Below are 111,945 nucleotides of genomic sequence, written 5' to 3' on the forward strand. Positions count from 1 at the left end.
TCTTGAGCACTCAGGCCCCTCCAAAAGAGTCTACATTATTTATGTTGCCCCAGTGCAGGTCAGCTAGCCCAAACTGAAAGGTTTTAATCTCTCAAACAATTTGCAGGTGAATGGGCAGCAATTTAGGCCCAAAGGTTTCATTTTTTTCTGTGCCATATCCCTCTGCTCACTCCAGTTTATTTCTACACAAAACAACCCTGCACAGCTTCCCAGGACCCAGGTATAACAGCAAGCTGCTCACACAAACTGCTAGCTCCATCCAGGCACACCCCCCGTAAGCCAACCCTCACAGTTCATAGTTGTTACTGCATTCAGGTCTTTCAACTCTGACCAGAATAGTCCATCTAGCTGTACTTACAGCACTGCAAGGTATTTCTTAGGCCAAGGTTTCAAATCCTTCCACATTTCTCTTGAAAATCAGCTCCAAAAAGCCAAAGCTATAGAGCCAGGTGTCTAACAGCAAATGTACCCACTACTGGTACCACTTTACTGTTGCAGTCAGGTTTTCATTTCTGGTAGAAATCAGCTGACCAAGAGCAGCTCGTGGGACAAAAGAGATTTATTTTGGCTTACGGACTTGAGGAGGAAGCTCCATGATGGCAGGGAAAATGACAACATGAGAAGAGGGTGGACATCACCCCCTGGTCAACATAAGGTAGACCATAGCAACAGGAGAGTGTGCCAAACACTGGCATGAGGAAACTGGTTAAAACGCCCATAAGCCCGCCCCTAACAATACACTCCCTCCAGGAGGTATTGATTCCCAAATCTCCATCATCTGGGAGTTTAGCATTCAGAATACCTTAGTTTATGGGGGACACAAAACCATCACAATATATAAAGGTTTTATCTCAGGATTCTACAACCTCACAAATACTTCGAGTATTTTTAAAGCATCCAAAAAGAAGAGAACTAGTTCATATGTTCATCATAATTTCTCCTGCTTTAATCCTGTGGTATACCTGGGCATAGTAAAACATAGACTGCTTCTAGAATTTTTTTGGTAAGTTTCAACTGTGAGTAACATAAGAGTGAGTTAGACTTGGTAGGATAAGGATCACTACCTTTAGACTGGAGATAAAAAGGCAGGCATGAAAACCTGGATTAATTATTTCTAAAGTCTACTTAAGGTCTGCAAGTTTTAAAAATCAATGAATCCTACAAAGTCCTTGTGATGCAGGATTGATAGCTCTATAGGATTAAGACTCCTACAGCAGCAGCTATCAAGCCTAGGGTTTTGTCCATGTCAATGAACGGTTGAGAATGCAGATTCAGAAGAGTATATTATGAAATATATTTTAGAGGGAGTTAGGATTAAGAGGGAAGACAAAGCAGGAAAGCTCAAGCCAAAAGAAATTCTCCTCTGTCCTCACATAGAGACAGGTCTCTATCCTGGAAAGAAGACTCTGGGAAGGGGCTCACACAGGAAGCAAAGTAGTCAAGCACTCTGGTAAAAGGAACTTCTCCCCCTCCCCTTTCTAAAGGGACATCAAGAAGATCCCCTTCACATAGGGAAGAAGAGAAGTGGGAAGGGTAAGGGACCTATGCAGACATTTCAGGCCCATTTGTATGAATCAGACCTCCAATTAAAATGAACCTCATCATCACACTCAGATGCCTAAGGCAGAGACCTACCTGATTGGTTAGTGGGCTCAAGCGGCTGACTCAGGAAGGGCCAGCCCACAGTTTCCCTGGGAGAGTTGAGGTACAAGTAGGAAGTTGACACTGAAGTTGATGTTTATAGCCATTTTGGATGAGACTAAACCAAATGTATTCACTGTCTTGTCTTGAAATCTTAGTGCCATTCTTTTTTTTTTAATTTTTTTTTTTGGTTTATTTTTATTTATTTATTTGAGAGAGACAGACAAAGAACGAGGCAGAGAGAGAAAGAGAGAGAGAGAGAGAGAATGGGCGTGCCAGGGCTTCCAGCCACTGCAGACGAATTCCAGATGCGTGCGCCCCTTTGTGCATCTGGCTAATGTGGGTCCTGGAGAACTGAGCCTCGAACCGGGGTCCTTAGGCTTCACAGGCAAGCGCTTAACTGCTAAGCCATCTCTCCAGCCCCTTAGTGCCATTCTTATCTGAGGGTTTGATATATAATTATTTGTCAGTCAATAACATTTCTTCCCATATGTACATCTTGTCAGAATTCCAAAAATTCATTAACAGATGTCAAACAAAGCCCTCATATGTAGGTACATTTTACTGCATGATAACATGCCCTTTTTAAAACACAAATTTTTGTTTATTTTCATTTATCTATTTGAGAGTGACAGACAGAGAGAAAAAGGGAGAGGGAGAGAGAGATTGAGGGAGAGAGAGAATGGGCGTGTCAGGGCCTCCAGCCACTACAAATGAACTCCAGACGCGTTCGCCCCCTTGTGCATCTGGCTAACACAGGTCCTGGGGAATTGAGCCTCAAACCGGGGTCCTTAGGCTTCACAGGCAAGCGCTTAACTGCTAAGCCATTTCTCCACCCATAATATGCCCTTTTAAGGCATTGTTTTCTATTTCTCTTTGAACTATATCATGATGTTTATATTTTTAAATTACTGGCTTAGTAACGATAAAATAAACAATTGTCTGTAACACAAGAGAATAATACAAAATTACATCTAATGTTATATAAGGGAAATTTTCCAGAATAAATGTTTCTAATGATTAAATGGAATGATGCTAAATCTTACAACAGTTTATACATTCTATATTTATGTGAGGAAAATCTTTCCTTCTATAAAAATATACCTAAGACATTTTGGACATTAGATTAATATTAGTATATAATACTTTTTAAAAATTTAAACATTTGTATTTATTTGAGGGAGGGAGGGAGGGAGGGAGAGAGAGAGAGAGAGAGAGAGAGAGAGAGAGAGATGCAGATATATAAAGAGAATGGGTATGCCAGGGCCACTAGCTACTGGAGATGAACTCCAGATGCATGGGCCTCCTTGTGCATTTGGCTTACATGGGTCCTGGGGAATTGAACCTTGGTCCTTTGGCTTTGCACACAGGTTCCCTAACCACTAATCAATCTCTCTAGCCCAGTCTGGAATACTTTCATTTCTTCTGGTTATACCATTATTTTCTCTTGAGTATTACTTCGGGCTCACTGCTTGCAATCTTTTTAACATCCACCCCCAGGTACCAGGTTGCCTTGGAAAGGCCATCCGGTGCCTGGTAGGAACAGGCCCCACATGCATTTCACTCACTAATGCAAGAGAGACCAGCCATTTCCCAAGACTACCCCAGGACTGGAGAGATGGCTTAGTGGTTAAGGTACTTGCCTGTGAAGCCTAAGGACCCAGGGACCCAGGTTCAATTTTTCAGCACCCATATGAGCCAGAAGGACAAGGTTTGTTTATAGTGGCCAGAGGTCCTGGCACACCCATTCTCTCTGTTTGTCTGTCTCTCTGTCTCTCTCTCTCTCTCTCCCTCTCTCTCTCTCTCTGCAACAAAACAAGTAAATAAATAAATAAATATTTTTTAAAAAATCTGTTGTCTCCAAAAATATATGTATTTAGCAAAGAGGACTACAAGGTAAGTGACAAACAATAAAAATCAACTTAAACATAAATAGAAACTGTAAACAACTGCGCAAAACTATTCTTATATCTGACAAAGTATCAGCTGAGAGCTGGTCAAAAAGAAGCCACTACTACCAATACAGGGGAGAATTTATTAAAAAGAACTAACAATTGAAAATGTTTATGGATCAAATACTTCATAATTTAATAAAACAAATGCTAAAAGGCATAAAAAGTCATATAGGTCCTGACACAGTAATAGTGGGAGACTGTATTTTTAAATTTTTAATAATTTTATTTTTATAAAATATTAAACTCTATGCTCTTTTTCCCTTGCTCCCCTTTCCCAGAGGGCCTTCCTCAATGGGGTTGTTTAATACTCACTTTGTGGCTATGAAGGCCTCAGTCATTCTCTATAGGGAGACTGTGCCTGAGGGTATTCCTACCCACTCTGTGGCTCTTACAATCTTTCTGCCCCCTTTTCTGCAGTGTTTCCTGAGCCAAGGCAGTCCTGTTAGCTATCTGATTTAGTGTTGAGTTCTCTGTGTTCTCTGTGTTTCTGTTTTGATGAACCGCCACTGGAATCACTGCATCCCTGGAGTTAGTTGTCCGGCTAGCAGTGGGAAAAATACCTCTGTCCTTGCTTCTTCTTGGGTTTCTCAGTGGCTCTGGCAGATGTGATAAAGGTGGGAAGTCTCATTATAGACTTGGTTATATCTTCTTTTCTAATCAATGGATCTTGACTCTCTTTCATTTTCTCTGCCAACTGTAAAATAAAGCAGAGTCTCCAAAACAAGAGTGAGATCAGCTTGGCTTAAATGGGGTATGCAAAGTTAGTTGAGGGTTTTTTTGGTATGCAAGCTCACTCTTCTTCTCAAGAGAGCAGTGGAGTGTGTGAGTTTCCTGACTGGGATTCTGATTTGGTTTCCAGTACCAGAGATAAGTTCTCTTCCACTGAGCAGGCCTTATGTATAGTTGAAGAACAGCTGGTTACTAGCGAAGGCTGTGTGTCACTATTGTACAAGTGTCTGGCTGGTTCATTCTGTAGCTTACAAGGTCTCCTACTTACTAACACTGTTGGTGACCATTGTCTCCTACCCAGAAGCTGCTGTAGTACTTTCCAGTGCCATGAGGTCAAGCCATGAAGGAACTGGGTGCCTTCTCAATTCCAGTATGGTGACTCAGTGTCCTGTGATCACAGCCTGTGGTGCCTTCAGCAACAGAATCTTCTTAACCAAGTATTTGGTAATGGCCTGCATTGCTTTGCAACCTCATGGGCCTCCCTGACCAACCATTCACCTTGTGGGGTGACCTAATTCTGGGGCTGAGATTTACCAGCTACAGTTTTAAGATTAAATTTCTTCACCTTCTAGAGGGTGTTTCTATACAGACTGTATCCCCTCTCCCTTTGTTGGTGATTATATCTTATAAAATGCTATTCAAGAGGAAGGTTTCTGTGATTCATAATTTCATATCTTTTATATACCTTATGAGCTAGGCTGTGAGATACTCTTTCATTTCTTGCTTAAAAGTCTTTTCCATTTCAAGCAGTTGAAAGGCAGAGTGTCTCTTGATTACCATATTTTTCTCTATCAGACCATTTTTAAGGTTATATCTGCATACTGCACCATGGATGTTCCTTCCTCTGTATAAAAGGTTGGAATGAGGGAACACTTCTATCATTTCTAATTTCCTCTATTCTGCTGCTCTGTCCAATTCTTACCATGAGTTCAAAGTCTTTGGAACCTAAGAAGGGCTATTTGGCTTAGATCTAATCTATACACACTTTCCCTTATGCCCCAGCCCCTTAGCCATAAGGAATACCAAGCAAAACATGTTCATCTCATGCTTCATTCCTCTCCCCCATACTTTTCCTGTCAATTCAGAAGTTAGGGTGGAAGATAGCATCCACATGTCTTCTTTCTCTTTTTTATTTTTATTTATTTATTTTGAAAAATGGAGGAAAAGGCAGAGAGAAAAAGAGAGAGAGACAGAGACAGAAACAGAGACAGAGACACACAGAGAGAAAATTGGCATGCCAGTGCTTCCAACTGCTGCAAAAAAATACAATATACATATGTCACCTTATGCATCTGGCTTATGTGGATCCTGAGGAATTGAACCTGGGTCCTTTGCCTTGCAAGCAAGTACCTTAACCACTAAGCAATTTCTCCAGCTGCACATGTCTTTTTCTTATTGCAATTCTTCCCTTATGCAGGAGTTTATTTCTGTGAAGACAATTCAGCCAGAGCAAGGACCATGCAAATGACACCATGTTCTACACATGATCTTATCCCGTGTGCACTGCATTTAGGATTGAAATATGTTCTCTAGTCTATCAGCCATTTGACAATGGGCATCACTGGGCTCATATGATGTATGTACTTCGCTCACCAGGGGTCTCATTCCTTATCATATAAGGTAATCTGGCCACAGTGGAATTCTTTCCATAGACAGCATACCTTCAAATGGAGCAGCCATGTGTCTTTTCACCCATAGTAAGCACAATGCAACTACAACTACAGTAAGAAGGCACACCATTTTACACCACATGTGAAGGGCCATCTATGCCAGGATTGTCCCCATGGACTTTCTGTTCTTAGATAGCTTAGCATCAGTTGCACATCTCATCTCCGAACACAGAAACAATTCAAGCCGCTTGCATGCTCGAGAGCACGGCTGGCTGAACGTCTTTCCCATCGCAGGCAGGATGTCAGACTTGGTTTAAAAACCAGCGCACCAGGCTGAAGAGACAACAGAACAAAACCCTGTCCGAACAAGCCAAACCGGAGGAGGGGGAGATCACCGAGTCCAGTGCCTGCCCGCGGAACACCAGCCCAGATGACAGTAACCGTGAAGCACGTGAGGCTGGTGCCACCGAGGTCGATCTCCCACAGGATCACCAACAAATTAAGCTCATTTTCTTTGGCCTGCCATTCTCTTTGACACGGACACACTTGTGAAGCTGTATGCCTTACCTGGGGAGGATGATCCCGACAGCTTCCAAAGGTATCTTCAGCCAGACAAGGGGGCGCAGGCTTTAAACATTAGCACTTGGGAGGCAGATGTAGAAGGATCACCATGAGTTTGAAGCCAGCCTGAAAGTACAGTTACATAAGTGAATTCCAGGTCAGCCTAGGGTAGAGCAAGACCATACCTTGAAAAAACACCCCAAAAAACAAAACAACCCCCCAATCCCAAAAACAAAAAAAATCAAAACAAAACAAAAAACAAATGAAAAAAAAAAAACCAAAAATCCCCCCAAAATAATAAGTATCTCCAGGATGGCTTGATTGAGGTGGAATAGCTAGACATTCCAACAGCTCTAATAGTCTTGAACTCACAATGTTCCTCATACCTCTGCCTCCTGAATGCTGGGATTAAAGGCATGCGCCACTGTGCCTGGCTTTATGCCTATCTGCCTGAAAAATAAATGTTTATATGTGCTTATTGTTTCTGTGTTTTCAAAGTAGGGCCTCTCTCTCTCTCCCTCTCTCCCTATCTTCCTCTCTCCCCCTGTCTCCCTCTCCTTCTCTCCCTCTCTCCCTCTCTCCCTCTCTCCCTCTCTCCCTCTCTCCCTCTCTCCCTCTCTCCCCCTCTCCCTCTCCCCCCCCCTCTCTCTCTCTCTCTTGCCCAGACTAACCTGGAATTCACTATGGAGTCTCAGGGTGGCCTGGAACTCATGGTGCTCCTCCTCTCCTTTCTGAGTGCTGGGATTAAAGGCGTGTGCCACCATGCCTGGCTTGTGAAATATATTAAAAAGTATAGACGAGGGGCTTGAGAAACCGTCGCGTTTCTTGCGAGGCGATGTCTCAGCTAACCAGCATTCAGGAAGCCCCCTGGCCGACCATTATCACCAGCCAGCATCACCATGGGGGCCATGCTGGGCGCCTTCTCCGTGGCCGGCTGGGTAGGGTCTCGCACTAGCTCAGGCTGACCTGGAATTCACTATGGAGTCTCAGAGTGGCCTCGAGCTCATAGCGATCCTCCTACCTCTGCCTCCTGCTTGCTGGGATTAAAGGTTTCATGCCTCTGCAGTGGTGCACCATGCTAGCTGTGCAGTTGCTGTCCCAACACTAAGAATTCCACTGTGGCCCAGTTATTCTATGCTTGCATTCTCCTGGGCACTGTTGCATGTTGTCTCATGAGGACAGAGAGGATAGAAACTGAGCTGAAGGTTTTGGTTCTTCAAAATTGCTACTATTGTTGGTATCATGGTTGGGTCTCTCTACATTCCTGGGGGCTATTTCACTTCAGTCTGGTTTATAGTTGGCGTGTCCGGAGCCACTTTGTTCATCCTTATCCAGCTGGTGCTGTTGGTAGACATGGCTCAATCTTTGAATGAATCATGGGTAAATCGTTGGAAGAAGGAAATCCAAGGGTCTGGTCTGGGGTTTTGCTCTCTGTTATAAGCTGCTTGTATATCATGTCAACTAGCATTGTTGTGGCACTCTGTATGTTCTACACTAAACCAGATGGCTGCACAGAAAACAAGTGCTTCATTATTAACCTGATTTTGTGCATTGTGGTTTCTCTTATATCCACCCACCCAAAAATTCAGGAATACCAGCCTCGTTCAGACCTCCTTCAGTCCTCTATAATTACTGTCTATGCCCTGTACCTCACATTGTCAGCTATGACCAATAAACCTGATTGTTCCTGCAACCCTTCCTTTTTGAGCATCATTACACACTTAACTGCACCAACTTTGGCTCCTGGAAACACGACTGCTGTTGTTCCTACCTCTCCTCCATCATCAAACATGGACACTTTCTGAGTTTTAATGATTTTGTTGTTGTTGTGCTTGTCTGTGGTATATGCCTTGGGTACTCTAGCTTCCATACTTCAAGTCAGGTAAACAAGCTGACCCTCTCGGGGAGCAACAGTGTGATCCTCAGTGACACCAGTGGAGCCCGTGATGAAGAAGATGGACAGCTGAGGCGGGCCATGGACAACGAGAAGGAGGGGGTGCAGTACAGCTGCTCCCTATTCCACCTGATGCTCTGCTGTGCCTCCTTGTACATCATGATGATCATGACCAACTGGTACAGTCCTGATGCCAAGTTTCAGAATGATAGCAGCAAGTGGGTAGCTGTGTGGGTCAAAATCAGCTCCAGCTGGGTCTGCTGCTCCTTTACGTCTGGACTCTTGTGGCTCCACTTGTCCTCACCGGCCGGAACTTCAGCTGAGCTTCTGAGTGCCAAAGACACTGCTGAAGCTTATAAAGGTCTCCCTTGCCTTTTAAATTTATGTCAACTAAACTATTACATGAACGCTTTGCAAATTTGACTATATTCACGTTTATATCAAAGGCAAGATTGAATGATGCTTGATGTATAATTGAACTGTTCATTTCTAAATATATGTTTATTTGTAAGGCTATAGCACAAAGGGAACTTTTTTTGTTTTCAAGTGAACTACAGCTGTGCTGTGAAGTGAGTTCTTTATAAAGACCTATAGGTTCTTATAACTTTGATTTAAAATACAAGGTAAAAGAATGTTGGATATTTGAGACTATCTTTAATATATTTCTATTGCAGTCCCCTTAAAAAGCAAAAGCAGAATGTATTAATATGAACCTTTTCCTCTGCAAAGTCCTTCACCATGTGATGCAAGCACATTGTTTAGTGCATAGACTCTTTAGAGGTGGCGTGACCTAGTTCTTGGGCAAGGATTGTGTGTGTGTAGGTCCTTCCTCAAAACATCACTAGTTCTGTTGGGCCCATCTTCAGTGCCAAGTTTTATATGAACTTTTTCTAATGATATGTGAATATATAAGTACCCCAGATAAGAAGGCAATGATAGTTCAAAGGAATGATTGCAAACAAGTCTTCACTAGTGAACCAAGGAGTTTAATTAGGATTGCTTACAGGAACATTGGTGAAAGGTTTCTTATAGGAGCATAAACAATTTATGAGTGGCTAAGCTACCAAAGAAAAGCCTCTCCACCAACAATCATTAACAGCTTATATATCCTTAGATAGAAGTAGGATCTTATGAGCCCTTCCCTTGGAAAAGCTGATAACTGTCTATATATACTCAGGGATAAATGGACCTTCAGAAGTCTTTCTTCCATGGCAGAACATTAACAAACCAGTTATGCAAGTCTTATAGCAGTAATCACAGCATCAATGAGGACAATGGTTTGTCAGGTAATACCCAGAGGACACTTTTCTATAACATTTCTCAGTTGTACACTGATGGAGATAATTTAATTACATTATACGGTTTACATAAAGAGAAAAAAAGAATATCCTCTAAGGAGTTTAATAAAAATGGACTCCAAATTAGTTCACAAAACCTAAAAGTAAGGTGAGAAACAAAGGAAACAGACAACAAGCTAATCACTAGAAGATGGGAAGACTTCTCATACCCATTGATTGGCAAAATCAATATTGTGGAAATTATTATTACTGAAAGTAGTATACAGATTCAGTACAATTTCCATCAAAATTTCTAATGGAAATTTTCACAGAGATATGAAATAAAAAATCCAAAATTCATATGGAAGCACAAAAGGTCCTAGATAGAAAAACACTCTTAAGAAGAAAGGGCATTGCTGATAGCATCTCAATACCTCATATGAAATTATAACAAAGATATAATAGTAAAAACAATATCATACTGGCACAAAAATAATCATGTGTGTCAATGCAATAGAACAGAGTATCCAGAAGAAAAACACATGCAGCTACAACCACTTTGTTAGCCAAGGTGTTCAAAAATGTACATTGTAGAAAAGATAGCCTGTTCAACAAATAATGCTAGGAGAGATGGATAGTGATATGTAAGGGAATAAAACTAGATCCCTGTGTTTCATTCTCAATAACAATGCAGTCAAAATGAATAAAGACCTTAACATAAGACCAAAAACTCCGAAACTGTTAGAAGAACACAGGAAAATAGTTCAAAATATAGCCCTAGGCAAAGACTTTCTAAGAAGAATCCAATAATTCAGGCAATAATTATAAGAACTGATAAGTGAGATTTCATGAAATTAAAGTTTCTGCATAGCAAAGGAAACAATTGTCAGAGTGTTGAAACAGTCAACAGAATGGGAGAAAATCTTTGCCAACTAACACGTCTGATGGGAGATTAATATTCAGTTTTTATAAAGAACTCAAAAGATTAAATATGAGAAAAGAAAATCCAATTAACAAGTGGAAAAATTAATTGAAGATAGTTCTGATAAAAGAAAACATAAATGGTTAACAAATAATTGAAAAATTGTTTAGCATATTTAGCCACCATGGAAATTTATATTTAAACTACACCAAGATTCCCATTCTCTCCAGTTAGAATGGCTATCCTCAAGAAAGTAAGCCATCACATAGGAACTGTTTGTGATGAGACATTTCTTACTGTTATGGCAGGTATACTGAGAGACTCAAGAATGAATAACTACCAGGAGAGCCAGTCATGATCTGTTCTTGCCCTATATCACTTCTTTTTACTTCCTTACATTTTCCTTTTTCATTTTTAATATTCCTTTCACAAATACCAGCCTAATTTTCAGTCTGTGGCTCAGCCTTCTGAGAGATGGGACTGTTGTATTTATCTTATTGTATAACCTGTGCCTTTATAGTCTGATAGTAGCTCAAACTCCCTCATATCTTCCCCCAGCCCCTCCTACTTAATTCCTACAGTTCCTTCTTTTGTTCTCCTCTTCTAGTTCCTTTTTGTGCACCCAACAATAATCATGAGTCTTATTCTGCTTTTATACTTCTTCTTTGGCTTTTCTTCCCATTCATGCCAACAGTTACTAGTATATAGAACTGCCGCTAGCACCCTTCCTTCTCTAAAATTATCCATGCTTAAAGTGTGATTGGTTTTAGTGAACTACTACTAGATTTGCTCAGTGGGTTCATCCTTGGATCGTGACTGTTGTAGAGAGTTTTATAATCTCAGGATATAGCTTCCTATTGAATCTGGTGTCCTAAATACTAATAAAACTAAGGAAAACAAAACATCAATTCTAAAAAAAAATCTAGTTGTTCTTGAAAGTTGCAATTACTCTGACTGAAAGAAGAAAAGCTATATATCTAACAGAGGATTAATATACCAATACCCCCCAAAAATCAGGAAATAAAAAACCACCATCAAAAAATGAGCTTTGGAAGAGAGCAGATAATCCTAAAAAATGAAACACAAATGACTAGTAAGCATATTAAAACTACATTAATATCCCATCTTGCTCTTGTCAGAATGGCGGTTTTCAACAAAACAAAAAACAACATAGGCTGGTGAGGATGTGGACACTATTGCTGGAGTAGGAAGTAAGTCTACGGATATGGAAGTCATTGTGGAGATTTCCCAAAAAATGCAAAGTATATCTTTCATATGAAGCAGCTGTACCACTTCTGGGTATTTGCAAAACTCCAAGTCAACATTTCATAGAAAAAATACTTGCACATCAATGTTTATTACAACACTATTTACAATATCTAACTTATACATGTTTCCATAACCAAAGGAATGGATAAGGAAAATTATATATATATATGTATGTATGTATGTATATATATATATATATATATATATATATATATATATATATATACATACATACATTACATACATAGGAATTTTCAGCAATAACGAGTTAAGTTATGGCAATTTTAGGAATTCCATAAGCAAAGAAATGGATAAGGAAAAAAATCTATATCTATATTTATACCTATATCTATATACATATATGGCATTTTTAGGAATTTAGATGCAACTGAAGATTACAATGTTCAGTAGAAAGAAAAATATCATATGCTTTCTAATTTGTTGTTACTAGATTTTATTTTATGTGGATCATATATAAATATATATGATTTATATAGATACATATAATCATATGTGTATATGTGACTTGAAAGTAGAAGAGAAGCTAAGGGTGCAAAGTTGTTAAGCAGGAGAAGGGAAAAAGTGAGAAAAGGAAAAGTAGGAGGTTATAAGGGGAAAGATGTTCAATATACAATATACACATGTATAATACTATTGTTACTGTTGTTGGCAATACAAAACTAGATGGTGAACTGGAGAGATGGCTTAGTAGTTAAATGTGCTTGCTTGAAAAGCTTGTTAGCCTAGGTTCAATTATCCAGGACTCATGCAAATCTAGATTAACTAAGTGGCACATGCATTTGGAATTCAACTGAAGTGGCAGGATGCCCTGGAGTGACCATACTCTCTTTCTCTTCTCTTTGCTTTCTCCATTGCTCTCTCTTTGTCAGGTGAATCAAAATATTTAAAAAAAAATAGATGGTAATATCCTATTACTGAAGACAGTATATACTTGGGTTACAGGGTATAAATAAATCAAGCTGGAACTGATCTGGAAGCTTCCATTCTACTGGTAGCTGTGATAATGCCAGAAGGTGCCATGTAGAAGAAAACAGTCATCAACAGTCTTACCAAGCTGTGTTCCACAACTGACCTGCCAGGCCACATGTGTCCACTGGTACAAAAGTGGTGTGACTGTTAGGGGGTAGCCTCTAGCTTCTGACTGGATTTGGGGCATGATCTTTAGGAAGGAATTCACATCTGGTACTGTAATCCTGATTAGTATCCTGGAGCTGGAGAGGTCAAAGATGCTGTGGTACATGATATGCCCACCAAACTATGTTTTGACTATTTATGTTTGTGGCTGTACATTAATTCTTCTCTCAGCATTGGTGAGGGAAACTTTGCAGTAGACAGTGATTACTGCAGAGACTCATAACAGGTCAAAGTTCTGAGAATAAGCAACAGTTCAATGTTCAGCCCTAAAATGGGACTTCTATATTCACCTCACCCACGGTTCAGGGGACATCACAGAAGAAAGCCAAAAACATTGTAAGAGCTGGAAGAAGGCGTGGAGTGCTGTGGAACACTATTTTTGGTACATGATATAACCACTGTACTCATGACTTTACAGAGACTGTGATTGTCTGCATAAGACCTCTACAAGATTGGCCATCTCAATATCTTGCCATAAATTGGAGGCTGGCTTATAAAGCCCTACCCTTCCTTGAGGATTTTAGACACTAGAGTTTCCAGAGTGTGTGTGTGGGGGCGGGGGTACACATTTTCATCAGTGCCATAGCCATTCTTACTTAAGTTGCTCATACTCCTGTGAATAAGGCCTCAGACATACTCCAGTATATTACTGTACTTTAACTCATTTGTTCTCGGAAAATATAGAAAAGACTTGAAAGTGAAAGGGAGTGCTCTTTGGGAAGAGGAAGAGTATCAGCATGAATGAAAGATAAGTGAGAGAATTAATGGGATGGTGAATATGACATAACCACATGTTATATATGTATGAAAATATCATAATGAAACCCATACTTGTATATAATTTATACATTTAGCTATATATATAATATTTATGTTATATATATATATATGTATATATATATATAATCTTATGAAAATGAAAAAGAGAGAAAACATGTGGCAACCAATGCTGGAGACAATGCTGGGTAAAAGGACACTTATACTGATGGTGTGAAGGTAAACTAGTATAGCCACTGTGGAAAAGAGTATGGACGTTCCTCAGAAAACTCAAAATAGATCTACCATGTGAGCCAGCTATACCACTCCTGGGTATATATTCAAAGGAGTCTAAATCAGCATCTCATAGAGACACTTGTACAACCATGTTTATTGCTGCACTATTCACAATATCCAAGATAGAGAACCAGCCTAGAAGCCCTTCAACAGATAGTTGGATATAGAAAATGTGTGAATATGCACAATGCATTTCTTTCAGTTATAAAAGAATAAATATATATCATTTGAAGGAAAATAGATTGAACTAGAGATCATCAAATTCAGTGAACTAAGCCAGACTTAGTTAAAAAGGAGACATAAAGGAAAGAGAAAGGAAGGGAGGAGGATACTTAATAGGTTGATATTGTATATATGTAAGTACAATGATTGTAATGGGGAGGTAATATGATGGAGAATGGAATTTCAAAGGGGAAAGTGTGGGGGTGGGGAGGGAGGGAATTACCATGGGATATTTTTTTATAATCATGGAAAATGTTAATAAAAATTTAAAAATTAAAAAAAAACAAAGACAAAGGTGATATGTTTCTCTCATATACAGAATCTAAAGTATAAGATGTGAAACATACAGGAGACTATGTGGGGAAAATGAAAATCTAAGTTAAGAAAAAAAAAGAAAATCAAACTTTTGAAATTGAATCAATTGAAAGTGTTACTATTTGTTATAAATACTTTTAGTACAAATATTTATTGAAATGAAGCTAAAAGGATGTTAGGGAAAATAATTTTATCCCTAATTTTGTTTGTTTGTTTGTTTTGGTTTCTCGAGGTAGGGTCTCACTCTAGCCCAGGCTGACCTGGAATTCACTATGGAGTCTCAGGGTGGCCTCAAACTCATGGCAATCCTCCTATCTCTGCCTCCTGAATACTGAGATTAAAGGCGTGAGCCACTACACTTGCCTTTTACCCCTAATTTTGATGATATTCTTTACTGTTTCATTCAATGATAGTGTGAAGGAGTTGACATTATAAGACAGGAATTTACTTTTCCCACAAAATTTACCATGGCCCATGAAAACATTACAGAGTAGAGAAGAAAAGCTTTAAGAAACTTCTTGGAATTTGAAGGGAAATCCAGTAAGACTATGAAAAAAGAAGCTAGAAAGGAATGAGGGTTTGGTGAAGTATCCCAAGGGTCTCTCTTCATCTAATCCAACAATATTCTCTGACTGTATAGAGTTGGGAATATGGCTGCTTCCTCAATTGCAGTCACATACTCTTTTATTTTTCCTTTCCCAGTTAACTTGCCACAATCATTTCATAAACCAAAATTCTGAATTAAAGTAAGTGAGGCTAGTATTAAAAGTGCTTAACAGTCTGTCTTTCAGAATGTAACAAAAGTAAAGGATTTAAAGCTTCTAATATCAAATGGAATTATGTGGGATAGAAAAAATAATACATTTTAGTAAGTAGCATGAGGTATTTTTGAAAAAAAAAGAGAAAACAATGTAATCATTTCTTACATGTATGATGCTCATAGATGGTTCTAAAACTATTAGAAATACTGAATAACAGATTCAAAGTAATACCACTCACAACTGTTCAAAGATATTATTCAAAGAACAAATTTATAAAATATGTGATCAATTTTTTAAAAACATATGTTCTTTACAATTGTGTAATACATGCTTTTTCCTATATTATGTATTTGCTATAATTTCATTTAATGTCTGAAACCATGTGAATTGGGTGTTAACTTCATTTTATGAGGGAGAAAATTGAGAACCAGGGAAATGAAATTAATAAACAACTGAGCTAAAATTCACATTCATTGTGCATGCTCTTCCCACATTGGGGCTTGATTATGTGACTTGTTTTGCCTAATGACATAAGTACAGGCTTTATAAGTGGTTGTCCCCTGGGAGCTTGTCTTCCTAATAATTCCTTTGGGACCTCTGAGACTATCATGTGGTTTGTAGAGCCCTAAGTGAGTTATAAATAAAACTCCAAACATGTGGCCTCAGTTGAGCCAGTCCTATGAGATCTCAGCTATTTAAGCAGCTTAAGGTAAGGATCCAGACACTGTAGAGCTTAAATAAATCATTTTCAATGTACATTGCCTAAGTGTCTGGCCCACAGAACAGTAAGTATATAAGATAGCTATTTAAATTTGTAGTGAGTTTTCAGGCAATAAAAATGTTATCTATTTAAACCATTTTATTTATTTATTTTCATGTGTGTGCATGAATGCAAGTTGGTATAATAGAGTTTCTTGTTGCTCCAAACAAATGTCGGTCTGGCTTTATTTGGGTGGCTGGGGAATTAAAACCAGGCAAGCAGACATTGTAAGCAATTGCCTTTAACTACTAAGCCATCTTCTCAGCTCTATTATCTATTTTTCAAATATTTTATTTATTCATTGTAGGGGTGGCAGATAGATAATGGTCATGCCAGGGCCTCTAGTTAGTACAAATGAACTCCACATGCATGTGCTACTGTATGCATCTGACTTTATGTAGGTACTAGGGAATTGAACTCTTTTCTTAGTCTTTGCAAGCAAGTACCTTAACTGCTGAGTCCAGATTTCCAGCCCTCCATTATTTGTTTCTCAATACAATCTTTGTTGTCTTTTTTGTCCTTGTATATAACGTATATTATCATATTAACTTTGTATTACCCTCTTATTTTCCTCTTAGTAAATCTCTTATTCTTCCTAAGTAGTTCCCTTCCTACTTTGTCTTTTTCTTTGGTGATAAATAGGTTTATTTAGTGCTTCTTGTATGAGCATGGTTGGGGAGTTATTTGTTAGTACATGAGCAACTTTCCAGTGACTAAGCCAATAAAAAGCATGACTCCTCCAGCAACCATTAATTGCCAATAGTCATTCTGGGAGGGAAGGGTTCCCATGGACTCCTCTGCCATCAAAAACGGAATGTTGATTTTCTTAACCTTGTACAGTTGCAGAAAACCAGAGTCACTATGAGTTATGAATATAGTGCTCATGCCATGTGTAGATGATAGTGTGTATAGCACTTGTCTCCATCTTCTGGATCTTAGATTCTGTCTTCCACCTCTTCCATGATGTCCCCCTTGGAGTGGGGGATATAAATGCCCTATTTACGCCTGAGCAAACAATAGTTAGCTATTCTCAGCACTTTGTCCACACTAGCATTAATCTCTGCATTAATCTCTTCCTACTGCAAAAAGAAAAATATCTTCTCTGATAGAGACTGAGACCAGCACAAATCGATAACATAAATATTTATGAATAAAGCAGTTTGAGAACCTGCTCATTTAGCATAGCAAGAGTGCTATCTTTCCCTCTGGGACTCATGACCTCTACAGCCACAGGCTTTTAACCAGGTTTTCAGCACCAGATATAAGTTGTCTCCTATGTGGCAGGCCTCAGATATAACCAGAAAATAGCTGGTTAGCTCCTTAATAGTCAGGTGTCTAGCAGCAATCCCACCTCCTGGTTCCACTTTACTGTTGCAGTCAGGTTCACATTGCTGGTAGATATCACCCAACCAAGAGCAGCTTGTGGGGCAAAAGAGGTTTGTTTTGGCTTACAAGCTCAAGGGGGAAGCTCCCTGATGGCAGGGAACACAATGGCATGAGCAGAAGGGGGACATCACCCCCTGGTCAACATAAGGTGGACAATACAAACAAGAGAGTATGCCAAACACTGGCAAGGGGACACTGGCTATAATACCCATCAGCCTGCCCCTAACAGTAAGACTGCCTCCAAGAAGCATTAATTCCTGAATCTCCAATAGCTAGGAACCTAATATTCAGAACACTGAAGTTTATGGGAGACACCTGAGTCAAACCACCTGGAATAGACACTTATTCTGGGTATGCATTTGCCTTTCTGGCACATAGTGCTTCTACCAAAACTACCATGCATGGACTTACAGAATGCCTTATCCACCATCATGGCATTCCACACAACATTGATTCTCACCAAGGAACTCACTTCACAGCCAAGGAAGTACAGCAATGGGCTCATGGTCATGGAATTCACTGGTCTTACTAAGTGCCACACCACCTTGAAGCAGCTGGCTTGATAAAATTGTGGAATGGCCTTTTAAAGAAACAGCTACAGTGCCAACTAGGTGGCAATAGCTTGGAGGGCTGGGGGAGTGTCCTTCAGCAGGCTGTATATGCTCTGAATCAGTGTCCTATATATGGTAGTTTCTCCTATAGTCTGGATTCATGGGTCCAGGAGTCAAGGGGTGAAAATATTAATGGTCCCACTTACCATCACCCCAAATGACCCATTGGCCAAATTTTTGCTTCCTGTTCCTGCAACTTTATGCTGTGATGGCCTAGAGGTTTTGGTGTGAGAGGGAGGAGTGCTTTTGCCAGGAGACATGAAGAACATTCCATTGAACTGGAAGCTAAGACTTTCCCTTGGCTACTTTGGGCTTCTGATGCCCTTGAGTGAACAGGCTGATAAAGGAGTTACAGTGGTAGCAGGAGTGATTGATCCAGACTACCAGGGGGAAATTGGTCTGTTCCTCCACAATGGAGGTAAGGAAGAGTATGTCTGGAGTACAAAAGATTCTTTAGGGCATATCTTAGTGTTACCATGCCCCTCTTAGTGTTATTATGCCCTGTTATCAAAGTCAATGGACAACTTCAACAACCCAATAGAGGTAGTATGATAAATTGCCCAGATCCTCCAGGAATGAAGGTATGGGTCACCCCTCCAGGTAAAGAACCAAGACCTGCTGAGGTGCTTGCTGAAGGTGGAGGAAATACAGAATGGGAAGTAGATGAAGGCAGTTACAAATACCAGCTAAGGCCATGTGACCAGTTATAAAAATGAGGATTGTAATTGCAATATTTCTGTCCTACCTTGATACAGAGTGTTCATACATATCTACATCAATATTAAGATTATATCACGAGCTAACTGTTGGATTTATATTAGACCTATTATGTTAGAGACTAAGCATTCCTCAAGGAACCTTGCTTGTTGTTGGGGGTAAGATTTTGTGGTTCTGGTTGTACATGGGATAGTTATACCATATTAGGTGCAATTATGAGCTTTTTACTGTTTTCATTTGAAAATTAAGTATGATATAAGGAGATATGATTTGGTGTCATTTTGACAAGGGATGTATAGTTGTAATAGTTAAGGTGTTGTCAACTTGATCTGTTCAGTAATCCACAGAAATCCCTTTTGGGTGGGTCTCTGAGGTTGCTTCCAGGGAGGATTAACTGAAGGAGGAAGTCCTTCCTCCAGAGTGGGCCCCTCCCCCAGAGCAGTGGTCCTTCTCAGAGGAAACTTCATATAAGGAAGCTCTGCATGGAAAGAGCCCCTTCCTTCCTTCCTCTTGACTGCTGGAGCTGCTTGTTGCCTTCCAGCATGGTTTGAAGACCAGAGCAGACTGAAGACCAGTATCAACTGAAGACTCAAGTGGATTGACAACCTGTGGCTCCTCAGGAAGCCTCCAGGCCTTCACTGCTGGATGAGGACTGCTGAGGCATCTGGCCACATGGACTGACCAGCTACTAGGTTCCTTGATTCTCAGGCCTGCAACTGCTATTGGGCTACAATAAGCTAATCCAAAAAATTCCCTTTTAAAAAAATAATTCATTCCAGCAGTTCTGTTCCTTTAGAGAACTCAGACTAATACAGAAACATAGAGAAATCAAGTTGGAACTAAGATTCTCCCCACTGGTTTGCTTTCATAGTGCTGGAAGGTGCTTAGGAAGCTGCTGGGTGTGGACGGTTACAATCTTACTCAGCTATAGACATCGTGTGTCATAATACTAAACTGCCAGGCAAGATGTGCTCAATGATGCAATAGTGGCATGACTGTTATTGAGTGTATTAATTACTTTCTCATTGTTGTGTTGAAATAACAGACAAAAAAAAAAAACTTAGGAAGGAAAAACTTATTTTGGCTTATACTTCCAAGGGGCACAGTCTATAGTGGCAGGGAAGGCATTACATCCACAATCAGGAAGAAGAGAATGAAGAATGCTGGTGGTCAGTTAGCTCTCTACTTTTTCTACAGTCTGGAACCATAGTGCATAGACTGGCACAATGTATAATTTGGGTGGCTCTACCTACATTAATCAACCTAATCTAGAAATTTTTCCAGAGACATTCCCAGAGTTTTGCTTTGATATGGATTATAAATCCTGTCAAGTTGACAACCAGACATTAACTATCACAAGTCCACCCCCTGCCAACTTGGCACTCAAACATAACACATTTAAGCTACAACTTTCTGCCCAATGTTCCTCTAGGCTCATGACCATTGGTAATGAAAATTAGTTTAGTCTAACTACAAAAGTCACAACAGTCTTTAATAGTCCTAGCACTGTCCAAAAGTATATGCTGAGTGGCTTCTAAGACTCGGACAATCTCTTAACTGTGGGCTCCCATAATGCATAAAACAAGTTACATACTTACAACATAGAATGACACAGAGTAAACACCCCAAATCCAAAACTGAGGAATGGGGGCACAGCAAGCAAATATCAGACCTAAGTAAGTCTGAAACGCAGCAAGGTAAACTTCAAATCTTGCAGCTTCATGTCTGACATCTGAGGGTCTTGATGGAATGCAGGCTCCAGTGGTCTTAGGTAGTCCTGCTCCTCTAGCTTTGCTGTCTTTACCACTCATAACCTGCCCCTCTTATGGCCTGGCTCCACTCTGAGCTTGCAGCTTTCCTTGGAAGATGTCTTATGGTTTGAGCATCTCCAACAGCCTGTTGTCTGTATTAGAACTTAGAGTACTTTCACAGCTTCATTCAGTGGCCTCTGAGAACCTCCTTTCAGGGACTCTGACACTGCCATACATTGCTTGGCCTCAGCAGTTCTCTGGAACCCTGGTAAAAAACTCCATGATATCCTCAATTTCCCATCTTTCATGCCTTCAAAATAACCATTACTATGTGTGCAACACTGTCAAGATTGGTTTCTAGCTGGGCGTGAAGCTTGCCCCCTTAGACTTCAGCGTTAAAGTTCCCATCTACCTTCCAACCTGAACTTGGAAAAGCTTTTCTCTATGTGATTGTGTTCCAAAACAGAATCTTTTGTTTTAGTCTTTTTTCCCTTTCAAGTGAATTTAGATTTTCAAAAGATCGAACCTCTGAAGCATGGAGGTTTGCACCCAGGACACCTCCTCTACTGTTACAGTACAGTATAAGAGAGTTCTCTTCAATAATTATTATTAAACAATTACAGATGCTTTCTCAGAACTAGCCTGGATGCTGTCTTGCCTTGTCTTGTCATCCACCAAGCAGATGAGCCATTGCTTTTGAGCTTTTGCTTTTTTAAACATCATTCAGGTTCTCAAGACAGAGGCCTGTATTATTGACAGCATATAACAACAACTGCCTCTAGCCCAGTTCCTGGTAGAGTCCTTGATTCTTCTGAAACCTCATTAGCTAGGTCTTCACTATTTACATTTCTCTCAGCATTCTTGTCACTCTTGCAAATTCCTCCTGCAAAACAGGTCTAAAGGGCTATGAACCATGTAGTCAGGTTTATCACAACAATGGCACCACTTCTCAGTACCAAAGTTTTCTATGTAAGTTTTGCTCTTGTGTATGTGACCAAATTCTGATTAGCAATGGTTTATTTTGGCTTATACTTCCACAGATATAGTCCACATGATGATGGAACAGAAGGGTGCTGGCCACATTGCACCCATATTCAGGAAGCAAAGAGTGATGAATACTAGTGTCCACCTAGTTTTCTTCTTTTTATACAATCAAGAACTAAGTCTATGGAATGGTGCTGTCCACAGTAAGGGTTGTTCTTTCCATATCAATTAACTTTATCCAGAAAGGCCTAACACACATACCAAGAGATTTGTTTTCATGATGACTGTAAATCCTGTCACGTAGCCAACCAAAGACAACCCATCAAATGAGGGTAACAAAGCACTTTCTGATTGCATATGTGGCCTGCTCCACAGGGCGAAATTTATGACTGGTATTGCAAACATGGTCATAAGCCATGGCTGGAGAGATCATTAGGGCTTAGTGGGAAGCTACTACTATTGTTTGGCTAAATGGAACATATACCATGCTTCCCAAGGCTCAGGAAATGTCACAAAAGAGTAGAGTGTAAGAGCCAGAAAGAGTGGAGTATTGTGGGATGTTGTCTTCAAGATATGATATGCCTGTTGCTTTTATTAATCCATAGAGTCTGTCATTATCTGCAGAAGATTTCTATAAATCTGAGCCCATCAACATTCTTTCATGGATGGGATACAGGTTGACAAGGTCCTATCTCTCTCTGAGGATCTACTGAAAGTAAACAGTAGGGGAGGTGGAAACATTTTCTTAAGTAGTAGAGCCACTTGTAAGTTGTCTATGCACCCGTCAATAACTCCTTATTTATGCTCATGTAAGCATCCCAAATTAAAATCACTAAGTCACCAAAAAGAGAAAGAAGACATGAAAGTTGAAGAGAGGCTAGTTTGAGAAGAGGAAGGGATCAGTGGAGTGTGAGGGGACAACAGAAGATAATTGGGGGTGAATAGCATCAAAATATATAAATGTATGAAATTATAAAAATACACACATAAGTAATTGAATAAATAAAAGTTATCTATTCAGCGCTGCCCCAAATTCACTTAAGACATATAATAATGTACAAACAGCTTGATGAAAATGTGAACAAATGTGAATATTATTTCTTTTTTTTCATTATTTATTCCTCAATTTTTGTTAACATTTTCCATGATTATAAAAAATATCTCAGGACAATACCCTCCCTCACTCCCATTTTCCCCTTTGAAATTCTATTCTCCATCATATCCCCACCCCACCTCAATCATTCTATTTACATATATCACATATATATATATATGCACAATACCAACCTATTAAATACCCTCCTCCCTTCCTTTCTCTTCACTTTATGTCTCCTTTTTAACTTACTGGCCTCTGCTACTGAGTTTTTTCCTTCTCACGCAGAAGCCCAATCATCTGTATCTAGGATCCACATATGGGGGAGAACATGTGTCACTTGGCTTTCTGGGCCTGGGTTACCTCACTTAGTATAATCCTTTCCAGATCCATCCACTTTTCTGCAAATTTCATAACTTCATTTTTCTTTACCACTGAGTAGAACTCCATTGTATAAATGTGCCATATCTTCATTATCCACTCATCAGTTGAGGGACATCTAGGCTGGTTCCATATCCCAGCTATTATGAACTGAGCAGCAATAAACATGGTTGAACATGTACTTCTAAGGAAATGAGATGAGTCCTTAGGATATACGCCTAGAAGTGCTATAGCTGGGTCATATGGTAGATCAATTTTTAGCTTTCTTAGGAACCTCCAAACTGATTTCTGAAATAGCTTGACCAGGAGTTCTGGTTAAGATGCCGGCTTAGGTACCACACCAAAGCACCCTACGGGGCTGGGGGGGGGGGGAGACCGAAAAAGCAAAATACACACTTTTACTAAAACGTGAGTTGTATAGGAAATCGAAATGGCAGTGGAGAAGTATAAGAGATCCAGAGCCCGCACAGGCTGGCAAAAGTGGCCCCAGCAGGTCCGCTGACACGGTGGTGGCAGAGCACCAGAAAATCTGCCAGGCTCAGCTTCAGCCACAGGAAAAGCCAGGTGAGGGGAGCTTCCACTTGCACCAGAGCTCTCTGCAACTCAAGAAACGTGAAGGGAGAGCGGCAGTGAACAATGGAGGAGCAGACCACAGGGTAGAAGAACATGTGGAACAGCAAGAGAACCAGAGCACCTACGGCTCCCTCCCCTCCCCCACCACCTGTGCCCAGCTCCAGTGAACAGAGCAGCGGTCCTGGGACCAGCCATGCCAACTTGAGCGAACAGCAGGACCCAAGCAGGCACAGGGTACTGCAGCAACATCAGGGGTCCGGCCCCAACAGCAGTGGCCCCAGCAGTGGCACATCTAGTAGCAGCAGCAGCAGCTACAGAGGCAGCAGTCACAGACCCAGCAGCAGCAGCAGCAGCAGCAGCAGCAGATCCAGCAGCAGCAGCAGAGGATCCAGCAGTGGCACCTAAGGCAGCAGCAGATTCAGTGGCAGCAGCAGCGGTGGACCCAGCAGAGGTGACAGACCCAGCAGCAGCAGCTTTAGCAGCAGTGGTGGTTCCAGCAACAGGGGTGCCGATCTGCAGGGCCACAGTTGCCAGGTTGAGTTTGCCCCGCAGGAAAAACCAGTGCCCAGCTCCAGAAATTAGAACAGCAGCCCAACGACCCAGCCAGCAACTTGACTGAGACCAAAATCATCCAAAAAAGTAACTGGGATTGATTGCACCAGGGAAGGGTCTCACTTGGTCACAAGCTGACTTGGATCTGTCAACAGACCAGAAATCTTAACCTCTTTGTTGCTAGAGGATCTGGTTGCTATAATAACTACTCTTGCATAAATTTTTGGTGCTGGTTCTGATTGAATGTGTACAGTGTTTAGTTCAATTTTAAAATCTACCTGTATTTTATTCCACTCAGCCTACTTGAATACTCCCTTAGCAGGGAAACTTAACCCTTAGGAACACCTTTGTAGATACTCTGAGAGCCTTAAGAGCCACACCTAACACCTTAAGCTCCTATCCTGAAGATATATAACATCAAATCAATTGATACAGCTAAGAATACCTACCTAGCTAGAAATTCCAAGCATTAACTTAATCCAAGATGCAAAAATATATGCATTATAACACAAGAAACACTAAAAAGCAAGACAATATAAATCCATCTAACAGTATTAATGCATCAGAAATGACCTCCAGTGAGAATGAGTTAGAGGAAATGCCTGAGAAAGATTTCAAAAGAATGTTTGTAAATATGTTCAAAGAAGTCAGAGAACAAATCAAAGGAGTCAAAGAGGAACTTAAAGAGAAAATCAAAGGAATCAAAGAAGATGCGGGACACCAATTTCATGAAATTAAAAAAAAAAAATAGCTGGACCAGATTGCATTCCCACCAACAGTGTATAAGGGTTCCTTTTTTTCCACATCCCAGCCAGCATTTATGATCATTTGTTTTCATGAAGGCAACCAATCTGACAGGAGTGAGATGGAATCTCAATGTAGTTTTAATCTGCATTTCCCTGATGACTAGTGACTTAGAACATTTTTTTAGATGCTTATATGCCATTCGTATTTCTTCCTTTGAGAACTCTCTACTTAGCTCCTGTGGTGGTTTGAATAGAATAGGTGGCCCCCAATATATTCAGTTGTTTGTTTGTAGTTTGCATCTGTAGCCACCTGCTGGAGGCATTGTCACTGGGTGATCTTAAGGTGTAGTGGTGGGTTGGGTTTCTGATTTCAATCTAAAGATATGCAAAGTGTGCCTAGCTGGAGTTCCTGAAGTGTGCTATGGCTTTTGACCTTTTGGCTTGTGTTTCTCTCTCTGTGTTTGGGCCTGTGAAGGAAGGCTAGCTTTTTCTGCCATTATGCAACTTTCCCTGGATCTGTAAGCTTCAATAAATCTCTTCCTCCATAACTGTGCCTGGTCTGGAAGTTCATCTCAGTGAACCTGAATCTGTCTGCTACAGCTCCATAGCCCATTTTTTGATTGTCTTGTTTGATTCTTTATTATTTAACTTTTTGAAATCTTTGTATATCCTAGAAATTAATCCTCTATCAGATATATAGCTGACAAAACCTTTTTCCCATTCTGTAGGTTGCCTCTTTGATTTATTCAGTGTCCTTTGCAGTGCATAATCTTTGTAATTTCATTAGGTCCCAGAGATTAATCTGTGGTTTTATTGCCTGGGCAATTGTTCAGAAAGTCTGCATAGATCAATATGTTTAAGGGTTTCTCCTACTTTTTTCTCTAGCAGTTTTAGAGATTCCAGTCTGATGTTAAGGTCTTTAATCCATTTGGACTTAATTCTTGTGCATGGAGAGAGAGAAGGATCTATTTTCATCCTTCTACAGATACATGTCCAGTTTTCCCAACACCATTTGCTGAACAGACTGTCTTTTCTCCAATGAGTATTTTTGGCATTTTTATAGAATAGCAGGTGGGTATAGCTACCTAGACTTACATCTGGGTCCTCTATTCTGTTCCATTGATCTACATGTCTGCTTTTGTACCAGTACCACGCTGTTTTTGTTACTATGGCTCTGTAGTATAGGTTAAAATCAGGTGTGGTAATACCACCAGCCTTACTTTTGTTGCTCAGTATTATTTTAGATATTCGAGGTTTTTTGTGATTCGAAATGAATTTTTGGATGTTTTTTTCTATTTCCATGAAGAATGCCTTTGGAATTTGATGGGGATTGTGGTAAATGTGTAGATTGCTTTTGGTAAGATTGCCATTTTCACAATATTGATTCTTCCAATCCAGGAACAAGGGATGTTTTTCCACTTCCAGGTATCTTCTGCAATTTCTCGCTTGAGTGTTTTAAAGTTTTCATTGTAGAGATCCTTTACTTCCTTGGTTAGGTTTATTCCAAGGTACTTTTTTTTTTTTTTTTGATGCAACTGTGAATGGGAGTGATTCTCTGATTTCATTCTCTGTGTGTTTGTTGTTATATATATGGTTTCTTCGTATTTATTTTGTATCCTGCTACATGGCTGTAGGCGCTTATCAGCTCTAACAGTTTGCTAGTAGAGTCTTTAGTGTCCTTTATATATAGAATCATGTAATCTGTTAATAATGATAACTTGATCTTTTCCTTTCCAATTTGTATCCCTTTTATGTATGTCTTTGCCTTATTGCTATGGCTAAGACTTCCAGAACTATATTAAATAAAAGTGGGGACAGTGGACACCCTTGTCTTGTTCCTGATTTTAGTAGAAAAGCTTCCAGTTTTTTCCTATTTAGTAATATGCTGGCTGTAGGCTTGTCATAAGTAGCCTTTATTATATTGAGCTATGTTCCTTCTATTCCCAGTCTCTGTAGGACATTTATCATGAAAGGATGTTGGATTTTGTCAAATGCTTTCTCTGCATCTAATGAGATGATCATGTGATTTTTGTCCTTCAATCCATTTATATAACGTATTACATTTATACATTTGTGTATATTGAACCATCCCTACATCTCTGGGATAAAGCCTACTTGGTCAGGGTCAATAATCTTTCTGATATATTTTTGTATTCTGTTTGCCAATATTTTGTTGAGAATTTTTGCATCTATGTTCATGAGGGAGATTGGTTTGTAATTTTCTTTTTTTTGTTCCATCTTTGTGTGGTTTTGGTATCAGGGTGATGCTGGCTTCATAGAGTTTGGTGGAATTCCTTCTTTTTCTATTTCCTGGAAAAGCTTAAGAAGCAATGGTGTTAGCTCTTCCTTGAAAGTCTGGTAAAATTCCACAGTGAAACCATCTGGACCTGGGCTTTTTCTAGTTGGGAGATTTTTGATAACTCTTTGGATCTCCCTGCTTCTTATAGGTCTATTTAAGTGATTAATCTCATCTTGATTTAATTTAGGTAGGTCATATAAATCAAGGAAATCATCCATTTCTTTCAGATTTTCATACTTTGTGGAGTATATGCTTTTATAGTATACCCCTATGATATTTGAATTTCTCTGCCATCTGTTGTGATGTTACCTTTTTCATCTCTAATTTTATTATTTTGTGTCTCTTCTCTCTTTCTTTTGGTCAGATTTGCTAAGGGTTTATCAATCTTGTTTATCCTTTCAAAGAACCAGCTCTTTGTTTCATTAATTTTTTGGATTGTTCTTTTTTCATTTCTATTTCATTAATTTCTGCCCTAATCTTTGTTATTTCTTCCAGTCTACTGATTTTTGGTTTGCCTTGTTCTTCCTTTTCCAATGCTTTAAGGTAAAGCATTAGGTCATTTACTCGCGACCTTTCCAATTTCTTAAAATAAGCATTTAAGCCTATAAATTTACCTCTTAGAATTGTCTTCATTGTGTCCCAGAGATTTTACTATGTTGTGTTCTCATTATCATTTGACTCTATAAATTTTTTGATTTCCTTCTTGATTTCTTCATTGACCCATTCATCATTTAGTAGTGTATTGTTTTGTTTCCATGATTTTGTGTAGGAGATTAAGATGTTATGTGAGGCTCTTAACACTCTCAGATTATCTAGAAAAGTGTTCCCAGGGGTTGACTTTGCCTGCTATGGGAGTATTCAAGTAGGCTGAGTGGAACAAAATACAGGTAGATTCTAAAATTTAACTAAATACTATACACATTCAATGAAAAACAGCACTGAATATTTATGCAAGAGTAGGTATTATAACAACCAGATCTTCTATCAACAAAGAGGTTAATATTTCTGGTCTGTTGAGCTTGTGACCAAGTGAGACCCTTCCTTTCCCTCGTGCAATCCCAGTAACCTCTCTGGATGATTTTGGTCTCAGTCAAGTAGGCTGGCTGGGTCGCTGGACCACTGTTCTGATTTCTGGAGCTGGGCACAGGCTTTTCCTGCAGGGCAAACTCAACCTGGCAACTGTGGCCCTGCAGACTGGCCCTGACACTGTTGGAACCACTGCTGCTGCTGCTGCTGCTGCTGCTGCTGCTGCTGAAGCTGCGGCTGCTGGGTCCTCCGCTGTTGCTAAAGCTACCGCTTCTGGCTCCATTGCTGCTGTAGCTGCTGCTGCTGCTGCTGCTGCTGCTGCTGCTGCTGGAGCTGCTGTTGTTGCTGCTGGATCCACCGCTGCTGGAGTCGCTGTTGCTGGTGTCGGAGCCGCTGCTGTTGCTCAACTTTAAATAATAATTTATCTTTTCTACAAAAACTATATTCTCTAAAATAGTTTTTCAAGGATTTCAGAAGAAATTTTGGATAAAGCCAACTTTAAAAAACTGAATTTATTGTCTCTTTTAGTAGTGTCTCCTCACTGTAACTGATGGTGACATTGGTAGGTACTTTCTCTCATCTTACTATCTACCTTCTATGCTCTTTTATATTTGTTTGTAATATAATATGAATTAACACAATTTATTGTTCCTCACAACTTTGAACAACTAAGTGCTATTGCAAAATAGTCTGGGGTAAATTTGATTTATTCTCCCTCAATAATATTTTTTATGTTATCTTTTTGTTTGAATATTCTTCCTTTACTCCTTATAACTAACTAGCATACAGGGAAAAACATAAGAATATTAATTGGCACTGAACCCTGACTAACAGACTTGAAGGGGTCCTCTCCTGTCTGAGCTAGAGTATAGCAGTTCCACTCTCATGCTAGAAACACTTAAGGAAGCAAGAGAGAATTGGGAAGGAGATAAACAGGCTTTCCCTAGATCTCATGCCCAAGTGGAACCTCTAAGGCAAGCTGGTGCCTCATGCAGAGGTCAGCTTCCTTTGGATCAGAGAAGGTCTGATGCAGGCATAGGAATGGTGCTAGCAGCAATGGTAAGTGAATGTGCAGTTGACCGGTGGGAAAAACAAACAAGCTCTTCCTGAAGGATCACTCTTTAATAAGACTACAATACTTACTCATTAAAAATTTTTAAAAATAAGAAAAATGACAAAAATATTCACTCCATTCTGCTGGTGTGTGTCTGTGTGTGTGTATCTGCCAAGTATCCACCAGTACCCTCATGATTCCTTGACCATTTCTCATTAGAAGGGAAGGCAGCATATTCAAAACAAAAAACAGATATTATCCTAAGGAGTCTCCTCAAACAATGAGTCTGCTTAATTTCCTGAGAATATTGCTTCTATTTCATTTGAAGGAAAAGTAGGGCCCACAAATTTTACAAACAGGACAGTGATAATTGCCTCCCTTCCCCCACCCCTCAGGTGTCCTTCTCATATTATTGCTCTATCAACTTGTTTTGAAGCTCATTTAAAAACTGAATTCATACTTAAAATGTTATATAAAGTGGTTATGATTGTATTTTCATTTTGGCTGGGCTATAAGGTTGCATCTTGATCACATTTAGGCAATTCTTCACTAATGCAGTCAGAGCTTTCTACTCCATGAGGAAGACTTGTTTTCCTCAAAGTCTCAGTTTGTGGCTATAGACTATGAGAATGGCAGGGACAAAGGGCAAGTTCAACTGAATATACACATATATTTATATGTGTGTGTGTGTGTGTGTGTGTGTGTGTGTGTGTGTGTACATGAAATAAGTAAATAAAGCTCTAAGTCAGATTTTTTTTTTTTTTTTTAGAAAATGCCACTTTGGGGCTGGGGAGAGGGCTCTTGCTCAGTGGGTAAAGTGTCACACAGCACTGAAGACCCAAGTCTTAATCTCTAGTATTCAGGTAAAATCCTGAGACCTGTGGTATTTACTGTAATACCAACCTGAGGGTGAGGCAGAGGCAGGAAATCCCTGGGGGCCATTGACTAGCTAAGTCTAGTTAAATCTGGAAGTTCTAGGTTCAGTGGGAGGCCTTATCTAAAGTATAAGGTAGGAAACTGCTCAGAAAGCACTTCTCTTAATGCTCATACTCATATTAATGCTACTCTCACTTTGGGGTTAGAGAAGCTTCTTTTCAGATGGTGGTGACCTCTGGGATGACTCAAAAGGTGCCACAGTGATGAGAAGAAGTGATAGAGGCCTGTTCAGCACTGAAACATATCTATTACATCCTCCAAGTCTCATGGTCCATTGCAGAACAGAGGGGCAGAAAGAAGGTAAAAGCCAAAGGAAGGGTAGGACTCCTTACAATGGAGTTTTCCAGACACCAAATGGCCTGGATATCCATGACCTCACAATGCCTGCTACTATCTACACAGGAACCCCATAATAGGAGGAAAAGATGATATCAAAATAAAAGAGAGACTAATTGAGAAGGGGAGGAGATATGATGGAGAGTAGGTTTTTGAAAGGGAAAGTGGGGCAGGGAATTATAATGGCTTATTGTCTATAATTATGGAACTTCACAGGAATATTTTTAAAAATGAATAAGGTAGAGAACAAGTAAGAAGGACCATGACATCAACTTCTGGTCTCTATGTGAATACATGTGCACATGCATCCATACACACATGGGTGCTCACATACATGTGAACATGTACTCATACACACATGCATTACCACACTCACACACACTCATAAAAAATGAAAATAACACATTCAAGTTCTAATATGATTCTTTTTTTCAGTACTTTTTGTCATTCGATACTGACCTTATCTAAGAACCAATCAAGTATATAAATTCTTCCAATGGCCTTGACTTGTTGCAGAATAGAATCAAACTCCCTTATCATTGAAATCAACTTTCATTTTGGAGGTAGAATCTTGGAAACTTATAGTCTTATGAATCTACCAATATATCTGATCTGTTCCAAGTTCATTTCTTTCATGCCACATCATTGGAGGTTAACAGGAATTTCTAAATAGTACACTTCTCATCCAAGTTCTGACCAACAAAAAAGAAATATAAAAGATAAGGCAGATTGAGGTGATCATGTGTCTTTTATTGCCAGTAGATATGATGTTGGAGATCATCTATTGAACTATTGGACAAGTGAACATCCTGCCACCAGTTCTAGAATTAGATGGTTGTACTAATCAAGTCAGGAGTAATGCTGAATGAATGACCACAAACTCCATGTGCTGTCATGACACTACATGTTTCTCTGAAGGACATGTCTCCCAAGAAGAAGAGGACTAGAAGAAGCTGGTTTACTTAAATCCAGTCTTTCCTTTCAAAATTTTCAAAATATTAAGCCAGTCTTCCTTAGAGAAGGACTGAATGAGCTGTAAGTAGGGAGGAGTGATGAAGGCTAGGATCATGGTGCTTGGCAAAGCCTCTATTGGAGAGGAGACATAGAGAAGCATTCATCCTGGAAGATGAGCAAACTTCCAGATTTACGCCTTTGATTGCCCAAGCAAAATAATTCTTGAGGAGGAATATACAAGTGGTACCCTTGGTCACCTGTATGTATGAAGCAGCTTTAATTTCATCTCACATTTGCAACATTATCTACTTAATCTTCTGGGTTTCAGGAAAGTCTCAGGACTTGTACGCATTTTTTCACAGGGGTCACTGTGGTGGGAAAGGGAGAGGAAAGAGCTAAACTTCTGTCTTTGTTTCTTTCATCCAGTGAGTTTCTGCATAATATTGTTTTGAACATAGGTTCATATTAATAGGTTAGATCTAACAAATTTTATCATAGTTTAATCCTTCTTATAGTAATAATAGCAAACAATTAAATAACATTCATCATGTGCCAGAAAAAAACATTAAATGATGTGTGTCTCAACATACATATTAATTTAGATCTCAAGACAACCTATGAAAAAGACATAATGATATCCCTCCCTTGTTTATGAAGAAAATAAGAAAGAATGCTTAAATAGTGTTTCTCAAATTATGTACTTAGTAAGAGGTACAACTAAAATCTGCATCCAGTTTTATGAGTTTGGAGTGAATGTTTTAAATAATTACACTATTGTGAGTTCAAGAAAGTTAGAGTGTATGTTACATCTACATAGTGGGAAGGTAGAACAAAAAAATCCATATTTCTTTGATTTCAAGCTAGACTTTTCCTCCTTTACCACATCACTTGACAGGTGATCACTTAATGCTCATGTGATATTGGACTGACTGCTCTCCTTTGCTATTTTTTATTTGGTGGAAACAGCTCCAATCTTGTATATTTAACACCCTGCTTGATTTCACCTGCTGAGTGACTTACAACAATCTCATCCTTAGGAAGTCCCAAACAGAACCCGTCAAGAAAACCTACTCAGCCTACATCATCTTCTTTCAGTAAATGACATCATCAGTTTGTCAATTACCCAAGCCAGAAACTTATTCATCATCTTTAATTTCTCTGTTTCTTTGCCTCCCACACCCAACCACCAGACAGTCTCTTTGATATCCATCCAGAAAGGCAGCTGGAACCTACATATTATTCTTCACCAGACTGCCCCACCTGAAGTAACAGTAGCTTTTCCTTTCCATGTCCTTTCCTTATTTCTCAACCTTAGAATGTACCATCTGTTCTTTTTTTTTTTTTTTTTTTTTTTTTTTGCTAAGGTTTACAATAAGTATGCTCAAAGGCAAAACTTTATTTACTTGTGTTTTCTATTTTTTAACTCTACTTTGTGGGAACAAAATAAAAAGCAAAAAATTTCTTCAAATTTACTCTGAAAAATCACATTTCTACAAGTTTCCTTTGGAAGCATAATAAATCACAAGACCAGATATAATACAATTGCGTTATCCACAATTTATCTTATGCATGTCTAATTTTGCAAAGTCAGAATAAATTATTCAGCCATGTTTTATAGAAATTTGCCATACTTTTGCTATCTATTGTGGTATTTAATTTTAAAGCATGTGACATCAAAATACATACTTGGGAAAATTTAATTGCAAACAAAGTACTTAAGCTGTACTGAAATTATTTAGTTTAGACATATTTTAATCTCTTGTTACAATGTTGGTATGCTATAATTAATGGCCTATTTGAAATTCCATTCAATCTTTTATTATCAGAGGTTTAAAACTAAAGCTTAATTTTTTTTCTCCAGGCTGAAACTTGTTATATAAAAGTTCCAGTTTAGATCCAATTAAAAAATTAGTTTTGAATGTTATTTGTCTTTGAATAAGTTTTGGAATAAGCTGTTCAGCCAGGCCTATACTGCTCCATACTAATATTTTTCAAAGTCTGTCTCCTAGACTAGGGGATAGTAGGACTCCATATGTTCTGTCATATCCTCTGGTCCTATATTGTCCTAACTCAGCATTCCATTATGTACATCTCCATTCTTCAAGGTTGTGAAGGATCTGGGCCTTTCCATATAGGGTAGAGAGGGGAATCATAATGAGATTTTTAAGGAGTAATCTAGTCTTCAGCCCTACATTCATCTTCCATTTTTAGAAATATCAGGTAGCTTCTGAACCTTCTTGGGGTTCTATAATATAAATCATTCTTGGGCTGGAGAGATGACTTAGCTGTTAAGATGCTTGCCTGAAAAACAAAGGGCCCCAGGTTTGATTCTCCAGGTTCCAGATAGGCCAGATACAAATGGTGCCACATGCATCTGGAGTTTGGTCGTAGTGGCTAGAACCATGATGCACCCATTCTCACTCTTTCTGTCTATTTTTCTCTCTTCTCCTCTCTCTGTCTCTAATGAATAAATAAATAAAATAAATCTTTAAAAATCATGCTGCTTCTTGGTTATGTAGCTGGAGTTACCTAGAACTGAACTGTGTTTGATGTGACCAACAAGTGAAGTAATATTAGGTCTGTGAATTGACTATTGGATTTTACCAAGATATTTACAAAGGGTTTGTGTGTGTGTGTACACACACACATTTATATTTGAGTGCAGGTGTATACATGCCACAGCACACATGTGAAGGCCACAGGACAACTTTGGATGTTGTCCTCTACTTTCTGAGATGGTTTGAATCAGATGTTCCCATAAACTCGGGTGTTCTCAATACTGAATCCCCAGCTGGTGTTAGTTTGACAGGTGAAACCTTGCTGGAGGAGACTTGCTGTTGTGTGTAAACTTGGGTATTACAGCCAGCTCCCCTATGCTAGAGTTCAGCTCATTCTCCTATTGCTGTTGTCCACCTGGTGGCAACAAGATGCTGTCCAGCTTCTGCTCTGCCATCCTTTCCCTGCCATCATAAAGTGTCCTCTCATCTCCCATTAGCTGCTTTTGGTCAGATTCCTTGTTCCAACAATACAAAGGTAAGTACAAAACCTTCAATTCTTGTTTGAGGCATGGTCCTTCATTTCACATTTCACCACTGCATTTGTCAGGCTGTCTAACACTCATGCTGCTAGAAGATTCTCCATCTTCGTCTTCCTTCTCAGCCCAAGTGTGTTATAATTACAAACATAGCACTATAGAGTTGGGCTTTTATATGGGTGCTAGTTGTCTGAACTCAGGAGCTCACAATTGTGTGGCAAACACTTTATCTTCTGAGCCATCTCCCAAGCCACCAAACTAGTAGGTTTGGAGATAGGGTCTTTCTCTGTTGCTCATGCTAGCCTTGAACATGATCCTTAATCTTCCTGCCTCAGACTCCCAAGTGTTAGGATTACAGACATGTACCACCATATCTAGCAACAAAGGGAGTATTCACAAAGGATTTGGGGGAAAAGGGGAAATCTGAAAAGAGTTAGAGAATTAAAGATGGCAAGGATAATAATTCTACCTCAGATCATTTTTTTCAGGGGGCTGGAGAGATGGCTTAGCAGTTAAGACACTTTCTTGCAAAACCTAAGGGTGCAGGTTCAAATTACGAATACCCATGTAAGCCAGATGTCCAAGTTCATTTGCTGTAGCTAGAGGCCCTGGAATGCCCATTTTATCTCTTTCTTTCTCTCTCTCTCTCAAGTAAACAAATAAAATGCTAAACTTTTTCTAAAAGGGGAAACTAGAAATGAGTGATTACTTACAAAGATCAGGAGTCACAAAGTAACAGCTTCTTTTTATGAGAGAGAGAGTGAAGAGAAAGAGAGAAAGAGACAGACAACTGGTGCACCAGGGCCTCCAGCCACTGCAATTGAACTCCAGATGCATGCATCACCTTGTACGCATGTGCAACCTTGCACATGCATCATCTTGTGCACCTAGCTTACATGGGATCTGGAGTCAAACATGAATCTGTAGGCTTCACAGGCAAGCACCTTGACCACTAAGCAATCTCTCCAGCCCAACAGCTTATTTTTTGACAACAAAGGTCAATCCCATAATCAGAACTGCATGATGCTACATCCCACTTTTGTTGCAGAATTTTACATAACCTTACTAGTTAATTAATGATCACAACTATGTTACTGTGTTTGTGAAAAGAGCAGTCATTAAGTGCATGTGTAAATTTAGGTAGTCAAAATTCCTGGCATCAAATGCTAACTTTGATACTTATTGTCTCTTTGAAAAAGATAATTTTGACTACTTCGAAGAATTTGATGAAAATATCTTCAATTATCCAATATTCATTGGATGTGTACGGTGTGCCAGTCACCTGCCATAGGAGGTATGGGTACTTCATGGGACAAACACGATAGTGAATAGATGATTTCTGATAATGTGGGACATATAGTAATCACTGGATAAATTCAGGCAGTTCTAGTCTCCATCTATACTGACAACAGAGTATCAAGATGGGACTAAAGTCATGAAAATATGAAATATAAGGACAGTCTTGAAAATATTTAAAAGGAAGCATAATCAACCCACTTTTCATAGATTAGAATTAGGAGCAAAAACGTAGGAGAGCTAGTATTGTTTGGTATGCAAATGGAATGAATGTTTCAAAGGTTGAACAGGCTGCCTAGCTAAGATGGGGATCACTTCTCACAGGGTGATTCAAGCAGCAGCATCAGTACAGTTGTACTACTTGGGTTTCTTTGGAAGTGGTAGTGTAGAATTGAAGGCTGCAAAGTGGATCCAAACTGTAATGTGCCATATAATATCTATAAGATAAAGAAATAATCAAAAGTTTGACTTATTGATTGCTTTAAAATGTGTTTTTATTTATTTATTTGCAAGCAGAGAGAGATACAAGAAAGACAGTCTAGAAAATGGGCATATCAGCACCTCCAGCTGATGCAAACAAATTTCAGATTCATGTGCCATTTTGTGTATCTGCATTCATGTGGATACTGGGGAATTGAACTCAAGAGGCTGGGCTTTGCAGGCAAGTTCCTTAACTTCTAAGCCATCTCTCAATCCCCTTATTAGTGTTTACACGAGTCATTTCTCTGAATCTCAATTCTGAGTTTCATCTGTAAAAAGATGAGGTTACTGTCAATTATCTACTGGCAACTCAGCTCTATAATCCTAGCCAATGAAAGTGGAATGAAGCTTTTGTTTCAGTTGGTTTTTAGCTAGGAATGTGGATAATTCTGGGTTACATGCAATATATAACTCTTATTTTCTGTTAACAAATGATGAAAAATTTCATAAGCTCTTTGTAAAGGAAAGTGTTGCTTTACAGATGAATATATGAATATAAGTAAATAAAATCTACATTAGCAAGTGAGAATTGTAATGTATATTTAAAATAAAATATTTACTGGATCCAGAAACCTAAATTGCTTAAAATTAATAGGTTGAAAACACCTCCTTCTGTAAGATAATCAGTGAAATATCTGGTTTGTGATAAGGGAAACTCTCATGCTGCCTGAAAGATTTCAATGAAAGACAGTTTCCCCAACATGGAGTTATTTTCTTTAATTTCTTTTACATCTTTTCTTCCATGCTCTCTCGTATTCTTTTATTTTTCTTTGCAATTCTTTCTTTTTTTCCAAGGTAGGGTCCAGGCTGACCTGGAATTCACATTATAGTCTCAGGCTGGCCTAGAGCTCACAATAATCCTCCTATCTCTACTTCCTGAGAGCTGGGATTAAAGGTGGGCACCAACATGCCTGTCTTCCTGTGCCTTTGTTCTTCTTCTCCCCCCCTGCTCCTCCTCCTCCTGCTGCTGCTTCTTTTTTGAGAGATAGTGAGAATGATTGGGCATACCAGGGCCTTTTGCTACTGCAAATGAACCCCAAACATATGAGCCATGTTGTGCATTTGCCTTTACATGGGTACTGGGGAATCAAACCATGGTTGGCAGGTTTTACAAGCAAGTGCCTTTAGCCACTGAACCATCTCCCCGGTCTTCCCATGCCATTCTATTTTTAATTTTAGAGAAAATGAGAGAGGGCAGGAGGATTGGTTTGCCTGGAAAGTCCTGAAGGGAAACATAGGAAACACATTTCAAGATATAAGCATAGAAAAACGTTTACGGGGCTGGAGAGATGGCTTAGCGGTTAAGCGCTTGCCTGTGAAGCCTAAGGACCCTGGTTGGAGGCTTGGCTCCCCAGGTCCCAAGTTAGCCAGATGCACAAGGGGGCGCACGTGTCTGGAGTTCGTTTGCAGAGGCTGGAAGCCCTGGCACGCCCATTCTCTCTCTCTCTCCCTCTATCTGTCTTTCTCTCTGTGTCTGTCGCTCTCAAATAAATAAATAAATAAATAAAAATTAAAAAAAAACAACAACTACTGCCTTATCTAAATTCTTCATGGTGGTAGTTGTATAAGTTATAAAACGTTTACAAACAGGACTCCGATGGCACAGGAAATAGTCCTAAGAATTAGCAAAAATGGGATTACATGAAAGTATAAACCTTCTGCACAGGAAAGGAAACTATCAGCATCACAAACAAATAGCCTATGCAATGGGAGAAAATCTTTGCCAACAAGACTTCTGACAAAGGGCCAACATCTAGAAGATATAAAAGTCTGCAAAGATTAAACACAAACAAAAAATCTGCCAGTCAATACCTGAGATAATGACATAAATCTCTAAAAGAAGAAATATAAATAACCAATAAGTATCTTTAAATGTGGTCCATATATTTAGCCATTAGGTAAATGACTTTTAGATTTCATTTCACCCAATCAGAATGTCTCACATCAAGAAAACAAATGAGGGCTGGGGAGATGGCTTAGCATATAAAAGTGCTTACTGCAAAGTCTACTGGCCCAGCTTCAATTCCTCAGTACCCACATAAAACCAGATGCACAAAGGGGCATATGTGTCTGGAGTTTGTTTGTAATAGAAAGAGGCCCTGGCCAGTCTATGTTCTTTCTCTCTCTCTCTCTTTCTCCCTGTCAAGTAAATAAATATTTTTAAAAATAAAACAAATAACAAATGCTGATGAGAATGTGGGGATATTGTTGGTGGGAGTGTAAATTGGTGCAGGTTTATGGAATATTATGAAAAATTAAAAGGAGGACTACCATATGTCCTAGCTATACCACTCCTGAGCATGTCCCAAATGACTCTATATCTTACTACAGATATAATTGCATATCCATGTTTATTGATACATTATTCATAGTAGCCAGGAAATACAGCCAGTCTAGATGGTGATCAGCATGTTAATGGGTTAGGAAAATATGGTACATATACATGTTACCTGGCTATAAATTATTAGGTTTTTTTACTCTTTAACTTAATGATACATTCATTTTCATGCAGTTCTCATAATTCCATTTTTTCAAGTGAGGTGACTGAGGCTCAGAAAAACAAATCCCATGTTTATTCTCATATGTCGATCTTAGGTTGTAATATGTATGTGTATGATATAGGTCATTAAACTAGAAGGGAAGCCATAAGAGGTGAAAAAGTGGTGCTACGGAAGTGAGCAGTGAAATCATAAAGGATGCTACTGGGTGAGAAAAGGACAAGAAGAGTCAGGGGGTGAGGAGAGATGGGAAGGAGGGCAACAAAAACTAATCATATTTGAAAATGCCATAATGAAACCCAACAATTTGTATGATAATTAAAATATAAAAATAAAGAAGCAAAACCTATTGTAATGTGAGAATGAATAGGCTATTTTTATAGCAGTCATGCAAGAAGTAAAAAAAAATAAAAAATCACAGGTGGTTGCATAGATGGACTGGGAGAATATGCACAAGTATAGACAAGTAATTTTCCAGATTCTTTCCTTAATGAAATATTTGTCAAATGTTCTATGTTAAACACAGTTAACATACTTGGCAAGATGCTGGTAACATGCAAATTTTAGACAGGATGGATGTCTTCAGAAAAATAGAAAAAATTTTTGTGAAGTATTTTCTGTAGTGATCTATAACCATATTTCATATTCCTCCAGACTTCCAGTGACAAAAGTTAATTTCAACTTCTCGGACTAAAATTATCTCTTTAAATCTTGAGAAAGTCAACTAAGAGTTACACTTCATATTTGATTTCCATCTAAAATCAAGACATAAAGCACATTGTTTTTCAAATTTATCTGAGCATAGTCAATCACCTGGATACATCTTAAAGTAAAGATTTTAGAAGAGTCTGCAAGTGTATATTTTTAACACTAGTCCCAGGATACTTTTATCATCTGAAAGCTTGGGAATCACTAATTTGGCCCAAAGTTGTTTGAAACACAGACTAGCATATCTTGATAATCAATACTGGTTTTGCACATTCTAAGCTGATTTGATACACCTTTAGAAATGGCAGTCAGATAACTATTATGAACTTGGCTTTTAGTTTTCATGGGAAATGAGCATTCCAAACCTAATTTAAGTGAACAAAATTTAAAATAGTTAAATTTTAATTTATTAATGAAAAAAAAAGATTGAACCCAAATTAGTGTCACTTCTAAATATCTAACTAATACTAAGCTTTTGGCAGAAGACAACGGAATAGAGTAGGTAAAGAGATAGTGACAGGTTCATTCGCTTAAGTTTTATGCCTGGGTATTCACATAGATATTTATGTCAAGCCTTACGTGGAGGATGGATGGAGTCTGTTTTCTATAATGCTATTGTCTTGTTTCAGTTTTAGCAAAGCTTAAGAATGTAATAACAGAAAGGTAAATGAGAATCTTACTAAAAAATATTTTGGATGCTAGGAAAGGTTTTTAAATAAACAAAAGTATGTATTCCACACAATATGCTTGATATATATATATATATATATATATATATATATATATATATATATATGTAATTGTTATAAGGTTTCTCAATCTCAGTACTGATTTCTTTTATTAATGAAATAACTGAAGATGGTTTGTGATACAGAGAAGCAAAGGTACTTTATTGAGTCCTTAGTAGTGAAAACTAATGAATGTGATTTATACTTGATAAGAATGAAAGGATTTGGATTTGTTTGGGCCTCTTATTTATTGTGCAGTTCTTAGTAATTTATTTGAGTCTTCTTTTTCCTATAAATGTCTATAAAGAAAAATACAAACATCTATCATACAACTTATTGTGAGGCTCGAATAGGATACTGGGTATAGATATGAGTTACTAATTTGATAATGAAATTCTCTCATAATTTCCTGTATATTTTTGCTCTTCTTAATTAATGATATGGAAAAAACCTATCATTTCTAACTGAAAGGAATATTGGGTCAGGGAATTTAACAAAGACAAAAGAAACTTCATATTTTACCAATACTAAAATTTTCTCAGGAATAGTCTGTTCATCACCAAAAATTGTTTTAACATTAACAAATCTAAAAAATTGTTTTAACATTAACAAATGTAACAAATGTATCAGAGCTACTCTTATAAACCTTATCAGGCCTCAGTCTACATGTTAAGTAGCTAATTAAAGGTCATCCTATGAACTGCTGTTCATTTTCATCCCTTCAATGGACTTGAAAGTCTTTGTGGCTTATGAACTTCTAAATGTAAATGTTATTAATCACTTGGAATACCAAATAGGTAGATTCTGGCAATGCAGAGGTTAATAGAAGCACTCACACAACTTTAATTACAGCAGCACAAATGTACCCTCTTAATTGTAGCTAGCACTTAGTTTAACATATTCCTTCAGCCTACTGAGATTTGTTACAAGCTGTGGAGTTGCACAATACAGCAGGGTCTGATAAGAGTTACAGGCTTTGGCAGATAGGCCGCCTCACTGTTGGATACATTGTCATAATCTGTGTTTAGGCCAAACACCTGGACTTCTGCAGGGACTCCCAAACCCCCTGCCCACCTCAACATTGCTCTGGTGTCTACTCATCTCCTAACTGGGAAGGTTAGATGAAACTAGAACATCTGGATAAAGATGCCAGTGAGAATTCTTTGTAGGTTACCTCACTGAACATTCCGCATGAGGTCATTATTCACTCACATTTGAATATATATTTATTTTCATACTTAGGGAAGCATTGGAAAAGTGCCCAAGCCATCTCCAGTAACTGAATGAGCTTTGAAAGCTCAAACATGCTGATGCTTGTGGACAGTAATTGGCCATTCTCCATAGTGATGGCTTTGAAAGGGTGGAGATGCTAGCTTTGCAACTTTGAGATCTCATTTCAGATAATTTAATGAGGACCCAGACTCCTTAATATCAAAAGAGACTCTGATGGACTTAGTGCCACCATTGTTTGTCTACTTAATACTTACATTGTATTTACCTCATCTGGTTAATTCTGTGACACCTATTAAACCAATGCTATTCGGTTGGCATAGTAGCTAGTAAGATTGTCACTAGTGCCATAAGTATAATTGTCATAGTACTATATACTTAGCCAGGTTAAGATTTCAGAGAAGTGCATAAAAATGTATTTTATCATTTATGTACGTATGTATAAGTCACTTTGTGTATATTTTTATTCACTTGGTTTGCCTCAGCTAGTTATAGATTACTCTTATAACATTACTGAATGTGTGATTGAAGATTTTTTTTTTTTTACTTTAATCCAGGATAGGTCATGGAGCTAAAATTTCTCAGATGAAATTGTGTATATCAGACATTTCTGTAACTTGGTATTTTCTTTCAAATGGAAAAGACCTGTGTCAGCTTTAATTTTTTAGGACAGTTGATTTTTAATAAGTCAGTTGCTTACCCCCAATGACTGGCTGCTGCTCTTACAACTCATAACCCACAACTCTATAATGAACACCAGCAATCCCACTATGGAGGGCCCTCAATGGAATGGGAGCAGGGAGAAGGAAAGTGATGGTACCAACATATGATGTATCCATACAAAGTTTCTACTTAATAAAAAAAAAAATGAAAAGGGCTCTGGAAATTTCAAATTCCACTCACCAAAATGCTATATTTACACATTAAATATAATTACTATCAGGCTGGAGAGAGAGCTTAGTAGTTAAGGTTCTTGCCTGCAAATCCAAAGGACCCAGGTTCAATTCCCCAAAACCCACACAAGCCAGATGCACAGGGTGGAACATGCATCTGAAGTTCAGTTTTAGTAGCTGGCGTCCTTGGTGCACCCATTCTATATATCTGCCCCTCTCTGTCTCTCCAATAAATAAAAAAAATTTTTAAGTTAAAATAATATAATTACTATCTATACATATACAAAAAATACAGTTCTATTTCATATGACAAAACCCACATGGAGCTATGCTGGCCTGCTGGTCTGGATCTCTGCTTTGCTCCTCTGTGCCCTCCCACTGGAGGTCTATTAGAACCTGCTCACCCATAGAAGACCCAATGAACCATAAAAGTCTTGCCTTTCCTTCCACTGGGAGGTGCAGCACAGTTATGTGGACACCATCTTGACCAGAAGGCAGGGCTTTACAGGCTATAGAAATCATCTTGAAATTAAGTAGAACTTCTTAACACCAACCTGTAAGGTTTAGTCCTTCTGAATTTTCCTTTAAATTTTTTAAAACAAAATGCTAAACCTAAAACTACTGTCCTTTCTGTCACTTCCAAAATTAATTCTTTTTAGTACAAAACAAAAGCTAATAGCTTCATCATGTACTACTTAAGTAATTTTGTTCAGGCATGTCTAAAATTGTCCATTCCAAGTACGGAAAGACCACTCAAACATTCCACACTACAGTATTAAACAGACGGAATATCTTTAGGAAAGACTGTGGTCACATGACACAATATTAATATTTTACTTCTCTAATACGTTTTGAAATGAATATCAAGTTTTTGTTTGGTGTTTATTCTGTAAGGCCAAAAATTACAATCTACATTAAGATGATTTTGATTATGATAAGACTTAAGAGTGTAGAAGACAACACCAAAAGTAGAAGCTGATGACAAATTATAAAAGAATCCCATACTTCACTCAGACACATTTGGGAATTAAAGCTCCTCATGATACATGATAGAAATGGTTGGTCATCATGGAGCTGCCAGCTACAACCCACAGCTTCACTGGTCAGAAACAAGTCCTGGTTCTCCAGAATCTCTTCTTCAGAGAGCTTTTTAAAAATCATCACTGGGCTGGAGAGATGGCTTAGCGGTTAAGAGCTTGCCTGTGAAGCCTAAGGACCCCAGTTCGAGGCTCATTTCCCCAGAACTCACATTAGCCAGACGCACAAGGCTGCACATGCGTGTGGAGTTCGTTTGCAGTACTTGGAGGCCCTCGCCTGCCCATTCTCTCTTTCTCTCTCTGCCTCTTTCTCTGCCTGTCACTTTCAAATAAATAAATAAACATAAAAAAAATTAAAAAATTTAAAAATCATCACTAAGATCCATTTCATCAATTAGATAAAGCAATACCCTGATTCTTGGGCACTGCATACAGTAATGGCTCTTGGACATCAAGCTGCTCTCATTGTCTTTGTTATAATCATTTACAAATCCATCTTTCTTAACAAGTATCCATTCTGGATCTTCATTTGCAGTTGGATTCTGCCTGTAGTCATCAACAAATTCTTCTTAAGTAACAAATCCATTATCATTTTTTATCATGGTCTTCTAAAGCTTCTTGAATGACAAATTCCTGCCTAAAGGATGCTTGCACCATTTAGAGCACTGTTCTCATCAAAATCAAGCATTTGCTCATACATCAGGATGTTGTATTTATCCCACGTCACAATGCCATCACTATTTTTTTTTATCATACTACCAGACCAAAACAAACAAACAAAAAAACCTTCTGTTTTGCTTCTTACATAGTATAATGCTTGAAAGGCAACTGAGTTCTCTTTCAGTGAAAAAGCCATCTGATTCTGAGCAAGCCTTTTTTTTTTTTAAGCTGGACTGCAGTGGTCTTTGCTGATTTTATGATCAAGTTTAACATACTCATTGATGTCATCCTGGATGCCTGGGTAGTACAACTTATTGGCCTTGCTGGCAAAGGCTATGCACAGAGCAGCAGCCCCAGCACCTCAGGCCTGGGGCCCAGTGCATTGCGCCCAGGATGCTTACAATGGAGAACCTGTATCCACTTTTATTTTTATTGTTTTTTCGAGGTAGGGTTTCACTCTAGTCCAGACTGACCTGGAATCAACTACGTAGCCTCAGGGTAGCCTCAAACTCATGGTGATCCTCTTACCTCTGCCTCCTGGGTGCTGGGATTAAAGGCATGCACCACCATGCCTATCTTCACTTTATATATAATTATATATATATATATATATATATATATATATATATATATATATATATATATATTATATATAATTGTATGTATGTATGTATATTCTAATGATTGGTGGCAATGACATGCTCAGAGAAGCATCCTTTATCTTGATCATCTCTCCAGTAATCAAGTCAGGCAAAAGAAGCACAGGCTCCAGATCATGTGTGTGACAATCTGAGTCATGAGAAGAAATATGTACAGGAAGACATGGGTCTGTGTCCTGAGGAAGATGAAGTGCATGTGGGAGAAATACCTGCTGAATATCAAGGGGGTTCCACAAACCATGGGGAGATATGGCAGAAAGAGAAGCAGCACTGAAACAAACATTTGCACAAATAATTGATGTTAAGCTGTTTTAGTGTTCTCAGATGGTTAATGCTAGTAACAGTGCTAATAATAGTAGACTAGCGTTTATTGAACATTTACTATATTTAGGAGCTATACTAAGTGCTCTGCCATGGTATGGTGTAAAATGCTTGCAACCACTCTATGATGTTGTGGTAGTTTGAATAGATAGCCCCGAATATATTCAGTGTTTTATTAGTTTGTAGTTTGCATCTGCAGGTACCTGGATGGAGGCAATGTCATTGGACAGATCTCAAGTTATGGTGGTGGGTTCGAGATTTCAATCTAAAGATAGGCAGGGTGTGCCCAGCTGGAGTTCCTGAAGTGTGCTGTATTGTGTGCCTTTCTGTCTGTGTGTTTGGTCCTGTGAAAGAAGGCCAACATCTGTCACTATGGAACTTCCCCTGGATCTTTAAGCTTCAATAACTATTCCTTCCTCTATAACTGTGCCTAATCTGGAAGCTCATCTCAGCAAACATGAAACTATCTGCTTCAGATGTAAATATAGTTCTCATGTCCATTTTGGAGAGGAAAGTGAGACACAGTAACCTAAATAAATAATTTCACATAGTATGTTGTCAATGTTGGGACAAATAATTTTAAAGGGAGCAACTGAATGAAATAAATGGTATGGTTCTATTTAGAAAAAAAATTTCTAAGTACTATATTCTCAGAACAAAATCCATTATATTTATTTCATGTTATCCAGAAAAAAAATATGTTTACTTCTTTGGTTTGTGTATGCAAATTGGTTCTTAAAAAATTAATTACCCTTTCAAGTTAGCATATGAAGTAATGGTTTTTATTATGAAATTTTACACACATGTGTTATTATATTTCATTTTCATTTATTCCCCTTCCCCATTGTCCTTATGCCCTCTGCTCACCTCTGGCTGGTTTCCAGCCTTGCTTCAATATATGCTCTCCATCCACTTTCTTGTGAAATGAATTTCATTCCCCAGCTTTCTTAAGGTGTTCCCTTTCATGATCTCTTTTCTAGTTTCATGACCTGCGTGTGTGATCATACACACACACACAAACACACACACACACACACACACTCACACACATCATTTTAAATCAATCTTCAGCATATGAAAGAAAATATGTTAAATGTATCTTTGAACACTTTCAGCCTGTCTTATTTCACCTAGCATAATGATTTCTACTTTCATTCATTTTCCTGCAAGTATTATGCCTGTGTGTGATGTAATTGGGGTATGTATCACATTTTCTTGATCTCTTTATTGTAGACTGGTGGTTTGAATGGATGTTCCCCAGTTGATTCAGGAGTTTATTAAAGCTTGTAATTCAGATCTCTAGTCACATGGCTGGAGGAGGTATCACTGTAGGCAGATCCTAGGGCCCAGCCTCAAGATGTGTTTGGGAGTTGATCTATTTCCAGAAAAATAGATATGCAAAAGGGGTTCCTGGAGTGTGCTTGCTTGTGATGCTGGTGGTGGTATTTCTCCCTGTCTGGACATGTGAAAGTGGGTCGGCTGTCATTACGGAAGTTCCACTCCATCTATAAACTTCAATAAATCCCTTCCTCACATAACTGGGCCTGGTTTGGAAGTTCATCCCAGCAACCAGAAGATGTCTGCTACATGGACATCCTTGCTATTTTGAACAGTGCAATAATAAAGATGAATGTGTAAAAATCTCTGTGGTATATTGACTTAGAGAACCTGACCATTCAGTTCACTATCACTTTTATTGACTGGATAATTATGTTGTGTTTTATAAAGATTTTTAATATATCCTACATATTAGTCCCCTGTTAGATATGTAGTTGGCAAAGATTTTTTGTTCTCATTGTGTCTTATTTCTTTCACTGTGAAGAAGATTTTAATTTTAGGTAATACAATTTGTTAATTCTTGGTATTATTTTCTGAGTTCTTTTCTAGAAGCTCTTGTCTAGACCTACATCTTGAAATGTTTTCCTCTGGAATTTAAAAATATTTAGGCCACCTAGTAAGATCTTTGGTCCATTTGTGCAAGGTCAGTAATAATGATTTACTTTTATTTTTCTTCATGATGAGACTCAATTTCCCCAGCACCATTTGTTAAAGAGGCTATTTTTTTCTCCAATATATATATTGATACTTTTGTCCAAAATTACATGGCTCTAGCTGTGTGAGTGGATTTCTGAGTTCTCTATTCTAGTCTATTGGTCTACATGTCTGTTTTTGTGCCAGTACAATGCTGTTCTCTTTTTTCTATGGCTCTGTAGTGTAAGTTGAGAAAGATGCTGTGATGCCTACAGTATTGCTCTTTCTACTAAGGATGGATTTGGCTATTCAATGTCAGGATTTTTATGTCTCCATTCTTATCCTTAGAATTCTTTTTTATAGATATGTACAAGATCCCATTGGAATGAAATTGGATCTGTAGATTAGTTTCAATAATATGGTCATTTTCATAATATTAATTCTGCTTGTCCATGAATATTGTAAATCTTTTTATATTCTATCTCTTTCAATTTTTTTCTTCAGTGCCTTACTGCTCTGCTTTAGGAATACAACCCTGAATAAGGGGAAGGTAATCTCTCAAACTTTTCTATTCAAAAATGAGAAAACTACTTCTAGAAGCAAAGCTTGTGAGATGAGAGAGTTAATGCCTGGTATGTCCATCCCAGGAGCGGGCTAGCTGCCTACAGCAACAGCCTGATGAAAAAGGAGACTGAAGAGAAGTTTAGCTTAAGCCATTAATAAACCTGCTGCATCTGCTGGCATTACTACTCTGATCTCACTGTGGCTATAGCTTCCTCTGCATACAGGTACTCATTGGCACTTTTATTGAACAACAACAAACTAGTAATTTGTGAATAAGTACTCATTGTATGAGCAAGGGAAAGAAATGTTCAACCTTAGATAATTCTTCAATATTTGTTAGAGTATTATTGGCTAGACTCTGCTGATCCAGAACACACATATACTCTGATCACAATAGCAATCACAATAAGCCTACCTGTTGCCTTCAACAGATCTGTGGGTCCATAATCAATGACCTCATTGTCTTCACTGCTATAATAAGCATTTCTTACACATACTTGTTTGTTCTGAGTCTAATCAGGCCTCTGAGGAAAAGTGTATAAAGCATACCTTAAGACCAATCAGCATTTCTAAGCATTGTTTGTCAATCCTGGTAAACTGTTCTGTTTAGACCAAAGGCACATGAAGGTAGAGTAAACCTAGTCACATTGCTTTAAGTGGGCGTATTTCGCAGCTGTAAGATTAACTTTTGGAAAAGTTAGGTAAGTAATTTAAAATTTCACAGCAACAATCCCAGAAAAGTTATTTGTATAGTCCATAATATTCCCATAGTGCTTTCCCATGGTTCATTCTCATAGTTCATTCCCACATTTTGTTGTCATATTTCTAACCCACACTTAACAGTTTTTATTGTAGAGGTCTTCCCCTTCAGTTAAGGTTATTTATTGATTTATTGTCATACATTTTTCTTGATTTCTTTCTTACTAAGTTTTCCATTATATAGTATTTGTGTGCTCATTTTTATCCTGCTTCTTTGGTGAAAAGACTTATCGGGTCTGATTGGTTTAGGGTCTATTAAATACAAGATCAAGTTGTCTATAAATAGCAATAATTTGATTTCTTCCTTTTACATTTGTACCTCATCTTTCTCTTATCTGTTCAAGCATTGTATTTAATAAAAGTGGAAATAGTGGACAATTTTGTCTTGTTCCAGATTTAAAATCTTTAGAGGAAATACTCTCAGGTTTCCACATTTAGAATAATGTTGGTTAGAGGTTTGTCAAGTATATCCTGTTTAATGCAAAGTGTGTGCCCCCTATTCCTCATTTTTTCAGAGATTTTATCATGAATCTATGCTGAACTTTGCCAAAGATATTTCTGCATCTGAGAGATGATTACATGATTTCTATTAATGTAGTATGTTACATATCTTGATTTTCATATGTTGGCCCCATGGAATTAAGCCAGCTTGGTTATGGTATATAATACTCTCAATATGCTCTTGTATTTGGTTTGCCAGAATTTTATTGAAAACTATGGTCCCTATATTTGCTGAGGAAATCTTTCTGTAGTTTTCTTTCTTTGTTATGTCCTTGTTTGATTTTTGGCTTTGTAGAATGAATCTGGTCTGTTCTGTGGTGTACCTTCAAAAGCACTTTGAAAGTTTGGCAGAAGTCACACATGACTCTGTCTAGTCCTGGGATTTTATCTTTATTTTTTAATTGGCAAACTATATCACTCCTTCAATCTTGTTGTTTGTTTTGGATTTAAGTTGTATATGTCTGCTAGATATGATTTTGGTAGGTAATTTGAGTCTAGAAATTTCTCCATTTTTTAAAGAAATTTTCTACATGTTTTCAGTTGCTTGCTAATTCTTTTCTGAATATTCTTGTAATCTTCAATAATCCCCCCTTTCAGACAGAAACCATTATTGTTGAAAAGGCTATTGTACCAGTTACTTTGCCATTGATAGGACAAAATACCTGACTAGAAGCAGTGAACTATGGTAACAAGAGACACTACCTCAAATGAGGAGGAAGGCAAGGGCCAACTTCTAAAAATTGTTCTCTGACCTCCACATACACATTCACACACAAACACACACACACACACACACACACACACACATGAGATTGAGAGAGAGAGAGGACATAAATGAATAAATAATGAAAAAATCTTAGGAATAAACATAAATTGAGTATGTGTATAATTTAAAGGAATAATTCATTCAAAAACTATCTGTAGAAAGTCTCACCAGAAGAATGGATGAAGGAGTGAACTGAATATCAAAGCTAGAAGATTAAGTTTGCAAATCTAATACTGTCCGACAAAGAGAAAGACAAGCTAATAGGAAGGCATAAGTGGGAATTTCAAGATATTTGGGACACTATGAAAAGATCAAACATAATAAGTCAAGGAATAGTAGAAGGAGAAGAGTTTTACTCCAAAGACATGGTAAGTATTTTAAGCAAAATCATAGAAGAAAATTTCCCCCAAATTGAGAAAGAGATGCCAATGCAAATACAGGAAGCCATTGGAACAACAAACAAACTAAATCTAGAAAGAATCTTCCCTCATCATATTATAATTAAACTATGAAATACACTGTAGCAGACACCTCAGATTCACTGAGATGAACTTCCAGACCAGGCACAGTTATGGAGGAGGGGATATTTGTTGAATCTTACAAATCCAGGGGAAGCTCCATAATGGCAGAAGAGATTGGCCCACTCTTTCAGGACTAGGCAGAGATAGAGAAGCCAAGCCAAAAGCCAAAAGCCACACAGCACAGCACACTTCAGGAACTTCAGCTAGCACACTTTGCATATATTTAGATTGAAATCTCAAACCCACCACCACACCTGAAGATCCACCCAGTGAAACTGCCTCCATCCAGGTGTCTGCAGATGCAAACTACAAACTAATAAAACACTGAATATAATGGAGGCCATCTATTTAAGCTACCACATACACAAACCAAAGACAATATATGTAAAGCAGTTAGAAAGAAAAAGCAAGTCACTCATAAAGGCAAGCCAATCAGGATAACAACAGATTATTCAACACAAACTTTTGTAATTAGTTATGGAAATATTTAGCATGTAAACAACACATGCTGCCATCCTTTCCCTCCTCCTTGCCCCTTTACAGAAGAGGCCTTCCATGTTGAGGATGCAGGTCAACCCCATGGAAATTGTGGGTCATGCATTATGGGGTTAGTCAGTTATGGGGGAGAGAAAATGTCTCTGTGCAAATGTCCCAACTTGTGGCTCTAACAATCTTTCCACCCCCTCTTTCACAAAATTCTCTGAGCCATGCTGGAAGCATTTTAAGTCTACTTCAGTGATGGGCACTTAGGGTTGGAACATCTGGATCTCTGGTTTGACAGGCATTGAGTGTCCTCAATGTCTATCTTCTTCACCCTTGTGCTGATATCAGACTCATTAAGAAAGCAGCACATTTGCTCATTCCCAAAATCCCCTGTGGTTTCAGCTGGGGCCAGGGTGTAGTGTACTGGGTTATTTAACTCCTCAGGTCCAGCTCCAATCTGAAAAAGAAAGAGAGTCTTCAAGAGAGTAAAGACAGCACCAGTAAAATGGGATGATCATTATTCATTTAGAGAGAATTTAAAAGGTGAAGGCCCTCTTAGAGCCCAAGATTCACAATAGAAAGCAGAATCATTGTCTGGGTATACTTCCCACTTGTTTCCCAGTTCCAGATATGGTTGTCTTTCCAATGAGTGGATCTGTTAGACAACCCTAGAACAAGTGGTTACCCACCATGGCTGTGTGCCACTGTGTGCACTTGTGTAAGCATCATGTCATATTGTTTGCTTCTAAGTAGCTTAGATTTTGAGGTGCTTGAACATATGTTGGCCACTTTTCCCCAGTCACTCATGTAGTGCCTTCCAGACCTAGATGGGTTAATTATCTGGGGAATAGCTCTCTTCTGGATACTAACTAGGTCTCTCCATGGTCTGTGCCGACAGTGTATGGTATCTTCAGCAGTAGGGTCTTACCGTCAATATCTGGAGGGTAATTAAGTACTCTGACAGAAGTCTGTCTTGTTTGTTTTGGGAGATCTATTAGATCTCTCAGATTAACAGCTCATTGTGGATGTAAAACACACATGGAACAAGAAATTATAGGCAAGTGCCAAGGGGAAAATAAAAAGAAAAAGACAAAGAAGAAAGAGAAACAGGAAAAAATTAAGGTTAGGTTTCATCTCACCCTCACCAAGACCCTTTGATTCAGGTGCTACCTCTGAGGATCTCATGAGGGTTCCACATCTTAGTCTAACTTCCAGGATATAGGATTCTATGGTACCAGTTCAATTAGGGTTCAGTTTTGTGTTCCACCCACCCAAATCATTCCTCTAAGCCCTACCCACCCTATTATCCAAGCTTCAAAATGCTATTCAGATATGTCATCAACTCAAGCTAATCCAGGTTAGGAAATGCAGATGAGGGAGACCATGGAACAGTTGTCTTTCTGTGATTATGTGAGTTCTCTTAGAATGATCTTTTCCAAGTTTGACCATTTTTCTACAAATTTCATTGTGTCACTTTTTTGTACTGCTGTGTAGAATTCCATTATGTAGATATACCATATATTTGTTATCCATTCATTTAATGATGGGCACCTGGGTTGATTCCAGTTTTTAGCTGTTATGAATTGGGCAGCTATAAACATGATTGAGCAGATATCTCTGAACTGAGATGTGGTGCTTTTAGGGTAAAAGCCCAGTAAGAGAATAACTGGGTCTGCTGGTAACTCTATAGTCATGCATTTTAGGAGTTTCCATGTTGATTTCCAGAGAGGTTGTACCAGCTTACATTCCCAACAATAGTGTATTAGTGTTCCCATTTCTCCACATCCTCACCAACATTTGTTTTCATTTGATTTTTTAATGTTTGCTGTCCTTACAGCAGTAAGGTAGAATCTCATAGTTGTTTTAATTTGCATTTCCCTAATGGTTAGGGTTGTTGAATATTTTCTTAAGTGTGTGTTAGTTGTTTGTAATTCCTCCTCTGAGAACTCCCTATTTATTTCCCACTTTGAATTGGATTGCTTGATATTTTGTTGTTTAGTTTTTTTTTGAATTCTTTGTAGATTGTAGATATTAGGCTTCTGTCACTGGTACAGCTGGCAAAGATTTTTCTCTCATTCAGTGAGTAAACTATTGGTTCTGCTTATGGTATGTTTGTCTGTGCAAAAGCTTTTTAGCTTCATTAGATCCTATTGGTTGAGTGCTTGTTTAATTTCCTAGGCCACTGGAGTCTTGTTCAGAAAGGCTTTTCCCAGTCTTATATCATGGAAAGTACCTCCTACTTTCTTATTCCAGTAGTTGAAATATTTCAAGTCTTATATTGATGTCTTTAATCCAGTTGGACTTGATTTCTGTGCAAGACAAAATGAGTGGTTGTAATTTAATTTTTGTACATACAGTCATCCAATTTGTCCAACACCATTTGTTGAAGATACTGTTGTTTCTCCAGTCTACATTATTGGCACCTTTGTCACAGATCAAGCAGCTGTAATTACTTGACCTAAAGTCTGGATCTTCAGTTCTGTTCTATTCATCTATGAATCTGTTTTTATCCTAGTACCATGCTGTTTTTGTCACCATGGCTTTATAATATAGTTTTAGTTTGGGTATGCTGATACCACCAGGGGTGATTTTATTGTTTGTTTTGTTACTTTTGTTATATTTTCTTTTGCTGAGGATATGTTGGGAAATCTGAGGCCTTTTGTCATTCTGTAAGAATTTTGAGATCATTTTTTCAGTCTCTGCAAAGAATGGTGCTCGTATATATATTGGTATTGCTTTAAAGCTATATATTGCTTTTGGTAGAATTACCATTTTCACAAAATTAATTCTACCTATCTAGGACCATAGAAAGTCTTTAAATCTTTTCAAGTCCTCCTCAATTTATTTTTCGAGTGTTTTATATTTTCTTTTTTTAATTTAATTTTTATTAACATTTTCCATTATTATAAAAAAAATCCCATGGCAATACCCTCCCTACCCCCCCCCCGACACTTTCCCCTTTGACATTTCTTTCTCCATCATATTACCTCCCCATCTCAATCATTCTACTTACATATAAACAATACCAACCTATTAAGTACCCTCCTCCCTTCCTTTCTCTTCCCTTTATGTCTACTTTTTAACTTACTGGCCTCTGCTACGAAGTATTTTCCTTCTCACGCAGAAGCCCAATCATCTGTAGCTAGGATCCACATATGAGGTAGAACATGTGGCGCTTGGCTTTCTGGGTCTGGATTACCTCACTTAGTATAATCTTTTCCAGATCCATCCATTTTTATGCAAATTTCATAACTTCATTTTTCTTTATGGAACTCCATTGTATAAATGTGCCACATCTTCATTATCCACTCATCAGTTGAGGGACATCTAGGCTGGTTCCATTTCCCAACTATTATAAATTGAGCAGCAATAAACATGGTTGAGCATGTACTTCTAAGGATATGAGATGAGTCCTTCGGATATATGCCTAGGAGTGCTATAGCTGGGACATATGGTAGATTAATCTTTAGCTGTTTTAAGAACCTACACACTGATTTCCACAATGGCTGGACCAGATTGCATTCCCACCAGCAATGTAGAAGGGTTCCTCTTTTTCCACATCCCCACCAACATTTATGATCATTATATTTTCATTATACAGCTCTTTCACATCATAGGTTAGTGTTATTCCAAGGTATTTAATTATTTTTTGTTTTTATTAAAAATGGGATAGCATCACTTATTTCTTTCTCTGTATGTTTTATCTTTGCATATTGAAAAAATTATGGATTCTTGTGCATTGATTTTATATCATGCCACTTTGATTAAGGAATTTAGTACCTCTGGAAGTTTTGAGATAGAGATTTTCAGGTCACTTCTATATAGGATCATCTCATCTACAAATAGGGCTAACTTGACTTCTTCCTTTCAAATTTGAATTCCTTTTATTTCCTTCTACTGTCTTATTGCTTGAGCTAGTACTTCTAGTTCTATGTTGAAGAGCAGTGATGAGAGTGGACACCCCGTCTTGTTCCTATTCTCAGTGGGAACGCCTTGAGGTTTTTCCCCATTAAGTATTATTTGTGCTTTAGGAGCTTTATTTATAATCTTTATTGTGTTGAGATATAAACTCACCATGCCTAGTCTTTCCAGTGTTATCTTTTCAAATTTTTATTGACAACTTCCATGATTATAAAAAATATCCCATGGTAATACCCTCACTCCCCCACTTTCCCCTTTGAAACTCCAGTCTCCAACATATCCCCTCCCCATCTCAATCAGTCTCTCTTTTAATTTTAATGTCATGATCTTTTCCTCCTCTGTGGTGGTGTGATTCAGGTGTCCCCCATCAACTTAGGTGTTCTGAATGCTAGGTTTCCAGCTGATGGGGATTTGGGAATTAATGCCTCTTGGAGGGAGTGTATTGTTGGGAGTGTGCTTATGGGTGTTATAGTCAGTTTCCCCATGCCAGTGTTTGGCACATTCCCATGTTGTTATGGTCCACCTTATGTTGGCCAGGGGGCAATGTTCCCCCTCTGCTCATGCCATCGTTTCCCCCTGCCATCTTGGAGCTTCCCCTCAAGCCTAAGAGCCAAAATAAATCTCTTTTTCCCAGAAGCTGTTCTTGGTTGGGTGATTTCTACCAGCAATGTGAACTGGACTGCAACAGTAAAGTGGTACCAAGGAATGGGGATGCTACTAGACACCTGACTGTCTGGCTTTGGCCTTTTGGAACTGATTTTTAAGAGAAATGTGGACCAATTTGAAACCTTAGCCTAAGAGATGCCCTGAAGTGCTGTAAGTACAGCTTGATGGACTATTCTGGTTTCAGCTGCAAGACCTGAATACAGTAAGAACTATGGACTATGAGGTTTGGCTTATGAGGGTGAGAAAGAGCTTTGCTTGGACTGGGCTAGCAGTTTGTGTGAGAAGCTTGGTCTTATGCCCATGTCCAGGGAAGCTATGCAGGATTGCTTTGCATAGAAATGAACTGGTATGAGCAGAGGGATATGGCACAGAAACAAAAGTCTTTGGGTGAACTGTTGCCTGTTCACCTGCAACTGAGAGATTATAACCTTTGAGATTGAGCCAGCCTGCCTGCCCCGGGGCAACAGGAAGAGTGTAGACTCTTTTGAAGGGGCCTGAGTGCTCAAGGAGTGTCCTGTTCTTCAAAGTCTGCTTTATTCTCCCCTGGATTAACAAATTGGCACCCTACCTGGTATTGTGGAGTATAAGAAATACAGGAAAGAGAGGGTCATTGAGTTTGCAACACAGTCTAGTGTTTTGTAAATGGCCATGGGCAGTGTGAAGCAGGTTTACTGGATGCCTGCATGGAGACCCCATGGGGCTATGAGGATGAACTGGGCTTGCAGTGGAGACCCAGTGGCATTTCTGGGACCATGAGATGGCTGCCAAGGAGAGCTGCCGACCCCAATCAAGTTTTCCAGAACTCTGAGTAGCCTAGTTGGAGGGGTGGAATTGGAATGTCAGAGACATGTTGCTGGTTAGAATTATCAGACTTGGAGTTTTGTCACTGGCTAGAGTTGTTGGTCTTGAAGCTACAGGGTTTGATGTTTGCCCTGGTTGTTTTAAATCTTTTATTGGCTAAATGTTTCTTTGCTATGCCCAATGCCATCTTCTGCAGTGTGAATGTTTATTCTGTGCCATAATGGGTTTTTTGAGGTTATTTTTTGGTGATATGGCTCAGTTAAAAGATCTTGGACTATGGGAATGTATGACCATCATTGGAATTGATAAAAACTATAGGACTTTTAAAGTTAGATGAATGCATTGCATTTTATATCATGTATGGTTATCTGTTTATGGAGGCCAGGGGTGGAATAGGTGTTCTGAATGCTAGGTTCCCAGCTGATGGAGATTTGGGAATTAATGCCTCATGGAGGGAGTGTATTGTTGGGGGTGGGCTTATGGGAGTTATAGTCAGTTTCCCCATGCCAGTGTTTGGCACACTCTCCTGTTGCTATGGCCCACCTTATATTGGCCAGGGAGTGATGTCCCCCCTCATTTTCTCCTGCCATCATAGAGCTTCCCCTCGAGCCTGTAAGCCAAAATAAATCTCTTTCCCAGAAGCTTCTCTTGCTTGGGTGATTTCTACCAGCAATATGAACGAGACTGTAACATCCTCTTATGATGGTCTTGTGTAGGTAATGTCAGGCACTGTAAGGTCATGGATATCCAGGCGACTTTATATCTGGAAGGAGCATGTTTTAAGGAGTCCTACCCTTCCTTTGGCTCTTACATTCTTTCCACCACCTCTTCCGCATTAGACCCTGAGCCTTGGATATAGCACTCCTAGGCATATATCCTAAGGACTCATCTTATTACCTTAGAAGTACTTGCTCAGCAATGTTTATTGCCACTCAATTCACAATAGCTGGAAAATGGAACTAGCCTAAATGTCCTTCAAATGATGAGTAGATAAGGAAGATATGGCACATTTATACAGTGGAGTTCTACTCAGCAGTAAAGAAAATATGAAGTTATGAAACTTGCAGGAAAATGGATGGATCTGGGAAGGATTATGCTAAGTGAGGTAACCCAGGCCCAGAAAGCCAAGTGTCACATGTTCTCTCTCATATGTGGATCCTAGCAACAGATGATTGGGCTTCTGTTTGAGAAGGAAAAAACTCAGTAGCAGAGGCCAGTAAGCTAGAAAAGAGATATAAAGGGAAGAGAAAGGAAGGGAGTAGGGTACTTAATAGGATGGCATTGTATATTTGTAAATAGAAGAATAGATTGATGTGGGGTGAAAAGGCCCAAAGTAAGGTCAGGGGAAGAGATTGAGTATAGGAAAGGTGGAGAGAGGGCTAATCAAAATCTAACAGGATATAAACAAATCATATGGAATCCTACTTTTTTGGACAATGGAACACTCAGGAGCCATAGATTTTTGCTAGAAAACTTTCAGTGCTAGGGATGGGATACCTTCTAGTGAGATGTTGGCCAGGGAGGTCCCTAATGCCCCCAAAACATTATAGGTCATTGCCAAGACCCTTGGTTTCCCACCAGGAATAGATGGTAAGACCATATTGCTGAAGACTCCACAGACTTGGGCTGCAAGGCCACTGAGAAATCCTGCTAGAACTGAGCTGATAACCTCCTCCATGTAGACCAGCTGACAGAAAGCTGGGAAAAGCCATTGTTCATGCAGTTCAATGGGACAAAGAGATACTACCAGTGAAGATACTCAACAGTGGGCACTGCAAGCCTTATATTTGGCCAGCCAGGCCAAATGAGTCAACAGGTGCAATAGTGGCACATCTGTCATGGTGCAAATCAACTGCCCTCTCATTGGACTGGAGGCCCACTCCATGGGAGGGAATACATCCCTGATACTGAAAACTTAAAACAGGGGTAGTCATGAGCCCTAGGGGTGTAACATCTGCTGATGTCTGGATTAGTGTATATACTATGCTTATGAAACTGCCCAGTAAGCACCCCTCTTAATGTTCATACTCTTATATTAGTGCTGCTCTCACTTTTGGTAGAGAATCTTCTCTTTTCAGATGGCAGTGACCTTGGGATGACTTGGAAGGCATCATGGTGCTGGAAAGAAGTGGCAGGAGTGCTCAGCACTGCAATATCTCTATCACACCTTTCAAGGCTCAGGGTCTATTGTGGAAGATGTGGCAGAAAGAATGTAAGAGCAAAAGGAAGGGTAGGACTCCTTACAACGTGCTCCCCCCAGATACAAAATGGCCTGGATATCCATGACCTCACAGTGACTGACATTACCTACCCAAGCCCATCATAATAGGAGGAAAAGATCATGACACTAAAAGAAAAGAGAGACTGATTGATAGGGGGAGGGCATATGATGGAGAATGGAGTTTCAAATGGGAAAATTTGGAGAGGGAGGGCATTACATAGGATATTGCTTATAATCTTGGAAGTTGTTAATAGAAAAAAAAACTTGAAGAGAAAAGAAAATTACAAAGCATACACAAAATCATGGAGATTAAACAGTACACTACTGAATATAAATGGGTCTTTGAAGAAATCAAGCAAAAAAGCAAAAAATTCATACAGTCAAATCATAATGAGAACACAATATACCAAAACTTTTGGGACACAATAAAGGAAGTCCAAAGAGGAAACTGATAGCTTTAAGTGCCCATATTAAGAAATTAGAAAGGGGGCTGGAGAGATGGCTTAGCAGTTAAGGTGCATACCTGCAAGGCCAAAATACCCAGATTTGATTCCCCAGAACCCACTTAAGCCAGATGCACAAGGGGATGCATGCATCTGGATTTTGTTTGCAGTGGCTGAATCCCTGGCATGCCTATTCTCTCCCTCTCTCTCTCTCTCCCTTCCTCTCTCTCTCTCTCTCTCTCTCTCTCTCTCTATCTCTCCCTGCCTATTTCTGTATCTCTTTCTCTCTCAAATTAATAAATAAAATTAAAAATAAAAAAAGAAATTAGAAAGGTTGCAAGGAAACAACTTAATGCTTCACCTTAAGGCCTTGGAAAAAGAAGAACTAGGCAAAACAAAAATCAGTACACTGGAAGAAATAATAAAGTTTAGGGTAGAAATTAGTGAAATAGAAACCAAACAGAAAAACAAACAAACAAACAAACAAAAAAGAATCAATGAAACAAAGAGTTGGTTCATTGAGAGGGTAAACAAGATTGATAAACCTTAGCAAATCTGATCAAAAGAAAGAAAGAAGAGAAACAATTAATAAAATTAGAGATGAAAAAGTCACCATTACAACAGATAATAAAGAAATTCAGAAAATGATAAGGACACACTATAAGAACATACACTCTACTAAGTCAGAAAATCTGAATGAAAAGGATGGTTTCCTAGATTTATGTGACCTACCAAAATTAAATCAAGATGAAGAAAGCCATTTAATTAGACCCATAAAAAGTATAGAAATCCAGGCAGTTGCAAAAAAATTTCCCAACCAAAAAAGTTGAGGTATAGATGGATTCACTAATGAATTTCATCAGATATTCATGGATCTAACATCAATGCTTCTCAAACTTTTCCATAAAATAGAAAAGGAATGAATGCTACTATGTTCCTTCTATGAAGCCAGCATCACCCTGACACTAAAACCAGACAAAGAAAGGAGAAAAAAGAAAGAAAGAAACAAAGAAAGAAAGAAACAAAGAAAGAAGGAAACAAAGAAAGAAGGAAGGAAAGAAAACAGACAAATCTCCCTCATGAACGTAGGTGCAAAAATTTTGAACAAAATATTGGCAAACAGAATATGTAAATACATAAGAATGATTATTTAGGGATAGGTCATGGATGAGCCTAATAATGGTACCAAACTGCCTGTATTTGCTGAATAGAAAACTAATTAAAAAAAAATCCCCCTAAAAGAAAAAAAGAAGAGAAAAAAATCAAAAAAAAAAAAAGAATGATTATTTGTCCCAACCAAGTAGACTTTATTCCAGTGAGCAGGGATGGTTCAACAAATGCAAATCAATAAATGTAACACACTATATAAATAGATTGAAGGACAAAAATCACATGATCATTGCAATAGATGAAGAAAAGGCATTTGACAAAATCAAAAACCCTTTCATGGTAAAATCCTACAGAAACTGGGAATAGAAGTTACATCAGGACATAATAAAGGCTATTTATGAAAAACCTACAGCCAACATAATACTAAAAACTTTAAGCTTCTGCATTAAATTCAGGAATAAGACAAGTGTATCCACTGCTCCCACTTTTACGTAATATAGTACAGGAAGTCTTAGCTATAGCAATAAGGCAAGAAACATTCAGAACAGGGATACAAATTGGAAAGGAAGAGATCAAATTATTATTATTTGCAGATGATATGATTCTATACATAAAGGACCTCGAATACTCTACCAACAAACTTCTAGTGCTGATAAACACTTTTAGCAACATATCAGGATACAATATAAACACAAGTAAATCAGAAGCTTTTCTATATAGTAACAGCAAATATTCAGAGGATGAAATAAGGTAATTCTTCTGTTGCAGTCCGGTTCACATTGCTGGTAGAAATCACACAACCAAGAGCAGCTTCTGGGAAAAAGAGAAATATTTTGGTTTACAGGCTGGATGGGAAGCTCTACAATGGTAGGGGAAAACAATGGCATGAGAAGAAGGTGGACATCACCACCTGGCCAACATAAGGTGGACAATAGCAATAGGAGACTGTGCCAAACACTGGCATGGGGAAACTGGCTATAACACCCATAAGCCTGCCTTCAGCAATACACTCCTCCAGGAGGCATTAATTCCCAAATCTCCATCAGCTGGGAACCTAGCTGGGAACACCTTTTTATGGGGGACACCTGAATCAAAACACCACACCTTCCCATTCACAATTACCTCAAATAAATAAGTAAATAAAATACCTTGGAGTAAACTTAACCAAGGAAGTGAAGGATCTCTACAATGAAAACTTTAGAACACTGAAGTGAGAAATTGCAGAAGACAGTAGGAAATTGAAAGACATCCCATGTTCTTGGACTGGAGGAATTAATATTGTGAAAATGTCAAACTTACCAAAAGCAATCTACACATTTAATGCAATATCCATTAAAATTCCAATGGCATTGTTCACAGAAATGGAAAAACAATCCCAAAATTCACTTGGAAGCACAAAAAACCTTGAATCGCCAAAATAATTTTGAGCAACTAAAACAAGCCTGGTGGTATCACGATACCTGATTTTAAGCTGTATTATAAAACCATAGTACCAAAAAAGCATGGGACTGGCACAAAGACAAACATAGCTGAATAGGACATAATAGAGGACCCAGATGTTAATCCTGGCAGCTATAGCCATCTTATTTTTGACAAAAATGCAAAAAATATTCATTGGAGTAAAGACAGCCTTTTACAAGTGGTGCTGGGGAAACTGAATATCTGTATGTAGAAGGATGAAAATAGATCCTTGTCTTTCTCCATGCACAAGAATTGAGTCCAAAATGGATCAGGGGCCTTAATATCAGACTTCAAATTCTGAAACTGCTAGAGGAAAAAGCATGGGGAACTTTCAAGACATTGGTATAGGCAATGACTTTCTGAATATAACCCCAGTTGCTCAGGATATAAAACCAAAAGCCACTAATAAACCATAGGGATCTCATGAAATTTCAAAGCTTTTGTACAGCAAAGAACACTGTGGATAGAGCAAAGAGACAACCTACAGAATAGGAGAAAATCTTTGCCAGATACACATCTGACAAAGGATTAATATCTAGAATGTATAAAGAACCAAAAAGCAAAACAAAAAGAAATCAAACAACCCAATTATAAAATGGGCTATGGCACTAAATAGAGAGTTCTCAAAAGCAGAAATACTGATGGTATATAGACATCTAAAAAAGTGTTCTGTGTCCTTAACCATCAGGGAAATGCAAATTAAAACTACTTTGAGATTCCATTTCACTCCTGTCAGAATGACTATTATAAAGAAAACAAATGTCAATACATTTTGGTGAGGATACATTAAAAGGGGAACCTTGCTACACTGTTGGTGGGAATGTAATCTGGTACAGCCATTGTGGAAATTAGTGTGGAGGTTCCTGAGACAGCTAAAAATAGATTTACTATATGAGCCAGCTATAGCACTCCTAGGTATATATCCTAATGACTCTTTTCACTACCTTAGAGATACTTGCACAACCATGTTTATTGCTGCTCTATTCATAATAGCTGGAAAGTGGAACCAGCCTAGATGACCCCAACAGATGAATGGATAATAAAGATGTGGTACATTTACACAATGTTCTATTCATCAGTAAAGAAAAATGAAATTTGCAGGGAAATGGATGGATCTGGAAAGGATTATACTGTGAGATAACCCAAGCCCAGAAAGGAAAACATCACATGCATTCTCTCATATGTGGATCCTAGCTAGAAATTTTTAGACTTATGTTTCAGCTGTAACCAAAAATTAGTGGCAGAGGCCAGCAAGGTAGAAAACGGCTATAAGGAGAGAGGAGGAGGACTTAAGGTATGGTCTTGTATATGCAAGTAGATTACAGGGAGTGGAATGGCCCACGTGAGGCCCGGGAAAGAGATTAATTAAAAGAAGGATGGGGGGAGGATCAAACAAAATTCAATATATTCTGAGTAACACATATCCAAGCCTACTTTTTCAGATAATAGCACATTCAGAAGCTATAGATTGTTACTAGAAAATTTTCACTGCCAGGGATAGGATACCTACAAGTGAGTTGTTGGGAAAGAGGATTCCTGTTGCCTCCAAAACATTACAGGCTATTGCCAAGGCTCTTAGTTTCCCACAAGAAACAGATGATAAGACTCTACTGCTGAATATTCCACTTGCCTGGGAAGTCACCGAGAAATCAAGATGGGGCTGAGCTGAACATATCCTCCCTGTGGACCAGACAACTGAATGTTGGAAAAAGCTGCACTGCATGCAGCCCTATGAGTAACAGAAATCATCAGCAGTGAACACAGTGGGCACTGGAAGCCTCAAGTTTGGCTGGTCAGGTCAAATAAGAAAACAGGTGTAATGGTGGCATGTCTGTTATGGGGGAAAACAACTGTTCTCTAATTAGACTGCAGGCCTCCTTTATGGGAGGGAATACGTGCCTGGTATTGAAAACCTAATCAAAAGCCTAAGGCAGGGGAGCTCATGAACCTTAGGGGTATAAATCCTGCTCTTGTCTGGCTAAATGCACATATTATGCTCACCAAACTGCCCTGTAAGCACTATGCTTAATGTTCATATTCATATATTAATGCTACTCTCACTTGTGGTTATCTCTTTTCAGATGGCAGTGACCATTGGCCTGACCCAAAAGGCAACATCATACTAAGAAGTGACAGAGGAGTATACAGCACTGAAACATCTCTATCACACACTCCAAGGCTCAGGGGTCCATTACTGAAGAGGTGGCAAAAAGAATGTAAGAGCCAGAGGAAGGGTACAACTCTGTGACTCTACAATGCAACTGTCCAGACAGAAATTGGCCTCGATATCCATGACCTCACAGTGCCTAGGAATACCTTCAAAAAACCCTTGTACTAGGAGGAAAAGATGATGATATCAAAATAAAAGAGGGAATAACTGAGAGAGGGAGAGGATATGATGAAGAGCAGAGTTATGAAGAGAAAAGTGGGGAAAGTGATAGAATTTTCATGGCTTATTGCCTGTAATTATTGAAGTTGTCACTCAAAATATCATACATTTTTAAAAAAGAATTATCTAAACTATCATGTTCGTGTTTTAATGAAAAATACTTGCTGAATATTTTTATTGTGAAAATTAGGTATGGGACATATAATATTTACAAATTCCCTACTAAAGGGAGCCCCCCCTTCAAAAATATACAATTTTCTGAAGATGTAGACTTAGAAAGGGAACATTTCTGAGGATTTTTTTTTTATCCTTTATGCTTGTATTTTAGAATTGCATAAACTCCTATCTAGTTCACAGTTGCTTGTGGATTTACTCAAGAGAAAGTCCTTTAACATTTAGTCAGACAGTAGCCAGCTTTCATTGGAAAACCCAGTAAACTGAACAGCATTTCTTTTCTGTGCTGTAATATTTGTTTGGTACTTATTTATCTTTGTGCAAAAGGTGACATACTAGTTTGTGATAAGCCTTTAATAATTACACACTTTCTGTTAAATTTATCTGTTTTTCCCCAAGTAGACAATTTTACAATAGCTGGGATACATCATGAAAATATGCTAATACCAAATTCAAAATAGTATAATCTAGCAGAAAGAACTGTTCTTCTGAGTTCAATAAATTGCAACATTGAATGTAACTCTTCTCAATCCTGGTAAATATACTATAACTTTTTTTGCTGTGTGCTGGTTTTATTCCTGCCTTCTGGACAAGAATGTGATATATGATTTGCTTTAGGCCATGGTAAGTTAAAAACAGGATTTAATCCAAAGCTTGAATTTGCTTGGCTGTTCTTACTTCTGGAATATCATGACAAGATCAAAGCCCCCTATTTCTTGGTATGGGTTCTGGAAAGAGATGTGTGTGGAATACCATCCCAGCCCATTGACAGGCATGCAAAACTGAAAGTCACTGAGTGTTTTTGTTTGTTTATTTTTGTTAAAACTAACTGATCATGAAACTGGAGACCTATTGTGTATTCCTATTTCTGTTTATTTACCAAATGTGACAGTTAATCTGCCTTGTCAATTCGGCAGAATTTATAATCACCATGGAAACAAATCTCTGGGCATGTCCACAGGGATTTTCTAGATGAGGTTATTTGAAGTGGGAAGACCCACTATAACTGTGTGTCATAGACAGCTCCATGTTGCTGGGATGAACATTCAAATCAGACACAGTTTATGGGAGGAAGGGACTTAGTTCAAGCTTACTGATCCAGGAAAAGTGCCATAATGGTGGAAGAAGCCGGCTCCCATTCATAACTTCAAGCAGAGAGAGAAACCACCACCAGCTAGTGCACTCCAAAATTAGCCAATACCAAATTGCAGCAAGCAGGACCCCCAGCGCTGAAATCTTTCTATGTACCATTGGGCTGGAATTCAGATATGCGCCCAAACACATCTTTGGACTAGATGCCTTATCATCCCTTGTGACATCTCCAGCTAGGTGGTTAGAGACCCAAGTTTAGAAGCTTTAATAAAACACCTGAATCTATGGAAAAGAGACATTCAAACTACTACACTGTGGGTAGAACTATTCATGGACTGGAATCCTAGAATATATGAAAAGAAGAAAGCTAGCTCAACTAGCATTCATCACTTACTGTTTCCCAACTGTGGACTGAATGTGACCAGATGCCTCAAGCCTCTGATGCTATGCCTTCCCCTCCATAATGGACTATAATCTCAAATAAGTAAGGTAGAATAAACCCTACTTCCCTCTGTTGTTGCTTGTCAGGTAACAGCAACCAGAAAGTAACTAATACATCATATATATGGCCCTATAAGCCAAATCCTTGATCTTTCTGCTCAGTTTCTCAGTCTTCTGAATAAGGATAGAAATATATACATTATAGTAGTCTCTTGAAACTAAATTAAGAAAGTATTACAGTAGTAAGGTAGGATTAAAACACATTTTGGTTTAGGGCTTGAGAGATGGCTAAGTGGTTAAAGGCACTTGCCACATGCACACTTAAAGCCAAAAGTACAAAGTGGCACTTGCATCTGGAGTTCATTTATAGTGGCAAGAGGCCATGGTGTGCGCATTTTCTCTTTTTGCTACTGTCTGTCATAAATAAATAAATATTTGTTTAAAAAAAGATATTTGGTTTAGAGTGAGGAAAGAGGATAAATAAACCCAACTGGATGATAATGAAAAAGCTGTACATTTGTTCTTTGGCCTAACACTCTGGACATAGTTGAATAAAAGTTTGTGATATATAATTGACAAACATTTCCTCATTAGATAGTATTCCTCAACCTTATTTGATGAAAAGAATCTTCTTGAGAATTTGTTGAAAGGAGAAGGAGAAAGAAGAAAGACATTTCCAGGGAGGGTAGTGGACCTAATTCACAGAATAATTAAAATTAAGAAGCAGCAAACAAATTAGAATTAATGAAAAAAAAAAAAAAACTACAGGGCTGGAGAGATTGCTTAGCGGTTAAGTGCTTGCCTGTGAAGCCTAAGGACCCCAGTTTGAGGCTCGATTCCCCAGGCCCCACATAAGCCAGATGCACAAGGGGGCGCACGTGTCTGGAATCAGTTTGCAATGGCTGGAGGCCCCAGCGTGCTCATTCTCTCCCTGTCTCTCTCTTCCCCCACCCTCTCTATCTCCCTCTTTGTCTGTCACTCTCAAATAAATAAACAAAAATATTAAAAAATAACTACAGTTATAATTGATATATTTTTTAATTTTACAAATAAAATTATCTTCAAATATAACATTTAATTTTTATTCACTGGTCAAATAGGCAACTTGAAAATGGCCTTGAACTCTGTTACTAAAATTTGCAGAGGCCCCAAACCTTCAACAAATAAAGATACAGCTGTCTGTAGTTTTAAGATTGGAAAGCAAAAGCTATGGAACAGCAGTTGCTTGGTGACTGAACAACGCTAATCATGACACAGCATTTAAGGTTATGGTGGCTCAGTGCCAAGGGCAACTTTATCTTCTTTAACCTGTGTGTGTGTGTGTGTGTGTGTGTGTGTGTGTGTGTGTGTTAGAAATATGTAGAACTCTCCAATGTATGGGTTCCGTAGGTTTTACTGGCGATAGTGTAGAGTGAGTGACAGGGTGGTTGACATGAGTACCTACTTGGAAGAAGCTGGGCATCATATCTTTTAGCTGTGACTTGCAGCATATCATAGGAAAGGGCTATCTCTTATTAAACATCAAGAAAGGGACAGTTCAATATAAAAATAAATATTGCAGGGATGATTTTAGCTGTCCTGAGGAAGTATTAGATTAGAACATGGAGAATGAGAGCAAGAGTGGTGGGAGATAAGGTCAGAGAGGTAACTATTAACTGTGATCACTAATCATGATAATCTGTACATATCACTGATACGCTGAACAATTTCACCTGAGTTTTTGATACTCATTTTGAACATTGATGTATCCTCTCATTTATCTATATCTATTATCATGAAAACTTCTATGCAGGGCTAGGGAGATGGCTCAGCGGTTAAAGGTACATGTTTGCAAGTATGCTAACTCAAGATCAGTCCTCCCTGATACTGACATGAAGCCAGACACAAGGTGGTACATATGTCTGTGATATCATCGTGCCTACAACAATAGGAGGAGGCAAAGCCAGGAGAATCCAGAAGCATGAAGGCTAGCTAATCTGGCATATGCAGAGGCAAAGCAAGAAAGACCCCCTCTTAAAGGTGGAAGAAGAGGATGGACACCTTGAGGTTGTCCTGGCTCCATTTGTGTACCATGACATGCATATGCACATACACACATATATTCAAGTCAATAAGAATTAATAACAGCTTAAATGCAATTGTTACCCTGTGCTTTGTCTTAGCTCCTCTTCCTCCTCTCTCACTCTTTCATTGCAGGTGATTGCCAAATATTCCTGTGGTCCCCTTCTGGGGCTGAAGTGATGTCTCATGTAGACATTGGGTTGTGGTGGGGATCCCTGGGCTCCACAGACAAGGCTGGATCAGTGAGCTGGCTGGTATGGGGGAGAGAGGGGCATGGGCAGAGGGCTGCACACAACAGTGCCTACAGGCAGTGCATGGTGTTGGGAATTGAAGTAGCAAAACAATGTGGGGCCAAGGGGCATATTCAGGAAACACAAGATCTGAGTGGCCTGTGCACTGGGGCAGAGACAAGGGGGCAATCAGGGGGTCCTGAAGGCAGGGCAGGCTGTGAGTGGCTGGAGCACCAGGGCCCAGATAGGGGAGTATGTGCAGCCAAGGGATGCACTCAGGGGCACCTTCAGACAGTTCAGGATGTAGGCAGCCCATGCACTGGAGCAGCAAGACAGGGGAGTACAGGCAGGCCAGGCCAAGGGAGCACTCAAGGGCTCCTTCAGCCAGGGTAGGGCATGGGTGGCCAGTGCACATGGGTGGCTAGTGGTGAGGGGAACCACAAAGTCTAGCACACTACCTGAGAGCATGGGGATCAGCAGATTCCTGACTATGCTCCCCCTCAGTCCATCCAGTGGATTTCCACTAATACCCACTGTACTGGAGCTCTCCAGTTCTTGTCCTATGTTACCCCAGGAGCTCAAGTATGGTTAGAAAGCTGCCAGCCTTGCTGGAACTCTCCCATTTCTGTTTTTTTTTTAATTACCAGTTAATAGCATGCTAGTTACACATGAGAACAGACATGTGCAATGTGTAAACATGAGAGCACTAGGATTGCTGTTCCATCTACATATGTCAGGCAGACGCCACTCTCTACTGGGCGGGACTCTGACTTGTAGTTTCTGAGGAAGTCTTTGAAAAGATGACCATGATGGCTCTCAGTGAACTCCTTGAAAGTTACTGCAGTATTGTCTATGCAAGAGCTCATGAGTAATTCATGTGGTAATGTCTGCAAGTTACTACAGCATTGTCTATGAAAGCATTCATGGGTGATTTGGGTGGTAATGGCTGAATGTTATGCAGTACTGTCTAGCAAGTACTCATGGGTGATTCAGGTAGTAATGTCTCCAGTGGGGACTATGAACTCTTCTTGGGATGTTTAAGGAACCATTGCTCAATGTTACAAAAATGCAAAACCTACCTCCTATTGGGAGGGGAGAGTGTGAAAAAGAGGCAAAAGGATGATTTTCTGAGTGCATCTCTTCCTTCCCACCATGTATCTAAGAATAACTTTACAAGAGACAAAGTTGAATATGAAAGACTTCAATATTCCAACTATCCTTTACTGAAATGAGTTAATATAGTTTCTAGTCACTGTACTTTTCATTATTTCTTTATCCCTTGAATTCTGAAATTTTGTTATATGCTTATTATTGCTTGAAATAATATGGAAATTTTTATTTATTATCTCAATAGATAAGCATCATGTGGCCCAGGACACTGCCTTGTAAGGGTTATACTGTTTTAGCCCATGCTTCATGCTGTACAGGGTGGTGTATCGTATGTATGAGGTGCTTAGGAAATGTTTGCTGAATGAACAGTGACCCAGTGCTCAGTCTTCTGCTGCAACTCACCTCCTTAGTTGGTTCTGGGGGGGGCAATTATTATAATATCCATCCACGGTGTTCTTGGCTATCTCAAGCCAAGTCTATTTCAAAAGATGGAAATTTAGCAGTCAGCACGCTGGCATACAGTAATAGCAGAGTCCGGGGCATTTAGAGTTCTGGCATGCTTCTTAAGCAATTTGTTGTGTGATCACTGAATGGCAAAAGGTGTGTGACTTCATTCCACAGACTTCCTATGCAAATGTATGCAGGGAGGTTCAGCAGAAACAACAACAACAAACAAATCTTTGAAATAAGAGCCCCGATGTCTGGGATCTAGATTTGGCTCTGTCATGAGATCTGCTAGCAAGTTTATCTCTGAGGAAGCATGTTAGATCAGCTTCTTCATAAGATCTTTTCCATACCTAGTGTGGTGGGGGGGAAGGTATTTCAGGAATCTTTGCTTTCTAATGCCATTCAGAATATACATTTTGAAAGATTCAACCAACCCTGAGTAGAAGATGTTGAAGAAAACCTGCATCTGACCTGATCGTGAACATTTTTTCCTTATTATTATTCCTGAAATTATACTTTGTATACATAGAATATAATTTAATTAAGTATTGTAATTCACATTGTATTAATATTTAAAATTAATATACACATAGTTGAAAACATACAGAAAACTGTGAATAGACTATGCAAGTACTATATCATTTTATGAAGAGACCTGGATATTCATCTGAAGATTTTCATATGCAAGAGAGTTGCTAGAATTAGTTCCTGGGGAAACTTAAGGTCAACTGTAAGAAGTACTACTAGATGTCTAGAATTCACACAAGAATCTGAAAACCTCCATGAATGGCCAGTAGCAAGGCATTTCACTTTCTCTGTTTGTGAATATTTATAAGTCACATACAAATCATACATGATTTTATAGTCAATAATCAAAATATCTAGCCCCTTTGATAGTCTTATTTCCTCATGATTCTGTTGCTACATTCATCCCTCTCTGGGGCATAATACAAGTTATCCTTTTATCTTTATAGCATCCTATTTATTCCCTTTTCAAGAGTTGAACTTGAAGGTCTTTCTTTTTCTTTTGTCCTGTATAGGCCTCTATGCCACCTTGAGTTTGTCTGTGGTCTCACATGACCCACAGCATTATCTCCACCATACTGTCTCTATCCCCCACAAAGAAGATGTGCCTTTCAAGACATGTACAGTGAGTACACAGTCCACAGTAGGTGCTCCCAATTTTGGTTAGGCAAATTAATACATGAACACAACATTTGTTGTAATCACAGTTCAAATGTCAAGAAGTTAATTTTCTCCTCATTTCATTGATACTGGAATAAAACGGACTTAAGCCTAACACTTCCTTTTTAAGAGTGCTGTGCCCTATAAGAATCAAAACCTGACACTGATGGCACCTAAGTCATAGTATATAATTGTACACTTTCTTGAAAGCCACAAAATTCACGTCAAATAATCATCTGACCAAATGTTAGAGCCAAGAGAATGACAGCCTCTTAATTAATTGGTCCAAAATTTCAAGCAGAGAAACCACTAATCTGGGACCATAATCCTACCATTCTCATTTCTACCTCATCCATTAACCTAGTACCCTGCTCTCCACAGGCTCAGCTTGCTGTGTCTTGATTCTAATTTGAATTAGAAATTTCTGTTGCTTTCTCTGTCTCCTCATTCTTCGCAGCCAGGCCTCCTTTTGGTACGTCCGCCTCTCCGACAGTGTTCTCTCCCTCAGGCGCTCTACAGAATTTCAGTATAGTTCACATGCATCCCAAGGCTCTCTCCCTCCTGTTTCTCTCTTTACAGTTTTCTGAATGAACCTGTAATTCAGGAAGTTGACACGAGTGTGAAAGGGGAGGAAAGGCAGCAGATGGAGTGGGAGGACAGATGGAGTGGACAGGCAGAGGTAAGTAGGGAATCTGGAAACAGGCTGCAAATTGCCACAACCTGGAAGGCTAAGCCCCACATAGCTTAACTCTGCAGAAGTCTATACATAAATTTCCACTCTCATGACTATGGTCACATAATGGAAATAGAACATTGTCAAACTTGCAATCAACTCATGTGAGAAGTTGAAATAGTATAAGAAATAACTTGATTCAGTATTGGGATTATAGTTGTAATAATTTATTCTAAATATTTTATTGTGAAACTGTTTGTAAATTTTTGGCATGTTATTTAATCTTTCTGAAACTCAGAGTCATGATCTGTAACATGGAGTATAATCTATATCCCTCTTAGGTTTCTTTGAGGAGAGAATAAGTACATTCAAAGTACTTTGTTAATTATAATTTGCTATTAAATAACCTGGCATGTTTCAGTGGGAATTTTGAAGTTCTTATTCTGAGAAACTACTTGTTGGATGGTTCTAATAGCTGTGTAAATGTTCACTTTCATGGATTTGTTATAAGGTGGTAAGATCTAAATACCCAGATTAGCATACTTTCATGTGTTATAAGTACATTTTTCCTCTCAGTATTTTATGCCTTTCTTCTCCTTCTAGTCAAGCCTCTCTCCCAGTCTGGGTTGTGTAAGGTAGACTGAGCGGGGTAAGAAGTTTATAGACGTGGACGGTTCCTAGAGTGAGACATCTCCCTGTAGTTTTGGTGAAAGATAGGAAGAATGAAACACACACTAAATCCAGGCAGAAGAGGCCTTGATGACCTGAGATCCAGTGCAGAATTGAGACAGAAACAGAGGAACTATGAGACCTGTAAGGGGAAGTGATAAATTTCCCAGCATGTTATGAACTTTGTGGTCTGACAACCAAAGAAACAAATAGAATGGAAGCAATTAATTCATGCTCTTCATTTTGACAGTGGACATGTATGACTGAACCAGTTAAAATTCCCTCAGCATGAAAGATTCAATTCAGCTGGTACCACTATCCAGTAGGATTGTTGAAAAATAGGTAGATTTCAAGCTAAAGGCACAAGAACCCAGAGCTAGCCCCAGCAAAATAACTCATATGCTTAAACCTGGTGAGTGGTGAAGAGGACATTATTCAGAAATAACAAGAGAAAGAATAATTCAGAGAAAGTCAATTCCATCTGGCAGCAAGAGGTTAGAGCTCCCTGTTGATGTGGTTCATGCTGTTTAGACTATAAGCCTGAACACCAGGTGAAGGTGAACTTACAAAGTGTCTTGGGTACGTCAATGGGAGATAACTTTAGAAGCTTTCCTTCAATTTCTTGGCATAGTACAAACTTCTTGAACTTTGGCAGAAAGATGGGGAATGAGAGGAGAGTGGGTATAAACTGGTTGGCACTGAGTTTCTACCACTATGGCAGAAAAGGGACCCAAAATAGAAATCTAAGGTACTGAGAAAGATATCTGTCATAGTTCTTGAAAAACATCAATTTTGTATTGAGAATTGTATCCACATTAAATACCTAGGATACATTTTATGTGAACCATGACAAACATCTTTGGTCCAGTCTTATATTCGGTACATGCATGTGTATACATACATACGGACACACACACACACACACACACAGAGAGAGAGAGAGAGAGAGAGAGAGAGAGAGAGAGAGAAATATGTCACCACCAAAATGACAATGCAAATGACATTTCCATCAAGTTATAGCAGGGGAAGGAGTGTTGGCAAAGAGAAAGAAGGAATAAGTTGAGTAAGAAATCAGTAGGAGTGCATTAAATTAGAAATGTCAAACAAGGAATGAGGAAATATGATTTGAAATGGCAGGAGCCCTGGAATTGTGAGCTGAGGATTTCTTGAATGGCATCATGTCTTTGCAGTCAGCCTTTCTCATCCCTGTCCAGAACTGGGCCAGAAAAAGAGCAGTAACTGCACTGAATAGGAATAAAAACACAAGAATGTGGGGTTTCTGAAGACATGGGAAAGAAGCCCACTTTTCACTCCTTGCTCTCACTTTCCCTACATTACAGCCTAACTCTCCAATTCTTCCTCACTGTCATCTCTTTTAACATAAGTGGAGTAATGTTTGATGTCAGGTTTGTCTATTATAATTTTTATTTATTATGAAGAGTTTACTTAAATTTGTAAACCTAAACTCGCACTCTTCGTAATGCAGAAAATGAAATCCACTTGGGGCATTGGCACACTCCAATAATCCTCACTCCCCTTCCCCTTCCTGGATATGTGAAGTTGTCAGCCACTTGCCATGCTTTTCTCTACCCTCATGAAAACTTTCCTTCAAAACTGTAAGCTTGAAATACACTATTTCCTTTCATAAGCTGCTTCCTAATTGGGTGATTTGTCCCAGAAACAAAAGGCTAACTAGTACACCATCCTTCTGTTTGTAATGTTTCTTTACCCCAAACACTGTCCTTAGAGAGGCAGGCTTGAAACTTGAATCTCCGTCTCTACACTTGGCAGCCTTGTGAATAAACTCTCTTTGCCAAATTCATTGTTATAATGACTGGCACACTAGTGGCAGCAAAACAGTCCTTTTGACTCACAATTATATGTGATATGTAATAGCATATACATTATATAATATTACATATTTATAACATATAATAACATTATAATGATAATTCATATGGTACCTAGGATATATTATATGTTTCAAATTGCTTCACTCAACACAAAATATATTTCACCATATAATACTGGAAGTTTACAAATTAAAAAAATAATTATATAATTATAAATAAAGTCTGGTAATTCAGTCCATATAATATGGTAGAGTAAGAGATGGTGTGAGAAATACATATTCTTAATATGGTAAGTAAAAATAAACCTGCATATTGTATGATTTTCTAGGCAGATATTCAAAGATGAAAAATACAGGAAAGGGAATGGATAGAAGATAATGTAATTAAATTTACTTTTGAGACTAAAATGACCGTGTGTGTGTGTGTGTGTGTGTGTGTATGTGTGTGTGTGTGTATGTGTTATACATTTATGTGTGTGGTGTACATTCATCTGTGTATGTATGTTTGTTTGTGTATATTTACACAGGTGAATGTAGAGTCATATAAATGCTAGCTATCTTCTTCAGTCACTCTCCACCTGAATTTTTAGTTTTTGAAAAAGAGTCTCTCACCAATTCAGCTACAATAGCTAGCCAGCAAGCCTTAGGGAGTCTACTGTTTCTACATTCCTAGTGCTGGTATTACAGGTGTGTGCTTTATTTAGGTGGTGAGAATCTGAACTCAGGTTTTAATGCTTGAGTGGCAAGCATTTTACTTCCTGAGCCATCATTTATCCCTTTCCTTTTATTTATTTTTAAAAAATTTTTTTGTTTTATTTATTTATGTATATGAGAGAGATCGAGAGTGAAAGAGGCAGAGAGAGAGTGAGAGAGAGCAAGAATGGGCGTGCCAGGGCTTCCAGCCACTGCAAATGAACTCTAGATGTGTGCACCCACTTGTGCATCTGGCTAACGTGGGTCCTGGAGAATCGAGCCTTGAATCAGGGTCCTTAGGCTTCACAGGCCAGTGCTTAACCACTAAGCCATCTCTCTAGCCCTCCTTTCTTCTTAAATCATTACTTATTAGGGCTTTCTAAATATTTGCAGTAAGCACTGGTTACTTTATGTTCACAAAAACTAAAATTGATTAAAATCATTTACCTCCTCAGAGTCAGTGGAGAATCTTTATTCAATTCAGTTCTCAAACCATGCTCTCTTCACCAAAAATTAAAAAATTAAAACCTCAACAAGGAGAGGCCAATGGGGAGGGGGTAGGTCACAGATGAGCCTAATATGGTACCAAACTGACTGTATTTGCTGAATACAAGATTAATTAATAAAAAATTAAAAATAAATAAATAAATTTTAAAAATAAAAAAATCCAATACTAAGAGGCAATTGTTCTGAACTTAGATAATATTCAAACATGTAACTACACAAAGCTCATTAATACCACATAGAGTATCTGTACAAATATTGTAGAATGAACTTTGTTGATTTTGCTTTTAAAAATATAAAAAAATGAGAACTAAGTTATATACCTAATAGAGTTAATCCCAACATAATCAAAAAAGAGTTTATCTTACCAATGACAGGTCCCATGAATATACATGGTGTCTAGGAAATTAAGTATCTCACAAATTCATGTTTTCTTTCTTGGGTAACAAAACAAAGAAAATATATTTTAGGTTCTCTCATTAATCCCATTCAAACAGACTGATTTTGAAAAAAATTTTGGTATGAAAAAGTATCATCTTTCGAACCCTATCTAGCTTTAGAAAATAAGGTTTTCCACAATACATGTAGGGAAAAAGCAGTGGATTTATATTTATTCCTATTTTCTCAGTACAATTCACTTACTTCCATAATTAAATTGTAATGATTTGATTAGGATCAGTTTTGTGGGATCATTAGCCACTATGGGTCTCTTCTCACTTCATTAACTAGCAAACTCAGCAAGGACTGTCGATAATAACTAGTTTCTCATGGTCTGTTGCTCAATATTACCAAATGTTTTTAGTATTATGAAGCTATTTTCATTAGAGAGTGAGCCATTTTCCTACATTTTTCTTTTGTAATACATGCCAAGTTCACATTAAAATACATGTCTATATCACATAGGTTCTGATCACTTTTTCCAAAGTAAAAGCAGTGTTGTGTTCAAAACTGTATTTTGAGTAGCATTGGTCTGAATAAAAAAATAGCACTGCTTAATTTACCTGGTATCTTTCTAACAAATATATCAAAATAAAAAACTTGGAATTTAAAAAATAATGACATTATTTTTGCTCTTATTTTTCAGTGATTAAAGTTAATTTTGTCTTGGATTCATAAATTGGGTAAGATGTGATCAGGAAAGCTGACAAATTCACTGCATTTGAAGTGTACTTGTTTATAGATGCCTAATAAATGTTTCTGATTTACATGGCATTCACTAGCATTGCCTTCTGCCCCCTTCCCACCCTGTGTTTTACTTAAAAAAAGAAAACATGGGTCAGGACTATAGCTAGTGGAAGGGTACTTGTGAATTTCCAAACCATTTCTATTATTCTTAATTTTATGATAGATTATCTTTTACCTTTTGTTTGTAGAAACTTTTCATATAATGTAGCTGTTTTTGAAATTCTTGGTTGAAATATTTTCCACTTCTCTGTTACTTATGTAATTTTTATTTACTCAGTTGAAAAATAAAAATTATATAGATTCTTGGTCTGGAGAGATGGCCTAGCAGTTAAGATGCTTTCCTGTGAAGCCTAAGAACCCAAGTCCCACTTTCAGATCCCACATAAGCCAGACACACAAGGTGAAACCAGTGTTCAAGGTTGCACATGCACACAAGATGGCACACGTGTCTGGAGTTTGATTACAGTAGCTGGGGGCCCTGCCACACCAATTCTCTTTCACACTCTCATAAAAAAGTCCAGTCTGTTAGGCTTGCCTCAAAAAGAAGTTATATAGATTCTCATTTACAACAGGTTTTGAAAATGCATAAGTAATGGGATGGATAGAATAAGTTAGCATATGCATACTTCCTACATTTATTTTTGAGTGATTTATTTTGTGGTGATAACTCAAGGGTCAGGGAATTTTGTGGAAGAGGGAGTGGAAAGATTGTAAGAACCTCAGGGTGGGAGGGAATATCCAGAGGCATTGCTCCCCCATCCCCTACAAATTCTAACTGCTGCTCTCATAACTCATAACCCACAACCCCATCGATACCAGAAATCCCACTGAGGAGGGCCCTCAGTGGAATGGGGGCAGGTAAGAAAGAGGTAAATGATGGTACCAACACATGATTTGTCCATACAAAGTTTCTACTTAATTAAAAATATCCACTCCTAACAATTCTCATGGATATAATAAGTAGCAATTAACTGTAGTCACCAGTATGTTTTCTGCCATGCATGGAGTTGAAGCCGGTGCTCGATCACTGAGCTACAATACAGACTATTGATTACTCTTATATCTTTTTTCTTTACTTTTTTTATTATATGTGAGTATGTATGTGTGTATGTGTATGGTGTGAATGTTTGTGCATGCATGTGCCACAGTACCCATTTGGAGGACTGAGAACAACCTCAGGGCATTTGTCTTTTTCTTCCACCTGGTCACCTTGTTGCTTCTCATGCTGTCTAAGGACTGGTTTAGCTGACACATAAGCTTCTGTGTTCTCTGGCCCTGCCTCCCATTGCCCTTTGCACATCGGGATTACATATGCATGTACCACTTTGTGTCTGGCTTTATATGTGTGCTGCAGAATTGAACTCATGCTGCACGCTTATAAGTGTACTTTTGAATGTTAAGCCATCTTTCCATCTGTAATTTTTCCATGTGCATATGTGTAGTATATGTGGTGTGATGTGTGTGTGGTATATACACATGTGTGTATAAATGTGCATGCCCTATGTGTACACATGTGTAAACCAGATGAGAGCATCGGGTGTTTCTTCCATCAATTATTCACAGGTTGGGTTTTTTTTTTTTTTGACACAGTCTCATTGATTTAGAGACTTGCCATTTTCATGAACATCAGCTGTTCTTTGGTCTCTGCTTCCCACCATACTAGGTTACATACATGCATGCCCAATCCCAGCTGTTTACATGGGTTCTGGGGAATGAAATTCAGGTGTCTAGGGCCCCCTTTTGTTCTCATGCTTATGCAGCCCTGCAGTGCTCTTAACTGCTAATCTCTAATTTCTCTAGCTCCCAGCTCTTGATTTTGTGAGAGGTTTCCCTGGCTGTATAGCTCAGGCTGGCTTAAAGCTCTTGGTTCTCTTGCCTTAGGCTGTCAGTCTAATAAACCTTATTCCTATCTGAAAATTTGTTTCCTTTGAATAACATCCTGCCTTCACTATCTGGTAATAATTTTGATACTGTCTACTTCAATGAATTAAAAAATATTTCAATTTCATAGCTACTTGAGACAATCCAGTGTTTGTGTGCTGTTAGTTAGTATAATATCCTCCAGCTTCAACTTGTCACTAGCAACAGAATTTCCTCTTTAAACTGACTATTATGTCATCATGCATATACATCACATTTTCTGTATCCATTCAGACATTGACAGATACTTATGTGCTCAAACCAGTCAAGATTTAAGGGTGCTTAATCTTGCCTTGGTTTATTTACTATTTGTAACTGGTCACACATTTGAGAGAAAATTAGAGTGATGAGGGGGAGTTTTTGTATACTTTCTTCTCTCCATTTTTTTTTTTCAATTACCAGATCTCACCATAGGTACTTCCCAGCTTTATCAAAACGTTTTATCCTAGGGGAGAAGTCAAACCAAATGAACTGATTTTCTTTTGTACCACTGCTTGGCCACAGTATAAGTTGAATATGGCAGTCAATGATCTGAAAATGTTACCTTCTCTCTCAAAATGCTTATAGACTTATATATCTTTATACAGTGCAGCACCAAAATGCTTAGAGACCTCATATAACCAAGCCTTTTCCTACCTCTAAAACTGCCCCTTTCACTGCCAATTTTTCTCTGCATTTCAAATCCCCTTACTACACTCAGGTTCTGTTCTTTTCTGGATGATATGGATTAGGGGGGAAGGTATCGTTTTCTGTAAGGTAGTCAGCAAGAGACTGGTCCACAGAAACACAGATGTCACTGCCCTGGGAGGACTAGAACTCCAATCTTATTCAATGTCATCTAAGATGGCTGCAAGTAGCAGCAATGGAAGCTTCCTGTGTCTTCCTAAACTTTTTTGTTTTTTGTTTTTTGTTTTTCGAGGTAGGGTCTCACTCTGGCCCAGGCTGGCCTGGAATTAACTAGGTAGTCTCAGGGTGACCTCGAACTCACGGCAATCCTCCTACCACTGCCTCCCAAGTGCTGGGATTAAAAGCGTGTGCCACTATGCCTGTCTTTTCCTACACTTTTCAAGAGCTTAGCCCTGGTGGATGGGTCCTTTCTGAATCAGTGTTCCTCATGAATCAGTGTCTTTGTGACACACCTAAACTTGGCAATGAGGCTAATCCTTATTAGATGTCTAATTTATAAAAAGACTTCATCCATGCCTCCACCTGAGATTTTCCCAGTTTCCTTTGGTAACTTTTCTGTGCTTGGGTGCTTTCTTGCTTTTTTCTCTTCTTGCTTCAACTCTCCCTGAAATAAAACTCATAATTTACTGTTTACTGAATCTGTACTTTTCAATTCTTTGACAACTTGGACAGGGACCTGAGGTTTGGGGTTCACAAATCTAAGTGTCTCCTGTATCACTGTAGAAATCTAATCCTTCCAAGAATTCTAATAGCACTACAAGGCTATTTTTCTTCCTTCTAAAAATAGTTCTCTCAACTCCTTTTTCTCCATCACTACCTCCTCCTCCTGTCACCTATGGCTGGAACATGGCTTTTCACAGTAGGAGGGTGAGCAGAACTTATGGCTGAGAACAATTGTGTACAATTAGCCTCATGACCAACATTTTAGCAAGTCATCTTTTTCCAAATTGCAAGTACTCACTGTCAGGCACATGTTCTACATAGCAGTGTTATGGACCAATCACAGTCTATGAAAATCCCTTAGAGGTAGTCCAGCCTGATCTACCGGCTGGATCAGCTCTAAAATGAAGTTGGGTTTCACCTCCCTAAGACCCATTAGGAGATTAAGACCCACAATGGATCTCTCATTCCTTAGAACCCACCTTTTGACTCACCCCTTGGATATGATTTGAAAAACGAATCTACTTTCAATCTGCAGACTACCTTCAGCCACACCCATCCTTTCTCCCCTCTTCCCTCTACCTCTGTACTATAAACCAGATTTAACAGTCCACAAAGACTTCTGTGTTCAAAGATCAAACCCTAGAAAATGCAGGCAAACAAAGCTTACACCAACATTTACTTCTCCACCTCCCTCAAAACGCTGCTTTTCACTACAGACCTGTGTGTCACTTCTCATTTTCCCCCATGCCACTTCTACTCATGGCTACTCCACCTTCCTTTCCATCAAACACTACCCTTTCCTCCCAGTTTCATCCTTCTTCAAACCTGCTGCATTCTGGTCCCCAACCTGAATAGTCTCTTTCTTTGTCTCCTGGTCCCTTTGGCCTGTGTTAATAATTGATTTTTAGTGTGTACATTACATGGATGTATAGAGATGATTTTATACTGATAAATACAGATTTTTTTATTTACAATGTATTTGGAACAATAACTCATTTCTTTGATATTAGTTTTTTAAAAAGATAAAATAATTTAAAGACAATTATGTGTTAAATGATTAATATGCCTGCCATAAAGGTAAATACATGGCTCAAAATGTAAAAACAAGACAAAAAGTAAATTTTAATTTTGCGTTTTGATTGCCTTACAGACACAAATGAAAAAATGCTACTTAAACAAAGACAGTTCTATATGCTTATCATAATAAAACAAATATTTATTAAATAGTTAATTTTGATTTATATATATATATATTCATATATATATATGTTAGTTACTTTGTGAAGACACAAGACAGTTTATATATTTTGCCTATATTTATAACTGTACAATATTTAAGATAATATGTATTTCAGATAGTTATCCTGAGTTTTCATTTGCAATATGATTAGTTTTATAAGCATTTTCTAACTTTTGTACTGATGATAACAATAAGACAGGAAGCACTGAGTGAGACAAGGATGGCATGGGTGAAAGTAAGTTGATTTTAACTAAAGGTCATTAAATTTTCTAAGGTCAAAATTCAGTACCATAAAATAAAACTAATTTCTGGTTTGCTTGATAAAAATTCTGACCTGGTTCAAATGGAGAGGCACTGAAGTGTACTTTAGGTGGAATTCTTTGGTTAATATAAGCCATTTTGTAGTGGGAGAATCTCACATAGTCACCGGCAGAAGTTCACAGGACAGAGGGAACTTCTTGCTCTTGTAACCTTTCAGTTAGAATGATCTCTAGCTAGAGATAAGGCCTTGCTTTGGGTGAATGTGATTCTGGTGGCTAGTGTTAGGGGCTGGGAGAGAGCACCGGATAGCTTACAAAGTCATAAATCAGAAATTTTATCTGGTCCTGCTGTCCTGTCCAGGTTGTCTGCTTTTTCTCCTGTTGTACCTGGGGTCTGAAGGAGTTGCAAGGGGTTATTACTACCTTGACTCCATAGGACTAATATTTTTCATCTTAAAGAAACAGTGTCTGTAATCTAAAATTCCAGCCTTTTTTCTTATATAAAGGAAAGAAAGAAGAAGAAAAAAACTTTATAGGACATGAGTTAGAGGAATATGCAGCCTGTAGTGGTTTGAATGAAATGTCCACTCCTCCCATAGCCTCATGTGTTTTGAATAGTTAGTCCCAAGCTGGTAGAAATTTTGGACTCTTGTATGTCATTTGGGAGGTAGAATCTTGTTGGAGAAGTTGTGTCACTGGGCGTGGTCTTGGGGGTAATGAAGCCCAGCTCCAAGTCCAGTTCTTACACTACTACCCTCTTGCTGTCATGTGATGATATAAGCCAGCTTCCTGCTTGTGTCAGCCTGCATCTCTGCTGTGATAAAGCTTGGTCTTGAAACTGCAAGCAGAAATAAACCTTTTCCTTTCATAAGCTGCTTTTGGCTTTTGGTTGGATGTTTTGCCCCAAAAACAAGAAGGTAACTGCAATAGGGGTCAAACACCTTTTGGGCAATGTCTTCATTCTGGCTGCTTTGTGCTGCAGTGAGGTATCATATGGGGTATGTCTAGTCATCCTCACTCTGTCTCCCTGGTGTCAGTCAGTTGATGATTAATAATGGATATTACATTCCAAAGACTCAAATATATTTGAGCTCTAAGAAAATCTATTAATTTTATCTCTTCAGTTTACTTTAACACATAGCTTCTTTTTTGTAGTTTTTTTAAAATTAGTTTTCTATTGTGCAAGTACAGGCAGTTTGGTACCATTATTAGGCTCATCCATGACCTACCCTCTCCCCATTGGCCCCTCCTTGTTGAGGTATATGGGTTGTGCATTGTGTAGTTAGCCCACAGTTATTGGTATGATAAATGTCTCTGCATATCATGACCCAACATGTGGCTCTGACATTCTTTCCGCCCCTTCTTCCGCAAAATTTCCCTGAGCCATGTTGGGTTCATTTTTGGTCTGCTTCAGTGATGAGGTGTTAGGGGCCTCTGGGGATCTGGCTCTCTGATTTGGTAGTTGATTTTTCTCTGTGTTGGTCTCCTCCCCCTTGTGCTGGTATCTGATTCATCAGGAAAACAGCACCCTTGCTTGTTTTGCCAATTTTCCTTAGTTGCAGTCAGGGCCCTTTTGAGGTATGATGGGGTGGCTCTCTCCTTAGGATCTGCATCTATCTGCAAAAGAGAAGCAGATTCTCCAACGGAGAGTAAGTTAGCGTCAGGTCAAATGAGATAACACTTACTTTTTTATATAGAGAGTTTAATAGGTGTAGGTTCTCTTGTGCCCCATGATTGATGGTAACTTGATATTGGAGAGTGGGCTTATGTTTGGATATGGTTCTGACTTGTCTCCCAGTTCCAGCTATGGCGTAGTTTGTTTTTTATTCTTAGTTATATTTTTCTTTTTGCTTCTTCAGTTAAGCTTTTAATATATTCATTTTCAGTTTTTATTGTTTTTCCGTATATGTCTTCTATTTTATACATTTACTTCTAAAAAGTTTTTGAGTTTCATCCCATAGACCCTTAAGTGATATACTGCATTGCTGCACAGTTGTACATATTTCAATTTTGCAAGATATTTTCATGTGCAATACACAAATTGCTTAATCCATAAGAAAAACAATGAGATTTTATATGAAGTATCTTATTATTCTGTATATGCCTAGAGTGCCACATCTCTTTATCACAACATGGTATGGAACATGCATTCTCCATAAAAGCTGGGTTTAGTAACCATTTCTTTCAAGAACACTCAGATTGAAACAAGTAAGCCTCTTAAATGATTTTTTAAATATACTTATTTATTTGTTTATTTGAGAGAGAAAGAGGCAGATATATATAGAGAGAATGGGTATGCCATGGCCCTTAGCTGCTGCAAATGAACTCCAGGTACATGTGGTACCTTATGTGTCTGGTTTTACATGGATACTGGGGAGTCAAACCCAGGTCCATATAAGGGCTTTGCAGGTAGGTACCTTAACTGCTGAGCCATCTTTTCAGACCTGTGTCTCTTAAGATTTTTAGTAAGGTTTATTGAAGTATATTAAATATAAAAAATTTACCCATTTTATCATTTTGATAAGTACATATTAGCATATGACTTCCACTAAAGTTAAGATATAATACATTACATCTCATGCCAAAAGGTGTGTGTATGTGTGTGTGTGTGTGTGTGTGTGTGTATCTTTACAGTCAGTCTCCCATTCCATGACCAGGCAACACTGACATAGCTAGTTCTCTCTCTTTCTTTTCTCTCTCTCTCGTCACTATTGTATTACTTTCTATCAAGTTATAAGAGAATATGTAGTTATGCATCTGTGTTGTTTTGAATGCGAATGTCCTTATAACCACAGGTATTTTATTGAAGCTTCCTATTTAGTCCCCATCAGGCAAAGCCTAGCTGGAGAAGGTGTGTCACTGGGGTTAAATTTTGACTCCAGCCGCATAGTGTGTTTAGAACCAGCCTGAGGTCTAGCTATTCTCTCTGCTGTGGATATATGATGAAGTGAACCAGTTTCTTCCACCATGATGATGTGTACCCTTGAAACAGTCAGCTGGAAATAAACCCTTTCCTCCTATAAACTGCTTCTGGTCTAGCATTTTGTCTGAGCAATGTGAATGTGACTACAACAGTATTTATTGTGCATGCCTTCTTTTATGTAGCATACTGCATTTGAGATTTCCCTTTGCTGTTGCATGTAACAGGAATAGTTATAACTTTTCATTCATTTACCAGTTAATAAACATTTAAATTGCTTTAATTTTTGGTTTGCTTTTTAGCAATTAAGAATAAGCCTGCTAGGGGGTGCTGGAGAGATTGCTGAATGGTTAAGTCGCTTGCCTTCAAAGCAAAGGACCCAGGCTTGATTCCCCTGGACCCATGTAAGCCAGATGCACAAGGTGGCACATGCATTTGGAGTTCGTTTGCAGTGGTTGGAAGCCCTGGCACAAACATTCTCTCCCCTCACCCTCTCTCTCCCACCCTCCCTGCCTCCCCCTTCCCTCTCTCAAATAAATAAGTAAAAATAAAATATTTCTTTGAAAAAGAAAAAGCCTGCTATAAATTTTGCATACTGGTTTTGTAAATTTATATGTTTTTATTTTTCATGAGTCAGTACCTAGGAATAAGCTTGTTGGCTGTTATGATAATTGTATGTTAGGGATAAGGATAGAAACTAGTGAAAAGGAGAATGGTGTCATTTTTTTTTTTTTTTAAGACTTGGTACAGAAGAGTTTTCCAGTGAGAATGGCACACTTCTGATGCTATTAATATCAGGTCTAGGGGTGAACCTAGACTCCAAGGGTAGAAGAGAAGGTTCTTCTTTGATATTCTTCCATTGGTAATGAATACTACCTATGCCTGGGTTAAATGATTTCTCAGTCTCTCTCTCTCTCTCTCTCTTTCTCTCTCTCTCTCTCTCTCTCTCTCTCTCTCTTTCTCTCTCTCTCTCTCTCTCTCTCATTGGCCCATAGGTTTTTCTCTTTATGAAAGGATGGACTATGTGTTCATGGGGGTAAGACTGGGGTTAGTGATTGTGCTATGGTGGCAGCTGTTCCCCTCCTCCTAGCCTGCAACTAGAATGACTGTCAAATATTTGATGTCTCCCATTTTTCTCAAGAACACCTCCTGGCAATTTGTGGAAAAGAGTTTGGAGTAAACACTCTGTGTTTGGAACTGCCAGGGTTTCTATGCTGTCACACTGGCTTCCATTCAAATTCTTAAAAGAATTGATTGTCAATTCTTTAAATAAACTGTATTGTGGCAGCACTTTTTCCTTCCTTTGCTCTGCCACCTGTGAGCCAGCCCACTGGTGCTTGATTTAATTCTGCTTCATTCAAATACAAAATGAAATTAAAAGCACTTCAACAGGGTTTCACTTCCTGCAGGACTGAAAACTGCTATGAATTCTATTTTGAGACAGCAATGGAAAACAAGATACTTGAAGAAGACCGAAGTCTGAAATCTGCTTCCCAAATGAACTTTCCACAAAACACTGGGATATTCCTACAAAACTTAACCAAGTCAGTATTTTACAAAACTATCAGAAAATATTTGTTTATATGTAGATTTTTGGAACTCTATATTTTTACCTCATGACTTGCTACAAATGTAAACCCTAGGACGTTTTTCATAATATAAACATTAGGATATACAATGAGCACGACAATGGAAAATTAGATAGTGTGTCAACCTCTTTTGTAACATTAAATAGTTGAATTTATTTTATACAGTTTTAAGTTGATAAAATGTCTTTTTTTCAGAACATTTTTGTTTAATTTGGGAGTATAGAGACCTGTATCATCTTAGAGATGTTAAACATTTTCTGTGTTGCCTATAGAAATTCATAATGATAAACACTACATGGCAAATAGGATGATATAGTCAGCACATAAAATCAACAAAAGGTTATTGATTTCAATCTCATATTGCTTCTGTTGCTTTATAGATTTTTGAACTGTCATCACTCATATTATTTCAAATCACTTGAAAAACAAAGATTACACTAAACACCATTTGGACATCCAAATGAAAGATCTAAAGGAAAGACATGTTTGAACACAAATAAAAAGCTATATCAATTCAAGAGAAAAGCCTTCAAAAGATGTTAATCCATAACAATTTTTATCCTATAAAAGTATGTAGAAGAACTTTCAGGGCTTAATTAGAAACCACTGAAACATATCCTGAAGAATTTTCAACTTTTACAAAATTTAGTGAGCAAATGCTAATTATCCAAGGCATAGGATGTCTATTTTGACCAGAGTTGAAAGCATTCTAGAACATGAGATTCATCTCTAAACCTGGAGTCTAATTATCTATTACCTCTATACTTAAGAGTTTATAGGAGAAATATAATTTTCTATCTTGTATACATTTTCTAGAAATATTTTCTATTAAAATTTGTTTCTAGTCTACAAAAATGAGCAAATATATCAATATTTCATGGCATGCCACACAAAAGTGCTATGATTTCCAAGAAAGTTAATCTCCTGAGTTTGAGTGGCATCAATCAGTTATCATGTGATTTATCCTCTATGTTGAGACATAAACCCCAATGATGATTTCAATTGAAATATGATTGTGCATTAATTCCCTCCTCTGTAAAATGGGAATAAGAAAAGTAGGTTTATTATGATGATTAAGTGAGATGCTGCTTATCAAATTTTTGTGATGGCATCTAGTCAAAGTAAACATTCATTTATCCAACTGTCATTAATATCTATAACATAGAGGTCATTTTTTTTATTATTTTGCAGGAGTTATGGAAGACTTAGGTGGCCTGACAGAGATTCTTCTCTTTAAAATGGTTGCAATAACAGTGATAACAGTTTTTTTAGCATATGAACTTCAAGGATTTACTTTGAGAGTCAGCTGTGGGTTGATCTATGTAGAACATTTAAAACACACTGCATACATGGTATTTTGAGGTTGCAGTTAACAACTAGTCACATTAAGAAAACAATTGTCTTTTATTGAATACACTCAGAAACTTAAATGCTTTTAGGTTTTATTTATTCATTTTTACTATATTATTTTCATATTTTAAAGTAGCAGATTTTCTAACCATAAATATTAGACATCTTCCCTTAACTATTAACACTGGGCAACCATGAATATTCTGGCTTGTTTTAGCTCAGGTCAGGTCACACAATAAGTCAATCATACGTAATATAGTATGTCTAGATTCTAAAATTGTCCTTTAGGCCGACCTTCTTTGGCCATGTCAGAACAATCCCTGAAAGTGTTTTCAGATTATCTTCCTACTTTGCAGGACCAGTAGAGGGAGTGCTGGCTTCTCCCTATCTAAATCATAATGACTTTTAAACACATGGTGGACCTCAAGATAAAAATAGAAACAGAACTTAAGATATAAAATTCAATGTACGAATGCCCATTAATTACTTTAATAATACTGTAAAGTTTAAGCCAACTCAAACAGAAACTGATTTACAAGGCTATCTGTCATCATACAGTAATACTGGGACCCACTGAGGAACTTTGATATAACATTATTTAGAAAATATAAGTTGCCAAAGGTAAGGGGAGTAGGAAGTGAAAAGTGGCTAGGATAATTTAATAATATTTGCTGAGTATTTACTGCTTGCCAGGTCAGGAGTTAAAATATGAAGCTACAGAAATGAACCAAATTTAATCTGGGGATGCAAGCAGGAAAAAGAAAAATAAAACATTTGAAGAAAACAATGTCTTGTTCCTAAGAGTTTTAAATAAAATATTTGCTAATAGTATGGGCATTAATACTACAAGTTTACATATTTATATTGTACTTCGGAGTTTAGATACTTTTGTATTCATTGCTCACTAAAATACCCTTGGGAAAAAGAAAATCTTGGACATAGTAAAATATAAGGCAGTTCCCTTGCTCCATGTCATCGCTCTTTGTATTCACCATGAAATGTTCACAATTTATCCTTTAAAATAGGTACAATTTGCTTGCAAAATAAATTCCTGGAAAATTAACATAGTCATTTAGTAATGAGCAATATTTTTAAAGATAAATTTGCTAGTTAGTAAAAAATAATTTTAGACTCCTAAGCACACACACACACACACACACACGCACACACACATATCATATATATATATCATATATATATATATATATATATATATATATATATATATATATATATATATATCAGAAGCCTAACAATGGTTTCCTTGAGATCTTTAGACATTCTTAGTTGAAGTAACATCAAGGATTTTAGACTCATGAAATTAAGACACTAGGAATAAAAGATTTAAGAATCTTCAGCAAATTGAGTGATAGAACAGCTGGGATAATATACCACATATACATGTATGTGCTTCTCATTTCTTCAAAATAAATTAGACAATTTACCTAATGCACTAAAGTTTGGATTAATAGTATAAAAGATTTAGATTAAATATTACTCACAGTTAATGTTGAATTCACTATACTTTATGTAGATAAAGTAAAGTTTTGGATCTTAACAAGTAAAGAATGTTGATGTTATGTTATCGTTTGGAGAGTATTCATAGTTATTAAACCTATCTACAACCAGATTTACTCTAACCAAAGGTAGACAAGAATCAAAAACAAGCCAAGTGTAAATGGAGCTTATGCTCAGCTCTTGAATGCCTTCTTTAATATCTCCTAATCTTTTGTTGAAAGCAAGACATCTTTCAGAATTGCAGATACTTAGAGAAACTATATTTATGTTTAGGGATGAATACACCCTTCCTTCTGAAAGAGGAGTTGAGCAGCATTAAAGGTTTGTTATTTCAGGTATCTTCAGTGTTCTCAGACATCAAATTTTTCCAGTGGCTTTAGAGATAGACTGCTATCCCAATGTTATTTTCTCAATGTGCACCCCCTCCAATAGTTTTAGGTCTTCCTTTTGCACAATGCCCATACTCTTTTCTGCTCTCCTAGCCACAAACATCTGAGTATTATTTTTATTTCACACTGCTGCTCAGGATGGCAGGTAATTAAACAGAAGAATGTTGTCTGATGCTTCAAATAAGCTTCAGGTTTGGTATGGTACTGTGTCCTCTTATCTCTAGATTATGACTACTCCTGACATGTACTTTCCTTTGTTCCAGAATTGTTGCTTGCTTCCCTTTTTGGTTCTTTCCCCAGCTGTAGTTCACACTTCTTGTTGTTCTTTCTCCTATAGATTAAGGTTTCTGCTTTGTAAGGAAGGGAAAGGTTGTGAGTTTGGCTGGAATTTGTGATTCTTAGTAATTTGTCACTCTCGCACTGGGTCTCTAACAGCTTGTTAATTTTAGCTGCATTTTCTTACAGGCTAATGAAGCATCTGGTGCTATCAGCCTCAGGTAAGCAAATATTTCTCCCCTTGAAGTCACTTCTCTCCAGTTTTTAGGTTGGAGTATGTTCAACTTTTATTTCCATTTACATTATCATCCTAAATTCCACTGTAAAGCAAACAATGATTAAAACTGCAATATCCTTCATTTCTCTGAAGGTATTTCTAGCACCAGTTTCTAGAATCCTGAAAGTTATTAAGTTTTATTGATGGATTAAAAATATCCAGAATTACCAGGTGTGGTGGTGCATGCCTTTAATCCCAGCACAGGCAGAGGTAGAAAGGATCGCTATGAGTTCAAGGTCACCCTGAGACTAAATAGTGAATTCCAGGTCAGCCTGGGCTACAGCAAGACCCTGCTTCAAAAAACAATCAAACAAAAATATCCAGAATATAGAGGCCAAGGAAAAAAGGAACTTAGATATGAAGTAGAAGATAAACTGTTTTGACCTTAGTTGTGAGTAGAATAGCTTGGCAGAGGGTTTTTTTATGTTTTTTTTTTTTTTTTTTTTTTTGAGGTAGGGTCTCACTCTAGCCCAGGCTTACCTGGAATTCACTATGGAGTCTCAGGGTGGCCTCGAACTCATGGCAATTCTCTACCTCCCAAGTGCTGGGATTAAAGGAGTTTGCCACCATGCCTGGCTTGGCAGAGGGTTTTTAAATACAGATGGGTAGGTGACAAGGGGAACTTAGAAGAGAAGAGGATGGCAGCAGTCTGGGTAAATAAATTGTTGAGCATTTCATATGGAAGTTCTGGAGATGTGGAGGGGACTGTGACATGTGTTAGTATGCAAGAAGAATATGTGTTGTGAAGGGAGAGGTCATGAAAGAAAGCAGATACATAACTAAGGGTTAATAATAGGAAAGAGAAAGGGAGGAAAGGAGAAAAATCTAAAGTTTGAAAAGTGAATAAATAGGTCCAGCACATCTCACAGAAAGCTTTAGTCCCTGAAAAGCAAAATGAATTGAGTTTTCCAATTTTGAATTTAGCAACTGGGTAAGAAGGATAAATGTTACTCTGTTTATTAGGAGAGGACAAATTTATCAAAAAGAAAGAGGAACATATTTTCATTTATTTAATTGTTTTTTATTAGTAGAATAACTTTCATGAATGTGTAGTTTATGAAATATTTTAAAGTTCTGTCTGTCATCCACCTTTGGGTCTACTATGGCAACAGAGTAAAAAAAAATGGATTTAGAGTCATCTTGTTTGGATATTATCATAGTCAAATATTGTTTGCAAAGGAAAAACAATGTCTAATTGTTATGCAAAATAAATAATTTCATCTTTTAAAAAGTTCCTCTGAAGTTGTTTCTCAAATATTGTCTCACTGCTAGCCTGACATCCAGATCCAGAGAGATTGTGACAGACATGGTGGTCACTCAAAAATAATGAAAGCAGAAATCCAGAGGCAACAAGTAACTCTACACTACATCATATTGCCAAAGCTCAGGGAACATTATGGAAGTAATTATGGCAGTAAGATTGTAAGAGCCTTATCCTTAACAAAATGCTGGAATGTTAGGTAAAACAAGAGTTCCAAGATGGAGTCGAAATGAAGGAAGAGAACAACAAATATCCTGTGGCACACCTAACTCCCTAGAGACTAAGGATGACATCACAGTGAATACCAATAATCCCACTGAAGACAGTTCTCAGTGGAATGGAAGTGGGGAAGAGGAGATATAAGAGTATAATCTTTTTCAAAATAAAGTAAAACAGTATAAAAATATTTAGACACCAGAGACTACTTTCAAAGAAATTGGTAGGACAGGGAGCATGTGAAATCACAGCTGTCTGTCTATATGTCACTACCCATGAGTGCTCTGTGTCTTCTTGACATACTGTTTCTGCTGGATAAGGAAGACTTCGGAACCCTAGAAACCACTTGCACAGCACAGCTTGGGGAAATAGGCATCATACATCAAAACTGTATTTTGGTTAGAATGGAAGTTCATTCAATTCAGAGTATAAGACAATTTGTAGAATTACAGAATTTGTTCTTGAGTTTATAGGGAACTTTATTCTTTTTTGCAGGGTAAAAGCTATTTATTGGGGCTAGAGTTGCCAGGCTGTCTCACGGGAGGTGAGAGAGTGAACAGCCAGCATGACTCTGGATAGTTTATGCTTTTGTAGAGCTTTTCCTTTTGGGAGGAGAATACAGAAGTCAACACATGGGTAATGCAGGAAATAGCAGGGGCCAAACAGAGAAGGTAGATAGTCAGAGGGACAAAGATTAAGCAACAGATGAGGAGAGATGTCACCAGGAGAAGAGCAAGGCTATCTCTGAGATAGGATCAGTGGGGAACTATGGTGGAGGGCATTTTTAAGTCAGAGGAGTGGGAGTTAAACAATATAACCATGTAAAGTTGCATCAGTCACGCTGCTGTTGTTCTCTTCCTTCATTTCAACTCCATCTTGGGACTCCTTTTCTTCCTAACGTTCCAACATTTTGTTAAGGATAAGGAGGCCTGGTCATCTCTCCTTGCTGCTTCCTGCTGTAAGGGGCCGTGGTCAGGCATTTCAGGGGACACTGGTGTCAGGGGCTGGTAACTCCCCTTTGAACAGGCAACAGGGAGTCAAGTCTGAGGAGGTTAAAAGTTGGTATTGAGAGGCAGAGACATAGGTTAAGAAAACTTGGTTGAACAAGTGATGTGTAAGAGTTTGAACCTCTTTTTAGATGTATTTCTAAAGACAGGGGACTACCAAGAATAAAAGAAATATCTCCATTAATGGCCCAAGTAAGGGTAGTAGTCAAGGCCAAATAATTCTAAATATATCCCATGGTGCTGAAGGCAGTGAGGTGCCAGGATAGAGTCTGTCAGCCAGAGTTTGGGTTTTTATATTTCTAATTTTACATTACCTGATTGGTTTATATGAAAACAACATTTCTTGTTTACAAAGAGACGGTTTCTTCCCTTCTCAGCCGTGATGAGGTCAAGGCTTTGACAGTTCTGAAGGACTACTGATGCCAGTGAGGTGAGTTGCTGCTGTAGCAGTTGGACTGTAGCAGAGTCTTTAATGGCTGTACTCAGTTCTGTGGAAACTGTTGATAAGTGATTAGGCTGTGTCCCAGCCCACCTGCAGCTAGTCCTGTAACTGTTATAGAGGAGGCAAGACTTATTTTTATTAGTATAGGTAAACGGATTATGACAAGCTCAGCCTTTTAGGATGTACTTCTCTTAGATAAAAGGCCAGTCTCTATTATCTGGACATCTAAAACAATAGCATGTCTTGTTAAATATATGGATATAAATGAAGACCCAGAATTAGAAGGACAAAAACTGCATGTTATATCTTACATACAGATTGAAACTTTTGTGTTTTATTTGTTGTTACTGTTTGTTTTCTAATAAATTATGAATTATTTTTATTTTGAGAAAAGTTATGAATTATAAGATCCATTATAGTAGGAATTAAGATCCAGGAAGGAGGCGAGCTGAAAGACTAATGGAAGAGGAGAATTTTCCTTGCCTGACTGGAAAGGGAGAGGGGAGACAGAGAATCTCCATCAGAGAGATCTCCAGGGATAAAATGATTCTGGAAGAGACACCTACACTCACATGTGGAAGGCAAAGCAAAAGAACCCAAAAATCCACTTCATATAAAAGACCACAGAGGATTAAGAAATCGGGACCCAGAAATCAAAGAAAATTCATACATATAAAAAAAGTGAGAAAGCATCCCAAACAAGACACATGTAGAAGGCAAGCAGGAATATAACCAGGCAGAATAAAGTGCTCCCTCCTTTCCAGCCAGAAGGGAAGGGAAAGATGTATACACTTATGTTCAGGCAAAATCACAGGAAGAAGGCTGAAGGGATGGCTTAGCAGTTAAGGCATTTGCCTGCAAAGCCAAAAGACCCAGGTTCGCTCCCCCAAGACCCATGTTAGCCAGATGCACAAAAGGCCAAAAACATCTTGAGTTTGTTTGCCATGGCTGGAGGCCCTGGCCCATCCATGCTCTTTCTCTTTCACTCTCTCCCTCTTTCTCTGTCAAATAAATAAATAAAATTAAAATTAAAATTAATTAGATTCATATATTTTAAAAACCACAGAAAGAAAAGAGCAAAACTTTTGGTTCATGTATGTATGTGTAGGTGTGTGTTTCTGTGTGTGTGTGTGTGTGTGTGTGTGTAGGCTATGAGATGGTGAAAAGAGGGTTAAGGAAGCAGGGAGGAGATAATGGAATACACGTGGCATATAATTTCAAGTTTAATTTCCAATTGTTTCATCTCTACCATGCAAATCAGAATCATGTAAATAAGGGAAGTTCTGGTCAAAGGTCTTGATTGGGGTGTTTCCTGCCAGCAACATGAAACTGACTGCAACTGTAAATTTGTACTAAGTAGAGTCACTGCTGCTAGAAAACTGACTGTGTGGCTTTTGGCCTTTTGTGGATGATTTGAGGGAGGAAGGTGGAAAGATTTGAAACCTTGGCCTAAGAGACACTTTGCAGTGCTTTAAATTCAGCTTGATGGACTATTCTGGTCAGAGTTGAAAGATCAGAGTGCACTAAAGGACTGTGGACCATGATATTTGGCTTGTGAGGGTAAGAAAGAACTTTGTTGGGACTGGGCTCAAAGTGGGTTGTGTGAGAAACTTGCTGTGTTCTGTCTGTCTGTATCCCAAGAACTCTTCAGGGTTGCATTATATAGAAATGGACTGGTGTGAGTAGATAGATATGGCACAGAAGGAAATGAAATCTTTGGAGTGAAACTGGTGCTCCTTCAGCTGCAATTGTTGGAGAGATTACAACCTTTGAGATTGGGCCGGCTGATATGCATTGTGACAAGAGGAGGAATACAGACTCTTTTGAGGTAAAGGGCCTAAGCACTAAAGAAATTGCCTGTTCTTCACAGTTGGCTTTAATCCCCCCCTGGATTAACAAATAGGTAGCCCACCTAGTACCATGGGGCATAAAAAATACAGGAAAGAGAGGGTCATTGAGTTTGCAGCACAGTTTTGTTTTTTTGAAATGGCCATGGGCAGTGTGAAGCAGGATTGGATTTCCTGCATGGAGGTCTATTAGAGCCATGAGGATGAATTGTGGGTTGCAGTGGAGACTCAATGGAGATGCCAGCATTATGAGATGGCTGCCAAGGAGAGCTGCCAGCACTGAATTATGCTTTTGGGGACTGTGAGTAGCCTAGCTGGAGGGGTGGAATTCCAGAGACTTATCGCTGGTTAGAATTGTCAGACTAGGAGACTTTACACTGGTCAGAGTTGTTGGACTTGGAGCTAAAGAGTTTGATGTTTGCCCTGTTTGTTTTGAATCTTGTATTGGTTGACTATTTCTTTGCTATGCCCAATGCCATCTTTTTCAGTATGAATATTTATTATGTACCATTATGTTTTGTGTGTGCACGCACGCGCGTGCGAGTGTGCGTGTATTATGGTTCAGTAAATAGACCCTGGACTATGGGGACATTTGAACATCATTGGGAATGATAAAAATTATAAAGACTTAAATTTGGACTGACTACATTACATTTTGCATCATGGATGGTTATCACTTTATGGGATCCAGGGGCAGAATGTGATGGTTTGATTCCGGTGTGCCCCATAAACATGTGCTCTGGATGTTAGGTCCCCAGATGGTGGCAATCTGGAAATTAGAGCTTCCTGGAAGTGGTGTATTGTTGGCAATATGCTTATGGGTGTTAGAGTCAGTTTCCCCTTGCCAGTGTTTGGCAATTCTCCTACTGCTATTGTTGACCTGATGTTGGCCAGGAGTTGATGTCCACATTCTGCTTATGCCACAGTTTCTCCTACCATCATGGAGCATCCCTCTCAGTCTGTAAGCCAAAATAAACTCTTTCTTCCCACAAGCTGCTCTTGGTTGGATATTTTCTGCCTGTAATGTGAAGCTGACTAAAACAGTCATCCTGTCTCCCCAGCCTCTCTCTTAACTTCTTTCTTTCTTGTGTATGTATATGGAATGTGGCTTATATTTATATGTGGTGTGTGTGTTCACGTGTGTGTACATGCACAAAAGTGTGTGTGTGTGTGTGTGTGTGCACGCATGCAGTATGTGCATGCATGCATATGTACTCATGCAACACCCAATGAACTTGCCTGGGATGGTATGTGCTTTGCCTGTGTGGCTGGGGTAGAATGTCAGGTCACTTGCTCCATCACTCTTCTTTCTTATTTGAACTGAAATCTCTACTGATTCCAGAGCTCCAGCAATTCTCTGATTTCTTCCACTATGGAACTTGGGATACACACATTCATGACAATGCCCTGCTGTTTATGTGAGTCTTGGAGATTGAACTCAAGCAGTTTGTCAGGCCTTCTCAGGCTTTTATGACTGGGTAGGAAGTGTTCTTACCATTCAGCCATCTCTTCAGCCGCATAAAGAGCATTCTTTACTTGGCTATTGGGGTACAAATTTAAGCAGGCAAAGAAGTCCTCAGATACCATTTTTTCCTCTTTCCCTTTTCTTAAAAATACTTGTTGAGGTCTGCATAGATTTCTCAGTGGTTAAGGACACTTGTTTGAAAAGTCTGATGCCCTGGGTTCTATTCCCTAGAACCCAGTACCCACATAAAACCAGATGCACAAAGGGGTATATGCATCAGAAGCTTGTTTGCAGTGGTAAGAGGCCCTGGTACATCCATATTCTCTCTCTCCCTCTGCAAATAAATACATAGGAACACAAAAAATTTGAAAAGCTTTTTGAAAGTATTAATAATATGCATAGTATATTACTGGCATGCACACAAATTCCAATGGTATAGAGGTACTGTACCATGACTGGTAACTTGTAACTAGAATTATCTCATGAGACAGTTATTATGATAGTCAATATCCAAGGTGTTTTTACATACTGCAATAATTTTCAAGACTAGAAGACAAATGGAGAGTACAGTAATTAAAATTATAATAACAAACAAGACAAAACTGTTTGGCCAAATTAATAACCCCAGGATGGCTTTTGGGCAAGTATTTCCACAATACCTCTGATTTGATGATATTTTCACTTTTAAAACCTCGAATAGCAGGGTTTTTTTATTCTAGAAATAAGAAGTAAAAGTGTAGTGAATATAAATTTTGCTTGCTTTTAATACTTACTTTATTAAATGTATGTGGGAAAAGTGGGATAGATGAAATATTTTAATCCATTTTTCTTATCTATCATTACTAATAAAATTCAAATATATTCAAGCATGTATTTTAGACATCAAAAATAATTTGTTGAAAAAATAAGAATACTTAATAGAGACTCTTGAACACCACCTAAGGGACACATTGGGAAACTATCTCAGTATGCTAATTTTATAACCAGGAAATTGATTCTGAAAAAAAATTCACAGCCCAATTAGCATCACTCATGACTTTATGAAATCTTCCTTTTATGTTTTCAGGAATGCAACAGCTTGAGTTAGATGAAAATTAAAATTCAGGGGTTGAATATGTGCTTGAGCATTGTGTAAATTCACTGAGCTCAGACACATTTGTTTACTTGAGAACTTTTCAACTTTCCTTATACTTGTGGTTCCCAAATAAGCTGTGAAAATCACAAATTCTAAAACTATGGAATTTTTGTGCAGTGATGCACTGAAATTAGCACTGTATGTCTTGAGTAAAATCTATGAAATGCAGATATGTCTCCAGTTTTCTTTGGATCAGGAAACACAGCTAAAGTTCTGTCAGTGTCTGTCATGTTTCTTGGTACCAGTTTCTTACTTAGGGCAGTACAGTGAAAAAGCACAAAAGTCATCCTGAGTTAAGCCTGCTGTGAAGTCTTCCACTTCACTCATCCCTTTGATTTGCAAAACACTTTCCAGATTTCCTACCATTGCCCATTAAACATTTCCCCTGATCTCTAGAAGATCATAGCATCATATTGCATTTCAAATGGAGTGCATCCCACTTGAAATGTTTCCAATCCTCATTCATCTATTAGAACAGATATGAAGATGAAAAAGCTTTGTAATTTGATGATAAAAATAGTAATGGCTAGCATATTTTATGTATTTACTACATGTCAAGCCCAGATGCAACACTTTGCTGACATTACTTCATTAGACCCTCACACAACTTTGAGGTATATGCTATATTTTATCACCTCTAAGAAGCCATCATGTATTGATTTCTTTCAAAAAGACAGAGAGAGAGAGAGAGAGAGAGAGAGAGAGAGAGAGGCTGGGAAACAGACTATGATGTAATATGTTCTTCTCACTTTGAATTCTTATTTCATAGTTCTTGAAAATGTTCTCTTATCAGTTTCTCTCATTGCTTTGCATTCTTTGTCAGTTTCAAAGGAATTTGGAAATTCTCTTGCTTTCTATTGCATGGCATGGTGCAGAATAACTAAACTTTTTATTGTATCTCAGTAACAAATGTAATGCAATACCAGCTATGTGTGGCTATCTTCTTTCCTTGGACATTATTTATTATTATTTGCTCTTTTATTGACAACTATGCATATAGGCAAGTAAGCCAACTCCCTCTCTTTTCCCCATCCTGAATTCCCCATTAATTGAATCCTTTTTTTCTTTACAACTAGTCTCTCTTCTATTTTGATGTCATCATTTTTTTCCTTCTTTTATTCAGGTTTTGGGTGGGTAGCATCAGCCATGTAAGGCCATGAATACCATGGCCACTTCATGTGTGGAAGACAGCATTATAAGCACTCCTCCCCTTACTTTGGCCCTTATGTTATATCTGCCACCCCAATGGTCCCTGAGTTTTGGAGAGTGTGATAGAGATGTCAGGTGCTGGCTCTTGCATTGTTGCTTGTTCTCAACACTTTGGTGTTTTGTGTCACCCCAGTAGTCACCACCATCTGAAAAGAGAAACTTCTCTATAAGAGTTGCATTAATTGATATATGGGAATTAACATAAGTATTTAGAGGACACTTTGTTGAGCAGAATATATCCATTTAGCCAGACAACAGTAATAATTTTCCCCCTAGGACTTATGGCCTCCCCAGCCATAGGCTTTTGATTAGATGTTATTTTTTTCTAAGAAAATTTGGAACCATGATCATTGTTATTGTGTTTTCCATGTGCTGTAACAGAAGTGATGTTGAATCTCTCCTTATGCCAGCTTTATCCTGCCATCTGAAGCTTTCCCTCATGACTGTAAGCCAAAATAAATCCTCCAATCAGCTGCTTTTAGTCAGGTGTTTGGTCTCAACAATGCACGGATAACTACAACATATAGCCTCTCTTTTGTGTCTTCTCCATTTTATGTCTTCAGCTTTCCTTAAAATATATTCCATAACTCGGGCATCTCCAACATCATGAAGTCTCCATTGCAACTTTTAGGTCAGTTTTGTAACTTCAAGGAATGGCCTTTCACCACTTCCTTTCGAGAATTCCAACATAGCCTGACCTCAGGACACTCTGGAATCATGGAGAAAGACTTTAATGCCCCATCAGTCTTGCTTCTTTCATGCCTCCAGAATATAGAACTATATGGATTGTACTACTAGATCTGCTGCCTACTTGGGATATAGTCTGGCCTCCTAAAGCCATAGCTATAGCAATACCTGTGTGTTTTGGTTGCCATTCCACAGCCGGAATTGATTCTGCCTTGAAATTTCCTCTGTCAAACAAATAAGTCACTGTATTTAAATGCAACCTCACTCAAATTCTCAGGACATAGGCAGAATGCAGCCAGACTTTTTGTACAATTTAACATGAATGACCCATGGTCCTATTCCTCATAGATTTCTTGTTCCCCTCTGAGACCTCACAAGACCACTTCCATTATCCAGATTTCTATGAGAATTTTTGTTTTCTAAGTGGTCCATTAAGCTCTATTTATAATATTCAAGGTCTTTTCTAGGCCAAAGTTTCAAACTCTTCCACATCCTTCCTACAAATAAGTTCCGAAGGTAAATATGCCACATGGTCATTTATCATAGGAATGGTACCCACCTCTCAGTACCAGTTTTATATATTAGTTACCTAGTACACTGGTGGAGAAAAACACTTTACAAGAATAATTTTAGGAGAAAAGTTTTGTTGGAGCTTACATTTACATGGATATAGTACACTATGGCAGGAAAAGCATGGTGTCAGAAGCATGAAGAAGCTGGTCATGTTCCGTCCACAGTCATGAAGCAAAGAATAATTATTACTGATTCTCAGCTACCTTTCTTCTGTCTACACAGTCCAGGATTCCAGCCGATTTAATGTTACCACCCACAGGTAGGATGAGTCTTCCCACTTGAGTTAACCTAGCATAGAGAATTCCTAACAAACCTGTCAAGAGTGTTGTTTCTATAGTGATTCTAAATTCTGTCTAGGTGACGAGCAGAGATCAACCATGACACATTGCAAAAATGATTGGGCTGTTCCAGTTCTCTTAAGGGAGGGCTATCTAAGAGAACTGCTAATGAACTACACTGGCTAGTTTCCCCCATTAAAAGCAAGTACCAAGGATCATAATGTAAATGAAGGCAACAAAGGGGATCTTTAAGGTCTACCACTGTATACCATTTAGTTGACTCAGGGACCTGAGATAGAAGAACATAAGATTAGCCACTAGAGGAGGCAGTGGGGCTGCTGCTTCATCAGCAAGACTATGATCTGACACTATATAGTATTTTACAGTTGGCTTAACAATTGGAGGGATTAGGGTGATTTTTAAGCAGACTATGATCTAGAATTTTTAAATTTTATTTACTTATATATATATTTATTTATTTAAGAGAGACAGAGATAGAATGGGCATGCCAGGGACTCTAGCCACTGCCAACAAACTCCAGTGCATCTGGCTTATGTGGGTTCTGAGGAGTCAAACCTCAGTCATTAGACTTCACAGGCAAGTGTCTTAACCACTAAGTCATCTCTTCAGCCTTAGAAAAATTTTAATAGCAGGTTATATCCCTAAAAGATCCTCTTTAATAGATACCATTTGTAGTTGGGTTAACTTATTCCAAGAGTTTACTGGATTCTGTTTTTTACTAGCAATAAGTTTTAGCTATATCCCAAGCAGCTGGTTCCACCTTTGTTAGGATTTCTTGAGGCACGTGAAAAACTAGAGATGTCATGAGATTAGAACTTTGTGTAATTGCAAGATTGTCCTTAGGTGGCTTATCAAGTCTTTTCCCAACATGGGAGAAGAACATTGAGTTACATCTGAAAGTACATGATAAAAATTCTAGTCCTGCTGTGTATAGTCACCTGTGCAAGAATGGCACCCAGCCTAGCAGATAACCATAGGTTTTCTGATTGGTTATGAGATCTGTTCAGTGGAAAGGAACTCATAGCTGGTAATGGGAACCAACAGAATCCTGTGGGGATGAGGGTCATGGACTCCACTGAAAAACTTCCAATACTTTTTGGCCAAAAGAGACTACACCCATGCTACTCTCACTATCCATTGGAGAACCTGCTTTTTTTTTTTTTTTTTTTTTAGAAGGCAGCGAAAACTGATTCAGATAGGGTGGTGCGTATCTTTTATCCCAGCATGTGGGAAGCAGAGGGAGGAGGATCACTGTGAGTTTGAGGTCACCCTGAGACTACAGTGTGAACTCCAGGTCATCCTGGGGTAGAGTGAAACCTTACTTTGTAAACTCAAAAAAAAAAAAAAAAAAAAACTGGGAAAAACCAAAATCTATCAACATGACAACAAAAGCATTAAATGAACCAGATCTCACACAACAACCAGGGTCCAGATGAAACCATAGAGGAATTGGTATGTTAAGCAAGAGTGCTGCTCCTGTGCCAGGGTGATAAAGATAGACACTGAGAACACTGAAAACATATCAAAGAAGAAATACAGAAGCTGGTGAGATCCTAACACTAATGTAGATTTATAACACAGCCACCAAGGTTCAGAGAACATTGTACAAGAGAGTGTGTAAATATTGTAAGAGTCACAGGGTAGAAAGGAGTATCCAGAGGCATTGCCTCCCCACATAGTGACTGAATGCTGCTTTCACAACTCATCACCCATAACCACATGGTGAATACTAGTAACCCCACTGAGGAGGTCCCTAAATGAATGGAGCAAGGAAGAGGGGAATGGTACCAACACATGATTTGTCCATACAAAGTTTCTACTTAATGCAAAAAAATCCTGGTCCTCAAATTGACAAATCACTGCTGAGTGGAGTACTGCCATTGTGGGGTTCCTGCTATGCTCACTATAGCTATAGACTGGGGGGTACATTTCTAGAAAATAAATAAGGACTGAGTAAATGGATCAGTATCTAAAAAAGCAGATATTTTTATCTGCCACATCTAGAGTAACCAGAGTTGCTTCAGCAAAGATTGAGATGTCAGGACCTGAATCCAGACTGTGTCCTAGTCACCCAGTCAGGCAAGGTATTCATAATTATGAGGGTTAGCCCCTTTCTTCTCTGAGAAAGAAACTCTAGCATATTCAAATGCCTTTGGATATTTATATCTTGGATATAGTTGTGAGGAGGTTTTGGTGCATTCACATGTGTTGGGCCTTGAGAGACCTGGGCCTGAGGCCTAGTGGAACTTCCTGAGCCTAGCTAAAGTTTGGTGATCTGCCTTGGGCCAGCTATGCCTAATGGCTTCTGGTCAGCTACTTCCATGTAGGAGTTGGAATTCCTGTGCACGCAGGCTTGGGACCAATCATCTCAAAGGTCACGGTTTACTATTGGCCCTTACCTCTCCCCACAGTCCTAAAATCCTTGCCTTCATTCTCAACATTATATAGGCAACCACCTGTAACAATAAAGCAAGTTCCTGCTTTGACAAGACTCCTGACTCAGTGTGGTTTTTTTCTCCGGTGACTAGAAGAGGTTCTGAGTCGTCCGACGTTCACCCTTCTTCCTCAACCCCTTGGGAGGAACGAGCGGATGTGGTCCCTCCTCAGCACTACCTGCCCACCAGGGAGGAGCCCAGCACACATGGCCTTGGCATTTATACTTGAAACAGGTCTTGCCTTTGCTTTTGGATCTTGGAGGTTTATCATGAGGATCCCCTTGGTAGGCATTTCTGCATGTTCAAGGGCAAGGATAATCATTTGGACCCTGTCTCTCCCCTCTTCTGTTCTTGTTGGTCTTCCTCCAATTCTCAGTTAGTGGTAGTTTGAATGTAAAGTAGCCCTCATAGCCTCAAGTGTGTGTGATTAAGCTTTCTACTTAGTGCCCAGCTGAGGGAGGCTTTTGGAAGGTGGAGTGTGGCTGGAGGAGATGTGTTGCTAAAGGTAGGTCATGGAGTTGATTAGTCCAGCCCTACTAGATGTTGTGAGCAGGTTTTCTTAGATGCCTGCCTTCCTGCTTGGTATAAACATGTGAAGACCCAATTACCTGCTCTGCCATGCTTTCTCCACTATGATGAGACTTCCCTTAGGAATTGCAATCTTGGAATAAATCTTTTCCTCCCATAAGCTGCTTCTGTCAAGTGTTTTGTCACAGCAATGACAGGATAGCTGCTACAGTTGTTTAACATTGAGAAGGTAGTGTCCAACAGCTGTGACTCAGGGATCTAAGATTCTACCTGCACATTCTGAAATGTTCTGTAGATTTCATGTGCTGACTGGTACATGACACATTGACACAAAAGAAGGTTTCTTTGGAAGATGAGGTACCATGTCAAGTTTGATGAATTTCCAAAAGATCTCAAATAGCTTGTTGAGAAATAGGCCAGGATTTCCTTACTTTCCTTGAGTAACATTTCTAATCTTGTCACAATTAGTTAACAGGTTTCTTAATGTAATTTTCCATTGATGAAGTAAAGTTTTCTGTCATTTACCTTTTGTCTATGAGTCACTGGTGAGATGTTATAATTCTAATTGGTGAGTTCTGAACTGGGACTACCTGGCAATGGGCTGACCATTACTAAATAGCTCATTTGAATGCATTTAGCTTCCTCATAGATCCTCTGTTTTTCCTCAGGAGTGAAACAAGTTATAGGTCTAAGTTCAGGTCTTTCCATGCAAGATTATAAGCTAAAGTTAAGGTCTAGAGGTTACTGGTAAATTGGTATGAGTCCTCAGAGAAACTTCCTAGATTTTCCTTATATTGTTTAAGGTATATAATAGAAAAAGGGACATGGGCACAGATTATTCCCAAGGGTCCAGGATCTTCCCTTCAGGGGTGTGCAGTAATCATAGGAGACAACAGTTTATAGAAAGTTCTACTTCTAGTATACCCTGCAAGACTAGATATCCTTTTTTTTTTTCTGCTAACTATGGGCAAATGGGAGAATATGGAGGTGATAGCTTGTTTAGTGGGAGAAGATACTTCATTTAAGTCTTATTACCCATTATGTCCTATTTGGTAAGCAGGGTTTGTTCCCAGATATCCTAGGATTCCTCTCTTGTTTTTTCTTTGCATGGCCCCTATCCTGAGAGACAGACATGAAGGTCTGAATATAAGCACTTCATTTCCCTTGATTCCTACAAAACAGGTCTAGGTACAGCATGATATTATACTTTAAGTTTCCATCTGTTGCTCAGGAACAAACCTGCCCTCATTCTTGAAGATACAATATAGCAGGAGTTTAGTGAAACTGAAGGCAAATTAACTATGGTGATCCTAAGGAAGGAGAGAGACAAAATACCAAAATCTCTACAATGGAAAAGTGTATCCCCTTTGACTATACTGAGCACCCAAGGACACCTGATGGGTTAGAGTGTCTTCCTTTCCACCTTTGGATCCCCAAGTGTCCTTGAGCATGTCTGAGCATAGCCACAGAAGAACCAGACACCATGGTTTGAGTTTCACATGCTCTGTGCTTATCCTTTCCCAAGCCACAATTTAAACCAATTGCTCACATTGTTTCTCTCCCAGGACTAATTTCCATGATAGTCTAATGTTATTTTCATTTAAGATCATTTCTTAGGTAGTTTATTTAACTTTGGTGGAATAGGAATAAGGTCTTTCCATTAAAAACTTCCTTTTTTTTGGAGGGAGTTCTCAATTATTAGGCTTTGAGGTTGTGTGAATGGCTTTGTCATTTTTGTTGTTGTTAAGGTACATTGAGGTCAAAAGTGAAAATGGGTGGAAATTTTCCATGGAATTGCTCCTCAGCTGAATGACTTATTACCTGGTGAACTATCTCCATAATTGAGATGTAGTACTATCTACAATGAATAAGCAAGGAGAATGTGAGAACAGTTAGAGTACAATGAAACAAGCAAAGTGTACTGGTTTAGAAGTTCTGAGAGGGGGAAAAGGGAAAGAAAGGAAACACAAACCACCTTTGACTCAACCTGATTTGCATTCTGTTTCCCAGTTATGGGCCGAGGATAGAATTTAGTTTGGCTTCCTTTCCCCCAGGCTAGACTTTGCTCCAGGGTCAGTCTTCATGCTCTGGGCCCAAATCCCCACCCACAGAAGGGATTGGGGCACTTGAATAGATTAGGATGCAAATCTGGCAGGTATGAGAACTGTAGGTAACAGAGTCTAAATTTACCTCACATTCAAAGCTTTTAAGGAAGGGTACATTTACCCAAGCAAAAGCTGCCACAGTGCCTGCAATTAGAACCTTTTCTACATATGCCATTCCCATCAACCCAGGAGCTGTCTTGGAAGGTGAAATAAATTGGGGAAGGAAGATTTAGGTTGTGAAAATGAATGGCAATGTCATAGAAAAGTCTGGGAGTGTTGTGGTCTTCAAGGTTACTCGTGGCATTGAAGATCCTAAGAAGCCATGTGGGCATAGCCATCTTGGCTGATCATGTGATTGTCACAATCTTGTCTACTGGTGATGTGACTTTCATGTTTTCATACCCATGTGATTACCTTGTGTCTGTGATTGGTGGACAGCTCTATGAGAATATTTACACATTTATCATTGATAAATAAGTCCCCATGGAGCAGGGAAGTGGATCCAGACATACTCTAAGCCTCCAGCTATGGAGCATTATAAGTCAAGGAAAGGGAAGAGAGAGATTGAGTATGGCTTTCCTAGGATATGGTCAGACCTCCTGTGGAAAGCTGATGATTTCCAGGTACCAAGGAAGGAAAGAATAGTTTTCTGACAGGTGCTCTTGTTAAGAAACAGAGAAGTTTGAAGGCATTTCATGCTTTAAATCTTGGCAGTCTGTTTGCCAGATTTTAAGGACAAACTTGAGTCTGGAAAGAATATCCAGGTTCTTGAATCTCCAAACAATGATTTGGACCTGTGGATAGTAACAGAAAAGGAGAAATTATATTAGAAGGGAGAAAAAAATGGACATGGAAATGGCCCAGTTGGACTCAAGTCCATGCTTTAAAATAGAATTGAAGCATGGTGCTTGAATGAAATGTTCCCCTTAGGCTCATGTAGCTTGTAGGTAGATCATTTGTGGGGTCCCTGGTTCCTCAGGAGGCACTGGATCCCCTGAGGCATCCAGGCAACTGTGGAGCTGGGTCTTGAGTGGCCTTGAGTGTAAGGAAAAAAAAACACCTGGGAGACGGCTTCAGAGAACAGCTCATTTTCTTGTCAGGGAACTGAGTTTTTTGTTTGTTTCTTTGTTTTGTTTCTTGAGGCAGGGTCTCACTCTGAACCAAGCTGACCTGGAATTAATTATGTAGTCTCAGGGTGGCCTAGAACTCTCAGTGATCCTCCTACCTCTGCCTCCAGAGTGCTGGGATTAAAGACTTGTGCCACCACTCCCGGCTTTAGGGGGACTAGGTTTTTATAAATAGTTGAAAGAGAGCAGGAAGACGGTCCTAAGGGGATTGGTGGGTTCAAAGGTAGCTTGCCAATGCCTAGTTGGCATATAGGGACATTCATTACAGTATATAGGGAGTCAGGTGATGTATGTAGTGGCAGAAAGAGGTATGGTTCACAGGGAGATGGGGTGTGTGAAGGCTGGCCAATACCATATAAGGCATTTCCTAGGAAACTGGCCAAAGGTCACAGGGCTATGAGTGAAACCTAATTCTTTATTTTTTATATACTTTTTAAAATGAATAACTTCCATGATTATAAGCAATATCCCATGGTAATTTCCTCCCTCCCCCCACTTTCCCCTTTGAAACTCCACTCTCCATCATATCCCTTCCCCCTCTCAATCAGTCTTTCTTTTATTTTGATGTCATCATCTTTTCCTCCTATTATGATGGTCTTGTGGAAGTAGTGTCAGGTGCTGTGAGATCATCAATATCCAGGCCATTTTGTGTCAGAGAGAGCACATTGTAAGGAGTCCTACCCTTCCTTTAGCTATTACATTCTTTCCACTACCTCTTCCACAATTGGCCCTGAGCCTTGGAAGGTGTGATAGAGATATCGCAGTGCTGAGCACTCCTCTGTCACTTGTTCTCAGCACCATGATGCCTTCTGAGTCATCCCAAGGTCACTGCCATCTGAAAAGACAAAGTTCTCTAATGAAAAAGTGAGAGTAGTATTAATAAGTGGGTTTGAACATTAATAGGGGTGCATACTGGGCAGTTTGATGAGCATAGTATATACATTTAACTTGACAGCAGCAGACATTATACCCCTAGGGATCATGATTACCTCTGTGGTAGGTTTTCAGTATCAGGGTTGTATTCCCTCCCATGGAGCAGACCTCCAGTCAAATTAGAGAACAGTTGGTTTCCCCCATACAGATGTGCCACTATTGTACCTATTGGCTCATTTGGACTGGTTGGCCAAATATAAGGCTTGTAGTATCTATTGTTGAGTATCTTCACTGGTGATTTTTCTCTTTCCCATTGAGCTTCATGCAGTGTGGCTTCTTCCAGCTTTCTGTCTGCTGGTCTACATGGAGGAGGTTTTAAGCTCAGTTCCAGCAGGAATTCTCAGTGACCTTGCAGCCCACATATGTGGAATCTTCAAGAATAGGGTTTTACCATATATACCTGGTGGAAAAACAATGGCCTTGGCAGTGGCCTATAATATTTTGGGGGCATCAGGGACCTCCCTGGCCAACAACTCACTGGAAGCTATCCCATCCCTGGAAATCTCCAATAGATTGCCAGTGGGAAGGCACAGAGGGAGGGGGGAATAGGGAATTGCTGATTCCCTCATGGGTGGTTGCCCACCGCTCCCCCCAAGTAGCTGCCATCTCCACGGCCTAGCAGACATCTACAGAACTTTCCATCCCAAATCCACAGACTACACATTCTTCTCGGCAGCCCACGGAACATTCTCTAAAATAGACCATATACTGGGACACAAAGCCTGCCTCTACATATTTAGGAAGATTGACATAATTCCCTGCATGATATCAGATCATAATGCTACAATGCTATATTGCTAGAAATCAACAATAAAAGACCTGCCAAGAATCCCAACGGCACCCGGAAACTGAACAACACACTTTTAAACAATAAATGGATAGTGGATTAAATAAAAGATGAAATTTCAAAATTCCTGGAATTGAATGACAATGAGAACACGTCATACTAAAACTTATGGGACACAATGAAGGCAGTCCTCAGGGGAAAATTCATAGCATTCAATGCCTTCATAAAAAAGACAGAAATCCCAAATCAATAACCTAACCATCCACCTAAAGGCACTGGAAAAGCAAGAAATATCCAACCCAAAGAGCTCCAGAAGGAAAGAAATAATTAAAATCCGAGCAGAAATTAATGAATTGGAAACCAAGGAAACAATTAAGACAACTGACAAAACAAAGAGCTGGCTCTTTGAAAAAATAAACAAGATTGACAAATCCCTGGTCAATTTGATCAAGCAAAAAAAAAAAATAGAAACTTCAAATTAACAAAATCAAAATGAAAAAGGAGAGATCATAACAGCCAGAAGTGAAATTGAGAGAATCATCAGGACTTATTTCAAAAACCTCTACTACACAAAACTGGATAATGTGGAGGAGATGGATAAATTCCTGGATGCATACCATCTATCAAAGCTAAACTCAGAGCAGATTAATCTCCATCACACTCATGACCTGAGAGACTCCATCCCAAAACACCTGAAGGTGATTAACTCCTACAGCAAAGTAGCAGGATACCAAATCAGTGCACAAAAATCAGTAGCCTTTCTATATGCAAATGACAAAGATACAGAGAAAGAAATAAGGGACATGGTTCCATTTTCAATAGCAACAACAACAACAAAAATACCTTGGAATAATGTTAACCAAGGAAGTGAAAAATCTATACAACAGAGTTCAATCAGTAGTGGGAGCGGAGAGCGGACCCCAGAGCAGCCCCACCACCGCTGCCAGCATAGTTACCATCACACCCCAGGAGGAGCCTCAGCTGCTGCAGCTGGCCCCAGCCATCATCACTGAAACCATGAGCAGCGAGGCCGAGACCCAGCAGCCGCCCACCGCCCCCACCCTCAGCACTGCCAACACCAAGCCCAGCACCATGGGCAGCGGTGCAGGGAGTGGCTGCCCAGGCGGCCTCACATAGGCAGCCCCTACAGGCGGGGACAAGAAGGTCATCTCAACAAAGGTTTTGGGAACAGTAAAATGGCTCAATGTAAGGAATGAATATGGTTTCATCAACAGCAATGACACCAAGGAAGATGTATTTGTACACCAGACTGCCATAAAGAATAACCCCAGGTAGCACCTTGGCAGTGTAGGAGATGGAGAGACTGTGGAGTCTGATGTTGTTGAAGGAGAAAAGGGTGCGGAGGCAGCAAATGTTACAGGCCCTGGTGGAGTTCCAGTTCAAGACAGTAAATTTGCAGCAGACCATAACCATTATAGATGCTATCCACATCTTAGGGGTCCTCCACGCAATTACCAGCAGAATTACCAGAATAGTGAAAGTGGGGAAAAGAATGAAGGATCAGAGAGCCCTCCTGAAAGGCCCAACAACGCAGACCCTACCGCAGGCGAAGGTTCCCACCTTACTACATGAGGAGGCCCTATGGGCCTCGACCACAATATTCCCACCCTCCTGTACAGGGAGAAGTGATGGAGGGTGCTGACAAGCAGGGTGCAGGAGAGCAAGGTAGACCAGTGAGACAGCATATGTATCGGGGTTATAGACCACGATTCCGCAGGGGTCCTCCTGCCAAAGACAGCCCAGAGAAGATGGCAATGAAGAGGACAAGGAAAATCAAGGAGATGACACCCCAGGTCAGCAGCCACCTCAATGTCGGTACCACCGCAACTTCAATTACCAACGCAGACACCCAGAGAATCCTAAACCACAAGATGGCAAAGAGACAAAAGCAGCCGATCCACCAGCTGAAAATTCGTCCGCTTCCAAGGCTGAGCAGGGCAGGGCTGAGTAAATGCTGGCTTACCATCTTTACCATCATCCAGTTTAGTCATCCAACAAGAAGAAATGAATATGAAATTCCAGCAATAAGAAATGAACAAAAGATTGGAGCTGAAGACCTTAAGTGATTGCTTTTTGCCCATTGACCAGATAAAATAGAACTATCTGCATTGACTATGCAGCATGGGGTTTTTATTATTTTTACCTAAAGATGTCTCTTTTTGGTAATGACAAATGTATTTTTTAAAAAAGCCTGGTTTTTCTCAATATACCTTTAAAGGTTTTTAAATTGTTTCATATCTGGTCAAGTTGAGATTTTTAAGAACTTCATTTTTAATTTGTAATAAAAAGTTTACAACTTGATTTTTTTTAAAAAAAAAGTCCACAAACTGCAAGCACCTGTTAATAAAGGTCTTAAATAATGTCCAAAAAAAAATCTATACAACAAAAACAAAAATTCACTCAAAAAAGAAATTGATGAGGACTTGAGAAAATGAAAAGACCTCCCTTGCTCCTTGATAGGTAGAATTAACATTGTGAAGTTGGCAATCCTACCAAAGGCAATATATAGATTTAACACAATTCCAATTAAAATCTCTACAGTGTTCTTCACAGAGATAGAAAAAATGATCTCAAATTTCATATGGAAAGGCAGAAGACCTTGCATATCCAAACGTATTCGCAGCAAAAGAAATACCTCTGGGGGCATCACAATACCTGATCTAAAGCTATATTACAAAGCCATAGTAATAAAAACAGCATGATACTGGCATAAAAGCAGGAGTAGAGACCAATGGAATAGACATGAGAACCAGGACTTTGGGTCAAGCAACTATACAACTTGATATTCGACAAAGCCCCTAAAACTATAGGCTGTTTAAAAGACAGCATCCTCAACAAATGGTGCTGGACACACTGGATAACCATACGCAGAAAGCTGAAACTTGATCCACACATTTCGCCATGCTCTACACTGAAGTCCAATTGGATCAAAGACCGCAATATAAGACCAGAAACTCGACTAGTACTTGAAAATTTAGTAAGTAGCTTCCATGATATAGGAATGGAAAAAGACTTCCTGAACAAAACCCCAGTAGCTCATGATTTAAACAGTCACTCAACCAATGGGACCTTGTGAAGCTAAAGAGTTTCTTTACAGACAAGCATACAATAAGCAAAGCCAATAGATTACCCACAGAATGGGAGAAAATATTTACGGGTTATCCAACTGACAGAGGCCAAATCTCTAGAATGTGCAAAGAACTCAAAAATCTAAACAGTAAAAATTCAAACACCCCACTCACAAAATGGGGCAAAGAGTTCAACAGGCAGTTCACAGAGGAAGAAATACAAATGGCAAACACACACTTAAGAAAATGTTCATCATTCCTAATCATTAGTGAAATGCCAATTAAAACAACTATGGGATTCCACCTTACCATAACAAGAATAGCAAACATCAAAAGATCAAGAGAAAATAAACACTGGTGAGGATGTGGAGAAGTAGGAACACTCATCCACTGTTGGTGGGAATGTTAGATGGTAAAACCACTTTGGAAAGCAATATAGAGACTCCTGAAAAAGCTGACTATAGAGATACCAACAGACCTAGTTATTCCATTACTGGGCAACTACCCTAAAACCTTCAAACCACAGGCCAGAGAGATTTACTCAAACATGTTTGTAGCGGCACAATTCATAATAGCTAAGAGCTGGAATCAACCCAGATGTCCATCACTAGAAGAATGGATAGCTAAGATGTGGTATATCTACACAATGAAATTCTATACAGCAGTAAGAAAAAATGACACAATAATATGTGAGGAAAAATGGTTTAAGCAGGAACAGATCATTCTCAGTGAACTTACCCAATCACATAAAAAAAATTGCCACATTGTCTCACTCATCCACAGCACCTAACCTGAATCTACCCAAGGTGTCTTACATACCCAGCAAGCATCTTGTGGACTAAACAATAGGATGGGTGGGGAGGGAGGGGAGGGCAATGGAGGGGTGGTGAGCACAAATCTAGATCCAAAAGGCAATGGTACCATAAAATTCTACTCCCTAAAAGGCAGACCAATGGCTGAACCTTCACCAGGCCCTTAGAGGGAACACCTGAGCCACAAGACACTAGAGAGGGTATGTTGAAGACCAACATTAATCTTCTACAGCTTCCCTCCCTCCATCATCCCCCCCTTTTTCTCTCTATATTCTCTCTAATTCTTGTATATTACTTAGCGCTTTTTTTGCTTTTCTTTTTTTTAATTAATTAATTTATTTATTTGAGAGCGACAGACACAGAGAGAAAGACAGATAGAGGGAGAGAGAGAATGGGCGGGCCAGGGCTTCTAGCCACTGCAAACGAACTCCAGACGCGTGCACCCCCTTGTGCATCTGGCTAACGTGGGACCTGGGGAACCGAGCCTCAAACCGGGGTCCTTAGGCTTCACAGGCAAGCGCTTAACCGCTAAGCCATCTCTCCAGCCCTTTTTTGCTTTTCTTAATGGGCACTGACCAATAACTCCCAGTACCAGCATGTGGCTATCATCCACAATGAGATTTTGATCAGAGAGACCTACAAGGTTTCCTAAAATAAAGACAGATTGCTGTCTGAGTACTTGATGAACCACAAAGGTTAGTGGTAAGACCCTGCTGCTGAGACCCTGTATGTGGTCGACACGTGAAATGGAATGGCATGGCTGGAAGCTGGAAGAGAATCAGTTCCTAGACAGTCAGCACATCTAGGCCAGAAGGTGCTACCTGGGTGACTGAGGGAAAATGACCAATGTCTGTTCAAGCATCTAACCTACTTAGCAGCAAATAACCTGTTGTGATGCCCACACAAGTGCAATGGTGGCACACAGCCATGGTGGGGAGC

The 111,945-nt window shown here is 38.7% G+C and overlaps 3 pseudogenes; 2 read left to right on the forward strand and 1 right to left on the reverse strand.

Annotated features, from left to right (window-relative positions):
* The first annotated feature begins 7,395 nt into the window (after positions 1-7,395).
* LOC123460295 lies at positions 7,396-8,713 on the forward strand (annotated as a pseudogene).
* Positions 8,714-36,164: 27,451 nt separating this feature from the next.
* On the reverse strand, positions 36,165-95,409 carry LOC123460242 (annotated as a pseudogene).
* Positions 95,410-108,122: 12,713 nt separating this feature from the next.
* On the forward strand, positions 108,123-109,077 carry LOC101601682 (annotated as a pseudogene).
* The last annotated feature ends 2,868 nt before the right edge of the window (positions 109,078-111,945 follow it).

Source organism: Jaculus jaculus, chromosome 4, assembly GCF_020740685.1.
Source record: "Jaculus jaculus isolate mJacJac1 chromosome 4, mJacJac1.mat.Y.cur, whole genome shotgun sequence".
NCBI classification, from domain to species: Eukaryota; Metazoa; Chordata; class Mammalia; order Rodentia; family Dipodidae; genus Jaculus; species Jaculus jaculus.